This window comes from Harpia harpyja, chromosome 1 (genome assembly GCF_026419915.1).
Source record: "Harpia harpyja isolate bHarHar1 chromosome 1, bHarHar1 primary haplotype, whole genome shotgun sequence".
Classification (NCBI taxonomy): domain Eukaryota; kingdom Metazoa; phylum Chordata; class Aves; order Accipitriformes; family Accipitridae; genus Harpia; species Harpia harpyja.
In genome coordinates, this window is record NC_068940.1 from 30,260,526 (window position 1) to 30,395,125 (window position 134,600).

General features: G+C 59.5%; 11 protein-coding genes across 18 annotated transcripts in view; 3 read left to right on the forward strand and 8 right to left on the reverse strand.

Annotated features, from left to right (window-relative positions):
- Window positions 1-1,131: 1,131 nt before the first annotated feature.
- CSNK2A1 (casein kinase 2 alpha 1) lies at window positions 1,132-25,975 on the reverse strand. 4 transcript variants are annotated; one of them, XM_052783779.1, is made up of 13 exons: window positions 25,842-25,975; window positions 11,931-12,130; window positions 10,758-10,869; window positions 9,733-9,834; window positions 9,254-9,304; window positions 8,399-8,458; window positions 7,640-7,723; window positions 7,128-7,238; window positions 6,206-6,307; window positions 5,203-5,303; window positions 4,377-4,525; window positions 2,951-3,037; window positions 1,132-2,444 (listed from the first exon to the last, which is right to left on the reverse strand). In XM_052783779.1, exons 2-13 carry the CDS (start codon window positions 12,029-12,031, stop codon window positions 2,329-2,331), a joined length of 1,176 nt encoding a protein of 391 aa, XP_052639739.1. In that variant the 5' UTR covers window positions 12,032-12,130; window positions 25,842-25,975; the 3' UTR covers window positions 1,132-2,328. The 4 variants fall into 4 exon arrangements, with proteins under 4 accessions (XP_052639739.1, XP_052639766.1, XP_052639748.1 ...); XM_052783806.1 differs by having other exon boundaries at window positions 25,817-25,945; XM_052783788.1 differs by lacking the exon at window positions 25,842-25,975 and adding an exon at window positions 13,074-16,958.
- Window positions 25,976-32,644: 6,669 nt separating this feature from the next.
- On the reverse strand, window positions 32,645-35,572 carry TCF15 (transcription factor 15). The gene is made up of 2 exons (XM_052783821.1): window positions 34,959-35,572; window positions 32,645-33,092 (listed from the first exon to the last, which is right to left on the reverse strand). The coding sequence occupies exons 1-2, from the start codon at window positions 35,433-35,435 to the stop codon at window positions 33,018-33,020; spliced, it is 552 nt and encodes a 183-aa protein (XP_052639781.1). The 5' UTR covers window positions 35,436-35,572; the 3' UTR covers window positions 32,645-33,017.
- Window positions 35,573-42,352: 6,780 nt separating this feature from the next.
- SRXN1 (sulfiredoxin 1) lies at window positions 42,353-45,727 on the reverse strand. Its single transcript, XM_052810328.1, is given in 4 exon segments — window positions 42,353-42,885; window positions 43,055-43,414; window positions 43,416-43,594; window positions 45,130-45,727. Coding segments are annotated over 4 exon segments (1,341 nt in total). The 3' UTR covers window positions 42,353-42,681.
- Window positions 44,857-50,331, reverse strand: SCRT2 (scratch family transcriptional repressor 2). The gene is made up of 2 exons (XM_052783833.1): window positions 50,014-50,331; window positions 44,857-47,634 (listed from the first exon to the last, which is right to left on the reverse strand). Exons 1-2 carry the CDS (start codon window positions 50,135-50,137, stop codon window positions 46,928-46,930), a joined length of 831 nt encoding a protein of 276 aa, XP_052639793.1. The 5' UTR covers window positions 50,138-50,331; the 3' UTR covers window positions 44,857-46,927.
- A 3,583-nt stretch (window positions 50,332-53,914) lies between these two features.
- SLC52A3 (solute carrier family 52 member 3) lies at window positions 53,915-57,867 on the reverse strand. Of its 3 annotated transcripts, none has more exons than XM_052783846.1 (5): window positions 57,764-57,867; window positions 56,385-56,551; window positions 54,867-55,937; window positions 54,485-54,608; window positions 53,915-54,348 (listed from the first exon to the last, which is right to left on the reverse strand). In XM_052783846.1, the coding sequence occupies exons 3-5, from the start codon at window positions 55,892-55,894 to the stop codon at window positions 54,136-54,138; spliced, it is 1,365 nt and encodes a 454-aa protein (XP_052639806.1). In that variant the 5' UTR covers window positions 55,895-55,937; window positions 56,385-56,551; window positions 57,764-57,867; the 3' UTR covers window positions 53,915-54,135. The 3 variants fall into 3 exon arrangements, with proteins under 3 accessions (XP_052639806.1, XP_052639815.1, XP_052639822.1); XM_052783855.1 differs by lacking the exon at window positions 57,764-57,867 and adding an exon at window positions 56,913-57,055; XM_052783862.1 differs by lacking the exons at window positions 56,385-56,551; window positions 57,764-57,867 and adding an exon at window positions 56,913-57,057.
- A 4,190-nt stretch (window positions 57,868-62,057) lies between these two features.
- FAM110A (family with sequence similarity 110 member A) lies at window positions 62,058-66,641 on the forward strand. Of its 2 annotated transcripts, none has more exons than XM_052783883.1 (2): window positions 62,058-62,158; window positions 64,729-66,641. In XM_052783883.1, the coding sequence occupies exon 2, from the start codon at window positions 64,798-64,800 to the stop codon at window positions 65,812-65,814; it is 1,017 nt and encodes a 338-aa protein (XP_052639843.1). In that variant the 5' UTR covers window positions 62,058-62,158; window positions 64,729-64,797; the 3' UTR covers window positions 65,815-66,641. The 2 variants fall into 2 exon arrangements, with proteins under 2 accessions (XP_052639843.1, XP_052639834.1); XM_052783874.1 differs by lacking the exon at window positions 62,058-62,158 and adding an exon at window positions 63,419-63,657.
- Window positions 66,642-70,176: 3,535 nt separating this feature from the next.
- On the reverse strand, window positions 70,177-79,690 carry ANGPT4 (angiopoietin 4). Its single transcript, XM_052783897.1, has 9 exons — window positions 79,029-79,690; window positions 74,519-74,674; window positions 74,152-74,273; window positions 73,567-73,799; window positions 73,065-73,180; window positions 72,511-72,612; window positions 72,270-72,436; window positions 71,243-71,373; window positions 70,177-71,152 (listed from the first exon to the last, which is right to left on the reverse strand). Exons 1-9 carry the CDS (start codon window positions 79,347-79,349, stop codon window positions 70,992-70,994), a joined length of 1,509 nt encoding a protein of 502 aa, XP_052639857.1. The 5' UTR covers window positions 79,350-79,690; the 3' UTR covers window positions 70,177-70,991.
- Window positions 79,691-81,332: 1,642 nt separating this feature from the next.
- RSPO4 (R-spondin 4) lies at window positions 81,333-91,020 on the reverse strand. Of its 2 annotated transcripts, XM_052783911.1 has the most exons (6): window positions 91,002-91,020; window positions 90,163-90,241; window positions 86,523-86,711; window positions 86,057-86,200; window positions 85,776-85,961; window positions 81,333-82,475 (listed from the first exon to the last, which is right to left on the reverse strand). In XM_052783911.1, the coding sequence occupies exons 2-6, from the start codon at window positions 90,239-90,241 to the stop codon at window positions 82,402-82,404; spliced, it is 672 nt and encodes a 223-aa protein (XP_052639871.1). In that variant the 5' UTR covers window positions 91,002-91,020; the 3' UTR covers window positions 81,333-82,401. The 2 variants fall into 2 exon arrangements, with proteins under 2 accessions (XP_052639871.1, XP_052639878.1); XM_052783918.1 differs by lacking the exons at window positions 81,333-82,475; window positions 91,002-91,020 and adding an exon at window positions 84,335-85,316 and having other exon boundaries at window positions 90,163-90,536.
- A 17,532-nt stretch (window positions 91,021-108,552) lies between these two features.
- Window positions 108,553-116,656, forward strand: PSMF1 (proteasome inhibitor subunit 1). Its single transcript, XM_052783933.1, has 7 exons — window positions 108,553-108,830; window positions 109,820-109,972; window positions 110,543-110,625; window positions 111,300-111,485; window positions 113,052-113,105; window positions 115,131-115,289; window positions 115,401-116,656. The coding sequence occupies exons 1-7, from the start codon at window positions 108,702-108,704 to the stop codon at window positions 115,450-115,452; spliced, it is 816 nt and encodes a 271-aa protein (XP_052639893.1). The 5' UTR covers window positions 108,553-108,701; the 3' UTR covers window positions 115,453-116,656.
- Window positions 116,657-120,329: 3,673 nt separating this feature from the next.
- On the reverse strand, window positions 120,330-122,660 carry TMEM74B (transmembrane protein 74B). Its single transcript, XM_052783943.1, has 2 exons — window positions 122,554-122,660; window positions 120,330-121,997 (listed from the first exon to the last, which is right to left on the reverse strand). The coding sequence occupies exon 2, from the start codon at window positions 121,980-121,982 to the stop codon at window positions 121,491-121,493; it is 492 nt and encodes a 163-aa protein (XP_052639903.1). The 5' UTR covers window positions 121,983-121,997; window positions 122,554-122,660; the 3' UTR covers window positions 120,330-121,490.
- RAD21L1 (RAD21 cohesin complex component like 1) overlaps window positions 121,896-134,600 on the forward strand; it is a 21,273-nt gene continuing 8,568 nt past the window's right edge. The window contains exons 1-10 of the mRNA XM_052783956.1: window positions 121,896-122,011; window positions 123,320-123,645; window positions 124,440-124,581; window positions 126,953-127,140; window positions 127,976-128,197; window positions 129,782-129,911; window positions 131,249-131,348; window positions 132,844-132,950; window positions 133,345-133,530; window positions 134,148-134,249. Of these exons, the coding sequence (XP_052639916.1) occupies window positions 128,054-128,197; window positions 129,782-129,911; window positions 131,249-131,348; window positions 132,844-132,950; window positions 133,345-133,530; window positions 134,148-134,249 (769 nt within the window). The 5' untranslated portion in view covers window positions 121,896-122,011; window positions 123,320-123,645; window positions 124,440-124,581; window positions 126,953-127,140; window positions 127,976-128,053. The remainder of the gene's footprint in view (window positions 122,012-123,319; window positions 123,646-124,439; window positions 124,582-126,952; window positions 127,141-127,975; window positions 128,198-129,781; window positions 129,912-131,248; window positions 131,349-132,843; window positions 132,951-133,344; window positions 133,531-134,147; window positions 134,250-134,600) is intronic.

Here is a 134,600-nt window from a genome sequence, read left to right on the forward strand (position 1 = left end):
CCTCCATAAGCCCCCCCTTAAAGAAACTCCTCTGAATTTCATGGGCGAGAGGAGCAGCGAGACAGCGGCCGGGCCAAGAACCAGCTCTTTGCCGCGTCCCTCCACGGGCAGGCTTTCGTGCTGCTTTGTGCAAGGGTTGAGGGGCACGGGGACCGTTGGCTCATCCACCTCTTTAAGCTCGGGGGGAGCAGCAAGTGCTCGGGTTTGCAAACCTCCCTCCCTTGAAGTAACAAAAGAACTGCGTTAAACGTCCTGCGTAGCTCACCACCTACTGCAAATCAACCGCAAGCTGTATTTTTGTCACACCGGGTGCTTTTACGTTACAGCACATCAAGGTTAACAACAGTTGACACCATCCAACTTTCACATCATTCCAGGATATAAAAGATTAAGTACAAGGTATTTCCACTGGATGAAGTCACGGAGGAGAAAGCTACCCTGGTGCACGTGAAAAACCTCAGCGCCCCTGCCAGTGACCCGCACAGAAAGGGGCTGTTTCATATTCTGCTGCCCCATTTCTCTTCAGTCGGTTTAACCTAGCCCACAGGCTCCACCCTGCCTTGCAAAATTAACTGAAGTTAACATGGAAGTAAGTGACCATCACCCCCGCAAAGAAGAGCAAACGAGCAATGGGTGCTCAGAGGACATGCAGAAGCCAAAGGCCAAGGCTTCAGCACTTGCTGAGGAACGGGAAGAGCACTCAATGCCTAGGACAAGCAACTGCTGCGATGGCTTTATGGTGGAAGTCACCGAGAGGGACAGGTGCCTTCGTGCTTACAGCCGCTCCTGCTAAGCCCCACAAGCGTTACATGACTGACAAGTCGTCATTGAAATCCAACTAATGGCAACACACACAAAAAACTAAGAATTGGTTCAGCATCTCAACTCCCCCTCCATCAGGGCTGAGACAGAAGAGGAGGGTTTTTTGGTTTTATGGCAAAAGATCCTCCTCCCAGGAGATACATTGGCTTGTGACGTTTGTGTAAGGCTTCGCTGCACAGCTCACCATGCAAGGTGCATGTGAAGAGGGACGCAGCCTCCCCAGTACGCTCAGGGCTGTCAGCCACTCCTGCATCTAAGTGTACCACCGCCCCAGGGAGGCCTCTACACAGGGAACTTAAATCTAACCTTGATAAATAAAACCAAATGTTTATTTACACCAAAGAATTCCAACACTGGATCTTTCACATATGAAGGACAAAGTATATATACACAGCAAGGGGTAGCAGGGCTGTAACAAGGGTGCTTTTCCGTTGTCAATGATAATATTTGTCCACAATTACTGATCTACCATATCAGTTTAAGTTAACATCTGCTCGCTCCTTCCTCTCAGTGCATATTTACAAGACTGTGAGGTAACTGGTATTCTCACCACATGGCACGTGAGGGAGGGGATGGTGGGTGAAGATGTGATATCGGACTTGGCGCAGTCTGATTTTTCCAGCTTTAAGTAGCCACCAGCTTGAAACCTATATAAACAATTTAAAAACAATATACCCAATAACAAACTAATTCCAGAGATCCAAGCCAAGCAATGGCAGGAAGAACCATCCATGAGAAAGGGGCTGATTAGAGTACAGCTCACTCTACAGGAGCGCCTTTCCAAGGAGGTGGCAAGGACTCCAATTGGATCAGTAACTCCATCTTTTAAGACTAAAATTACATGCAAGGGGGTGAGTTGGCATTCTGGTTGGCTCCTCAAGAGACATGATTCAATCCAATTAGGGTTTCAGACATTATCTGCACTTACTCCTTTTAAGCTTATACCACACCTCTCCATGCTGGAATTGTCTCCTCAGTGTACCCCAGCTGAGTCATATGCAGGACATGGGGTTAAAGTGAGTGGTACTTTAAGAATCCCCCTCCCCTGCCTCACGAAGACTTGGTTTGGTAGTCTCTGGAGAACAGCACAATCCCCCAAGGTGTAGGCTCATGGAGGAGTAATGGTGGGAACATGAAGAGATTTCCAGCAGGATGCAAGAGCTTGGAAATGCTGTTGATTCATCTTTGTTCTTAAATGAAGAGTACTTTTTGGGAGGGGGCGGGGGGGGAAAAACTGTCCGAGAAATATTCCATCTGTAGGTATTTTCAGGGAATCCCCTGAGTTACGAAAAGTTCAAGTAAAAAAAGAAAAATCAGCCTATAATAATTTTGTATATAATGACTGAACTACTATAAATCCACAAGCAACAGTTCAGACACGGTGCCTCCAAAGCGTTCATCCCCTCCCTTCCCCTGCCAGGCACGAGCTGCGTCCTGAGGAGAGGTGGAGGGGGAAACCTCTTCCCCACCTGACTCAGCTCAGGCAGCAGGAGACAGAGCCCATCACTACTGCTGAGCGCCTGCAGCAGCTGGAACGGGCATCCCCAGAGTGGTGGTGGCAGAAATGACGGGTGAGCCTGCTAGAGGTCCAAGGGGTGAAGGTGTTGGCACTGAAGAAATCCCTGGAAGAGAGACAAGTAAGCAGGAATTAGAGTGAAACCAGTGCATTGCTATCCAGGACAGCTGAGCTTCTTAAATGAATTAGTATCTTTGCAGGTCAGTTTGCTGCCACTTTGTTACATTTTCAGAGCTGCCAAAATAAGCTGAGATTAAAGATCTGTCACTGTTCTTTGCAGCCTCGGAAAAGAGCGCAGATTTGTATACATACAAGCGTCACTGCTGGGCAGATGTGTGGCAGGATCACTGTCCTCCAAACTGCTGCTAAAAAATCCAACTGGAAAGCACTTTTTAAAAACAGACCAGAAAAGCAGGTCAGGCTGCAGCAAGGCCTTATTTATCGTGCTCTCCCACCCACTTCTTCATAGCCCTCCTTGCCCTTGTCATCAGTCCCAGGAGATGACCTAATGCCCCACCTGCAGAACTCACCCTCCTGGATCCTCACATCCACCCAGTGCATATAAATGCTTTAAAATGCCACACAACAAGAAGAGTTGATAGTAGAACTGACCTGACATCATACTCGCACTGCTGACAGGAGTGCTGCCACCCGGCATGTTGGACGAGCCCATCCGAGCTTGGTCTTTCACAATGGGATCTAGGAAGAGCACACTACCCTTAGGTGCCATGTTGCCAGCCAGCCAGCCAAAGCACGCTGACTGCCCGTGACCTCTATGCTCAGCCAGTCCTGGCAAGCTGCATATGTCAAGTCATATCAACCATCATCTACTGAAACACAGACGTTTCCACCAACTCCAGTGGCAAGCACCCAAGAAGGTACCAATATAAAATTATCAGTGAAAAATCACCTAAATGATGCGCTTTGGAGTTCAGCAGGACTGCTTGACAGGAAAAGCTGAAGGAAATTAAGGTGAAGTTGATCTTTCTATGCTAAGCAACTGCATAATCGCATAAAGCCAAACCCAGAAAATGGGTGTAGCAAGCAGAAAGATTATCACTAGTTACAATCGTATGTCACGTCTCTATACGCAACCCACAGCAGCCTGAGAGTTGTAATGAGTGTCATTGGAGCTTGTTGTCTTCTGTAATATGTTCCCAACTTACTCACCAACTCTTTATTTTCAGCTGCAGGTAAATTACACTACCATCTGAACAGAGACAACCCCTTCCTGCCTCCCAAGCCTACTGCATCAGACAAGGGAATTCCAAATTTTGCCCTTCCTCACACTGAGTTCAGTACAACCTGTATCTCTATTTGGACACAAGTTAATTTAGCTGTTTGTCCAACTTTCACACTCCAAGCTTTCAAGCTTTACTAATTCTCGTATTTGCAAAACATTTCACTTGAACATTTGGCACAGGCACAACACAGATCTATACTGTTTGTTAACTACACAAGTCCATTCAGCAGCAAGGGAAAAAAAAAAAGAATGTGAGCAAATACTCATATTTTGCATTGTTACAGCTGTTTCAAGAACCTAGATATCATGATTTGTGAAAAACAGCAAGCATTTAAAAACATTTACTAGTGAAAATTACATTTTTGCTTGCAAAATCAAGACCTGAATATACCATTCGCTAAGGTACACATTTAGCAACAAAAGGAGTTAAAAGGGCCTGTTTCTCAACAAACCAGAGTTATCTGGTTTCATCAAAATGCAAGATTCTGTGTACCCAGACACCTGCTGAAATCAGCATGGGTTTAGCACCAAAGCTTCTTTAACACAGTGCTGCTGATTCACTGGCCTGACACGGGCATGTAACACTTTGCTTCCTCAGCTGGCGTAGGTGGCAGTGGCCTACTTTATCCACCACAGAGACAAGCAGCCTCAGCTCCAGTGCAATTATTTGCAAAGACCAGGCTTACTATGTTGCTGTTCTTAGCTCCTATCTGCACAACCTACAGGAATGGAGACTTCCCAGAGGCAGAGGAAGAAGTCTTTGGACAGCAGACGATGACAGCAGCTGATACTTACAGAAGTAGGGGTGTTCCATGGCTTCTCTTGCTGTGAGTCGTGACTGGTGATCATATCGCAACAGCTTGTCTAAGAAATCCAGAGCTTCTGGACTCACCAGATGTTGGTTCTCACTGTGAACAAAGCGCTCCCATCGCTTACGGGAGTGTCTGTAGAAAAAGACACCCAAATCAGGCTAGGCAGAGGACATCAATGCCAAAATTCACTTTTTTAAAGAGCAAGAACTGCGACAGATGTCCATGTCCGAGAGGGGCCGCTGCTTGGTGCGGCAGCAACAGGGCTGTGCTGCACCAGAGCACAAAGCAGTACACCGTGTCTCCACGCGGTGGCACAGCCACCACAGCCCCGGACAGCATGAGGACTCAAATTCAGAATGGATCTATGGGCCTAAAATCCCAGCTTCTGCTCTTCTCTTATGCCCCCAACATTAGTATGTGTCACACAAAATAACTCTATGAGGCAAAAAATATGTAAATGCCATCTTAAGCAGCACCTGATTTTCTGCACTGTAATTCTGAGAAACACAATTTTGCTTTTTTTTCCCCCAAGAATATTGGTGAGAGCATTTGCCCTTCATGCTTTATGCTCCGGCAGTTCATTTATTGCCTAGATGACATTTAAAAACCTTTCCTCAAGTCCATTTCCAGATAAAGGACCATGGGAAACACTGGCAAAAGGGATCAAAGGCACAAAGTGACAGTTCTCAAGCATGTTGGCTCTGATTTCTCTCCTAAGCGTAAGTTTTTGTTAACTTCAAGGTCTGTTGACAAAGCAGAAGCTGTCCCAGTAATAAAGAGCTTATGAGCTACTCTGGACCTTGGCTCACCTGCCCAAGATGTCATTGAAACGTGGATCCAGTTCAATGTTATATTTGTCAATGTAGTCATACAGATCTTCTGTTCCCAGCACCTTGGCTATCCTCACCAGCTGGGAACAAACAGAAAAATAAGTCACTACTGTGAGGGTATGATAACGCCAGAGCCTGCGTGAAGATACAGCAACACATTCCCTTGGGAGCTTGAACCTGGTCTCAGTGGTCTGAACCAGCAGCCACAGGGTCGTCTCGTGGCTCTGACTTCCCTGGCCACATACAGTCACAGGCATGGTGAACATGCCTCTGCTCACAGTCAGAACGTAGTAACCCAAGGCAGCCAGGAGGGAGCTGCATACCCTAACATCACTAAAACTTGAGACCGTGCAACACTAACTCCCTTTGTAGCAAGAAAATATTCAAAACCTACAGGGGGTGAAGGCAAGAATAACTGGTCAAAAAAGCAGAAACTCTGTAACTTGCACGTGAAGGGTGAAGAGCCACCACTGAGGGTTCTAGAATGAAGGTTTGAGAATAGGTCACTGTTCTTGAATGTTTGCATGTTAGTCAGATGCAGAGCACGTGTTAAAGGTTTAAGTATAACAATTTTGGCCTAAAGGCAACACATCAAAGATTTAAGAATCTATATAAAACTGTACCAAATTCAGAGGTTCTATACAGAGGGGAGGGAAGGTGGAGAGTGGCAGGGGCTTTCCACGCAACATAACCTCAGGAATAGTCAATCTATGTAGCAGAACACACCAGCCTTAATATAACTGTTGTTATAACTTTTTCCAGATACCTACTGAGGAGCTCGTAAGCACAAAGCACTATAAATCTATTTCTATTTAATTGGTTAGATAATCTTGCACACTTGAGAAAAGGAATGAGGCTTCAAATTGAGTGAAGAAGCCATTAGAGAAATGCTTAAATTCTTCTTCGGATCCCTCGATAGAAGTGTAAGCAGGAAACCTTCACTGTGCTAAGAGAACAGAGATTGTACATGACCAGCTCTCACCTGATCATAGTTGTCATGGCCATGGAAAAATGGCTCCTTTCGGAATATCATACTAGCCAACATGCAACCCAAGCTCCACATATCCAGACTGTAATCATACATCTGTACAAAACCAGAAGGACAATTCAATTTCTAATGAATTAAGCAGAACAGAGTCCCAATACTAACAGGGTCCCCCCTCCCTCCAGTGATACAAACGCGGCCACATTACGCTGGGAACAGACTGAAATATCTTCATGCATCTTCATCACTGATGACTGTTCAGCTCAGTGTTCCAGTTACTCAAACTGGGATACAGCAATTAGCAGAACAGCAGGTATCCTATTTCCATCCTTGTTGATAAAGATATTGAAGACCAGTGCCTTTTTCTATTTTCACTGCAGACTTCAATGTTATGAATCACTGAGAAACACATGTTGAGAAGGGAAGCATCACAACAAGCATCAAAAGGAGTGGACTCCACAAGGTACATGGGCAAGTGAGGAAGTGCCTTCATTTAGAACCAGCACAATCTGAAAGTCACCAGTAACACTGCTATTTCCAGCCCACAGCATTTCCATAATGCAAACTGCCATCAGATATGGGGATGTTTTTATAACTTAATTTAGAAGTTCGTGCAGTACTAGCTCTTTCCACAAGGGCTTTGTTTCAATCTTGTACCTTACTGCAAATGCAGCCTTGCTAAAAAAATATTCAACATTTGTATTCCAAGATCCATGATTCTGCGGCTCTTCCTCAGGTCCTGAGACTACTCATTAGTTTCTTTAATTCAGTGGCTTTATAGCCACTGCTTTCTGCAATACATTTTAGAATGGACTGTCTTTAGCTTCAGGTCTCTAGATATCTGAATTTCTGGTTTGCTACCTTGAAATGACACAGACTTTCCATACAGAAGTCAGTGGTAAATCCTGGTGATTCTTACCTGATAATCTACAAGGAGTTCAGGTCCTTTGAAGTATCTGGAAGCCACTCTGACATTGTACTCTTGGCCGGGGTGATAGAATTCAGCCAAACCCCAGTCTATTAGTCTAAGCTAGAAATGAGAGAAAAAGAAAAAAGGCTCAAGGGATGCTCCAGCTCTCCACTTGCTGAATGACACTACTGGTGAGCTTAGTTTGAAGCTTCATTTACAAGTGTTTTATTTTCAATTAATTTGACGGTGATCAGAGTATCTGTTTAGACACTCTCCCCAAACTCATATCACCAACCAGTCTAAATAAAATATGTCTCCTTACTAACCCTATTTATGGTTATGTGTAACCCATAAAAAATTAAGAAAAGCAGCTTATAGAATTTTATTTCACATTTCTCCACATGATGGAAGTGCAGTGCCCCTTATCTGCTAGTACCACTACACAGGAGTACCCAAAAGGGATCCTAGTTTGCCAAGAGAGAAGTAGGACCTCTCCCTGCCCTCCAGTCACCCCACATTACCTTTCTGTGCTCATGGTCAATCATGACGTTGTGAGGTTTGACATCTCTGTGCATGATTCCCATGCTATGGCAGTAATCTAGAGCCTGTAGGTGACATACAAAGAAACAGATGCTAGAGTCACAAGAACCTTTCAAGTTCAATCATATTCAGAAGTATTTCCACATATACCAAGTCAACTAGATGGCAAGACTTTACTGTCTAGTGTTATATCCTGGACTAGACTCGCTGACCACAGAAAACTTCTAGAGCCCCCCTCAAAGGGAGGTCCCAGCAACAGAAGTGTTTTGACTTCACCTCATGCGCTTCCTCATAAAAATGGAATTTCAGAGCCCCTAAGAGCATAGTTACTAGGCACTACTGATAAAACAAGCCTCCCCTTGTCCAGACTCCTGAGGAAAAAACACTTTTTTCAGAAGAATGGGCAAATAAATTTGACTCACATTTACATTAGAGCACAAAACCAGGCAGTAACAGCTTACAATTTTCTGTTTTCAGAAGCTACATGTACATTTGATTTAGGATCTTAAGTTATCTCAGTGTACCCAAAGGCTCCGCTAGTCTCAGAAAAAAGGACTAGAATTCGTTGCAGAAACAAGGCTGAACAACTGATACTGCCTTGATATATATTTTTCTGCCCAGTTCTTCCATAGGCCTTCTCTTCCCTTCCTCCCCATTAGTGACATGATAACCACGTCCATAGGATTAGCTGAGTGCAAATCCTAGAAATAAACCGATAAAACAGCAAAACACCAACTTACCTTCAAAATCTCATACATGTAGAATCGAATATCATAATCTGTTAATGTCTGGTATAATTGCTGTGGGACACAAACACATCGTATCAGTGTTCAACACCCAAGAAAAATATCACATCCCTGCCAATCCAGAACAACTCAGCCCTGTTCTCTGCTGCTGTGGTTCTCCAAACCCATTTGAAGGAGCAGTAAAACTTTCCCAAGTTACTCCAATCAGTCTGTTCCTCTCCCCTTTCAAATCACATACATAGTTTACTTCCAGCTCTGCTCAGACAGTACATTCTGGTTCCTGTCACTAACTCCCTCAGGCTGCACTCACCCACTACCAGCACAATGGATTATGCCTGCAGACTGGGTCTCAAAAAGACCAAGGGTGCTCTGCAACATTAAGCAGCTATTCCAGATGGCATTGCACAGCCATTCTTCTCCTGAGGCAGGTCAGTAAGGAAGCGGACAAAGAAACATTTAAATCCCTTTTCCCAGAAGTATGGAAAGCCACAGAAACAGCTGTCTGCATTTAAAGAGGTTCCAATAAATAGTTCTACGCTGAACATAAAAGCAAAAATGTTTCAAAAAGGCAGGCACCGATGGTCCACAAGATAACAGATTAATTTGCTCCAAAGGCTAGAATACCACTTGGAATCTGGATTCTCATCTTGTAACTTCTGTGGCAAAATGGTACCAAAGGACTAATCACAGACTTCTGTCCCAAGTGTATTTACCTTTAAAGACAGTTACTATGTTGGATGGAAATGATTAAATAACCTGCCTGTCCCCTACGTACTTGCCTTTCCCCAGAAAAACATTACAAGTGGCTTTCAAACGGAAAACATTAGAAGTTCACATCCCACACTGTACCTTAAAGTCTGTGTTGTTTACATGTTCAAAAACCAAAGCGGGTGTCCGAGACTAAAACAGAGAGAAAAGTGTTCAGCCATGTTAAGTTGAGATAATATGTTTTCATTTAGGATAATGAATTAAACCATTTTTACTTCTAAAACTGCTAGAAGCCCCTCTGCCTCAGACATACTTATGATTCCCCTCTGACAGAGAAAGCAGAGCCAAAGCCTGCAGCCCCTGCCAGCACTGTTTGTAGAATGAATTAACTTGTCTCAGTTCACTGGTATCTCATCCTTACAGAGTGAGGGGCTGAAGGGACCTGGGGGGGGGAAGGGCCCTCTAAAAGAAGTTAATCAGATTAAGAGCTGATCTGATTAAGCAATTCAAAAGCAGGATTTAAGAGCAGGGGAAAACAAAAAGCCAGATCAGAGCTGAAGTCAAACACAGCAACTTCACCCATAACCCCAGCATACCCTTCAAGTTCCTTCCATACTCACCACAGGATCTTTTACTATATCTGCAAGAGTGATTATATTGGGACCGCCTCGCAAGTTCTCTAAGATCTTGATTTCACGCTTGATTTTCTTCTTTTTAACAGGCTGAACAATAAAAACCCAAAGTGTAAGACAAAGCACTTCAGTAAAGTGAGGCTAATAGACAGCTCAACATCCAGATGACAAAAGTAGGTGACTGCAAGTCAGCAAAATACATCAGAGCCTTTGCGAGTTAAGTTCAAACAGCTAGATCTTGTTGTTACCTGACTATGCATCATTCCAGTAAGGGCTCAAATATCTGCCATCTCCTTTCTAACCATACAACCCTGACAGCTACAAACATTAGTTTCATGTGAATGACAGTTAGGAAGATGGCATATATTTTTTAAAGCTGTCTGAACATGATCTGATAGTCCAAAACTTCTTAACTGGCATGTGGTAAATGTATAACTACAAGAAGTCCACAAGCTATCTATGGGCCACTAAATGAAGGTATTTCACCAATCAAGGCTGTGGAATAACTAGCATCCAGGAGACCCTTTCTCCATCTGGAAGGATATTACACGTGCAATGGAACATGCAGAGCAGAAATGAAAATTTTAAGGTTAGCAGTCCCTAAATCTAATCAGTGGCTTTAAAAGACAATGATCCCATTAGCTCATAGGCCTCTATGCACATGACAGCATGCCAGGGCACTGGCAGTTAGAGAAGCTGAGAATTTTCTAGTCAGCTGTTGAAGTGTTGCTTAGCTCCAAGTAAAATGTGTTGTACATCATGAGTTCTTTAAGATAGAGGCTAATTCCTTACAGGCAGAGATGTGACTTAATAATTAAGTGTAGGGCTTCTCTTAGGAGGCTCAAAATGATGGCCCATTTCACTGAATGACACTCCAAAGCCAGGCTTTAAAGATTTCAGTTTTAGACCATTGAACATTTTAGACCATCAAATATTTTAGACCAAATGCTGCGCTTCCTGGCCTCCTGATTACCTCAATACAGATTTTATCTTTTGCCCAATCCCCAGCTCACCTTGAGAATTTTAACAACTACTTTTTCATTATTTGTAATGTTGATGGCTTCAAACACTTCACTGTATTTGCCTCGGCCTAATTTTCGAACTAGTTGGTAGTCATCTTGATTTCTGTGGAGATAAAAGTTAAGAGTTACAAAGAGCTCAGTCATTTCCATCACAATTTACAAACTAATCCTTAACACTAAATCACTGCCTCACCTTCCAGACAAGGTGGATTAACTACTGTCTTACATCTCCTGAACATGATGATTAAGAATTAGGAGAGAAACAGGGAGCTTCTACTCACCCAAGTTAGATTCAATCCAGAACTTATTTCTTCTGCCGTAGGTAACATAAGCCCAACTATGCATTTCAGCATCAGCAAACTTGAGCTATCCCTTCCACTGGTCTCTCTATATTTGGAAGCTACATTTTTCCTTGTGTAACGTTGTTAAAAATCAGCAAAGCCAGTAAGACGAAAAATTTAAGTGCTAGCCTGTTCAAAAACAGACTAGGCGCAAAACACCACTTACACTCAGAAGACTGTATACATTTCAGAAACCAGGAATTGCAACAAAGCTGAGGGCAGAACTTAGTCTGGGCCCTGCTATACAAAAGCAGGAACGCAGAGCTATGAAGCTGGCATCACTGCTGTCTGATTCTTGGATGGTTTAGTCATGAGCCCAATTTAGACACCTTCTTCCTTCAAAAAGAAGCAGACATGTCTTTTCCAGTCACTTGCAGAGAGCTGAGCAACAAGTCACAAAATAGCATGTACCTATTTAAGTCTGCTGAGTCTCTTCACCCATGCAAGTCAGACGCAACTCAGATGTCTTTTCACTTCTTTTCAGTTCTCACCCAGGGCTGTTTAGATTGTTTTAGAAAAAGATTTTCTTCCCTCCGAAAGGGGACGTTTCCTGACTACCTGGCAAAAACTCTTCAAACCAAACTCTTAAGGAAGCTGCTAAAAATGTTCCTGCATCACTGGGGATTTAAAATTTTGACAAGAAATACTTTTCTGAAGACAAGTTGTGATCCTAACACTTGCCATGCACACTAGACATCTGCCAAGGAGCATGAAAAAGCCTAATGCAGCACAGGTGCCTGAAATCCCCCCATGCACCACTATGCAGGATCCTACAGGGATTGATCCTGGTCCAGGGACATCCATAAGCAGCCCAGAGACTTACCCCCACTCAACAACATGCGACTCATAGTCCCAGTACTCCCGGGGTCTGTGTGTGTTCACATCCGTGTAAACTCTGGCCCTGCTCGGCACGGGTCCCGACATATCAGACAGGTTGGCAGGTGGAAATGATGAGAGGTCTGAAATCAGAGGCTACCCAAACTGCAAAGCTGGACAGAGGATAAAGGCCTCAGATTCTTCCACCTGCAGAGAGAAAATAAACCAGAGGTTAAAATCTCAAGATACTATAAAAATATTTAAGTTAATCATTAAAAGCTGCTGAGGAGAGGCTGGAGCCCAGCCACAGGCCTGGGATCATCTGTCAGAGCTTGAAAACAATTTGTCTGCTCTCCCTCACAAGGGACAGGACCACTTGGCCCCACTAGCAAAAGTAACACCCCTCCTGCCCCCGCCCCACCCCTTGCAACTTTCAGCATGTAGTTTCCAACTTACAGTTGCAAAGATAACTTTCCAAAAAGGAAGATATGCAACATACTCTATATCTGCAGACTCCTTCCTTTCAGCTCCAGAGTGAAAGCAACAGCCATCAGCTGCAATTTCTCCCCCATCCAGGAAGAAGTTTTGAGCCATCCCATGTAACCAAAACACTTCATTCACTCAAGGTTGCACAACTATCACCTCTTGCAATGCACTAATAAACGATGCTGCAAACAGAGCTGACAGATCAACAAGGTCACCTGTGCAACCGAAATTAAGCACTTCCTGAAGTTTCAACTTCTAGAAACACCAGTGTTCATTTAAATCAGAACTTCAGGATTTATTTGCAGTTCTTAAAGGGATTGAAGCCTTTCATGTGCTCACACACAAAGGTTTGCCTGGCTACGTTGATTCATTCTGTGGAAAGGAAAAAAAACCCTGAACTGAACACTACTCTGCCCTTTCTGTCTGGAAAATGCAGGTACTAGCCGAAGCATTTATGTACAAAGCAAGGCTGGTCAGCTCAGGAGCAGGTTTCTGGAGGAGAGCAGAGAAATCCAGATACTGTGTCAGAACATGGATCTTCTCAGTTTTAAGCACCCTCCCACCCATATATTACTGTACAGGCTTGTATAAAACAGCTTAACAGCATTTGAAAATAATCACTCATGCTGCTTTCCCCACAAAATAAAAATTTAAATATATTCACCTGAAAGCAGCATCAGGACCAAAACATTATCCAAAGATAAGATCGCTGAAGTCTGAACATCACTCTGGGGATTTTCATAGTACAATGTTTTTCTCATTTCTACATATTCTGAAGAAGGCTTTTGCTACTCTGTTCAAGCCCTCCTGCACGGACATCTCATCCCACCATCCCACAACAGATACCTTCTACATATAACCCAGTGCCCACTTGAAAGTGAGCAAGACTTACAGAGCAGGCAACCACTGGGTTTTGTCTCTGGGCTTACTTAAGGAAAAAAAAAAGCAGCACCACACTGTACAATGCAATTAAGTCCTAGCACACACAATAGCATTCTCCAGAACATGTAGGACATTTACAGTGATAAGCTACATCCACACTAATTAGACTATCATGAGGAAAACTACATCCCCAACTAGCAGTGAGACAAGAAAGGACATTGGGAAGACCTCACAGAGGTCAGTCATCAGGAACCATTCAGGGATTAAATGGCTTGAGGATGCTCAGAAGACTTCACAACAAACCAAGGCAGCCAGAAGAGTTCTGCTGGGATGGGGCACCAGTTTTGGTCACAACTTTCTATAGTCAAGACATTAAATCTGACTGCCCAAAAGACAGGGCTTCTGTGTTGGATTATGACACTTTATCCAAACACAAAAGAAAGGCTCTGCTGCAATGGTCTAAACATGTTTCTTTGCATTCTGCTTGTCCAAAGGATTTGGTAAGCACCTCCACCTCTTCCTCCTTATAATGCAATTTTTGCAAAACTTCTGTTAAGTTTTATCAGTATTCAGACTAGTCAAAATAACTCAAGAGAAAGTTACTGTATGTCAGAAACAAATACTCTAATTTCTGAATATTTAAGACAACAGTAACTTACCACAATTTCATACCAAAGTCTTGTCCTGCCTAAAATAAAAATAGTGCCTTGGCACCTCTCAAATCTTTCACCATGAGTGAAAGCTGACACACTTCTAAACATTTAAATACAAGAATCTCTTTGTCAGCTTTCAAAATATCTTAAAAGGAAGGAAGCTGTATTGGAGCATGAAAGAGTATTGTTTGGTATGTAGCATATGGCAGAGACTGTACAGCCCTGTTTATAGAAAGGCGCTCAATCAGTGGGCAATGCTATAATCTGAACGAATATAATGTATTTATTTGCTATGGCAATCTTATCCCTTCACAGAAAATGGGCAACTGCCGGACTGCAGGAGGAAGTAATAGCCCCATTAATCAGAAAGACCTAGAAATCTGCTCAGAGCAGTTAGCTTAGGCTATCAGGATACATCACACCAGAAGAAAATTCTAGAAGCAAACCCCTCCTTTATTAGCAGTATTCTGTTGTTTATTGGAGGTCTGCAGTACTTCAGGCTGCTGCAAGGACCACAGCAAGAACCACTGGCTATGAAGATGGTGGCGGACCTGGGGGACACAGGTCTGATGTCCTTCACCGTGTCACAGCTTGACCAGCAGCTGGTTCTGCATTTGGAGGCAGAAATGTACGCGAGGTCTCTTTCTGGTGTGGACTAAGCCTCCTCAGGTGGTACAGACCTTGGCAGCGTGGGTTATTTTTTGACCTATTGACACACCAACGGTGTTGAAGGCAGCTCCAGGTAGACAGGGTTACAGCAATCCAGCCCCAAGGCTAAAAAGGGACACGGCACTGCTCCAAAGTCCACAACAGAGGTGTGACTGAGGCTTCAGCCCAATAAAGGAAGGACATGACACTTCAGCCAGGTGTTCAGCTAACGGAAGAATATGAAGCATTACTAAAAAAAAAATAAAAATAGTCTATTCCTGGACAAAACATTAGTACTCTAACAAAACACACTTTCAGAAGATTAGGCAGCAATCATCTAAGACCTCAAACCATTTATGTAGCATGACTCACAGACTTAGAAATTAGATGTATATTCCAAAAACATACTCAGGCATTAACAGAGCATGCAAGTTTACTAGAACACTTTTAGTACAGTGAAATTTATTAGACTTCAAAGTTTAATCACTGTGTTTTTGTTTCTCCTCATTCCATGTGCTTCTGGCAGGAGATGCACTGGCTAACTTCCTCTGCCCAATACTCCTTGTGTAGGAATTAACTGAACCTATGTATGTCTAAGATGACTTAGCAATTTTAATTTTTAAGCACAACTTGGTATCAATAAAGAACACGTAACTGCTCCACTTCACCCAGCTTAGCAGCATCAGTTTCAGCATGGAAAAAAATAATAAAAAAGAAAAATCGATCACATTATCTAAAGATATATCAAATTTCACAGCAGATATTTTTTGTCACGTAGCTCCAGCCTAGCACAAGCTGCATGTTGTAACAGACTGCTCAGAGAAAGGCTTTTTCAGGAAATCATTGACTGTAGCTTCTAAGAATGGCACACAATGCCTATTTACAATGGTAGGTATTATTGTCTACTGTTCTTTATACAGGAAGAGGAGAGTCTGCACAGATAATTTGGTTTTAAAGCAAACAAAGTTACATACAAACTCACCCTGGCTGAAAGCTTCTCACTCCCTCTGCTCAAAACTGCTAAGGAATTTGTATATATTTTGCTTTCACTGCCCCTAGAGAGGGATAATTTTGCAGTGGATCCAAGCTCTTTGACAGAAGGGACTGACACAAATATGGACAAATAACGGGAACAGGTGTGGTCATGCAAAAGTCAGTTTAGCTTGCAGTTTCAAGGCAGAAAGTCTAAAGTATGAGTAGCAATGACACCTAGATGAGATGAGTGTCCTGAGCTTGTTATAAAGGATGAGTTCTATTTCTGCACAATCCAAACAGAACATGTAATTTATTAATTCCTGCATTAATGACAGAATAATTTATATTGGGAGAGACTGCTGAAAATAATCTAATCAAAGTAGATCTAATCAGATCAGATTGCCATGTCCAGTGTAGTCTTGAGCATCTCCAAAAAAACACAATGCACCTCTGAAAATTTTAATTTCTCTGGTAGAGAAGGGCTTAGCTAGGAAACATAACCATGAGCTTTTAGGCAATACACCAGAGGTCACAGAGAGAGGAAGACAAAGCTTCCAGTTATTGTCTGATACACACTGTTCAATGCTAAGGCTTGCCTGTGCAGGGACAGAAAAACAGGTCTTCTGTTTTAGCACTTGTGGTGACACCCCTTGGGAAGACATTACCGAACAGCGCTCACATGGTAGCTATAGCAAACAAGCACCACGCAAAAGTTTCAGTGCTTTGTTTTCCCACATAGGCCTGCCCTTAAAAACGCAGTTTAAGTATTAACAAACTGATAATTAGCTAATCTCTTACACAGCATCCTTATCAAGAGCACCCCACAGGACCCTGTTCATCCTGCATACAAAAAAATCCCAAGAACACAGCCAAATACAGCACTGCATGTACTACTGATAATTACTCCACAGGAGTGCCTGAGAGCCCCAGTCAAGAGACAAAAACAATTGTGCTACCACCATATAGGAATTTTTTAATTGGAAGGTCTATTAATTAAAAGAGATCAGTTCTTAAAAGTTTGAATTATTCTAACAGTAGCCTATTGTTTGAACAGCTTAGCTTGCCAAGCCAGACTTTTTATGCCTAAAGTTCCATAAAATGGTAAAAAGCCTCTCAGTGTTTACTTTGAACTTGATTTTTAAAACATTTTAATTTAAACCACTGTTACTACCCCCTTCCTTTTTAAAAAGGGATTTTATCATCCTTACGATGCGCTCTAATCTCAATGGCAACCCCCATCCCCAGGGAGGACTTGATTTCTTGTGAAGTGCCCATACTTACAGCACCTATACCCAATTAGTATAGGAATTTCCTACACACTCTGTCCTTCCAGATGTATCCACTTACAGCAAGTAGCAACAAAACATAGCTAAGAAATCTATGCAAATTAGTTTGAGAAACACACCTACTTAGCCTCTAAAAAAAAAAAAAAAGGTGAATTTTACAAGTCAAGAATCACTGAGATACTGGAATCTTTTTTTTTCCTCCTTTTAAATGGAAATGTTTTTGGCACAGAGCTTCTCTCAAGCACATGGTTACTCGCTCAGAACCTTAAACCTAAGAAGTTGCACCAGTATGACGCAGCACACATACAGACTCCCAGTGAACAGGAAGCCAAGAGCTTCCCAGAAGACTGGTGTCCCGAGGAACCTGCAATTGCTATCCAAGCGATGACCTTTGTGGATAAGGTTTGGAGTATAAATAATGCACCCAAGAACAGGAGCACCGCTTGACACTGGCCTCCCTGTGGATTGCTGCTACCAGCACAACTTGCCCTCAGCACGAGCAGTATATATTGCCCGTAGTTCCAAGTTCATCCAGACAGAATGAACCCAGTGAACTACGTTCAACACCACATAAACATGATAATTACTGATGACCCACCTGAACTCAGATTCAGGTAGCAGAGAGCAGTCCCTCTGCTACCTGGAGGTAGATAGGCCCCAAGGAGTAAGATAGGCCCCAAATTGCACCAAGCCAAACTCAAAGAACCAAGAAAATATTTCTGTTGCTTTATCAATTCCAGATAGACTGCCCCAGACAACTTCATCTTCCTTTCAAGGAGAAAGCGAGATGCACAAATTGGTCAAATGGGTCTAGAGACTTTCCTTTCACTTCTACTTTCCCCATGTAAGCTCATTACCAGTGGCAATTGTGACAGACTAAGACTGCAAACAGGCTAAGACAGACAGCAGCCAGTTCATTTTGAAAAAAGAAAAGCCCTCTGTCAGCTGAGAAGACCAGAATTACAGTAAGTAGTCTGGAATCAAAAGGTCATTCCTTTCTTTTATCCACAACTGCAAGTGAGACATTACCTTTCACAGTAAACGGCTCAAACCCAACCTCTGAAATCATGAGTGTATAACATGCTTTATTAGTGAGAGGAAGTATTGCAATTTTCAGATTAAATTGATTATTATTTCCTTCACACAGCCCATTTATCCCTTGCCTGTAAGCCTCCCAGGGAAGGAGTACTTGCTTCTTCAGAGTTTGAAGAATATCTAGGACTGGATAGACACCACTGAAATTAAAAGATCAAGACATGCTTAAATACTATAGTACAGCCTACTAGCAGCCAACATTAATCAAAACCCAGCTTACCTTTAAAAGAAGAAATAATAGTAACCAACTTTATAAAAAATATGTTCTATCTCACAAAATAAATCTTATTTGTGTATTTTCATGATGCTGGAACTGCAGCAATATGAGTATGGAACAGATGACCTCCAGAAGTCCCTTGCGACCTATATTCTTCTATGATTTTATAGCTGAAATAGAAACAAGCCTGGATTAACAAAACTGACATATTATATCCTTTCCTGAAGACCATTTACCTACTAAAGGGACAACATCAATAGAAAAGCAGATTTTAAAATCTGAGTTAAAAAAAAGCTGAGGTTTGAAATCAAACTTTTCTCTTGGTATTTTTTTTGAACAGCACAGTCTGCTCTAACTACATTTTTCCACCAAAATTATTTTCCAGACTTCTTTTAAATAGCTGACTGTGTCCGGCTGTGGAGAAATAACAAATCATGATATGAAGACCTCAACATTCTCTTAAAAAAGAAACAGGAACAGTTGTGATTAATTCAAAACAAGACATGACCAGTCACTAGGGAAGACAGTTGACAGGTTTAGTTAAACTGGAAGAAACATCTTGGAGTAATTTTGTACTAGCAACATCCTAAAATTGAGACTGGTTCTTCCTTCATCAGCTTCACCAATTCCTCCCCTGAATTCCTTGCAGTTCCTGCCAATGAAGAAGTCATCCCTTGTAATGAGCATCACAGCCTATACGGAAGTCACAGGACTGACCACGAAACGGTTTTACTGTAACTCCCTATTTTATGATAATCTCCACAGCCTTGGGGAAAACTTAACTCTCCCGCTTCACAAATGTAGAAAGCAGGATATATCATGCCTGACAATCTCCAGGTTGCCCTGGCAGTATCACTGGTACCCACATGCTGTCCTAGCAGAAGTTCTGTCACAGTTAAGTCTTCATTTTTGTTCAGACCTGTAACAGCTAAATTTTGGTGGAGCTTACACAGACCCTCTACGGGTCTCCACCATCTCAGCCTAGTTGGGCAACTGTCCTCTGCAAAACTTCAGTGTTGGCAACAGCACATGTACCTGGGGCAGAACAGCTGGGATTTTCTCCAGCAGCAGCAGGAAGCTGCCAGTGACAGAAACGTTCCTCACTCCATCTCCTAAGGGATTTTATACAGAACAGTTGACTTTGAAAGCTCTTCTTTTCCCACTTCTCCCCCAAAGTCAGGGACTCTCCCTCATCTTTTCCGAACTAAGCTAGTCCACAGCACACAGAGCAAAGGGAAAGCTCTTCCTAACACAAAAACACTGAGACTGATCTCAGATGAGACTGTGTGGCTGCAGTGGACAGCAACACCAGCGAGACACCCAAGCCCCAGCAGCCCAGTGTAGGCTCTGCCACTTTCCCACGCCTGTGGCTTCTCCCGCCACGGTTCCCAGCCTCCCACAAATCACAGTGGACTTCCTTACTGCCAGCGCTGAAGACTCCTGACACAATCAAATAAAAATGGCTACAAATGTAACCAGGAATTGCCAAACTAACCTGTCAGTACACACATACCAAACAAACCAATGACAATATTCTTCTGCTGGCATCTTGGCATCTCCTCCCCGCCCTGACAGTTCAGGCCAAGCAGGGAGCGCAGGAAAGGCGGTGGAGTTTTTTGGAGGCACATCTCTTTAGGTCTGACCGAAAGCCAAAGCCAGAGTACTTGCAAGGACTTCAACGGGAAGCGATTCTTTTTCTTCTAAGAGCATTAACAAAACTAAAGCTCCTGTCGCTGGAGCTTTGGACAGTATTTTCCAAGAAATTGATTACCAAACCCACCATTTCTGAGATCCTGGCAACACCAGGTAACTCCTCCTGAAGGCTCACAAGGGGCAATGTTTCAGCACCACTGCAGGCTCATCACAGCTGACATCAGGTCAACTGTCAGCATCCTCTGGAAAGTTCTACCTTCCTAATTACTGCTAAGTGACACAGTTGTTTTCCTCATTAATTAGTACGCACAGAGTACTGATGGGCCAATCGTTCAGCTGATTTGACTCCTACGGTTCACATACAGTGAGTGATTTAGCTAGAACTCAGACAACTGAACTGTACCTACCATCTGTAAAAGTTATATGTTTTTAATTGATCTGATCACGCAATTCCTAGAGGCAGGAACAGTTACCAGAGCCAAAGAATAAACCAGCATACATGGCACGTAACTATTTCTTCAGGAAATCCCCATGATCAGCTGTTCCCATTGAGCAGGCAACGCACCGCAAACCGTCTTCACTGTTCAGCTGGCATCCAGAAGGCTCAGCAAGAGACACCCGGTGCAAACCCCTGCCAGAAAGTAGAAGTTCTAACATAATTCTCTAAAAAATTCATCATTATTAACACAAGACAAACCTAGCTACAACCGTTCTGAAAATCAAATGGAAGAAAACAGCTATTAAACTCAGAAATCCATATCTGTTATGCACTAGGTACCCTAACACAACACACCAAGTGCTGGGTTTATACAGCTACAGCCAGACAGGCAGCTCTCCCAGAGACTGCAGGTGACGTAAATGTACTAAGATTTTAATATTTCACACCAGTGTTTTGGAGATTAACTGAAGCCTGGTGACCACGGCCTTCATCACTCAGTGTAACCCAGCAGGGACACGAAAGCCGAAGCCACCCTCGCCATGCCAAACAAACCCACACCACTGTCGGCCATATACAAGGACAAGTTTGTCCATCTCCATGGCATCTTTCTTCACACCTTGCAATCACCCAGCAAAGCCACTGCGCAGCATTAAGTCATGGCTTAGGACGAGTATATATTTATATGCCTGGTCAGATGCATATGCTGGACATATGCCTGGATGCCATACGTTCTAATATACCAAAACTTGTAACTCTTAATTTGTAAACTCAGTTGAAATGAATCTGGATGCTGCAAAACTTCCTCAGTGGAAAAAGCCCTACTCTCCTTCTGGAGTACAATTAAAATGCTGCCTAATCTGCAGAAGGCAAGGCTGGAATTTAACAGCACACTGGTAACAGAGAAATCTGTGACAAAACTTGTAAGAGAAGGAACATTGCAGGAGCTCTTGCTTTTCTACACTGGAAATTAATTTGTTGTGTGTGTCCACGCTTATCCATTTCAGAACACTAAAAATAAAGATCTACTGACAACTCATGCACATGTGTGCAAAGATGCGCTGAGAAACTGTCTTCTCTGAGGGTTTTTGGCAAGAACACGGGAGAGGCACCATTTCACCTCCCTGGACACGCAGGATGACTTCGGGGGCACTTCTTCACAACGTGGCGAGACCTCTCCCACCCAGCGAAAGCAAGTTCTGGCACATAATTCTGTGTTAACACTGCAGAACACACTGGACTCTCCCTACACTTAGCTTAATTAAAAAACCCCAGCAAACTCCTTTACGCTTTGGTTGTTCCAGAAGGCGCAAGGGCAGAGGCCTACTTCTCTGCAAAAACAGACTGAATAACTTCAATTTTCTAGGACTGCTGTTAATACTCAAAGACACGACTATCCAATTGGCAACCTGCAGCCAAATTCCACCTTGGCCCAAAATTATTTTCCACTTCCATCTAGTACACATTTTATTCACCATTCACTTCAAGTAAATTGCCATAATATAATCCAGCCATTAGATTAAGCAGCTGGACAGCCTGCTTCAGAAAGCGCCTCCCTGCAAATGATAATATTCCTTAAAAATTAGAAATCAGTCATAAGAAGGACGTAGCCTAACTCTCAGAAATAAACTCTCTGGAAAATTAAAATTATTGAAATTGTAACCTTCCAAATATGAGTCTGTGGTGGTATTGTCTTGAGCCTGCAAAGAACTCCAAGGTCTCCCTTCTGCTCTTCAGCTTCCCAAAGCAGCAGCATGAAATGGATAATAAAATCATTTGTTTGAATAAAACTGTCCAGAACAGTCTGAACAAAGGAGCAGGTAAGACTCGCGGCAGGCTCACTTTGCTGTTCCTCTACTGCTGACACCTGAGCAACAGAAGATATCCGTGAACCATTGATCCTATGACCACATCAACAATTCCATTTCTTATCAACCTTTCCTACCGACAGATAGGTTTGGAACCTTGATGGCAAACGGGGTCCAAAAACCAGCTTGTAAAAACACTCTGCTTTCAGCAACAGCACTAACGCCAGTTCAGAAAGCTGCAGTCTCCTCTTCAAAGCAGTTTTTCTAGGTCCAAAGGAGAACTCCTTTTCTCCAGTTAGGTTCTGTAAATTCCAGGAAAGTCAGCTCTTGGAAGCCCCTGGAAGGAGATATCCAATCTCAGAAAAATTATCCAAGAGTTGTCCTGCAATCAAAACCAGATAATGTTTGTAGCCAGACTGAATCATGGCAGTCCTTCCTGATCTTAAAATCCATGGGTTTATTCTCTCAAGACCCTTACGGGACAATAAAACCTAAAATAGCATCAATCTCGCCCAGATAGTTTATAAAACAGATACCTAATGTAAGCAATTCCATAATGGAGGAACAGTGGAGGTGACGGGTCTGGTAACCCAGAAATAAATCCCTGCCTCTTCAGAAGTGTGACATGAAATTAATCACACCACCACAATGTCACCCATTTGCTTCTCCTGCCTTCCTTTCCCTTATTCCTCAGAGGACATGAGGAAAGACAAAAAGAGAAAATTAGTTCTGTAAGGAGAAAATGCAAAAAAAGAATTCAAGTGGAAAGTATAAGGACACCCGCCATTTAATAAAATTGGGAAAAGTTACGACCCCGTCCCTTTTATCACAGTAGAAACACAGTTTCTTTCTCTACAAATCCACAAATCTATAACCACCTTTCAGCATCCTTATATTCCTTAGATTCCTACCTCGAACCCATTTCATGTCTACGTACCTAACCTGCACTGCTTGAAAATGCCCCAAATCTGAAACACTAAAGTCTTTCCATATCTCAACTTCAGCGAACAGTATTTTACCAAGTCTTTCCCAGTAATCCCCACTCACAGGTTTGCATCTTCATTCTCATGTTTCACCAGCTTTTTTCAAGTAAACGAGTACCATTTAACTGCCCCTGCACAAAACTAAACTCTGCTTAATATCATGAAAACATTACTTGATCCAATTTCTTCCACATTTGCTAGAACCTACTGCCAATTTTACTACCCCTCTTCCAAAGAGCCATATTCCCAACAGAACCCATTTCTCCTTAATCCATGAACCCATGTGCCCCGCCAAACCCAAAGAACCTGTTCTGAATCTCCCACTTGGATGTCTCTGCTTCCTCCTCCAGCATCTGGCTCTCTCACCACATTTTTCCACGCACTGTGGCTTATCCCCACCACAGCTCGTTACCCAGCTATTCAGCTACATTAGCTTCCCCTCCTTTGCTACAGTCAAGGCCGAGATGGTGTTATCTTCCTCGCTCCAGAGTTGATGTTACCTTCCTCAACCCTGTTTCAACTCCTCATGGGCAGCACCTGACTTGGCAAGCTCACTGGTCTGAGTGGCAGGACGTGTACACTGAACTCTCTGCTGCTGCCCATGCTGGGAACTAGGAGACAGTGAGGTTTCACTAACAATGCATAAATAATAGAAATTATATTACCAGGTAACAGAGAAAGGTGAAAAAAATGGAAAGCTCTTTCCATTGCCAAGATGAAAGGGAAGGATCACTGCCTACCACTGAAAATCTACATACTTCATACTCAGGCAAAGGTCTGGACCTTTACAATAAACCCTTCTCTGCCAGAAGGCATCCAAAGAGCCGAACTTCCAGCCCCAAGACATGGGCAGATCTTCTCCTCAAGGCAGAAAGCAGACTGCCCTGTACATGGGATCGGACACTCTTCTGCCGGTGGACCCACAACCTATTCCAGTTTTCTTTTTCCAGTTATGGACACAGCATGTGTCTCCACAGAGGACGGACGTACCACTGTTGGTATGTTTTACCCAGGCACGGCATTGTGCTGCAAGAACTGGAACATTAATTGCTCTAGTCCTAGTTTTAGGACTAATTATGGAGCTGATCAAGCTTCACACTTTCCCCAAATCCTGCCTAAAGTCTTCCCAAGCTCAGCCTCCCCTCTCCTAGCACAAGCTTCGCCCTTTTCTACATCACGCCAACATGAACAACGCACAGGACGAGCAATTTCTCTGCACCTACCTATGCTACACCCAGAATCCGCGCTGGCAGAGTCACATCCAACACCCAGGTCAATTGGCAATACGGCATGAACACCAATTCTGTTTGAGCCCTGAATGTTTTGAGCAGCTATTATGTTTTTGAAAAGAGAGAGTGTTCAAAGAGCAAACTAAATCGCTACCTGCCTCCAAGCATAACACTGCTGTCTCCATGTGCTTCTCTCTAAAAAGATGATGTTGCCCCCCGTCACCTCAGAATGGTGCTGACTCTCAGACGCAGAACGAGCTCCTCTTCCTGAGCAGTTTACGAAGCACGCTGAGGACAGAGCTTGTGCGAGCCAGGTGAGCGCACGTGGAGCACACAGCACAGCCACCTCCAAAGAGATGCGTGCAGCACCCAGTTTCGCAGCCTGGCATCAACAGTCAGTGCGAGAGCAGCTCTCCAAGACCCCAACCCGGTGGCAGGTTTGAACAGCACAGACCCCATACCATTGCAGACCTCTCTCACAGGTACTGGGGCTCAGCACGGGTGCGAAGGGCCTTGCCACTGAACAACACAGGCTCAGAATCTATAAATTTAGCTTGCAGAAGTGAGGCACATACCCTCATGAGTCTCTGCACAGATCAACCGCTGCTGTCAGCAGAAAATATACCAATGACTGAGTGTTCATAATCCAAACTTTATTGGTTGTACCCAAAGCCCTTAGAAAGAAAGAATAAAGTAATCTGACAAACAACACGCAAGGGTTTTCATAATCTTATCTGCCCTTTCGTTTACAAAGCATATTTTACTAACAGCCACACAGCCCATTGCCCCAAGGCACAATTAACTAAATTACAGCAGGGTTAAGAGTGACCACCGCTGCTTTCAGAAGAGAACAACGACTGGTGAGGAAATCTGTGAAAACCACCTTCCCCTCTACCCAGAAAGGCCCAGAACAGAGTCCCTGCGCGGCTGGGGGTGGGAGGAAGAAGAAACAGGCCTCTCCTTGCCCCTCCGCACACCTCACAGCCCCCTGCTTTTTTTGGGCAGGGCGGAGAAAAGGTAAGACAAAGCTTTTTAAGTAAATAACACCTACACCGCCTGAACGTGCGAACTCGCAGGGCTGGGGGGAGGGGAAGGCTACCCTGCCGTGGGGCCCTGCCCTTCCTGCGTGGCCGGGGGCAGCGGGCGGCCCCACACCAGCCTGAGGGCAGCCGAGGCGGCCTCCCCCGCAGCGCCCTGCCCTGCTCCCCCCAACCCCGGGGGCACGGAGGCCCCCTCCGCTGGCAAGAGGCGGCGAGCCCTGCCCTTCCCCACCGCACCGGGCCCGCCCGTTCCTCCCCGCCGCCGCCGCCCGTTCCCCCTCAGCATCGCCGGGACGGCCCCCCCCCCCCCCCCGCCGCGGCCCAGCTCTCCTGAGGGACGGCCGCGGCCCCTCAGCCCACACCGTACCCGCAGCGGGGGGGGGGGGGGGGGGGGGGGAGAAAAGGAGGGGGAGGGCGGCGCAGGAGACACGGTAGTGCCTCGTCTCCCCCCCCCCGTCGCCCCCTCCGCCCACCACCCGCCGCGAAGCCCCAGGAAGGGTACCGGAGCCGCCGCGGCCCGCCGGTACCTGCCGCGGCCGCCCGCTCGCCGCCCGCCCGCCGGCCTCACACAGACAATATGGCGGAGGCACAAGGCTCGGCCGCCAGCCGCAGGGACCAGAGCGAGGCGCGCCGGAAGCGGAAACCCCGCAGCCTGCTGGCGCGCGACGTGCCGCGGGGAGGGGGCCGGGGCGCGCATGCACAGAGGGGGGGGAGGAAATGCTCGCCGCAGGGGGTTATGGGTGATGTAGTCCGCGGCGATGGCGGCGGCGGCGGCGGCCGCGGCGGCGCGGGGAGACCCGGAGCGGGGCTGGGGGGGGGCAGGGCCTTGTCCCCGCTCCGCGGCCCCGGGTCGTGTCCCGGCACCGGCAGCTCGGGCCGCCCCGTGAGGCGAGATGAGTCGGCGTGTCCCGTAGCCCAGCGCGGCTCGCCCACCCGCCCGTGTCGGTTTCCCTTCCCCCGGCGGGAGGCTTGGCCGTGCGCGGCGGCGGCGGCCGCCCGGCCCCCCGGCCTCCTTGACGGGGCTCCCGAGGGGCCGCCGGCGGCCGTCCCTCAGCGGGGCTGTGCGCGGGGCCCGCCGCCAGGTGGCAACTGCGGCCTGCGGAGCCGAGCCGGGCCCGCAGCCCCCGCCCCGGCCCTTCCCCCGGGCCCGCCGGCCTCCGGGCCCCGCGGCCGAAGCCCCGGGGACGCTGCAGGGCGGTAGGACGCCGGGGTGTCCCGCAGCGAGGGATCCCCGAGCCGTGCAGGGGCTGTGGCGGGGTGGATGGAAGGGGCTCTTCTTCCCCCCCACCCCCCCGCAGTGTTGGCAGGGTCCTGCGGCAGCGCTGGGACGAGCCCTGACCTATTCCCAGGCCCGGTGACCTTCGCTCGCTGCCTTTCACGTTTTTAGCCCCGATTTAATGTCGTGCAGCCCGGGAGATTGGCTTTACCCCCAAGGGTTGGCCAAAGAAGATCAACCACAGACCCTTCTATCGCAAGCTGAGCTGGGGGAGACCCCAGGGAGGAGGAAAAGCTTCGAGGCACGGCCCGACCCCTCTGTCGCTTCCTCCGGAACCGCATTGATCCCCCCTTGGGCAGGGCAGGAGTGCACCCCGGCTCATGGCACCCTCAGAGTGGGACCGGCTGGGGACACGCAGCCCTGGGCTGGTCGCTCACTGCCCTGCCACCGTGGCTGGGCTCTGGCCAAGCACTGCAGCCCGCTCAGAGTGGTGAGCCAGCCCGGAGGGCAGTGGGGGGTTCATGCTGAGCTGCATCTGCACCCCCCGGAGCCCTCCATTCCCTTCAGCACCTAGATATGTGCCACAAGCAGACGGGAGCCAGCCTGGACCCCCACCCCGAGGCTTCCCCCCACCACGGCCTCATGGAAAGCTGAGCATGGCCATGCTTCACCCCGCTTCCCTCCTGGTGTGGGAGTCTCCCCCACGGGAGGTTGCTGGCCCAAATCTCACAGCCCCTCACCCCGGGTCACTCCCATTAGGTAAAGGAGCAGCTCATCTTGGCGGGGGTATCTCCCTCTTGCACTTTCCTTGTATTGTACGGGCCTGGGTCATCGAGGAAATCTTACAGGTCCTTCTGCTGCCGAGTGGTCACGGGGGAAGCCCGGCCCCCTTCCCCCCATTGTCAGCGGCCGGGCCGTATCCTCGCTCCGAGCCCCGGCCCCTAAAAATAGCTCTTTGTCAGGCGATTGTTCCGACACCTTTTGACGTGGGCCAGAGTGGGAGAGCGGTGGGGTAGGTGGAGGGGAAGGGCTGGAGGTCCCCCCTGGGACTGCTCCGAGTATTCGCCGCTGATAATGGCCCCTGTTGTGGGGAAATGGGCTCCTGGCGCGCGGCTGCGTGCTGAAGGCCTTCCCGTGCCGCTGCCCGCTGCTGCCTGCTGCTGCCCGCTGCTGCCCGCTGGTTACCTCTCCCCCACCTGTCCCAGCCCTTCTGCCAGCTCTGCACCAGACCCCCACCCTGGGTTCCCCAAATGGGGGGAGCCTCTGTCCGGGGGACACGGAGCCCTCCTGAGCCCCCATTCAGACCCTGCAAGGCGGGCTCCAGTCCTGCACCCCTCAACCAGCACCCCGGGGCTCCCTGCGTGCCCCCTGTCCTGCTCACCCCAGTGAGGCCAGGGCAGGCAGGGGTCTGCCCTGGGGGGAACAGGGTTGCTGGAGGGTGGGAAGGACCCCTGCCACCTTTCGGAGGGGTTAAGCCCAGCCCAGTAGAGCTGTCCCTGGGCTGGGCACCCACAGGGGCTACCCGCAGCATGGCCCTTTCCCTGCCCCCAGTGAGACCCCCATCTTCTCCACTGATAGTGCGTGTTTGGTCAAGCAGCATGGGCCCTGCGGTGCTGCCGGGAGCTCCTGGCGTAGGAGCCTGGGGAGCTGGCACCCCCACAGGGCTCGTGCTGGGGAAGGGGCTGGGCTGCAGCAGGATGGGGCTCACCCCCCTCCGAAGACACCCCTTCCCCAGTGCCGATCCCGAATGTCTCCTGGGAGCTGCGTTGCCCACAGCCCCCCATACCCACGCCGAAGGGTCCCTTGCACTGCACAGCCCCGGCATGGCCCCATGCAGGGGAAGCACCCCAGGGAGAACCCCCTTATTTGTCACCCCCTGCCACCCCAACCTCTGTCAGCTGGAGGTGACCATCCCCCCGGGGCCCTCTCCTGCCCGGCCATCCTAGCTGCAGAAACAGGATTTTATTTCCCATGAGCGTGAGCAGGTCTGGATTAAAATAAACTCCTGGCCCAGATCCCTATTCTGGTGTCACAGGAGATGCCGTGTTTGCTGCGAGCGCTGCCCGCAGCCCCGCTGAGTGCCCGAGCCTCAACCTTTTGGGCTGCATGTCCCTGTGGTGGGGACATGCCCGTCCCCTGCCCAGCCCTCGGGGACATCTCCCTCTTGCTCTGCCTGGCCGCACTGACCCTCAGGGATGCTGGTCCCACTCAGCAGCCGTCCCCAGGCTGGGCTGAGCCCCCCGGGGCTCCTGGCCATGGGGCAGGGCACGGGGCCAGCCCCGCTCTGATTACCCCCAGCGCTTTTTCCTTTTTCTTCCTTAATTTACTGAGTGCTAAATCCAAATATTACAACTTCCCCTCCACGCCGCTGGTTACGCAGGCGGTCCCCGGCCGGGCATTGTCTTATTGTTTGCAGAGGGAAGCTCCAGCGGGAGATTAACCTGGCGTTCACCCCGCACTGCGGCTTCACACCCTGTCCCTGCCGGTGAGGCCCGTGTCCCCAGGGACCGTGGCCGGCACGGGGTCCTGGCGGGGTGGGCAGCTCCGAGGGGTCTGGTGCATGGGGGGACATGGCGAGGTGGTGGCAGCGAGGGTGCCGGGGCCTGGCAGCCCTACACCAGTATCCCCAGCGCCCCTGGGACATGGGGGACCTCGGGACACTTGGGCTGTGCGTGCCTTAGGAATGGTGTGAGGTGGCAGGGCTGCCGCTGGCCCCGGTGGGGTGGTGAGGAGCTGACGGGTGTCCTGGGGGTCTTGAGCAGACCCTTTGCTCCATTCCTTCCCCAGGGACCCTGGCAAGGTGCTGGCAGGGTCAGTATGGTTTGTGTCTGCCGGCACGGGGAGACAGGGACTGCCTGGCACTCCAGCCCAGGGGCCATCACACTGACCCCTGGTCTTCCCATCCCATCCCATTCCATCCCATCCCATCCCATCCCATCCCGTCCCATCCCGTCCCATCCCATCCCATCCCATCCCATCCCATCCCTGGCTACTCATCCCTCCCTGGTCCTTCCCTCCACCCTGCCCTGGGCAGCAGAGCCCTGTCCCCGTGTCCCCCTGTCCCCACCCGCTGCCATCTAGACCTTGGGGATGGCTTCACAGTCCTTTGCCCCCAGGTCCAACAGGGCCGGGGGTGACCTCTGATGCTCAGTCGATTGCTGCGGTCACTGCAACAGGGAGGATTCCTCGGGCAGTGAGCAGCTGAGCTTTGCTCCAGTGCCAGTGCAGGACACGTTGGGGTCTTTGTCCTGAGCCGCTGCTCTGGGAGGAGCCTGGGGAGGGCCAGACAGCACCCAAAGGTGTTGTCAAAGGACAAGGCAAGAGGAGGGATGGATTCCGGGGCTGAAATCTGCCTTCGTGTCCCCCATCCCCAGCTGGCTCCGCTTGCTCTGCTGGCACAGACTCAGGCTCAGACAGAGCTTGACTCCGCTGCCCCATCCCATGGACTGTGTGTCAGGAGAGCAGTGCTGCCCACTGACCGCAGGTTCTGCCAGACTCCTCTGCCCTCCATCCTCCCATGCCCCCATCGCCAGATGGACCCCCCCGGGTCCCCACGAGTCCCTTTCCACCGGCCCTGGTGCACAGCAGCGCCAGGGGCTGTGGGGTCCTGGCCTCCCCGTCACCAGGGACTGACCCCTGCCTGAGCCTCCTGCCTGCGGCTCCGGCAGCTCCTGCCCGGCCAGACCCGGCCTCGGCCATCTCACCAGCGTGGCAACTCTCGGCACCACTGGGCTCCAGCCGCGGGTGCAGCCCTGCTGCATTCCAGCCTCGCTGGCCCAGCAAGGTTAAACTGCGGAGAGGCTGAAATATTTGGGAGGGGAATGGAGAAGGGAAAGGGGAAACAAACAAACAAAAAAATATCTATAAAAAGAAAGTTTAAAAACACAAGTTAAAGAAAAAAATACCAGGCACGGAGTGCAGCTGCGGTTCTGGTTCCAGTTCCCAGGTGATGTCAGGCCTGGAGCCTCTCCAGCCCCGGCCCCTCGGAGACGGTCTTTGTGGGTTCAGCACTGAGTGTTTTTCCTTCCTGAGACTCGGGGACACCTTCCTGTCTCAGAGAAAGCGGCCAAGAGCCTTTCCAAGGGTGTCCGCGCGCAGGAAAGGGAGAGGATGGGAGGGGAGCGAGAGAAAGGCGGCGTGGCTGGCCTCGGTGCAGGGCCACGGCTGCTGGGGAGCCGGCAGCATCCACGGGCAATCGGCTGCAGTGGCCGCGGCACTCGCCCCGCATGGGGCAAAGGGGCGCCTGGCTCCCACCAGCCCGGCAGGCTCCGGCGCCTCTGAGTCACCGTTTCCCTCTCGCGGTGCTGGGAGGGGCTGGAATGTACTGGGACCCGTGGACTTGGCACCGGCACATGCTGGGACCCGTGGGCTTGGCACTGGGATGTGCTGGGACCCATGGTCCCAGTGCTGGGACACGGTGGGATCCACAGCCCCAGCACTGGGACGTGCTGGAATCCACAAACCCGCCACTGGGAGTTACTGGGTGCACAGCTCCTGCGCTAGGACATACTGGGACCCACGGCTGTTACGTTGGAGCTTGCTGGGACCCTAGTCCCTGGCGTTGGGACGTGCTGGATGCCACAGCCCCAGCACTGGGACAAACTGGGATCCATGGCCTTTACATTGGGGCTTGCCGGAGCCCTCGTCCCTGGCACTGGGACATACTGGGCGCACAGCTCCTGCACTGGGACCTGTGGCCTTTGCATTGGAGCTTGCTGGGGCTCTAGTCGCTGGCACTGGGATATACTGGGACACTCGTACTCAGCCCTGGGACACATTGGGACCCACGACCTGGCGGTTAGGACACACTGGGACCCGTGCACTCAGTGCTGGGACCTGCTGTGCCCCCAGCACTGGGACCACCAGCCCTCGCTGGCCCCCCCGGGGGCTCTGGAGCCGCCGCTTCAAGGGGACGGTCCCCTTTCATGTGCGGGTCGGGCTGTTTGCAGAGCGCAGCCCCCCCCCGCTGCTGCCCCTGCCCCCTGATAAAACCCAGGGGCAGGGATTCTGTGTCCTGGGCTGTTTGGAGAATCTCACGGCTGTTTATTGGGGTCTGGGACACATTAGCCACGCTGAGAACAAACCTCTCCCACCCACCCCGGTCCCTGCCTGGGACCAGCTCTCACAGCTGCGCCGCGCTGTCAGCTCCATAAATCAAACCCGGGGGGGAGGGAGCCCGGGGCAGGCTCGCCTCCACCGAGCGGGGGGCCGAAAGGTGCCGGTGGGCTCCTGCCTTCACCCCCTCCCCGGGGCAGGCTGGGGGACGCTCCTGCAGGACCCCCAGGTTGTTCCCCCTGCTCCCTGGTGGCGCCAGCACCCTGGGGAGATGGTGCAGGTCCAGCCCCGCAGCCCTCGGGGGGCCGCCCCGGGAGCCCCCGGCTGCCCCATCTGCAGCTGCCTCTGTTCCACGGGACGTGCCGGCCCCTGGGAGCCGCAGGCCCCGGCACGGCACCTTTCCCAGGCTCGGCGCTCCCCGCCGCTCAGCCCAGTGTGGCCCCCTTGAGCAGGGTCCCATGGGGGACCCCGGCCTGGGAACCCCCCCGTGTCCCCACCTGACCCCGCGCAGGTGCTGCTGCCTGCAGTCCTGCCGTGCACAGCCCTGGGCGGCCATCGTGGTGGCAGTGGCAGTCGCGGCGGTGGGGACAGTCACGGTGCTGGCGGCAGGCATGGTATTGGTGGCAGCTGTGGTGATGGTGGCAGTCACGGTGATGGTGGCAGTCGTGGTGGTGGTGGCAGTTGTGATGGACCGGGCGGAGGAGAAGGCACAAAAGCAGCAACGCCAACCGCGACCCACCGCCCGGGCGTTCGTGGCTGCGGCACAGGGCTGGCAGCGCCGTCCCCATCCCGTGGCGTGGCATGGCGTAGACCGCGTTGGGGCTCCTGTAGCCCTTGTGGGGCCAAAGCTGTCAGCGGGACCTGGGGACGTGGGGACAGCACGTCTCGCCCCACATGGATCCCAGTGGAGCCCACGAGTGCACCCATGGGGAGAGGCGGGATGGTCGCGCTGGCTCCAGCGGCACAGAGCAGCGGCAGGCGCGGGGCCGGGGCCATCTTGGGGACCCCGTGTGCCCCCCACCTTGCCCCACGCCGGGGTGGCAGGCAGGCGCCGGCCCATCAGAAAAATAAGGTTTATTTTCCAAGCGGCTGCACGTGCACAACCAGCGCCCGCGGGGCCGCGACACCGTCCCCCCCCCAGAGCGCCTCGACGCTGGCCGCACGCGGGCCCCTTCCAGTCCAGCCCCGGGGCGCAGGGACCCCCCTCCCCGGCCCTGCCCTGCATGGGCAGCCTTGGCCATGGGAGCGTCCTCCCACCCCGCTGCCGGCTCCGGGGCCAGTGTCGGTGCGGTCCCAGCCCGCGGCCCCGGTCTCGGTTGCCGCCGCCTCGGGCGGGCAGCTCCCTCCCTCCCCGCTCCAGTCTCTGGGGCTGGCGTGCGCGGGCTCCGGCCGACTCTGCCGCTGTCTCAGGCGGGTGCTGCCAGACCCTGGCTCATCTCCGTGACACTCGCAGGGGGGTCACTCCCCGCACCTTCAGGCAGTTGCCCCCAAGGTCCCTCCGGCTGCCCTGCAGAGAGAGGGAGGGGAGAGCTGCAGGCGCTGGAGGGGGTGTACAAGCTGGGGAGGGTGCCCCGCTCCTGCCCACTGCCACCCCGTGCCGGCTTCGCACGGAGGATTCGCTCTGAAACGGCCGGTGCCGCAGTCCTGGGGCGTCTCAACGCTGCCTGGGATGGATAGACAGATGGGGCCGTGCTTGGCGAGCGGCTGGGTAGGTGGCTGTGGGATGGCTGCTGGGGGGGGCGTCACCCATGGTCGCATCACCCTACAGGCACACGGCCCCCATGGCTGCTCAGTGCCACCATGCTCAGACCCGTGGGCAGGGCTGGCGCTGCTCCAGGACAGACCCAAAGCCCCGGACAGACCCACAGCCCTGGACAGACCCACGGCCCCGCTGGGGATGAGGAGGCTCAGCCCCACCTCCCAGCCCAGTACCACCCAGTATAACCAACACAGACCAGCATGGCCCAGGTCTAGCCCAGAACAGCCCAGTATAACCCACCACGGCTCAGCAGAGCCCAGGACAGCCCATTTCCAGCCCAGCCCATTTCCAGCCCAGCCCAACCCATTTCCAGCCTAGCACAGCCCAACATGGCCCAGTACAGCCCATTTCCAGTCCAGCCCAGCCCATTTCCAGCCCAGTAGAGCCCCTTTACAGCCCAGCCCCAGAGCCAGGAGGAGCAGAGCCGGGTCCCAGCCCAGCTCCTGCTGTTGCCCCCAGGGTCCCAGGTGCCACAGGAGGTCCTGGTGCCTCCTCGGGGTGCCCCGGGGGATCCAGCACTGTGCCAGCCCCCCGGCTCTGGCAGCAGCCCAGGAAAACTGTTCGGCCCCAGCTGGGGGGTCCCAGCTGGGGGGGGGGTCCCAGCAGGGGGCAGCTCTGCCAAGGACCGGGGCTGGGGGTCCCCCAGGGAGGGCTGGGGAGGCTGCAGAGTCCAGCCAGCAAGGTTTGGGGGGGGGCGAACAGGAGCAGGAGGAGCAATTAAATTACAAACGGAGCAGCAGAAACCAAAAGAGCACCGAGGGCTGGAGTATGCCCCATGGCTGCGCTGCTCGGGGTCGTGCATGGGACAGCTTGGGGGTCTCGTGGTGATAGTGGCAGGTCCGGCAGTCCCTGCCCATGGCCCTGCCTGGGGGTGCCCATGGGGCTGGGAAACTGCCAGCCCTGCAGCCTGCACCCAGCACCCTGCCAGGCCCATCCTGAGGCAGAGGCACCCAGGACCCTGGCATGGGCAGCAGGATGGGCTCACCACGGGAAAGGTGCCCCCCAAGCTGCAGGGTGCTGGGAGGGGGGGCAGGCAGGGCAGGGCAGGGGTGCCCAGCTCAGCCCCCCACCTTGGGTGGGAGCCATGCCGGCACAACCAGCAGATCCTGAGTGGGGCTGTGGGATGGGGATCCCTGCCTGGCCCCCCTCCCCGTGTGGGGTGTCTGCTGTGCCCTGACTGTCTCCATCATATCAGGGTGCTGCCTGGAGCGGCCCTGCTGCAGTGCCCCGGGGGAGGGCTGGCAGGGTTGGGGACAGGGACAGGGCTCAGCTTTCCAGCTCTGAATTCCGCCCCCGGGGCAGCCAAGTGCCCCCAGCACTGGGGTGACTGTTTAACCCCCCGAGACCTTCCAGCCCGGATGGACGTGGGGGAACAGCCCGGCCCTCTGACGCGAGCGGGAGCTGTGGGCGTGTGGCTACGAGCAGGATTTGGCCGGGAGCAGCCAAAACTTCTGGTGGGGGCTGGAGCCAGAGCCTGCGGTTCTCGCCGAGACGTGCCGAGCCTATTGCCCCGCTCAGCCCGGGCAGGGGCTGCTGCCCCCCCATCCCACGGGGATGTGCCGAGCCTACCGCCCCGCTCAGCCTGGGGAACCCCGTCCCACTGCCCCCGCTCACCCCTTTCCGCTGGTTGCTGAGGCAGAAGGTGCAGATGCTGCGGGGTTGCTTGCTGTCCAGGTCGCCCTTGGCCCCGTAGATGGCACTGAAGCAGGGCTGCCCGTCCTCGCAGCCCTCGCCCAGCAGCAGCACGTTGGCCAGGTGGGAGATGTAGCTGGAAGCCAGGCGGAGGGTCTCGATCTTGGACAGCTTCCGATCCACCGGCTCGGTGGGGATGAGGGTCCGCAGGGCGGTGAAGGCCGTGTTGACGCTCTGGGTCCGGTCCCGCTCCCGCGCGTTGGCCGCCTGCCTCTGCTTCACCATCACCATCGGCCCCGGTTTCCGCGGCAGCTTGCGGCGAGCCTCGGTGCCCTCGCAGCAGCCGAACGACTGGTCTGACGTGTCGCTCTCGCTCCGGTTCTCCTCGTCCTCCGAGAGGATGCTGAGGTCGGGGTAGAGCACGCGGGCGGCCACAGGGCGCAGCATGGTGAAGGCCATGGTGGGGTGCCCGCCCGTGCCCCCGGCCCTGCTGGGGGGACCCCCCGGGCTGCGGGGAGCCTTCCCCCCACCGGCACGGCTGCGACGGCCGGCTCCGGATGCCTTCCCGTTGCTGCTCCGCTCCGGCGGCCGAGCGGGGCTGGGATGACCGTCTGCGGGGGGAATTGGGATTTATACGGCCGGGGAGGGGCTGGCGCCGGAGCCCACCCCCAGCCGGCCCCCCGAGCCGCCGGCCAGCATCCAGCGTCCAGCGTCCTCGCCCCAGCCCGCGGGAGCCAGAGCTGGCTCCGGCCACGGGCCTGGCCCTGCTCCGGCACGCCGGCCTGGCCGCAGGCACCTTGCACCCGTGGCCGAGCTCCAGGTCATGTCCATGGCGGTACCAGACCCCGGCAGTGCCGCAGACGGCGCCAAGGCCGCTGCACGGCGAACGCTCCCTATGCCGCAGCCCTCATCCTCTGACACCCGTGGAATGATGCCACCAGGCAGTGCCAGCCCATGGATGGCGTGTCCCCAGCCCCTGCCCAGCTGTCCCCTGCCAGCCCTGGGTCCCACGCAGGACGGCACAGGGTGAACACGGGGTGTGGGAACCGGGATGGGGCAGGTACCTGGGAGCAGGTGACACCGGTGCAGTCCCCGGGGTGTTTATCGGAGGGGATGCCAGTGGGGGACACGCCGCTGCTGACACCCCGCTGTGCCCCACTGGGATGGGGTCTGTGCCCGGGAGGATGCCCGGGGCGGGCAGGGAGTGGTGAGGGCAGGCAGCCCCACGGGGATGCTCTGCACCCCTCTGTCCCCAGGGTCTGGCACCTCGCCAGCCCACCACGGGAGGGGACAGGGGGACGTGGGCAGGGAGACATGGGCAGCGTCGCAGGCAGCACTGCCAGCCAGCCAGGAGCGTTTCCTCCCACCCGGGAGGAAGGTGTGCGCCGGCAGTGGAAACACGGAGTCTTTTCCTGCGAGGGGAGAGCTGCGCTGGCAGCAGCGGGATCTGCCGGTGTCCCGGGGAGGGCTGGGGGGGCACCCCAAGCCCATGGTCGGCTCCTGGTCCTTCCTGGGCATCCAACACCACAGGCGATGGCCATCCCCTGCTCCTCCTCACTGGGGAGGTCTGTGCGGGTCCTTCACCCCCCCTGGCCCCAAGCCCAGCACCCCCGAGAGCAGGCAGGGGGTGGCCAGCTGAGCCAAGCAGGCAGGAGGCTTCCTGCCTGCCTTCCTCCCCGGCCCGTGCCTGAGCAGAGGTCGGCAGCTCGGCGATGCTCTGGGCACGGCAGGTCAAGCAGCAAAAGCAAACGGAGGGCAGGACTCGGGTCCTGGAGGGTGGCCCCAGGGCTGCTGGGGACGTGGCCCCGGGACCTGGCGGTGGCCACGGTGCCGGCCCATGCCAGCTACGGTCCCCATCTGGCCGGCAGCCCCACAGGTGGAGTGGGATGCCGGGGGAAATCTCCAGTTAATGAGGCAAAAAAAGCCAGCTCAGGGGCTTGCCAGGGGCTGGGATGGTGGCCACGGGATGCAGTGGGCACGCTGCAAACCCCAGAGCGAGGTGGTTGATGACGGGGCCTGGCGCCTATGGGACAGGGTGGCATCAGGTCCCATTATGCCCCACGGCCAAAGCCCTGCAGCCACAGGCTGGTGGGTCCCCCCCCCCGGGTCTCTCCCGGTATGTGCCAGGGCTTGTCGCTGCTGGGACTGTGGCAAGGACGGCTGTGCTGCCTAGCACCAGCACTGGCACTGGTTTGCTGCCCACCCGTCCCGCTGGCTGCGAGCAAACGGCCCCTCTCCCCCCCCCCGTGGGGCGCAGGCAGCCCCTCGCCAGCGGGACCCCCCTGCCCTGTTTTCCTTCACCATTTGTCTGCCTGCGCAGAGCCTGTAAATCACACAGTGGGGGGGAGAGAGCCATGCCGGGGGTCGGAGGTCCTGCTGGGGCTGGGGGCACGCAGGACTGCGCTGGGTGTCCGCACTGCCATGGGGATGTGTCCCTCGCCAGCTCCGTTCCTTGCCATCCCTCCCCATGCATAGGTCCCCGTGAGGGACCCCGACCCTCTCCTGGCCCGGGCACTGACCAGGGGCTGTTTCTACCCCTGTAGAGGGGCATGTGCAAGCGGTGCCTGGGGCAGAGCGGGGGCTGGGCAAGCCCTTGGCACAGCAGGCAGGGAGCAGGCAGGTGGCTGCATGGAGAGGGGAACCCCCGTTCTCGCCCCGCTTTCACCCCAGCATCCCGCTGGGCTGTGGCTGGGGGGGGCCGCAGCAGCCCCCGACCCTGACAGGCGGCAAGACGGATGGCAGGGGCTGTGTACTCAGCTGCGGCCGCCCCACACATGGCCACCAGCTGACAGGGTCAGGCTGGGGGGGGGGGAGAACATGGTCCTGGGGCCCAGCCGAGCAGCCCTGGGGCGTTTCTGGGGGGCATGGCCACGCGTGGGGTGCTGGTGGCCTGTGCTGCTGTGGTGGAGGATGGCACACGTCGGGACACGGGCAGGGAAGCAGCTGCGGAGAGGGCTCGGTGTGGGTTGAGGGGCAGCGCATGCGTGTGCACGCGTGTGCACGCATGTGCATGGATATGCAGCTGTACACATTTGTGTGCATGGATGTGTATATCCATGCATGTGTGTGCATGAATAATGTGAGTATGGGTGTGTGTACGCAGTTGCACACGTGTGTCTGTACGTGCACGTGCACGCATGTTCATGCACGTGTGTGCTGGTGCACACAGCAGGTCTGTGTGTGCAGGGTGCCATGTACACCCCGACTGCCACCCCCTCCTGCTGCAGAGAGCTCCCCAGGTCGGCACACGTGTGTGTGACCTCTGCCCCTCCAGGTCCTGCACACGGGAGGACGGACGGACAGAAGGATCTGGCAGTCCTGGCCAGGAGAGCAACGGGAGCCACGGGAAGCAGCGAATACTGCCGGCTCCTTGCCTGTCCAGCCGCCAGCTGCCTGCGGATGCTGCTGCTGCTGGGGTGGGAGGACGCACGGCAGCAGCCGGGTTTTCCTGTGCTGCCCGGCAGGCGTGTGGGACAGGACGTGCGTCCCCGTGCCCGGACGCCCCCGGCCCCCCTGACACTGAGCGCCTTGGGTCTGAGTCAGCCGGGCAGCACAAGGCGCAGCCGGGGGCTGCGGCATTGCAAACCTCCTGCCGGTCTCTGTGCCGTGCGGCCGACTTGAGCGAGTGCCAGGACGTGGTTGTGTTTGGCATCACGGCTCTCCCAGCTGATCCGGCCAAACAAACCGGCCGCCGGGCCGAGGGCTGCCGTGCCGGCAGAGCGGTGCCGTGCCACACAGCCCTGGGCATGGAGTGGGCAGCACCGGGCGGTGGCTCAGGCATGCATGGTGGGCAAGGGGTAGACAGGACCCTGCAAGGGACACGTGGCACAGAGGGGACATGGCCTGAGCTTGGGGTCACAGCCATGACCCCAGCCCAACCCACCAGGTACCCCCCAGCTGCAGGGTGGTCAGTGGGTGGGCATCGCTGGGGTCGGGGTGCTGGGCACCCCAAAGGCTGGATCCTGCCTCCGCTGGTGGGGAAATGCCCCCTGCCCCCCCGCTCCGGGGAGTGTTTATCTGCGAGGTGATACTTAAGTGTAAGAAAATAAACAGGGAGCAGATGGGCCAGGGGGCCAGGGCTGCCCCCAGCCCCGCGGGGCCACTCTGGCCCTGCTGGGAAAACACCGCTGCCGGCGAGGCAAATGGATTCCAGACCTGCGGCAACGCCGGCACATGTGGCCGCCAGGACACTAGGCCTGACCCTGCTGAGCCCTGGCGAAGCAGCGCCGGACTGACCCAACCCATCCCATTCCACCCCAACCCATCATATCACATCCCATCCCATCCCACCGAGACCCCCAAGGGTGCTGCCTGGCCCCGCTCGCCCGCAGCCCCCCACCAGCCCCCTGGCGCAGGAGCACGTCCAGGACTGACCCCTCTGCCCACAACTCCCCAATTTTGGGGCAGTTCAGACCAGCGAGGCTGCAGTCCTGCGGAGGTGCCCCGTCGCAGGCAAGCTCGGGGAGCTGTGCCCTGGCCAGCCGGGTGCATGTGGCATCTGAGTCCAGCTGCTTCCCGCTGGGACAGGGTCTCATCCAAGGGGCGGTTGTCCCTGCTTGCCAACACAGAGAGACTCGGGCTGGCAAACTTGGGAGCCCCTGGAGACCCTCCTGGCTGGAGAGGAACAGCAAAATGGGCTCACAGGGACGGGGTGTTGTGAAACCTTTTAGGCAACAGGAGCGTTTCCCCGTGAGAGCTGCCCCTGTCCTAGGAGAGGTCCCTGCCTGACCACCCCGGGGCCAGGGCTGTGGCAGGGTGTCCCGGTGGGTCCCCAGGCAATGTGGGGAGCCCCAGGCCCCCTCCAACCCGCCGGGCTGTACCTGCCGACCAGGGCCGCTGGTCTGGAAGGCATTACACGCCTGTCGCACGGGGAAGTCTGTCCCAGTTCCGGAGACAGGACCCCCCCCCCCCCCCCGGGCTGGGGGGAGCCCACAAAGCGCCTTTGTTCCTGCCCTGGAACGAATGGATTGGAGGCAGCCGGGATCGGCTGTCAGCCGGCGACACCAGAGACCCCGCGGGTCAGGCAGAGGGGAAGGGGACAGGTGGAGGGATGGAGGGACAGACGGACAGAGCCAATGCAGAGATCGCTGGCTCTGGTGAGACCCTCTCCTGCATCAGCCGGGGGGTTGCAGCACTGGCGGCACTGGCTGGGGGTCAGCTCGCGCTGCCCGCACCATGCCAGCCCTGGGGATGTGCCGGTCAGCCCCGGAGATGCTCACACAGCCCCTTGGACACAGTGGCCGGTCCTGGCTCCTAGCCGGTGCCACCAAGCCCTGGGAGCAGTGTGACAGGGCACCTGTGGTGCTGGCACAGACGTCCTGGCACTGTTTGCAGGGGATGGAAAGCTGGAAGAGTGGATCCTACAGTGGGTCTCCCAGCTTGAAGAAGCCCCCGCAGGGTGCAGGGAGAGGGGGTTGCAGAATCCGGCAGCCTCGGCTCATCCCCACTTGTAGGATCCCAGCTCTGCTGAGCTGTCTCACACCCAGCTCCTTTTGTAAGGGACACAAACCCAGGGAGAGGGAGGCGAGCAGAGCCCACAGGAGATGCCCAACACTGGGGCCACAGCCCAGGGCCTGGGCAAAAACAAATCCCTGTCACAGAGCACCCATTTGAGGGCACCCTGGTGATGTCCCATGCTGCTGCAGGAGCTGCCACCTCCTCCCTTTCCCCCTGCCCCCACTCTCTAACAAGAGGAAACTTTTTAGCACGCCACAATTCTTCAGAGAAATTTATGGCCCATCAGGGAGCCATGGGCCAGGGCTGCTCTCTCCGTGAACGCTTGCAGGGCTTCCTCCTGGCGGAGAGCAGCTTTGATGCGGCACATGCAGCTCTGCTGCACCGGAGTCTCCCTCCCGCCCCATCTTTGCGAGGGAAGGGGCCGGAGGGAGGCTCCGGCAGAGCAGCCCCCAGCCCACGCTGCCCTTCCTCCCCTGCGGCTCCTGCGGAAACGCCGTGCTGGCAGGCAGCGGCAAAGCGTGCCCTGTCTGGTGGGCAGCACTGCCAGCTCCGTCAGTGCATGCTGCCCTGCAGAGCTGCTGCCCAGGGGGGCCATGCCCTCCTCCCAAACCCTCTCCCCAGCCCCTTTCTGCCCTAGGAAGACAAGATCCATCCGGGGAGGAGCGTGGCTGAGGGGGCAGAGCGAGGGCAGAAGTGTCTGGCTGCGGTTCCTGTCCCAGTCCTGCTGCTGACTCACAGCGTGGTGGGGTGAGTCAGTGGCCTTTCCCCTCCCTGGACCGAGGCTGCCGGCTCAGAGGGATGCCAAGATGCCTGGGGGATGCTCAAGGCGGTTTTTCCAGTCTGCACATAGGGTGAAGACGTGGCATTTGCAGAAATGACAGCATCCCAGCGTGGTGGGACTGCATGCACTCCCACAGCCGGGCCAGAGCTGACCCTGACTTCAGCTGCATGCCAGTGTGGTCTGGCAGAGCATCCATCCCCAGCTCAGTATCCATCCCGCAGCACAGCATCCATCCCCTCACAAACCCTCCATCCCCCAGCAAAGCATCTGTGCCCTCACAGAGCATCATCCCCAACACAGCATCCATCCCTGTCCTGTGTGCCCGCAGCCACCCGCTCTCACAGGTGCCAGGCCTCCATGCCGTGCCATGCTGTGCCATGCTGTGCCATGCCTGCTCCTGACCCCAGCATCAGGCCCCAGAGCCGCAGGCATTTGATCGTCTTTATTCCAGGTGCAGCAGCGAGTGTCCCCACCCCGCCATTTCGGAGGTGTCCCCCACAGAGAGGGGGACCACAGGTTGTGTCCAGGGATGGAGGCAGGCGGTTCTGGGGCAGGCACAGCCCAGGGTCCTCCTGGTCCAGACACAGAGTGAGCCCAGAGTTGCTGGGGGAGGCCTGGGAATTGGCCATGCCCGTTTTGGCTGTGCCTCCTCCTGATACAGCTGTGTCCCGGATTGCCTGTATCCCTTCCCAGTTCAGCTGTGCCCTGGATGGGCTGTGACCTGGCCCAGTTCCAGTGTGTCCCGGTTCAGCCCGTCCTGGTTCAGCCATTCCAGGTTCAGCCATTCCCAGTTCAGCCCATCCCAGTTCAGCTACTCCCGGTCCATCCTCTCCCGTCCCAGTCCATCCCGTCCCAGTTCAGCCATTCCTGGTCCATCCTGTCCCGTCCCAGTCCATCCTGTCCTGCCCCGGCTCAGCCCATCCCGGTCCAGCCATTCCTGGTCCATCCTGTCCCGTCCCAGTCCATCCCATCCTGGTTCAGCCCGTCCTGTCCCAGTTCAGCCCATCCCGGTCCAGCCATTCCCGGTCCATCCCATCCCATCCCATCCCGTCCCAGTCATTCCCGGTCCATCCCGGTCCAGCCATTCCCGGTCCATCCCATCCCATCCCGTCCCAGTCATTCCCGGTCCATCCCGGTCCAGCCATTCCCGGTCCATCCCGGTCCATCCCGCCCCGTTCCCCGCTGCCGCTGGGGGCGGCCCAGCGCGGCACAATGGCGCCACCTGCCGGCCGCGCCGCGCCGGGCACCAGCGGGCTCCCGACCCCATCCCGGCCGGGGGGGCGCGGGGAGAGCCCAGCCCCGCAGAGACCCGGGGACCCCCCCACCACCACCTCCAGGGCCGGGACACGCTGACCCCATCCTCAGCGGAGGCTGACCGGGACCCAGGATCAGGCCCAGCTCAGCCCACGGGGACCCACAGGGGCAGAGGGGGCTTGCGGCGGGCCGTGCACCCACCGGAGTGCCGGGCTAGCGCAGGTGGGGCGTGGAGGAGCCCAGGTAGGTGCGGAGGTCGCTGAGGGTGGAGGGGATGATCTTGGCGGGGATGGTCTCCCGGTTGAGGACCCTGTGGGCGGCGAAGCGGTGGCAGCCCCCGAAGGAGTAGAAGTAATCCCCCCCCTCGCTGCCCTTGATCCAGAGCACGTCGATGGGGGGCACCCGCTCGGGATCCTCCTGGGAAGCGAGAGACCCCCGAGATCAATGCACGCCCTGGCACCCCCCGACCCGCCTGTGCCAGGGCCTCGGTGCTGCGAGCTTCCCCGGCATTTCCCCCCCAGGGTGGCACGGGTCGGTGTGGGGGCGGCTGCCCCAAACACCCCGGGGGGATTGGGGCTGCACTCACCTGCAGGGTCTCCACCAGGCTCTGCACCTTGCCTGGCTCCAGCTCCGCGGGGATGGGCCGGATGAGGACACGCATGGGCACGTTGTGCACGGCCGAGATGTGCTGCGTGTGGATGCTGTGGTCCCCAGCCTCGGCCATGGCTGCTGCCAGGAGCCGGCTTTGTCCTTCCTCTTGTCCACCCAGCCGAGCCTGCCACTCCGCCCAGAGCAGCACAGCACCCAGCCGGGCCCTTCTGCTTCCTCCCAGCCCGGCCATCGCCATCGTCACCGCCACCGCCCCGCTGTTTTGCAGAGTCACAGTGAAGGAGCAGGACAGGCTGCCGGGACCGGTGCCAGCGCCAGCTGGCCTGCTGCCCGCTCCTCTCTGCCCTGGTGAGGCTGTGGTCAGGGCTGCCCTTGGCTCCCCATCTGAGCGGGACACCCCTCGGCATGCGGCGGCTGAGCCTCTTGGTGTGCTGGGGGTCCCTATCCTGCCGCCCACCCTGTGGCTGCCCGAGGGTCTCTGCTCCCACCTGGCTGTGCCAAGGCACTAAGGATCTTCCTACGGCATCTCAGCTGGGAGCTGGGATGTGCCCCCTCTTGCCTGGCCATGCCAGGACCATGTCCCCATCCCAGAACCCCCTCCCCACTGCGCTGACACCCACAGGGTCCAGAGGAGGTGGCATGAAATAGCCCCGGAGCTGAGCAGTGAAGCATGGATGCTCTGCGGCTGGGCAGACACCATGGCGCTCCAGCCCTGAATCTTTCTTTCTAGGTCATTTCTCCAGACCAGTGTCCCAAATGGCAGAGAGGATCCCAGCAAGAACTGGGTCTCCCACTCCACCAGCTGCCGCAACCGGGGCAGCCTGGCTCCACAGCGGGGCTGTGATGCCGGCAGGTGGCTGCTCCTGGTCCCCTCACCCTGGGACCTGGGGGGCGTGGAGGGTCCCCAGCCCCAGAGCTGACTTGGAAATGCACTGGCATGACAGGGCATGCTGGGTGACCCACTGCCTGTGTGGGGGCTGGTGACGGTGACGGTTGGGGATGGGTTTGCGAGGCTCCGGGATGAGCTTTTTGCAGGATGAATCCAGTGATGACTTTGCACGTGAATTATTGCGGTCTTGCCTGCGGGGTGGCACTGATGTCATGGGGAGCGCAGGGCTCAGCGACGGCTTTGCTAATGAGCTGGAGGCCAAAAATAATTTGTCCTCCCGCTTTGGCACCCAACTGTGGGGAAGGAAGGCAGCGAGAGGGGTGGGGGACAGGAGTGCCTGGCTGCCCCTGGGAGTGGGGGCTCTGCCAGGTTGTTCCCACCGCCCCCAACCTATGCCTGCACAGAAGGGAGTGGATGAGAACGTGACAGCAGTCAAAATAAAATCTGCTCACCGAATCCTTCCCGTCCGGCATGGCCGAGCCCGGGGGGTGAGGCTGGGGGTGTGTGAGCATTGCTGGGCATCCCCTGGGCTGCCCGCCGGGCTCTCCATCCCACTGCTGGGATTTCACACGGCGCTTTACTTCCAGGTCAGTGCCCTGCCACTGCTCGCAGCCTCCCTGGCGCTTTTGCAAGCAGGGTGGCATTACTGACCTCACCGCAGCAGGGGGTTGTCTGGCTGCTGCCCGCTGGCTGCTGGGGCTGGCAAGGCAAAGTGGGCAGCGTTGGATGCTCTGGATGCGTCAGCCATCCCCTGTCCGGCCGGCTGCCAGGGCATCTCCACCCCTTGTTTGGGGGCAGATGTTTTCTTTGTGATGCTTCTGCTCTGGGGCTGGCTTCCCCTGTCCGGCACTCACATGCCACCGCCTGTACAAATCTCTCGAGACACACGGTTAGTGGCAGAAATCCCTTTTATATCCCTGAATTGCGTTACAAGTAATACTGCGGGTGGCCGGTTCTCAGTAGACTTGTCTTACTGGGGGTTGGCGAGTACAAAACCTGGCAGAAAAAAATCTATCATGCACGGAAAATTATTGCTGTAGTATCTGCTATTTACAGTATAGACAGGGGCAGAGGCACGGTGCTCCATGCCTGCCTGGCCGAGGGACGCGGTGCTGCCGCAGAAAGGCGCCGGCATCGCGGGGAAAGCCTGAACTGCTGCGTACTCGCTGGTGGGGTGCCTGCGTGGCCGGGGCGATGCTCTTCCCCTGCGTGGGGCGCAGGTGCGTGGCCACCGTGCTGCTGCAGCGAGGCCCGTGACAGGGACATCCCCAGGAGGCGTCGAGCCCGCAAGCCACGGCAGCGGCAACACGGGCACCGAGGCGGTGGGAGGAAGACGGTGCAGGGAGGAAGACGGCGCAGGAAGACGGTGTGGGGGTACGCGAGTGCGGCCCCATGGGGTGCCGGGCTGAACCCCGAAGGTGTCAGGGACCAGCACAGGGTGATGGGGCCGCGGCAGCTCGCAGCCCGAGGTAGGAAGCAGAGGCGCAGGTCGGGCCCTGCTCCGGGATGCCGCGCACGCTCCGGGGCCGGTGCAGGGATGCTCCGCCGGGAGGTTGCATAGAATGGCTGGTTTGTCCCCACCGGGCTGACACGGGGCAGGGAGCAGAGCAGGAGCCTGCAGCAGCGAGGAAGACGAAGGAGAAGGGCTTTGCCTTTGGGGGAGGCTTGCGGGGCACGGAGCCTGGGCTGCTGGGCCAGCTCGCGCCCTCCTGTCTCCGTGCCCACTGCACGGTCCGCTCTCGGGGTCCTGTCCCCGTCCATGTCACCGCGGCTGTGTCCTGGGCACAGCGGCTCTGCTGCAGCTCTGCCACCTCCTGCAAGCCAGCGCTGGCACGGCCCTGCCAGTCTTGGCAAATAAATAGTGAAAAGCATCAGTTATAAATAATATAAATAAGAACATTTAAATAGACTCACCCAAACTTTACGGCTACACTGACCCCCTCCATCTGAGCGCAGGTGGGGGGCGATGGTGAGGGGGCTGGGAGCCGGCCGGGAAGGGGTCCAGGCAGAGGCTGGGGGTACATGGGGGGGCGGTTGGGGGTTCAGGTGCTGCCCCAGGGCTGGGGCTCCAGCCCAGCTGCCAGCCTGGCTGTCTGCATGGCGAGGGGGGCTGCACCTGCCCAGGGGGGCTGTTCCCCAGCCCATCACTGTGGTGGGGGCCAGTCGTGCCTGGCCAAGCTGGGAGCTGGGAGCTGGCGGGGGACGTGCCCCACGGATCTCTGCTGGGAGCCCCTCACTCTTTCCCTGACTTTGGGGCTGCAGAGCCGCAGTGCCAGGGTGAGCACTGTGCCACGGGACCATGTCCCGCGGGACCGTGCCAGGCAGGGGGGCATTGGGGTGCCCCAGGGCCCGGGTGGTGGGTTGCAGGGACCTCAGCCTCCAAGGGCGAGTGACAGCCCTGCCCTCCCGTCAGCCGCACTGTCCATCAGTCCCGCCGAGCCATCAGTAGCACCAGCCCATGGTCCCATCAGTGTTAGGGTCAAGGTGAGGTTTTGCTCCTGGGGGGAGCAGAAAAGTGTCTTTTCTCCCCCGGGGTTCCCCGGGAGGAGAAGCAGCAGCTCTAAATAAATAATAGTAATAAATTAAATAAATAGAGGTGAAAGTCATGAACTGGGGGAGGAAAGTCTCTCCTGGGTCTGGAAGAGGTCCCCAGGTGAGTCCCCCGCAGAGAGACCTGCCTGGCTGCGGGGGGGCTCGGGGACCCACGGGCGAGGAGCCAGGTCCCGCTGCGGGCCTGGCTGGATCCGGCCCTTCCCAGGGAGCGCTGGGGCAACCTCCTCCCAGGTGGGGAGTGAGTCTGTGGCAATGTGTCCTCCCGCCACGGCGCAGCCACAAACCAGCTGGCTGCAGCTGCAGGAGTGGTGGCACGGGGACCGGGACCGGGACCGGGATGGTGACGGGGATGGCAATAGGGAAGGGGATGGCGATGGGGACGGGGATGCACCACAGGGGGCTGGGGGGCTAGTTCCCTATTGCACAGCTGTGTTCGGAGCCCTTGAAGCAGGCGGACTCGTAGTGCTTGTTGAGGTACGACTTGAGGGCGAAGGTCTTCTCGCACTGCTTGCACTTGTAGTGCTTGAAGGCGGAGTGGGTCTGCATGTGGGCACGCAGGTTGGAGCGGTCGGCGAAGGCTTTCCCGCAGTGGGAGCAGCCGAAGGGCTTCTCCCCAGTGTGCGAGCGCATGTGGCCCTGCAGCAGCCAGGGCCGGCTGAAGGCTTTGCCGCACACATCGCACTTGTGCTTGAGGTTGTGGGTGAGGACGTGCATGGCCAGGGCGGGCATAGAGACGTAAGCCTTGCCGCAGGTGGGGCATTTCCTCGCCATCTTGCTGTCCAGGCTGCGGTGGGTCTGCTTGTGCCGGCTGAGGTTGGAGGAGGTGGCGTAGGTCTTGCCACACTCGGGGCAGGAGTGGCGGTGGCTGCCACGGCGCTGGCTCTCGCTGCGCCGGCGCGACCGCCCGTCCGTGATGAAGAAGGCATCCATGGAGTAGCTGTCTGTCACCGCCGCCTCCCCGTTGAAGTAGCGGGCGGAAAAGCTGGACTGGGGGCTCTCGGGGTCACTGTATTCCTCGTGGCCGGGCGCGTAGGCTGGGTCCGGTGGTGGCGGTGGCAGACCCTGCTTCTTGTCGGTGTTGTAGCCGGCTGGCGCCAGGCAGTGCTGGAGGTACCCTGCAGGGACGACACAGCGGGAGTCACCATCCCTCCGGGCCAGCCCCACCAGGGATGGGGGAAAGCCACGAGCCAAAAATGCCCATTAAGGGTGCAGAACAGGGGCTGTCCCCCCGCACCGGTCCCTGTCCCTGGTCAGCCCCGTGGGCTGTCCCCGAGCACCAGAGCTGCCTCATCTACACAGGGGCTGAGTCTGTCCTGGCTCCTGTCCGCATCTGCCGGCAGGATGGGTCCTATCCCGTGGGGCTGCTCTGGGTGGGAGCCGGGGATGGGGCTGCGGGACGTCCAGCTGCGCCTGCCCGAGTGCCGCCCTGCTGCCCCGGCTGCAGGCAGCCCCCGGGGGCCATTAGCCGCCAGACAGCTGTCGGTGCCGAGAGCCTCATTGTTCACCGGGGCAGGCGCCCGTAATGAGCTCTGCTCCATCCACCTCCTCGCCTTTCAAAACCCGGGGCAGCCGGGGCGAGGGGTAAGAGGCTGCCCTGGGTTTCCCTTCCCCAGCAAAGGGGCTGAGGAAGGCCCCCCACCTCCCCCCTGTCCCCCGCAGGGGCTATTCCCCAGGGATGGGGCAGCACCTGGATGCCAGCAGCACCAGGGCCCGGGGCTCCTGCTGAGGAGAGGGACCCACAGCCCCCCAGGTGCAGAGCAGGGCTCGGGTGCCACTCTGGTAGTGTCACCCCCATGTGACATTGGTGCAGGTCTGCTCATGGCCTGGCTCCAGGTAAGGGACCCCTTATCTGTCACGGCCGTGACAGGGTGGGCGCCACGTGGGCATCCCCGTCCCTCTGTGCTGGCTCACGAAGGTCACCGTGAGAGGAGCAGCCACAGCCCCACTCCCTGCTGAGCCAGTGACTCTGTGGGACACGCTGCCAGCCCAGGACCCCCAAACTGGTCCCAGTGGTCTCCTGCCTCATGCACACTGGCCCTTGCCAGCTGCTTCAGAGGACACATCCCTGCTGGTGGTGACAGCAGGGGCTGTTGGGGGCCCGGGATCAGTGCACGGCCAGGCTCACCCGTGCATGCCAGCGGGCCAGCGTGGACACCCCACCCCAGCTGTGGCCGAGCATCCCCTAAATGCAGGCCCCCTCCACCCACGGGACCCCCCTGTTCAGGGCGAGCGGCTGCTGCCATTTGTCCCGTGGAGGCTGGGGGTGCCTGTGGTGGGGAGGGGGCTGCGTGACAGGGACAGAGCTCGGCCCCCCCCCGTCCCCCTGTGTCGTGCTGACAGCGCGGTCGCGCGGGCTGTGCAGAAAGCGCTCTGCTCAGCAATTTCTCACGCTGCCTCCGAGCATGCAGCAAGGTTATTTCCAGGAGAGCAGCGTCGGCAGCTTCTGCCCAGCTGCAGCACATCCCTCCCCCACCGGCTCTTTGCTCCCGATGGGGGGGGAGGGAAGCAGAGGACCCCCCGGGCCAGACGGGCCTCGCACCCCTGCCCCCAGCAGAGAAAGCCCACCAAAGGCTGGGGAGCAGCGAGCGGTAGAAAAGGGGGGACAAGCGACGCAACGGTTGGGCAAGGTTGGCTTGCGCGTGGCTGGATGAGGCCCATTCCCGCATCCAGCTCTGCCTCCCGGTCCCCGAGCAGCACACGGCCGGGACGGACACCCCCCCCGGCCCCCGGCCCCCTCTTCCAAGGCAGGTCCCTGGGCCGCCCCATCGGGGGTCTCTGCTGAGCCCGGGGGACTCCCAGAGCCCTCCCCAGTGGCCCCTGGCAGGACGGGGCTCCGGGGACCCCGGCCACCCCCAAACCCAGCTCTTCGTTTTGGGGAGGGGGCTGCCCCCCACCTCTCCCCCGCCTGCTCCCCGTGCCCCGGGGGAGGCGACGGCCCCCCCCGCGCTCCCGGGGGGGGGGCTCGGGGCACGGCTGCGAACAATGAAACCCGCAGGCACGGCGAGGCTCCCGCTCCCCCCACTCCCCCCCCCCGCCGGCCCCCCCGCCGGTCCCCGCAGCCCGGCTGCTTCTTGCCCCCCCCCCCCCCCCCAAAACTTGTCGTGGGAAGAAGCCGGCCTCGCCGCACCCCGGGCGTGGTGCGAGCGGGGCCGGCCGGGGCCAGCGTGGGCTGCCCACGGGGGGCTGCCGCTGTCACGCAGGGGATGTTTCCCCAAGGACCAACTTCGGCGGGGGGCCGGTGGCCCGGGAGCGGGCGACAAGGCGAGGAAGGATGACCCCCAACCCACCCACACCCCCCCCACCCGCCCCGCACGACGCCCGGCTGCGGGACACAACACCGGGGCCCCCCGCCCCGTCCTGCCCCGCGTCCGTGTCCCCCCCCGCTCCAGCCCCGGGCTCCCCCGGTGCCCCGCCGGGCGCACACACAATAGCGGCAGGGGGGGGCCGCTCCCCCCCCCCCGTCCTCCCCCCGGAGCCCCCGGCCCCGCACTCACCATCGCCGGCGGCGGGGCCGGGCAGCGCGTAGGGGGGGTCCAGGGGGGCGTAGGGGGGCGCGGGGGCCCCGCCGGCTGGGAACGCCTCCGCCTTCAGCTTCTTCACCAGGAAGGAGCGGGGCATGGCGGGGGCCGGGCCGGCGCCCTCAGCACTGGACAGCTCCGGTACCGGCACCGCTACCGGTCCCGGCCCCGGCACCGGCCCCCGGCCCCGCCCCGCCCCCGGCCCCTCGCTACGCCCGGCGCTCCGGCCCCGGCTGTGCGGGCGGCGAGGCGCGGGGAACCGAGTGCGAGGGGCGGGGAGGCAGGCAGGCAGGCAGCAGGGCGGCGAGGAGGAGGAGGAGGAGGAGGAGGAGGAGGAGGTGGAGGAGGAGGAGGGGAGGAGGAGGAGGAGGAGGAGGGGGAGGAAGGCAGGCGGCCGGGGGGGGGGGGGAGGGGGCCGCTCCGCCCGGCCGCACCCGGAGCCCCCCCCTCCCCCCCCGGACCCCCCCCCCCCCCGAGCCGCCGGCAGCGCCGGGGGCCCCGGTAGTGTGGGGTCCCCAGTCCTTCCCCCCCTCCCCCGGCCACGGACAATGGGGACACGCGGGGACGGGAGGGGAGGTGGGGGGGGACCGCTGCCTCCCACCGCCTTTGTCTCCCTGCCGTCAGCCCCCAGGGCCTATGAAGGACGGGGCGGCGGGGCGGGGGTCCCCATCCCTGTCCCTGTTCCTGTCCACTGTCCCTTGTCTCTATCCCTGTCCCCTGTCCCTGTTTCTTGCTCCTTTCTCTTGTCCCTGTCCTTGCTCCCCGTTCCTATCCCTCTTCCCTGTCCCCATTCCTGTCCATCTTCCTTTTCCTCATCTCCGTCCCCTTTCCACTGATCCCTTTCCTCTTCCCTTGTCCCTTCCCCTGTCCCTTGTTCTCTGTCCCCATCCCTGTTCCCTCTTCCCTGCCCTCATCCCTGTCCCACCTCTGTCCTGTCCCCATCCCTGCCCACTGTCCCTTTCCCCCTCCCCATTCCTCTTCCCTGTCCCTTTTCCCACATTCTCTCCCTTTCCCATGTCCCCATCCCCATCCCTGTCCCCGGGGAAGCGCCGTGACCTTCGCAGCCCACAACAATAGCCGGGCTCGTGGGCTCGTGGCGGTGCATTGTTCCCTGCCGGAGCTCCCACTCCCCCGCCTCCCCCTGCCAGCGCTCCGCTGCCGCCCTCCCTGGAGCAGGATGAGGCCCCGGTCCTGCAGGCAATCGGTGGCCTTGGGGCTGGCTCTCCCTGGGGCTGTGCCGGCCGGGGGCTGGTTGTTGACACCGGGACCTGGCTGGCAGCGGGCCCTGCTCTCCCGGAGCCCTGTGCTATGCCGAGAGCATCGCAGCACTTAACTAAGAACAGTCCCTCATCTGTCACCGCAGGCAGAGCGCTGGCACGGCCGGCGCAGGGCAGACCTGGCCGTCCCCGGCCTCAGGAGGCACCAGCCCCTTTGGCCGGACACGTGGCATCGGATCTGGGGGTCAAAAGCAGCTCCCCCGCGGTCGGCACCCTGGGCCTGCCTGCTCACAGCCGTGTCTGCTCCTTCAGCCGGGCTCGGAGCCAGGGCTGGGGCCATCCCTGCATCGCATCGGGCCGGCGTGCTGTCCGCTCACTGCTTTGTCTGGCACCCCATAACCCAGGACATCCCACGGTCCACAGCATCCCACGGTCCGCAGCATCCCACATCCCGCAGCATCCCACATCCCGCAGCATCCCAGACCCCAGGGCATCCCACATCCCACAGCATCCCACAGCCGTGGGGACCCCCACAGCCCACCCCGCCAGGCCTGCTCCCGGGCTTGGGGGTCCCAGGGCTGCTCCCTACGTGGGCTGGGGGGGGGGGGAGTGTCTCGCCTCCCCCCTTTCCGCAGCGCTTGGCCGGGGCTCGCGGGCAACGACATGAGTCCCATCTGGCCCCGCAGCACCGCTCTGACGTCAGGGCTCTGCCAAGTTCAAGGTCACCTCTCCCGGAGGGCCGCGGCCCCGGAGCAGGGGGGAACGTCGCCTGCCGGGCTGCTCCCGGCGTGTCCCCCCCCCCGCCACCCCACACACACTGGGCTCCCAGCCTCCGCTCCCTGATTTATTTATCCGCGCGTGTGCTGGTTCTCTCCTTGAAGGCACGTTTGCAGAACGGGCGATTACTTACGCCCTAGTTGGGCCGGGCCTGCCTGCCTGCCCGCCCGCCCGCTGCCCTGGGATTTTGTCTCTCTCCAGGCTGTGGTGTAATAAGGGAGGTAATTAAGTGTAAAAGACAGGGGGAGGGAGGGCTGGGAGAGGGGGAATAGGAACCCAGCTCCTTTCAGAGGCAGGGGACTGAGATAATGTATGTTAATAACCTGCAATCAGTCCTGCCGAGCTGTGCTAATATTGCTGACTGCAGCGGCTGGGCCCCCCCAAACCTGCCCCCGCCGTGGTGGGGAGGGAGGGGAGCACCAGAAGAAAAGCTCAGCCTTTCTCCTCCGCTGCGGCCGGGTTTGTGCCTTCCTGAGCAGCTGTATGGAAATAATTCCCATTGGAGGCGATTGTTTCCCTGGCGAGGGGATGGGGGGGGGGGGGCGCGGGTGTCCGGTGGGTGAGGGTTTTTGGGAGCTCCCAAGGGCAGGAGCGTCCTCTCAGGGTGCAGGGGGAGAGAGGCCGGCTCCCTGCTTCAGCTCCCGGTCTCCCCGCAAGGACCACGGGATGCATCCCGCTCCCGAGATGAGACAAGCCGCCCCACGGTGCCCCCACACCTCCCACCGGTCCTCAGCCTCCCCCCTCCTGCCCCTCGTCCCCCATGGGGCCGGATCCTGGACGCTGTGGGCTCAGCCAGGAGCTGCCGGGGGGATGCCCGGTGGTGCCGAGGGGCAAAGCCCGCTACCCTCGCTCCTGCCTTCTCCAGGACCCCCCCCCCCAGCACCGCCAGCTCGGGGGGCTGCCGGCCATTAGCTATTCCAGCCGCATCCTTCCCGGAGGCGGCCGGGCAGCAGCCGGAGCCCCGAAGTGGCTCCAATCCGTGACTTTGAGGCACGACAGGCATGGGTCTGGCGCTGCCGCCGGCTCTGGGAGCAGATTGCCAGACAAAGGGCCGGGGACAAAGGCCCGGCTGCCTCGTGCCCCGGGAAAGGGGTGCAGGCGGGTGCGGGATGTGGGTGCTGGCCTGGCCTGGGGCTGCTGTTGCCCCTTGAGCCCCCATGCCCACCATGCCCCGGTGTCCACCCAGCCCCCACCCTGGCTGGCACAGCCGGGATGCAGTTGGGTACCAGGTGGCACAGCCCTGGCGCTGGTTCCGTGCCATCCCTCCAACCGGCACTGTGCCCGGCACCGCTCCGGGTGCGGGGCTGTGCTGTGGCCGCTTTCTGGCTCTGCACCCCCAGTGCTGCCCGTCTCAGGGTGCAGCGGGGCTGAGATGGGGTGCTGTGGAGCACAGGGCTACGGGGACGGAGCAGAAAACATGGATGGGGCCACAGCAGAAGATGGCAAATGTTGGGCAGGTCCCACCGTGCCTCAGTTTCCCCAGCTGCTATCGGGGTCCTTGTGAAAGCCCCTCACCCTGTCTCCCCCCCCACAGTCCCTCTCCCCATGGCCAGGGCAGGGCAGGCTCCAGTACAGCCCTGCCCAAGCCGCCTTTGTCCCCGCTCCCCGCAGCTGGCTGCAAACCCACCGTCCCGGGGGGCAGCTGCCGCCTCCGTCACGGCACGGGGCCGGGAATGCCGCCGGTGCTGCCGGGCGCAGCTGGGGCTGTGCCCACCCGTGGGGTCCCGGGGCGGGGGGGGCTTTGGGGCACGATGCCAAATGGCGCCAGACCCTCCAGGGGAAGGGATGGGACGTGGCCCCAGCCGAGCAGTACCCAGGTGGGGGGCACCGGCACAGGCAGCCCCTCCATGCCTGCCGGCGTGGGCAGCAGGGAGGCTGAGGGCTGAGCAAACACCTTCTATTGCTTTGAACGCAACGGAGACATCCCGCGCCTGGACTGGAGACAAAGCCACGGAGCTGCTCCTGCCCGGTGACCTGGCGGAGCCCAGCGGGGACGCATGCCCGCAGCCGCCCCGGTCCCAGCAATGCTTCCTGGCTCCGCGGCCCTCGCTGTTTTTCGGGGCGCATGCTGGCAAGAGGGGCTGTCCAGGGGTGCCTGCCCCACTCATGCCGGGCACTGCAGGCTGCAGTAGTCGGCGGATTTGAAGAAGCCGTAGACATTCACGAGGGGGAACATGAGCAGGGCCCCGAGGAGGGAGCCCAGCTGCTCTACTGCCCCGTACCACACCAGCGCGCTGCGGCTGCGGCTCCGCAGGATCACCCCGGCCATCACCTTCACGTAGGAGAGCGTCCCGGTGAAGAGCACCCAGGAGAGGACCTGGCAGCGCAGGGGGGGAGAGTGGTCAGCAGGGCTGGGGGGATTCCCCACCATGGGGACGGGGGACATGGTGGTGAGGGTGGAGCTGGGGGTGGCCCCAGAAATCTCCCCGGGTGAGAGGGACCCCATGACTTACGATGGTGGCATCGCCCCACTGGGACTGCTGGAGGAGAGGGCAGGGACTCATCACCGCGATGGCCATGTTGTAGGCGCCAAAGCCTGTCCCCGCCATGGTGAGGGTGCCCAGCAGGGCCAGGGACCTGCAAGGGACATGCGAGTGACACGGGGGACCGCTGCCAGCCTGTCCCTGGTGAGGGGCACAGGCCCGGGGCACAGGCTGACCGGCTGCATGCAAGCTCCATCCTCCTTCCGCGGGCTGTCTCCACTGCCAGGGCACGGGGACCCCACAGACCCTCTCCCACCCGGCGCCTTGTCCGTCCCACCCCCCTTCTTGCCGTTCTCGGGGCAGAAGCCCCTGGGGCTCACCCCACCGCGGCCCCCAGCACCCCACTACCCACCTGCCAGGCAGGACCATGGCCACGATGCAGGCGAGGGGGTTGGCCATGGAGCTGAGCGTGGCCGCGAGGTGGTAGGCGGTGTTGCCGTAGGGCAGGCAGGAGTAGGACTGCACGGATGGCAGGACCCCATTCGTCAGAGCGCTCACCCAAGCGATGAGGAGGTAGATGAAGGTGAGTTTGGCCAAGGGGTAGGAGACCTTCTGCGGCAGGATGTTCCTGGGCCCCTTGGCATCCTTCGGGCATGGGCAGCCTCCGCTCAGCCGCGAGCCAGCTCCCTCGTTGGGGATCTGGTCAAATGAGCTCAGCATGATGCTGCTGGGAAACAGCTGCTGCTGGGAGAGCTCCCACACCTTGGGCTGCCTGGCGAGGAAGAAGAAGGCCAGCAAGCAGGCCAGCATCATTACAGTCATGAGAAGGAAGAAGAGGTGGGTGGAGAAGTTGGCTGGGAGGTAGTGGGTTTCCAGCTGGAAGACGGTGCTCTCCACGGTCTCGTTGCCGGTGGTGAAGTTGACCACGTGGGTGACGTTGGTGCAGCTGGAGATGCCAGAGCCCTGGCCCAGGGCGATGAGAGCGGGGATCAGCCCGCTGAGCCCTTCGCCTATGAAGAAGGTGGTCAGGTACTGGGGCTGCAGCTGCATCATGAAGGGCAGGAAGGTGACGGAGGAGGTGCAGTCCACCAGGGCCAGGAAGAAGGTGAGGATCAGGAAGGCGGTGCTGTGGGGCCTTCCGGCGATGGGGGACGTGTAGTTCCAGAGGAAGGCCAGCAGCAAGCAGGCCACGACACCCACGGACACGACCACATAGATAACAGCCACCTCCTTCAGCAAGCCGGGCCGAAAACGGTGCATGAGGGTGACGAAGAGCGGCCCCACGTTGGCCATCTGGATGATGATGGTGATGTAGGAGGGCAGGTCCCACTGCTCCGGCAGCACCGTCACCAGCAGCGGCAGCTCGACCCACAGCCCATTGATGGCCACCCAGGAGCCCGTGCCAAAGGTGCAGGCGAGTAGATGGGTGAGCAGCGTCATGGCTCAGGGCTGGGTGCCTGGGCCCGGGGGTGATATGGCCGCGCTGTGGGGAGAGGCTTCGATCAGCGCTGGGGTGAGACCCGACCCCCCCCCAGACCCCAACCCTGGCCTCCGGTGACCGTTGCCTGCGTTCCCCCTCCTGCAGGCAGGCTGGCAGGCACAGCGGCCCCTCTCCCACCCGCCATGGGGCTGCGGGGCTCGCAGAGCAGCATTGCCTCCCCACGGCCTGGCCTGGCCCCCCTTTTCTCCCTGCAAGCCCTGGGGACCCCCCTGCTCCCCAGGGGTGATGACTCCGCACCCTCCTACCCTGGGTGCGGGACCTGCTCGGCTCAGCGTGGGCCCCGTCTCGGAGAGCTGGGGCTCAGCACCACCAGGCACAGAGCCTGGACGGAACCCGGCAGGGCATCGAACCTGCCCCGGCTCACGGTGCGGCACGGCACAGCCCGGCACGGCGTGGCACAGCCTGGCACGGGGTGACGATGGCTCTCACCTGGGGGCCGAGAGGTCTGGGCAGCCGCTCTGCTGGGAATGGAGGCCTCGTACCTCCCACCGCATCCGCAGGGCAGGGCAAAGCAGTGCCCGTCTCCTCCCAGCCGGGTCCCGTGGGATCCCGGCAGGCTCCGGTGGCTGCGGGGAGAAGCACCCCGGCAGCCGCACCTGCAAACCAGCCTCAGCTCATACCAGCGAGCTGAGTCAGCCAGGATCTGGCCGCATCCCCTGCCTGCCCCGGACACCGGCTCCCATCCTGCTCCCGGGAAAGGGGGACCCCCCCCCCCACGTCCCACATCCCCACACCCCAGCAGCTCGGCAGAGCCAGCTCCAGCCCTCTGCCGCAGCGTCGGGCCCGGCGGAGAAAACTCAACGTCTCCCAGGGGCTGAGCCCGGCGGGTGCAACGACCCACCCATGGCTCCAACCCTACGGGGAGGCACCGGGGTCTCCGGTACAGAGCAAGAGCCAAGATGGAAGGGGGCTCTCGGTCTGACCGGTGCCTCGGCAATCTCCCAAGAGGGAACTCACTGTGTTTTGGGGAACCGGCAGCAGCACGCGGGCGGGAGCGAGTCCTGGCTGCTGGGGCAGTGACGTGAGGCAGGCGCGTCACCACCTCCGGATGCAGACGGGTGACGGCCTGGCCACGCTCTGCTCCTCGTTCTGGTCCCAGTTGGCAGAGTCCCCTGGGTCTGGGACGGGGGTGTGGGGGTGGTTGGTTGGGGAGGGGGGGATCCCCACGCCCTCCTGCCACGTGCTCGGCACCGTTTCAGGGTGCCTGTCCTGGGTGGGAGGGTCCCAGCAGGTCCCGGGGGAACATAGGAGCTGCGGGGTTGGTTGGCTGCCGGCACAGGGTGTGATGGGATAAAAGCAGTAAGAAAGCATAAGGAAAAGCGCTGTAGTCCCTGGAGGAATGAGGGGGGGGTCCCCACTCCCGAGGGGACCCTCGTGGCCGGAGGGATGAGTGCCCGGGGGCCAGAGGGAGCAGCTCCGGTCCCAGCTGTCCCCCCCCAGTGGGGCGGGGGGCAGGGGCTGGCGTCAGCCTGGGCACGGGGGCACAGGACCCCCCCCCCACTCCTGCCTCCCCTCCCAGGGGGTCCCAGCTTTTCACCAGCACAACCCCCGTCCCTGGATGGGCGCAGGGCTCACCACATGGTCCCGCTCCCCTCTCCCCTCCACTGAGCCCCACTCGTCCCACGCAGCCCGACCCCGGGTGCCAGCTGGGACCTTTCAGCTCCAAAGTCTGTCTCGGTGGCCAAAGTCCAGCTGTGCCACCTCCAGCTCCCGGCCACCTCTTGCCCTCTCCCTGCCAGCCCGGGGACAGCCCAGCCCAGCCCCTGCCCTACCCTGGGGGGCCACGGCTGCCCCCCGTCCCCACGTACCGCCGGTGCCAGGGACAACCCCATGCCTGCCGCCTGCCCGGCTGCGGCGCGGGGTGCTTGCCGCAGCGTCGCCGCTGGCCCAGTGCGCCCTGGCTTGGCCGGGTGCCGATGATTATTCTTGGCGGTGTCCTGGACTTTGCACTTGTCCCTGGCTGAACTGCGTCTCACCTTTTTCAGGCTGCCAGGTGCGAATGTCACCCGGTGACGGCGTGTGTTCCCACCGACGATCTCTGCTGGGTCACGGGCTGGGATGGGACCCTCGAGGACCCCCGAGCGTGGCGGCTGTCCCACTGTGGGTGCACTGCAGGGCTGGGCACCTCGGACCCCACGTCCAGCGAGATGGGACCGGGTGATCAGCCAAGCTGCGAGCCGGCGGATGAGCCACTTGCACGGGCCGGGAGGTGACACGGGTGAGGAAACAGAGGCAAGGTCACCCCCAGCAGCACACCCACACCACCCCCCATCCCAGCACCCACCGCCCCCGTATGCCTCACGGTGGCTTTTCCCCCAGCACCCACCGGGTGTCGCTGGGAGAGCAGGCTGCAGCCCTGCAAAACCTGGGGCTGCCTTCTCCAGTGGCCTGCCTGCCCTGCCTGCCCGCCTGTCCTGCCTGTGCCCTATCCCTCCGGGGGGGCTGCAGCCAGCCCCTGCACCCTGCCCTGCTCCTGGCTCTGTCCCTGCCTCAGTCACGGGATTGCAGCGGGGACAAGAGTGTCCCTGCGCCCCTGGGGCTGCAGGGATGGTGCTGGCATGGCTGGGTGCCAGTGAGGCGGGGGGGGGGGGCGGGGGGGGGCGGGGGGGGGCACGATTTGAGGTGCTGCTGTAGTTTAATCCCAGCAGGCAGCTCAGCACCCACCAGCCGCTCGCTCACCCCCACCCCGGTGCGATGGGGGAGAGAATGGGAAGGGTAAAAGTGAGAAAACGGGTGGATTAAGGTAAAGACAGTTTAATAGGGAAAACAAAAGCTGCATGTGTGAGCAAAGCAAAATCAGTTCAAATTCCTTCAGTGCTGCCCATGGCAGGCAGGTGTTCATGTAATGGTGACTCGGGAAGGCAAATGCCATCACTCCAAATGTCCTCCTTTCCTCCTTCTTCCCCGGCTTTTATTGCTGAGCAGGACGTCCTATGGATGGGATATCCCTTGGTCAGTGGGGTTCCATCCGTGTCCGCTCCCAGCTCCTTGTGCACCCCCAGCCTACTCACTGGTGGGGCGGTGTGAGAAGCAGAAATGGCCTTGACTCTGTGCAAGCACCGCTCAGAGATAACTAAAACATCCCTGGGTTATCAACACTGTTTTCAGCACAAATCCAAAACAGCCCCATACCAGCTGCTATGGAGAAAATTAACTCTATCCCAGCCAAAACCAGTACAAGTGCCCAGGAGAACCTGGGAGTGGGGGAGCGGGTCCAAGATACAGGGAGAAACCAGGTGCGGGGGGCTCGGGCTGGCCCCGGGGCAGCTGAGGTCCCCGTGCATCCATGAGGATGGGGATGGGGAGGGGACGGCGATTGTCCTGTGTTTAATTTGGCAGCACAAAGAGGCGGCACAGCCGGCGGTGAGACCCCTCCCAAGGGCGAATGGCTGGGGCGCAGGGGAGCCCGAGTGGGTGCTGGGTGCGGGACCCCCGTGCCTCCGCTTCACGCTCCTTGCCCAAATCCGCCCGACACGTGCCGCCTGCCCTGCCCGTGAGGTGTGAGACGGCTGTGCCTCCTCTGCCCCCTCCTCACGCTGCAGCTGAGCCCCTGGCCCCGGCCCGGCCCCTCGCCCCTCCGCACCCCCGGCAGATGCGAGCGAAGGCCCCGGAGGCAGATGGCAACATTTGGTAGCCGAGCGGTCCCCGGCCGTGGGACTTTGCCGGGCTCCGGTGACTGGCCAGCCGGGAAGCCCCCTCCCCACCCAGCCGGGGCTGGGGACCCGTCCCCAGCCGCAGCCAGCGCAGGGCAGGGGGTGCAGCGGGGCTCCCCGGGGTGGGCACGCTGCCCGTGCCACGGGCGTGCCCGGATGGTGCGAGGGCACAGGGGGATCAGCAGCCTGGGAGAGCAGGGGTCCGTCCTCGAGCTCAGCCCCAGCAAGAGCCATCCCCTAATATCTGCTTTCAGCTGCGAGCAGCGGGGACGGTCTTCCTGGGCAGGGGAAGGCTGCTGCTCCATTGCTGGGGGACAAATGGGACCCCCTTCACCCCAAGGACCACCGGCCACCCCAAGCGAGTGGGTATGATCCCTCAGACTCGGGTGCAGGGACCCGCTGGCAGGTCGCAGCCGCTGGCCCCCATTTGCATCCCATTTCCATGTGAAAGGAGCAGGTCAAGTTGAAAGTTGAAAGGCTGGTGGGGGGCAGCCGGGAAGGGGCCCGCTGCTGGAGGTGAGACCCCAACAAAAGGGCCGGATCCCCTGGGCCCAGCGCTTCGCCTGGCCACAGGCTGCGGCCCCGGCCCTGTCGGCAGCCGCCATCTGCGGGTCCGTATCGCCATGCCGCCGCCGCCACGGCGCAGACAAAGGCCTCGCACCCGGCACGTCCCCATCTGTCACCTCCACGGCTCCCGGCCCCGAGCTGCCGCCTGCGGAGACATGTGGGGAGAGCGGGGTACGGGCAGCATCCTTCCCTCCGCCCACGGGGAGCAAGGCGATGCTGGGCCCGGCAACAGATTCCCCATCGAGTCCCCAAGTCCCTTGGAAAGCTGCCCCTGTCCAGCAGAGGGGCTCTGCAGAGCTCACAGCTGGGGAAACTGAGGCAGGAGCTGGCAATAGCTCGCCCCGGGTCGGGGCATGTGGCGCAGGGGTGATTCCCCCACTGCAAAGCTGGGCGCAGCCACGGCGTGGCAAGGGGCTGTAATTAAATGCCAGGAATTAGCACCTGCCAAGATGAGGGGGTTGTGGGGGGGCTCCTGGCTTCAGGGGTGCCTCTGCCTCCGCCCAGCACTTCCAGCGGGCATTTGGCCTCTGAGCACATTTTTTCTCGTTGGCGGCTGTATTTAGCTCCCAGGAGGTCCTTGAAGTGGCACAAGGCAGGGGGGGCAGCCCCGAGCCTCTGTGGGAGGTGAGAGCGGAGCTAGTGCCAGCACCCTCCTGTCCCTCTTGTTTCCAAACACCATTCCTCCATCCCTGCCCCATCCTCGTGTCCCCGGGGCAGCGGCAGAGGGTGCTCAGCCAGGTGCTGCGGGAGGGCTCCTGCAGCAGGCTGCCCTCCCAAAACCCGTCCCGGGATGCTCCCAGGGAAGGCGAGGCTCCGGGGCGCTGCCTGGCTCCAACGCCCCGCTCCAAAAGCACCCGGTTGCCCAGACGTGCCCAGGCAGCTGCCTGCAGCCTGCTGCCTGCACCCCGCGCAGGCTCGGCGGCCGTGGGGGGACAAAGCCCGGCTGGGCAAGGTGCCTGCAGGCTTTGCCCTTGCCCACTGCGTCGGGCAGTGTTTTTCCAGCCGAGCTTGTTGTGCAGATCCACCTTTGCCATTGCTCAAGCGCAGGGCAGCCCTCCGGCACCCAGACAGCTCTTTTCCATGTGCTTTGCTCGGCTCTTCTCCCTCTGCCAGCTCCTTCTCTTGTTTCCAAGAGCAGTTTGAAAAATGCACGGCTGTAATCGAGCTCTGTGCTGCATGGGCCAAACGCTCGGCTCTGCCACGCAAAGCCGGTCCTTGCCGCCGGAGATGCCTGTACCGTGGGGCAGGCAACCCCCGGAGCCACCCCGGGGCTGGGTTCAGGCCAGCAGGTCCATGTGGCTGTGGGCTTGGTGACGCTGCTCCCGTCTGTCACCTCCCTTTGTGCTATCTGGGTTATTTTGCTGCATTTTGGAGTTTATCGCAGGGGGCTGCTGCCGGGTGCATGGGGAAACTAGGTGAGTTTTCCAAATCAGAGCAGGCCCTGATGGCTGGCCGTGACCGGCGGCATGTGGGGAGCCGGGTGGCAGCTCCCTGCCTACAGGAGGGCTGGAAATTTTCCCATCTCCCTCAAATCCCGGCAGGGCATCAGGACCCTCTGCCCACAGCGGGCAGGGGATGCCCAGAGGCGTTTTGGCTTTGGTGGTGTGAGCACCTCAGGCCATGCGTCCGTGCTGCCCAGCTGGCACTGCGGGCTGAACCGGCACCCATGCCGGGACGTCACCAGCTACCGTCAACACTGCGTGACGCAGCCTGGCATGGAGGAATGCCCCGTGGTTTTAATCCCATGTGAGCGCTGAGCTGCCTCGGAGGGCGTCCTCGCCCGGCGCTGACTCAGCGGGAGCAGCCGTGGTGCAGAGCCGCTCCAGCACCCTGCCGGCCGCCGTCCCGCAGGGAGAAGGGGAGGACGTGACTGGAGAAGAGGAGGTGCAGGGACATTGGGACACCCTCGGGAAGAACACAGGGAGAAGCAGCGTGGTGGCTGAGCCGTGCCAAGGAGTCTCCCACATCGCGGGGCCGATCCAGGTAGGTGACAGAGGTGGTGCTGGTGCCGTGCCGGTCCTGTGCCAGCAGCGTGGGGCTGGGTCACCCGGTGAGGGGGAGGCACAACCGCACACCTCCCGGCACGGGTCTCCGGAGCAGCTGCCTCCAGGCAGGAGGTGATCCGGTGTGCCAAATGAGCCCCGCTGGGCTGCCCACACCAGAAGGGAGAGGAGCTGGGGCCACGGCTGGGCATTGCCTGGCATGAGCGGGGTTGTCAGCCCTGGCACTCGAATCCCCACGCTCCGGCTGGGCTTGGGGAGTGGGATAATGTCGCTGTGTTTTTGGGGCTGTTCGGAGAGCGGCTCAGCTCAGCTCAGCTGGGCTTGGTGCAGCCCTGCTCAGCACGGCCATGCCAGGGCAGGTGGCTCAGCACCGCAGGAATGCGGAGCAGCAGGTTGTGCCTGGCTGGGGCTGTCCTTGCTGGCCAGGCATGTGGCCGTGCTGGGGGACCCTGTGTCCTTGTCACTGCACCCCAACAGCCATCCCCTCCGTGGCTTGGCCCTGGGGCTGAGCTTCTGGCACCGTGCTGAGCTCCAGCGCCCAACGTGGGGACATGTCCCTGCTTTGCCTCGCCCGGGGGGGCACGTTTGCACCCCTGCGCCGAGCCGGAGATCCCTCCCTGAGCCTGGCACAGGGTACGAGGGCAGCGGGGCCGGCTGTCAGCAGGGTGCTGCTGCAGGGCACGGGGTCCGGACAGCGCTGGAACCGAGGGGTGCTGCTGCATGGGGACCCGGCTGGCAGCCGGTGCTCCCCAACGCCCCAGGTCTCTGCCACCAGCTGGGCTGTGGGACCCGGCTCTTCCCGTGCATTTGTGCAGCGCCGAGCACAGCCCAGCCCTGCTTCCCCTGGGGGCTGTAAGCACGGCTCCGGTCGGTGGGGGGGGGCCCCTGCCTGCCCTGCCTGTCCCTGTCCTTGCCCAGCAAGGACATTGGTGCCCTGCACTGCTGGCTCTGTCGCCAAATCGCCCCTACGCTGGGCTCCCCGCAGAGGGGTGAAGAAAGCCACCCCCGGGGAGGAGACAGGAGGGTCCGTGCTGGTGCTGGGACCGTCCCCAGCTGTCCCCACACCTGGCTGGCCCCCTGCAGACACTTTCCAGGTCAGAAGGCAGAGTGTCCCCCCAGGCAGGGGACAAAGACAGCCAGTCTACCCCAGACCGCTCGCCCGTCACAACGCATCAGGCGGATGCGCCATGCGCCGGGGCGGCTGCGGCGTGGGGACCCCGTTGGGGTACAGATTCCGGGGGGGCTGGGGCCGACAACACGGGCTTGCGGATGGTGCAGCCGTGGCTCAGCATGGCCGTGGCGCGGTGCTGGGGCTGGTTCTTGCCGCCCGCGGCTGACGCTTGGGACGGGCCCTGGGTTGCACCCAGGAAGTTGTGCACGCAAGTGAGCAGCTGACAGTGACGGCGGCACGTTGGGGACACCGCGGGAGGGAGTGGGGTCATGGCACGCTGGCCCCTGCCGTGCCCACCACCGTACCCGGTGAGTGCTGGGGCTTGCTGTTACCTCCCTGGGGCTCGCCTGTGCCGTCAACTGGGGACCCCCATGGGGGGTTCTCAGAGCAGCTTGGGAAGGGGAACGGGGAGGGAGGGGGAGGCGGGGGCAGGTTCGACCCCACGTGTCCCCCTGTGCCCTTCGCCTGAGCCCCTCTGTGTGTTGGGACCCCTCCGGCTGTGCCCACCCCTGGGCAGGGGTGTTGGGGGCGGCCGGGCAGGGGGCTGCGGAGGGGTGCAGGGCTGGTTTGGTCCCCCGCCCTGCCGCCGCTGTGGGCGGGCCAGTGTCTCTGCACAACCGTTGGGGCGGGCGGCTGTGCTTGTTGGGGTTGGCGGGGGCCCAAGGACATGGGGTGCACAGGGCCCCAGCGTGGCTCCTGGCACACCTTGGCTGGGGAAGCATGGGTGGAAACCCCCACCGGTGCTTTCCAAGGGGCTCCAGGGTGGGAGCGGGGAACCCGGGAACAGCCCCAGAGCCTGCGAGGGGGGCTGAGAGAAGAGGGAGCATCAGGGAGCGGAGCCTCAAATTCCCCGGCTTGGTGGGGTGGCGGGTGAGTGGGGTGGGTGATGCACCCCTGGGCATGGGGGATGCACCCCCAGGGTGAAAGCGATGCACCCCTTAGCGTGGGCAACGCACTCCTGGGAGCGGGCGACGCACCTCTGGGCATGGGCGATGCACCCCTTGACGCGGGCGATGCACCCCTGGGCATAGGCGATGCGGGCAGAGCATCGGCGAGGGGTGCTGGGCCGAGCCGCCCCGGCTTCGATCCCCGGGGTGCCCCTCACCAGGACCGGGGTGCCCTCCCCGCTGGCCCCATTGGCCCGGGTGCGGTTTGAAGCAGGCTTGCTCCGCGGATTGGCCAGGGGACGTTTCGGGGAGGCCTCGGTGGCGGTCGGAGGCGTGGTCCCTGCCTTCAAATAGGAAACCCGGCACAGCCGGCGCAGACAGTGCGGCACCGCACAGCCCAGCGCAGCCTTTGTCTGCCTGCGGGGCCAGGGCACGGGCAGCGTCCGCCAGCCGGCCACCGCCACCGCCCCTCACTCCGGCCCCTCTTTGCAGCTGGCAGCACGTGAGCCCCTCGCTGCCCGTGGTGGCTGCCCACCCCGCGCCCCGGTGCCGGCGCGGAGGATGCCCGTCGAGGCGCTGCAAGCCGGCGACGCCATGAAGGGGGTGACGGTGACGGCGCCCTTCACCTCAGCCATGCCCATCCGCATCCTCCGCAAGGGCCCCGCGTATTTCCGCCGGCACGCCGAACCCGGTGCCGGGAAGCCCAGCGCGGTGGAGAGGCTGGAGGCCGACAAGGCCAAGTACGTGAAGAGCCAGCGGGTCGTCAGCACCAAGCAGGAGCCGGTGAAGCCGCCGCTACTCAAGCAACCCCTCTTCACCCCGGGGGTGCGCCGGGCTGCGCTCACCCCCAGCCGCAGGGCACCCCCGGGGCCGCGCCGCGCAGAGGCTGGCGGCCCGAAGACCTCCCTCGACCTGGAGATCCTCAACAACCTCATCAACCTCTGCGACAGCCCCTTCCCCAAGGCGGAGAGCCCGCTGGGCCGGGAATGCAAGTGGAGGGCGGAGGCGCCGGCGGCGCCAGGCGGCGGGACGGAGGGTGCCGGCAAGCTGCTGGAGAGCCCCGCTGCCGCCAAGCCCCCCGGCAGCGTGGCCGTGCGGAGGGTGGACGTCCGTCCCTGTGGGGCTCCACGGAGCCAGGTGACGCCGGTGCCTGCATCCCCCGTCCCGGGTGGGCTGCCTGTGGCCCCGGCACGGAGCTCGCCCGCCCGCCCGGAGAGCGCCCGCCGGCAGCCCCTGCTGCACCGCTCCAAGTCGGACCTGAGCGACCGGCTCTCACGGGCCACCGCCGACCTGGAGCGCTTCTTCAACTACTGCGGCCTCGACCCCGAGGAGGTACAGGACATGGGCGCCGAGCGCTTCGCCCGCGCCAGCTCCGACATCGTGTCCCTCAAGTTTCACAGCGTGAGCACGGCCAGCTCGGAAGGCGACTGCTCGCCGCCCAGCGCTGCCACGCCGGAGGGGCGGCCGGCCGAGCGCGTCCCCTACGGCATCTCCGTCATCGAGCGCAATGCCCGCGTCATCAAGTGGCTGTACGGGCTGCGCCAGGCCAGGGAGCCCCAGCAGGTCTCCGACGTGTAGCAGTGCCGCGGTGGTGGTGGGCGCTGGGGACGGATTGCTTGCAAATGGGCAATGCCGGACAGGGAGGGAGCGCAGGAGATGCCCCGGGAGGAGCAGGGACCTCTCAGTGGTGACAGGACCCTCAAACTCAGACCCCGCCTTGCTTCCCTGACCCCTGTGCCACAGCGGCACTGGCAGAGCTCCGGTGGGGTGACCGGGCATCCTTCCCGCCGGCTCTGGCTCTGTCAGACTCCTGCGCCGGCACTGGAGAGCCAGGTCCCTGTGAGCCCGTGGGAGGGCAGAGGACACATGTGCCCCCGCGTCCGTGGCCAGTCCCCAACACCCTCCCCTCATCTGTTCCCGTGGGACCCTGTGTGCAGTCAGCCTTCCTGCGCTGCTGGAAGCTCCTGCCTGTCCTGCTCCTCACCAGCACCCATGGGTGGGGGGTAAGGGGCCGATTCCCCCCCTGCGCAGAGCAGGGACACAGCCCTGGGGAAGGAGCTGCCCCCCTGCAAGCCTCCACCGAGGGGGCCATGCTGCCCGGGGTATCCTGGTGGTCCCCATCTTAATGCTGAAGGTCTGGGAGAAGCTGGGTGCTTCGCGGGGGTGGGGGCAAACCTGACCCCCCGCTTCGAGCAGCCCAGGGCTGCGTGTGTGTGCGAGTGTCTGCGAGCGCTTGTGTCCCCTCCTGGGTGCTAGCGGGTGCACAGCCCTGGGCACGGTGAGCCCTGGTATTTATGAAGACGACGGTTGTTGGTCTTTTCCTCATTTCTACTGTTTTTCCTGATGTTTGATCTGTAAATAGTAATAACAACACAGCCGGTTTTATTAAATCTCTGTGCTTTGGAGGCTGTGTGCATTGCTGTCTCTGGAGGTGGTGGAGGTCGGGATGGGGCAGGGACCCTTAGGGTGCCCGCGGCTCAGCAGGGGCTGGCAGTGCCGAGCGGCTGGGTGCCGGCAGGAGCGATGGGTGCCGTGCCGCGGCGTGCCAGCGCGGGGCCCGGCGGGCACGTCGGGGGCGGCAGTTGGGTCCGGCAGGTCCCGGCAGAGCCCAGGCCGGCGGGATTCCCCTCTGTGCCGCAGCCAGCACCGTGCCGACCATGCAGCCCTCCCCTGCCTCCTCGCCCCACTCCGGCAAAGTGCTGTTGAGCTTGGCCGAGTCCCGGCTCCTCCGGGACTGCGAGATGGGGGCGGCGATAGCGGAGACCTCCCAAGAGGGCTGGGGAGGCGTGAGGATGAAAGTCGGCGCAGGGAGCGCTTTGAAGATAAAAAACACCCGTGCGTTATCCCCAGGCAGCTTCGCACGGCACCGTGGCCCCCCCCAGCACCGCGGGTGCTGCCTGCGCCGGTGAAGTCCCTCTGCTCCTTGTGATGCTGGTGCATCCCACAGGGCCAGATGGCTGCTGGGGAAGGTGGTACCAAAGCCACCAGTGCCTGCACCCAGGGGACCCTGCCCGGACACCAGCCCTGCTGCTGCCTCCCTCCGGCTCCAGCCATGGTGGTGGGGCTGTGGCTACAAACAGCTCCACACGTGCAAGGAGCCAGCCTGCCTGGTGTGGGCACCGCTCAGCAAATGCCATGTGCATGGTGGCGGTGATGGGCCGGTGACAAGGTCAAGCCGCCCACCCCAGGGCTGCAGTTTTTATTTTCAAAGGGTCCAGAGCCGCTGCCACCCCGTCCTACCCCAGCCAGCGCTCCCCTCGCTCAACCTGGACCCTGCAGCCGCTGGCTGGGGCAGCACCGGGGGTCCCCTTGACCGGGGCTTCCATCCAGCACTTGGGGTCCCCCCAAAAAAACCCTCACAGGGATGAAGCACTTCCCACCCCAGCCTGGCTCCTGCACAGTGCACGTCCACCCAGAGCCACCGCCCAGGGTTGCAGGATCCATCCGTCTCCCGCTGGGGTACAGGCAGGTCTGGCTGCCTGCGGCACGGCGGGCAGGACATGGTGATGGCATCTGGCCCGTGAGTCAGGCTGACAAAGCGGGCTGGGGAGGAAGCGCACGCCCAAGGGATCCTTAATGACGGCACGTGGGGTGCTGGGGGCATCCCCGAGGAGGGGGAAACCAGGGGGTGACAGGGACCCCAGGCACCCGCACGGGGACAGGCTTTGCCCTCAGGGAAAGCTCTGCGGGACGTGGATCCCTGCCGGTGGCTGGGACCGGCTGTGCTGGCCGGATTCCTCAGCCCGGTGTGTCCGGGGCTTGGTCTAAATTTGATGCTATTGCCAAGGGGCCCCCACTGGCCCCCGCCAGGCATGGGGCAGAGCAGCCGGCATGGCCCTCCAGGTGTTGCCAGCCCCCGGCTTGTTTCTGGCATCCCATGACCTGCATGGCTGGGACCTGCCATGGCTGTCCCAAGCCCTGTGTGCTTGTGTGTGCGTGCGTGATCACGTGCATGTGTGTCCAAGTGTGCACGCACATTCATGTGCGTGCACGCTTGTGTGTACATGTGTTGATGTGCACGCGTGTCCGTGGGCACGCCCGTGTGCATGCAGATGCATGGACAGGAGGAGCCATGATCCCGAGGCAGGAGTCTTCCTCTGACCCTGCACCCGTGGGACCGCCTGCATGAAAACCTGGCACAGCCTCGGCGAGGCGACGCGTGGCCCCCAGGAATGCCTCCCCTTTGCGTGTCCCTGCTGGGGACAGCAGGATGGCCCCCATGCTCCCTATCACTTTCCCTGGCAGCTGCCTCTCAGCCAGCTCCGGTTTCGGTGGGGAGCCGCAGCTGAGCCCGTCTGTTATTTCCAGGGAGGAGGGACAACCGGGGAGGGTGTCCATTGCCTTCGCCCCTCCATGCTGGGGTCTCCCACGGGTGCCCCATGTGCAGGCAGGAGCTGCAGGCAGGCAGCTGGAAGAGAGAGAGAAAACCGGCAGCACCCCAGTCTGGGGAGCCAGGCCCAGCACCCCAGGGTGGGGGCCACCCCCCCACCTGGCACACGGCCCCCGGCCCAGGTGCAGCTGTGCCGCGCCAGCTGCCGGCGGGGTGCGGGGGGCCAGGGCCCGCGGCCGCGCCGGGTCGGTTGCTGCCTGCAGTGCTGCTCACTGGGAGCGGGGCGAAGCTCCTGGGCAACCCCCCCAGCCTGTATTTTCCATTTTTTAATTATTCCGCACAGCCCCGCTGATGAGCATCTTCTGGAAGTGCCAACTACGTCACGTGCTTTAATCACTGTTAATTAGCGAATGCCTCAGGACAGCGTTGAGGGCAGGGCGTCAGGAGCCTCCTCGCTGCCACGTGTGGTGCCGGTGCCAGTGCCAGCACCATGCCAGTGGGTCCCACTGTCCCAATGGGGAGGACAGTGTGTCCCTGTGTCCCTTGCCCCACTCCGGGGTACTGGCCCTGTCCCCCTGGGAGCTGCAGCGGGGCTGGGGTTCGGTGGCAGCGGAGGGTCCCCCCGCACCTCTGCTCCTCAGCTCTGTGGGGGTCTCTGCTGTCACCCACCCAGCAAAATGTTGCCCCGGGCAAGAGGGACACGTTTTGGGGAGGGAGGCAGCGGGTGTCATGGAGGTAGTGGGTCCCCGGCAGCTGCCATCGCTGCCACCGGTCCCCAGGGTTTGGGTACCAGTGGGTCAGGGGACCTGGGGACCCAGTGGGGCACCCCTGTCCCCCCACCTGAGGGTGCTGCGGGGAGCTGCCACCGGGCTGCGGGGGACCTCTAGTGGCAACGGGGTCGGGGGGGTCAGGGACAGGGACCGCAGGGGGACAGGGCCACCTGCAGAAGGGTGACAGGGACAGGCTTTGACTGGGTGTCACCGAGCCCTGCCACCCCGTGGGCTCACCCGTGCACCGAGCTGCCCAGGGCTCAGGGTCCCCTGGGGATGACCATGGTCCGTCTGTCCTGCCCTGTCCCTCAGCCCTTCTGCCCACCCTTTTGGCCCAGTTGCTGAAGCGGGGAGGACGGGTGCCTGCCCCAGGCTGGTGGGGCACAGGGACCACCCCTGCCTGCTCCCACCCCGCCGATGCTTGGAAAATAAATACCTCTTAGTACAAAAATAAAAGCCCCTCCAGCCCAAACTGCAGCAGCCTGGGGGGGGGGGCGGCCATGGGGCCCCAGTGCTGCTGGCTGGAGACCCAGCTGCTCTGCGCCCCGTTTTTCCCAGGCTGCTCCCAAAATCACCCTCAGGGTGGGGTTGCCGTCTCAATGCAACCACACGTGAGGGATCTCGGCCCTGTGCCCCGCTTCCCCCTCCTGCATCCCTATCTCCTCCCTCCCCTGCCCCCAGCTCAGACCCCCCCTGCCAAAAGCCACCCTCGGGACCCTTCCCACCACCTCCCACCCCCCAGCCCCATCTCAAACCGCAGCCCCCTCCCCACCTGCAACCCCTCAGTCCCGTCCTGCCCATCCCGGGGCTCTACCAGCCCCCTGCCAGCACAGCCCCCCCCCCAAAGCAAGCATCTTCCAGCACGGAGTCGCTGGCTATCCCAGCCTGGGGCTGGTCCCCCCAGCATCCCCAAAGACACCCCCTGCTCCTCCTGTCCACCCCGGGGGGCTGAAGGGACCCATCCCCATCCTGCGAGGAGCAGTGCCTGCGCTGCTGTGCATGGGGACAGTGGTGGGGGCCATGCACATGGGAGGGGATGGCCCGTGTCCCCCTCCCCGCACGGCCGTGCCTGGGTAGGAGGGGAAGGAGGGATGGCACGGGCCTCTCGCACTCACAGGGACCCCCATCCCTGCCAGCTCCCCTAATCCCACGGGGAAAGCGGGACAGTGGGGGCTTTGCAATGCCCTAAAACATACAGAAAAGGCAAAGCCCTCGCCATGACTTGGAGCCCGGCTGAGTGTGCAGGGGGTCCTGGGGGGGTCTCGGACCCCCGCCCCTGGGGCAAAAACCAGAGGCCCAGCAGAAGGATGGGGAGAGAAGCTGAGGTAGGATCGAGTGGTTTCCATCTATCGAAGCCCACTGCGGTGGGGCTGGCTCTGGTGCAAGGCAGAGCCCCCATGCTGACTCTTGCAGCATCAGAGCCCCTCATCGCCGCCCGCGGGTCCCTCTGGCACGGCCACGGTGCCACTGCCCCTCTCCACGATGCGCAGGCTCCCAGAAGATGAGATAAACGAGAGTAAAAAAAATATAACTGGGGGAAAAGCTTCCCTGCAGCGACCGGGAGGGCTCAGTCTTCCGCAACCGTCCCTTCTCCCGGACCCCTCCCTCCGTGCCAGGCTGGCACCGGTTGCGGTGCCACCCCGACCGCCGGTGTGCTAGAAGCTGGCGGGTCGTATCAGCATGCGGGTGCCCTTCAGGGAGTAGCTGGGTCCCTGGAAGTGGTGCCAGCGGATGCCGTTGAGCTTGCGGATATTGTGCCGGGCTGGATAGTAGATGCCGTTCAAGTTGGAGAGACCGCAGGCATCGAACCACCAGCCTGCGAGGAGGGAGCGGGGGTGGCAGGGTGGCATCCCGGGCAGGCACCTGTGGGTGCTGCGTGGGTGTCCCCCCCCCCCCCTCCACTCACCTCCCGACAGCATCTGGGCGCACTTGCAGAGGCAGTTGTCGTTGTCGGCATCGCGGGTGCTGAAGTGGGTGCCCTGCAGCGCCATGCCGCTCTGCTGCCCAGCCGTGCCGCTGTAGTCCTGCAACGACAGCCTGCCGCCCGGCCCAGCACGGCGTGGCCACGGCCACCATCAGTGCCGGCTGGCTGCTGCTGGGGGCGGGTTGGGGGGGGTTCACGAAGCCCCTCAGCCCTGCTCAGGGAGGGGTGAAGGCCATGGGATGCCATGAGCTGAGCAAGGGCCGGCGCGGGGGGGATGCAGGCAGAGATCCTGCAGCTCCAGGTTGGCCTGGGTCTACCGGCTTGGAGGGGCTGTCCTGGGGGTCCCCAAGGGTGGAGGTCATGCTATGCTGGGGCAGAGAGGAGACCCTCCCAAGGCTTCTCCGGTGCCTTTTGCTGGGGTCGGCTCAGTGCATGCACGGGGTGCATGGTGCAGGGCATCTCCGGGGTCTGGTTCCACCTCCAACCCAGCACCAAAGCACCCAGCTGCCTGCCACCCCTCCTGCCCATGGCCAGGCTGAGGTTCCTGGGACCACACACCGTCCTCACAAGCCTGGCGGTAGGAGCACAGCAATCCTCCCCGGACACGGGTGTAGCAGCCTGGGGATGCCCGGCACCCCCAGGAGTGCCTGACAGCCATGGCCATGTCTCCCCCACTTGCCCGAGCAGCGAGCTGCGGTGCGAGTGCCCCGGCTGCTGGCTGGGATGGGAAATCCCCCTGCTTTGATGCAATTTCATGCCTTAAAAATCTACTTCTCAGGAGCCCAGGGAGAGAAGAAGTGGGCAGCACAGCGATGTCCCCCGGCACCTGGGGAGGAGCTCTGCTGAGCCATAACCCCGCCAGGAAATCCCAGTGAAGCCCCCCAGGGCCACACACCTCCCCAGGGCACCACATCCAGCCCTTGCCCATGGCCACCACTGCCCGTGGGGCTTGGGGACAGCCGGAGACGGGGAGAGCTGGGCAGCCACCCCCGCGGCGTCCTTCTCCTACCTGTAAAGCTGCCGCTCGCTCCCCAGCTGGAATTTCCCATAGTGGGCATAGACTTGGCCACCCTCCCAGTCCCGCAGCTCGACACGCAGAGCGTAGGGCTCCTGGCTCGTCAGGAGGTGCATGGCCTCGTTACCCAGCCAGTACTCGCCTGCCGCGTCCCCGAAGCCCTGGAGGAGCAGTGGGGTGGGTGAGGATGCCCAGGGTGCCCCCAGGGTGCCCGCCTCCCCAGGTGGGCGCAGACCTGCTTGTACTCCCTCCAGTTCCTCTGGAAGCTGAGGCTGCCGTTGGTGCGAAGCTGGATGACGGTCCAGCCCCCTCCGTCCGTCTCCATGTCGCAGTAAGCCTGCAGCGGGGGGGAGAGCCGCAATGGGCTACAGAGCGGAGCAACGAGGGCTGGCTCGGGGTGGGCGGCTAGGTTTGCCCCCCCCATGGGCTAGGCAGCTCAGCATGGGTGCTAGAGCTTGTTGAGGGGCTGGCGAGCATGTGCCGGGGTCTCTCCTCCTTCCATGGCCATGGGCAGGGGCTGGGGCACAGCGCTCATGGGTGGGGGTGCCTTTAAAATCAATTTTATCCCCCCATCTGAAAGCCCGTGCAAGCCCTGCCTTCACCCGGCAGCTGCTGCCTTCGCCCCCTCCGCAGCCCCCGAGAGTGGGGGGCATTGCCCCAGTGAGAGGGGTTGGGATGTGCCAGACAACAAGGATACCCGCTCCGCTCTGGGACTAGCGTGCTCTGGGTGGCACTGGTGTCGGCAGCACCCCGGGGTGCTGCAGTGGGAGCCCTCTGGGCCGCACTCACCTTTTTGGGCTCACTGAGGTTGGCGATGTGGAGGGTGTAGACGCCGCTGGCGTGGATGCCCGCCCGGCGCACCTCGGCACAGTCCTGGAAGAGCTGCTCCTGCCCGGGCAGCGAGGCTGCAGCAGAGGGGACCGTGAGACGGCAGAAACCCTGCCGGTCCCGCAGCCCTGCCTGGTTTTGTTGCTCTTCCCCTCTCCCTTTGGATGCTTTTGTGCCCATGGATTATTTTTCTTTCTTCTGCGCCGTCTCCCTAGGGCTGGGTGAGCCAGCCGTGCTGCACCGGGGCTGCCGCCAGCCTAAGCCTGGGGATTTGCCGCGGCTGGGGACGGCGTGGGGCCGTGGACCCTCCCCTGGGGGCTCGGAGCTGCTCCTCGGATGCAACGCAGGGGGCATTTTTGGGGCAATATCACCCACGCCGGGGCTGGCACAGCGCCCTGGTACCCTCTCGGGAGGGCAAGGAGCTCTCCTGCTGCCTGCACCCTGCCTGCACGCCCCGGCTCACCTCTGCCCTGGGAGACGAGGCGCACCAGGCTCTGCACCGACTCGAGGAGCTGGACCTGCTGGCGCTGGAGCAGGCTGGTGTTGGCGCTGGCGGCCAGCAGCGACTTCTCCAGCTCCTCGATGGTGCCGCTCTGCCAGCTCACCAGGCGCTGCAGCTTCTCCTTCTCCGAGCGGGCCCCCGCCAGCTCTGCCTGGTGCTTCGTCTCCATCTCGAGCACCCGCACCTCCAGGATGCTGAAAGGGGGAGGCAGAGGTGATGGGGGGGTTGTGACTGCGCTGAGCAGCCGGGCAGGGAGCGGGGGGCAGAGCGGACCCAGCCCCAGCTGTGGTGCACCGGCACATCTGCGAGGACCCAGAATTGTCCCCGTCCCCTGCTGCACCCACCGAATTGCACCCTGCCTGGCACCTCTGGGAAACCAAAGCCCAAGGGGCTGTGCTGGGGCTGTGCAATCCCCCAGGGACCCCAGCCAGCCCCTGGAGGAGTTCAAGCCCCCCCAAAGTGCAGCCGCACTCCTGGGGTGGGAGAGACCAGCCTCCCGCTGGGGTCCGGCGGCTGCGGGGGTCCCGGAGCTGCCCCAGGCCCTACTTGTTCCTGTTCTGCAGCTTGTGGATCTCGTTCGTCTGCAGCAGCAGCTGCTTCTCCAGCTTGGTGGTGGACAGGGAGTTCTCCTGCAGCTGCATCTCGATGCGCGACGTCTGGTTCAGCACCTGCCCCGGGAGCAGAGGGGAGCATCGGCGTGAGCAGCCGGGGCCACACCGCGTTCCCGGTGTCACCGGGCTCACGGCTCCCTGGCACACAACCCCGGTACCTCTGCACGCTGGTACATTAAACCATGCATCACCTTGGGGAATCGCCCCACTTCTAGCAGCAGAGAAACCGTGCCACCCACCGCGGTGCTGGGGGTGGTGGGGACGTGTGGACACGTGTGCCGTTCACCCCGGCCACCCCCTACCTGGGCTTCCACATCGGTGAGCTTGCGGCTCTGCTCGGCACTCTGGTTGAGGAGGGTGCTGCCGATCTCCAGCATGGTGGCGGTCTGGTTCTGCGCCGCCGTCTGCCGCAGCTGCGCCATCTCCGGCTTCATGCTCGTCTGGATGTAGCTCTCCAGCTGCGGAGAGGAGCAGGAACATGGCAGGTCATTGCGGGAGCTCGCTTGGTCTTCCCTTGGCTCCCCGGCTGAGCCTGGCATGGCTTGGCACAGCCCTCAGGCACATCCCTGGGAGCTTCTCAGCATGATATGACCCATCTCAGGGCCCTTTGAAGCTTATCAGGAGGACAGAGTGAGCTGCCCACCGGCTGTGCTGCTGCGGGGGAAGCCTCCTCACGCACCAGCTGCCAAGATTCCTGGGCTGGGGTGCCAGCTGGGATCTGGCACGGACTTGCGTGTGCCCAGGTCTGCTGGCAAGCTGGGGCTGCTGCCTAGCCAGGGTGGCCTGTGCCGAGCAGCCGGGCAGGGAGTAGCCGGCATCGGCATTGGCATCAGCGTCAGCTGCCAGCCCCCAGCCACCGGTTTCCCAGGGCCGGGAATGTGGAGGGTGGGGGGCCACCATTGGCCGGAGAAGGTGGGTGTCCGGCACCTGGTGCTACCCCGCTACGGGGAAGCGCTTGGGGCTGGGAAGAAGCCTGCTGCGGACACAGCTGGGATGTCGCTTCCGCTTTCCCAGCCCGTGGGGCAGCCGCCTTTCCCAAAGGCTTTTCTATTTCTGGTGGCCCCGCCACGAGGTTCCCATTCGGTCCCTCCCCGGGGCGATGGCCTCAGCAGGGGCACGGTCCCTCGGCGGGGGCTGCGGGGAGCGGAAGGGGCCGCCGCTGCCGCCCACGCTGGGAAAGCGGCTCCGCACCGGGCAGCCCCCAAAAGCGGGAGGGGATGGGGACTGCCCGGCTCCCTCCACCCCACAGATCCCTCTGTCCGCGCATCGCCCGGATCCTGCTCTACAGGCAGACCCCCACATCCCCATGTATCTCGTGGGGTTGTGGACCAGAGGGGACAGGCCAGGGTAGGATGCTGCTCTCCGGGAAGCGTGGTGGGCAGGCAGCGGTGCTGGGATGCTCAGCACCATGGCGGGCAGGCAGCGGTGCCGGGATGCTTGGCGCGGGAACGGGACCGGCATCGGGCCAGGGCACAGGGCTCTGCCCTGCACTTGTTTGCGCATGATGAAATCTTGCTGGCAGCGGTGCGTCCATGTTCCCTCCTCCCCAGAACCGGGCAGCGGTGAAATCATCGCCCCACCGCCAGCACCCACGGAGGGCAGGAGGGTCCCAGGGCTGAGCACCCCAGCTGGCGTTGCCTGCACCCTGCTTCCCTAAGGATTTTTCCTTGCGGGAACGTGCTCGCGGGGAGGAAGCGGGGAAAGGTCGGAGAGCCACGTCTGGAAAACATTTCCCCGAGCTGAGTGATTGCTGGAGAGTTTCCCTTTAACCACGTCGTTAATCTTGTTGCTTCACAGGGCTCGGGGAGGCCTTTTCTCCCTCTCAATCTTGCGCGTTTTTTTTTTTTTTTCTTTTTTTTTTTTTAAAATAAACATATCTCTGAGCCCAAGGGCAGTACATACCCATGGAAAAGGTCAGGCTGGCACGGGGAGGCCTGAGCACAGCCGGAGAAATAGCCCCAGCTCCCGGCCCCAGCAGCTCCCTGGGAGCAGCTGGGGCTGGAGGGGGGCACAGTGTCCCCAGCCTCGGGTGACACAGGGGACCCAAGTGGGACAGGCTCTGTGCAGAGGGCTGGGAAACCAGGATCACCCTCCCTTCGCCCCACGGGTGCCGAGGCTTGCCTGGGCTCGGAGGGGTCCCCCCAGCCCCATTCCTCCCCAAGAAGGGCAGAGCGGCTGGGGGGTGGACTGTGGTGATGTGGGTCACCCCAAAATGCTGCCCTGGAGCAGGAGGGACCCCGGCCACCCCGCTGTCCAAGTGCCAGGGAACCATTGCCCACATCTGGATGGTGCTGTGCCACCTTCTTGCAGCCACATCCCTCCCCTGTCACTGTCCCCATCCTGCCCTGGCATTTCTAAGCATCCCGCAAGCAGTGGCGGGGGGGCCCCAGGGCCAGCAGTGGGGGGCTTTCCCCCCATCTGCTCCCTGCACCCATGCCAGGGTGAGGAGCACCGGCCCCTGTGTGCGGGTGCCCCAGAGCTGTGAACCTGCCACTGCCCCGCTGGGGACCCCATCCCTCCCCGAGCCCCTCGCCGCCCCAGACCCGGCGGCACCATCAAATGTTTGCGTTTGAACTAAAATGAATTCCTCCTGAGATGGGAACAGCCGACGGGATGGCGAGCAGAAGCCACATGTCCTCGTGTGCTGGGTCCTCGCCACGTCCCTGTCCCTCCCGGCCGTGGGGGGCTGCACATGGGGTGGGTGGACCAGCACCCCAGTGCTGGGAACGGGATTCGCTGGGGAGGCTGGGTGCTGGGGGTCCCCAATGGTGCCTGGGGAGCCCTGCCGGTTGCTGAGGGGCTTTTCAATTCCTGCAGGCCCCCCAGTCCCCAGCACCCGGCAGGGGTCCCTGGGCCAGGGCAGAGCAGACAGGGATGCGATGTTGTTTACAATCTGTTCCTGAACCTGATGCCTCCTTCAAGCCCTGGTTTGTTTGTTCAGGCCTGGAGTCCGACCAAAACAAGCCTCTCTGGGCAGCTCCGGTTAAATTAGGAAAGCCAAGGAACAACAGAAAAAAAAAAAAAGCTGCAAGCTGCCTCTAAACGGAGAGGGCCATGCTACGGGATGGGATGGGATTGGGATGGGATGGGGTACCGGCTGCCCAGTGCCCCACTGCCTCGTGCTTCCTGGGGCTGTGGTGTGGGGCATCGCTGCCCACAGCTGCCCAGATGTGCGGCCCCACTTTACCTGTGGGCTGCCTGTTCTGGGGCAGGGCCATATGGGACCCCCTGCCCCCCGCGTTGCCTGGCCATGCCCAAAAGCTGCCCTCACCCCGAGAGAAGCTCAGAGCTGTCCTGGGCACCCAGGGCACAGGGACCCCAAGGCAGGGACCCCAGGGAAGGGACTCCAGGACACAGGGACCCCAAGGGCATAGGGATGCCAGGGCAGAGGGACCCCAAGGTGCAGGGACCCAGGGCTGTGCATGCACTGCAGACCCAGCAGGTCCCGCAGTAATGGAGATTCTCTGCCACCAGCCAGGTGGTGGCTGGCTGTGCCTGTCCCTTTGCAACACCCCAGGCTGGCTTTCAGTGGAACCGTGGCTCAGCGTTTTCCCAGCTTTTGAGGAATTTGTCATCTAGGATGGCTAAGGGGACAGGTCTGCACGTCCCTGCTGCCCTCCCTGTCTCCCATGGCCAGGGGAGGCTCCCCGAGCAGTGTGGCTGGCACAGGCCACCCCTGGGACCCCCACTCGGCACATTTGGCCCCAGCCGCAGCCCTGAGTGCTGCGAGGGCTCGGCACACACCATCTTGCAGTGCCCTGCTCGGCGGGGGACATCATCCAAGAAATCGGGGTGCAGAGGCATGCAGGTCCCATTGCACCCCAGCGGGACACTGCCAGGACGTGGATACGGCTGTGCTGGCGATGCCGCTCGGCTGGAGGGTCAGTGACAGCCAGGGACAAGCCGCTCGCCCTCTTATCAGCACAGGCACCTAGGGCCATGGTGCCACTGCCTTGCCAGGGTGCAGGGTTTACAGCCCCCCAGGGAAGTGTCCCGCGGGACGAGCCAGCCAGGAGCTATTCCTGGGTCTGACGCAGGCGGCTGCACTTGGTACGTGGGGGGGTCCATCGGCACTCGCCAGCCCTCGGGAAGGAAACTCCGCTTCCTGCTGTGGGCGGCGGGAATGGGGTGAGCCGGGGTGGGGGGCACCCCCGTGGGCATGCAGCCCTTCTGGCGTGGCACCCCGCTGCCCCCCACCCTGCACCCTCCCGCTTGCCCATGCACTGCAGGGCTGCCCGGGAGCCCTGGGTCCCACTCGAAGTCTCACTAAGCACCAGGAGCTTTTGCAAAGCCCCTAAGTGGGAAAACAATGAGGCTGGAGAGATTTCAGTGGCCCCTGCCCTTAGGTCCCTTGCTCCGCCACCTGCCAAAACCCTTCCCAAGAGCTTTCCAGAAGGGCCGCATCCTGACCCAGAATGGGGAGCGCTGACCCCCAAGGTATGCCTGGCACAGCCAGCCCAGCCGGGACCACAGGGAGCCACGGCAGGGATGGCAGCGAGATACAGCCGCAGCAGCAAGCACCGGTGGAGCCGCAGCACCCATGAGCTGCAGCACTCACAAGCTACAGCACCCATCCCCTCCGAGGAGGCAGTACCAGGATCAGGCCCAGGTCACAAACCTGCAGGGAAGATGCCAAATTGGCCGCACTGCTGCCGCTTGGGTGGGCATGAAACCCCCGCGCAACCAGCTCTGCCTCCGGCAGCCTGGAGCAGGCAGCCGGTACGGGGATGCTGCACATTTGGGTGTTGGAGGCAAACTCCTGCCCACGCCACCCTCCCGCCCGTCCCCCCCCCCCGTCGCCCCACACCCTACCTTCAGCAGCCACTGGGTGCTGTTCTCCAGGATCCTCTCGAGGTGCTGCAGGCGCTCGGCAGCCCCGTAGCTGGCGTGCGCGGTGCCGGCCGGTGAGTCCCGTTGCAGCAAAGCGTTGGCGGGGCCGGGGGCGGCGGGGGCGGACGGGCAGGGCGGCGGGTCGGCTTCGGGCAGCACGAAGGTATAGCTGCAGTGGCCGTGCTGTACCCGGTGGTAACGCCGGCGGCTGCCCCCCTCCAGCGCCCGGCGCTGGGCTCCGGCCACGCACAGCACCGTCGTGGCACAGGTCAGGGCCACGAGGCTGAAGCTGAGAGCCCGCATGGCACGGGGGTCCCCGTGGCACCAGGGTGGGGGCGGGGGGATGGTAAAAGCGGGGTGCCTCGTCCGGGGATGTGCCGGCACTTCCCAGGCGGCCACGACACCGCTCTTTGCTGGGATGGGTCAGTGGGCGCTCGCCGCCGAGTCAAAACGCTGCAATTTCGGCATTTCCTCCCTCTGAGCCGGCTCTGGCCGCCCCGGCCTTTTATCGCCAGGCGGCCGCAGCCCTCGCAGGGGGAGAGGGGAAAAAAAAAAGAAAAACAAAGGAAAAAATCTGTTTAAAAACAATACTTCTATCTTTTTTCTCTCCTCCTAGCCCACTGCGGGGAGATCAAGTTTCACACGTGATCTATAAATGTCTCGCACACACACACTCGCACACACTCGCACAAGCAGCCCCCGTCCCTCCCCCGGCTGCACGCACCCAGTGGCCCCCCCCTGCCGTTCTCTGCGCAACTCATTGCACCTCCCAGGGCGGGCAGCGCCGCGGCAGCACTGCCGGCCAACAGGGTCAAGCTGCCTGCACCAGCACCAAGCCCTCCCACCATCTGGCCCCAGCACCCAGCGAGTCCCCCCCAATCAGCACCCGCTGGGACCCGCCGCCCCCAGGACACCCCCATCCCAGGGAGCACAGCTCCCTCCCTGCGTCCCGGCTATTTATAACGCTGGAGGGAGCCAGGCATGGATTTGGCTGCTCTGGCTGCAAGACAAGCCTGTGGGGACCGGGACGGGGGTTATGTCCCAGGCAGAGCTTGGCAGGACCCAGCCGGACCCCGTGCAGGGCTCGGGGTGCCCAGCTCCCAGGCTGGGGGTCCGCTGGGAGGGCTGAGTGCCAGCAGCCGGGTGTCACTGCGGCTGCCAGCCTACGTTCTGGGTTAGATCTAGGCTGGGTCCCCCCGGAGGGGGACAACCACGGTGGTGGGGACAGGCTGGCATGGGAGAGCGGGCTTCCCTGGGCATGGGGATGCCCACGCATATCAGGAGAGGGTGAGTTTCTCCCAGTACGGGCGGGCACGTGTTCCCACGTGCTGGGCTGCTCACACAGCTGTGGAGCTGGGGAAGGGACCCCGCTGCCATCCCGGTCACTGTGGGATGGCCGGGGATGCTGTGAACCCCAGTGCTGGAGCAGCCGGTGTGAGCACTGTCTGCAGCACAGAGCCACGCTGCCCGGTGAGTGGGGGGCTTCAGCCTCCCGAGGGAAAAAAACAGAGCTGCTGCGGGACCGGCGTGCTGCGGTTGTGCCTTCATCGTAACCGGACTACGTGGCTGGGTCCGGCCATCACTGCGAGCGGAGCCCTGCCAGACCCGCTGCTCTCATGGCAATTAGCAACCGGCTGGACGAGCCCCTCGGTGCTTCCCGGCGGCAGAGCTGAGCCCGGGATACTTTGCGGGGCAGCAGTCCCAGTGATGCTGCTTGCCGCTTGCTCCCGCTGCTGGCTCGGGCACTGAGCAATGCTGGTGATGCTTTAAATAAAAACTTTAAAATAAAACCTTTCCCCGAACACCCGGGTGCCTGGAGGCCAGGGTGCCCCCTCCGCTGGGAGCCATGCTGCGGAGCACAGGCGGCTGCAGGTTATGGGATGGAGAGGTCCAATGCCAGTGGCTGCCTTCCGCCTCCACTTCAGGGTCTGGGTCCAGCCATGTGCTGGAGGGGCTCGGGGGGGCACAGAAGCTCCCGCACCCCTGGCAGTGCCACGAGCTGGGCTGCCGTGCCCACTGCCCGCTCCCACCGCAGCGGGGCCGGGGAACTCAGGGGTAATGCCATGGCCGCAGCCGGCATCCCCGTCCAGCGCCTCGTGGAAATGAGGAAAACAGGGAGGCAAGAGGGATGCCGGAGGCTTTAATACATTTATTTGACATTAAGCGAACGGAGGAGCTGCCGTGGCGGCTTCGTGCCAGCTCTCGGGGCTGGCTCGATGCTGACACCCAGCGCTCTCGCCCTGAAGGGACCGTGCCCCTGCAGCCCCCACGGCCCCCGCAACCCCAACACCCCACTGCCAGACCTGGCCTCCCCCTGCCCACGCTCGGAGCAGGGATGGGGGCCTCTGACCCCAGGAAGCCCCCAAATACAGCGATGCCTGTGGCTGGGGCAGCAGTTTGAGCAAAACACACATTAAATGTCCCGATACAGCCCTCCATGCCTCATGGATGTACGCTGTTTATTTCTGCAGGCAGTCGGCTCAGAGGGATGCGCCGGCATGGGGCCAGGCTCAGCACCCCCAGGTCGTGTCCCAGGTGACATTTGGGAGGGGGCTGCGGTGGCTGCTCCCAGCGCAGGAGGCAGCAGCATCCCCCACCCGGGCTCGCTCCAGGGTATGCACCCCTTGTCCTGGACCGAACGCAGCTACGGTCACCCCAAATTCCTGCACCCACATTCAGCTGGGGAGGGGAGCTCTTCCAGCCTTCCGCAGGCTGCGAGCCCGAGGATGGCAGGATTTGGCCCATGGTTGTGCTGATGGGGATGCCGAGTGCTGCGCTGGGCTGCCATAAGCGGTTGCATGGTCCCCAGTGGGGTCCCGGTCTGGGGGTCCCACCACCCTCTGTGCCGCTGGCTGAGGACGGGGGACCCTATCTGGCACCCAGAGCAGTTCGGTGGCACGCTGTGCACCCCAGCACCCCTGTGCAATCGGGACACCGTGGGGACAGGGCATCTCCCAGCCCTTGGGGACGGTACCCAGGCAGGCATGGGGTCCAGCCCTGGGATCAACCCCATCCCACCCGGCTGGAGCAAGGGAAGGGACCGAGAAGGTTGGGGGAGAGGGAAAAACAGAAAAATAAAGGAGCCACCCCCTCCCCGAGCCCCAGGGCAATGCTTTGGACACTGTAAATTAGATTTTCTGAAAAGGAAATGTTTTACAGGCCATAAATTGTCTCAGAAGAAAAGGGGAGGAGGGGGAGAAAATTGTGCAATTTTTTTGTGGATGGAAAAATGGGGGTGATGAGGCCGGGGCAGCACGGCGGGAGCTGGTCGGGAGCTCACTGTGTTGCCAGCCGGCGGCACGGTGAGCTCCCGACTGGCTCCCACCGCGCTGCCCCGGCTCCCATGCTAGTGCCGCTAGGTACCCGCATGCGGTTCTGTCTTCGGCTTCTTCTGTCGCTTTTTGCCTTTATTTTTGGGTTCAGTTTTCTCTGGAATAGAAAAAGGAGGAGAAAAGGAGGGTTCGCTCATTGGCCGGGCAGCAGGATCCGGCCCAAGCCCCATCCGTGGGATGCAGACCTCGCGTCCTCCCCCAGGTGTTAGCACAAGACCCTCTTCCCAATTTGGGGGAGTCCAGAGCCCTCTCCAGGTCACCAAAGAGCAGTGTGGGTCTGCGGGGAGTCTGGGTGTGCCAGCAGCATGGGCAGAGGGACACCGATGCGTCATCCTGCCGGCTCCCATGGCCGGACCCTAAATCCTGATACCCCCAAAATCTCCAGGAATGGGCTGGAGCCAGCTCAACCAAACTGGGGGGCTGCCCAGAGATACCCCAGCTTCTGTCTGAGCAAGGACTGGGGATGTTGCAGTGGGACAGTGCCTGCACCAATGCCCCAGATGGATGCCATGGCCATGCCGGGCTCTGCCACGGTGCATGGCCACGCCTGGTTCTGCTGCAATTGCAGGGCTGGAGAAGTCTGGAGAAGACGGTGCTGCTTACCACCGCAGGCTTGCACAGGACCCAGCCGGCCCCCAGGAGGGTTTGGGCACGGTGGGAAGCAGGGTGGCCTCAGGGTGCATCCACCCATACGTGCTAATGAGCTCCTTGGGGATGCTCTCCCCACGTGGATGCTCCCTGCCCAGGCGGCACGACCCACGTGCCACCAGAGCCCGGCTGCATCCTGGTGAGACGGACCCGGTGATAGCCTGCCAGGGACTCGGTGCTGCGCGGGCAGGCGGTTAGGACCCAAATCTCTGCGCACACCAAGGGGCTGAACCAAGCACCCTCTGCTCCTGCTGCACTGACCGAGGGGTCGGTGCCAAGACACCGAACAGGGATGCAGGATAAGCCTCACCATGCCGTGGGCTCCGATGGGAAGGAGAGCCCACGCTGGGGAGCGGGATGGCTGCCCAAAAACCTGGCAGCTTCGCCTCTGCTTCTACTCCCGTGCCCACCACGTGCTCTCCTGATGCCGAGCCGGGTGACACGGAGGGGGTCCGGTGCCGCTCTCCCTACACAGCCCTGGCGTGAGGGGCACAGGGACGGCGACCGGCCGGTGCTGCGTGCGCCAGCGCTGTTGTCGCCGATCCTTTCGGAGCGCTCCAGCTCTTTTCCTGCCCGGCTCTGTTTTTCGCCTCTGATCTCCCAGACAGTTGCCACCCACAAAGGAGAGGGCACAGCACGAACGCCAAGCGTCTGGAGAGCGCAGCAGACACAAAAGGCAGATTTACGGCAGCATGAGGGGTTTTGTGCCTCGGCCAAGCGTGGATGCTTCTCCCTTCCAGCTGCCCGGGGATGGCTCAGAAGTGGTGGCACAAATCTCTCATCACACGATCGGGTCCCACCGCCTTCCCCGGCTCACCCGGGCTGGGGGTGTCTCGGCCGCATCAAGTGAACTCGTCGTCCTCCTCCAGCATCTGGATCCTATAACCCAGCACTTGGCCAGGCGGGCAGGAGCCTGGGAGTGAGGGCAGACGCACGCTTCGCCACGGCAGGGACGCCGAGCAGCCTGCCCGGGAGCTGGCGGCCAGGCCAGCCTGCCAGACACGGAGGGGCTTCCCTCTCCTGCCCGCCCGGCTGGGGCAGCAGGCAGCGGGGGCTGCTCGTGGGGCACTGACGGGATTTCGGTCTGCCTTCGTGGGGCCAGACCTGTCTCCGGAGCTGATCCCAGGTAGCAGACTTGAGCGAGGAGCTCTGCCGTTCCCTGAGCCCATCACCATGGCCTCTGGGCCCCCCGGCTTGCAGGAGCGGGTGCCCGGGCAGAGCCGGGAGGCCAAGAGCTTTTCAGGGGTGCCGTTGCTTTCTCACGAGACGGGGTGCCTCTGAAGCACCGGTGCCACGGTCCCCGCTGCCAGGACCCGCTGCGTGCCAGGCAGGGCTGGGCGCAAGCACGGCACCGCAGGCACCCGCCTGGCACCGTGCCGTGGGACACCGTGCTCCGGAGCAGCCTGTCCTCCCACGCCAAACTCGCCGCATCAAACTGTCACCAGCTCTCCGGGTCCGGAGCCAGCGCAGCCCGGCAGGGAGGGGAACGTCCCCGAAATTGATGCCACCTGGCACCCCGAAGCTGTGAGTCGGGGCCTGGGCGGGGATGGAAATCAGCTCCTCCGTGCTGTCAGCAGGAAAATATTATTTATGATTGATGATGCTGAGACGAAGCTGCTCTCCTGGCTCCCCAGCCCCAGCACGCACGGCTTCTGTTATTGTCCCCCTTTCTCCATCCTTTTTCTCTTCCCCCCCCTTGCAGTCCTTTCCTCTGCCGCCCTCGGCCCCCGCCGCGCTGGCGGTGCCGGCCGGCGCGTCCCACGGCACATAGCGAGCCCGCAGCTCCGAACCGCAGACCTCTGCACCGCTGGGGCCGGCGGCTTAGATCTCCTTCCAGGCCCTACAGATCGGTATCTCATGCAATCCCTCTTTCTGCCAGTTATTAAGCGGAAATTTATTAGAACAGCTTCGGTCCAGACGGTCGCATCCAAAAATGACATCAGCCGCCTCCTGGTTCCCATCGCCAGCCACGCACCCGCGCCCACGCTGCCCGGCCGGACCCCGCGCCAGGTCTTGGTGCTGTGAGAGGTGGCGGGGAGCCCCGTGCCGGGGAGCCCCCAGCCTGGGGGACGCGGTGCTGCCACGGTGGGAGGAGGTGCAGGAGAAGGGGCAAACATCTGGCCAGGCGAGCCACGGAGTCAGACCCTGCCCTGGGGTGTCTCCCAAAGCTTTGGCCATCTGAAATTCCTTGGGTGATGCCCTCCAGCTGCGCAAGCTCTCCAGATATTTTGGGGGCTCAGAGGTTTTGGCAGGAACCTCTCCTGTGGGTCTCAACCCTCCGTATTCACAACTGCGGTGCAGAAAGCCCCGGCCGTGCCTTTCCCTTTGCAAGCGCGGCAGGAACGGGAGCCGGAGCTCGGCAGCCTCGTCCCGCCACGGCAGCTCACGCCAGCGCCTGTCCCAGCCCAGCGGTGGAAGGGGACGCCGGCCGGTCCCAGGCGGTCTCGGGGGCTGCCGGGTAGGAGCAGCCAGCCTGGCACGCTGCCCGCAGGGTCCCTGCCAGCCCCGCAGCCAGCACCAGCGCCAACGCCGAGGCTGCTCAGCACATGTGCCTGAGAGAGCGGCTTTCTCCAGAACTGCACAGTTACAGCCACTGGCTTCAAAATGCTTGGGAGATGACAGCCGGGCTCGCCAGCCACCGCCGGACCGCCGCCACCACCCCCCCTCCCGCGGCATGCCTCGGGGCTCGCTTTGGAGGGGTGCGAAGCCGTCCCGGGGGTCTGGGGGTGTCAGGCGGTTCGGTGCTCACCTCCCGGGCAGTGCTTCCTCATCCGGCACTTCCTCGTCTCCAGCAGCGCAGGACAGGCGGCCCCCTCCTCCCGGGCAGCACCCGGCACCTCCCGGACCCGTGTCTCCACACCCCACTTGCAGCCGCAGGTCCGGCCTTCATGGGTGCAGGCACTCCACTCACTCCACGGTCCCGGCTCGCACGTCTCTGCGGGGGACAGGGGCGCAGAATGGGGATGGTGACCACGCAGCACTGGGGCACGTCCCCAGGGACCGTGGGCATGGGGTGTGGGTGCTGCTTACCTTGGCACTCGCGGGTGCCGGGCTGCACCGTGGTGCTGGGGGGGCACTGCCGAAAACACTGGCCCTTGTGCAAGTAAAACTTGTCTTTGCACTTCATGCAGAAGTCTCTGCTGAAGCAGCTCTCGCAGCTGGGCGACCTGCACTCTGCCGGGAAGAAGGGCTGGTCAGCTGGGCGAGCCCGAGGGCTGGCACGTGCCGAGCCTGGAGTTGGTAGCCCCGGTGCCCGCTGGGGACCCAAAGCCCTTTGCAAACCTGCAGGGTCCAGGCTGCAGCTCTGGGCAAGGGAAAAGGGGAGGAAGCCCCACGGCCCGGCCGCCCGTGGCTCTCGCCACTGCCCCTGGCTCCGTGCCACCGGGGACGCTGCAGGAAATGCAGCCATCACCCTTCCCACGGCGGGGCGGCGAGGGGACGTGGGGGCACTGGGAGGAGCGGGGCAGGGGGGGGCCCTGGCTGTCACGGGACGTACTTGTGCATCTGTTGACCTCCAGCCCTCGCACACCGAAGTAGCCGGGGGGGCAGGTGTGGACGCACATGCCGTACTGGCGGATGCCGTCCCTCCAGATGAGCAGGAAGAGCCGGTGGTGGCAGGTGATGCAGCCGTTGTCCTCCGAGCATAGGACGCAGCCCGTGCAGTTCTCCAGCAGGCCGGCGCTCACTGCAGGGACAAACGGAGGAGAGAGGCTGTGGCACGGCTGCGGCACGGCTGCGGCACACGTGCGCGGCACGGCCGAGGCACCGGGGAGGGTCCCAGCCCCGTGGCAGCCCCTCTCCAACCCATGGGGGTGACAGCACTGTCCCCTTTTCCTGCAAATGCCTCTCCACCTCCCTCCGCTCCCCAAATCCCCTCTCTCTCTCCAGGCTGGCAGCGTGGGGATGCGCGAAGCCGTCGCTCCCCGCTGCGCTCAGCTTGGGCATCACCGCCTCCATCACACCAAGGTCCAGGACTGAAGGTTTGCCCCGTGTCCAGCTCTGCCCAAGGGTGCCAGCCTGAGCCCTGTCCCTACGTCAGCCGTGCCCGTCCCATGGGAAGCATCCTAACCAACAGCTCGATCAGCGGGTAGAAATATGCTCTGACCTGGATTAATTAGTTGATGCCTGCTAAGTGTCAGGGGACAAAGAGCATTTTGGAAACGCTCAAAAGGAGCCGAGATAATGATCTGTCTGGTTGCTCAAGAGCCTCCACCACCTCCCTGGCTGCCTTTGCAGTGCTCCCAACCTGGGTGACAGCAGCCAGCCCTGAGGTGGGCTCTGCTCCCAGGGACAAGGACGGGCTGCCAGCCCCCGCAAGCCCACAGCCCCCGGTAGGGCCCGCAGAGACCCTGCCAACCACTCCTCCTCCCCGAGCCAGCTCCCTGCACCCAGAGAAATGCAGCCCAGAGAGGTGCTTCCAGCACGGGGGCACTTTGGGAGCTGGATAGCTGTGGCCCCAGCAGTGGGGCTACCTGCGCCCAGTGTCTTTTTGCACCCCCGGGCTGGCTGGCCATCTCCGTAAGGGGCCACCAAGCTCCTGTGTGCAGGCGGCCGATGCTTTTGCTGTGCCCGGCTGTGTTGGGAAGTGTTTGCTCGGCTCTGGCACCGTGGGGTCCCCCGGGTGCTCCTGAGCAAAGGCTCGTGTCGTGCAGCGGTGACGGTGCCAGCAGTGCCGACGCTGCGTGCTCGGGCCCAGGGCTCCATCTGCCAGCGGATCTTGGAGCATTAAGATGGGTTTTTTTGCACATAGCGAACGCCTAAGGAGGTGGCTGCCCTCGACAGAGCAGAGCCCAGCGCCTGTGGTTGGGACGGGCAGGGGGCTGATGCGGACCCCCGGGTCCAAGCCCTAGCAGCTCCAGTCCCCGCAGAGCCGAGCGGGCGAGGGTGAGCCAAACAAGCTGCTGTGCTGGGCGCTGCCTGGCACAGACACAGGTTTCAGCGCCGGGAGCGATGCCCGGCGCCGATCCTCTCTGATCCCCCCACCGAGCTGACAGCAGAAGGGCCCCACGGCTGCGGTGGCCGGGGCAGAGGGGATGGTGGAAAGCAGAGGTCGGTGCTGGGGAAACGGGGGGAGATGCTGGCGGACAATGCCTCGCAGCCCTGTGTGCTGGTCCCCGGCACAGCTTTCCCGGCTGCAAGCCGGTCCCTGGTGCAGTGTAGCTGTCCCCAAGCTGGCTCATCCTGGTCCCCTCGCTGGGGCACAGGGGCTTGGACGGCAGCGCGGCATGGCATGGCCAGGAGGCTTCGTTAGGGCTGCTTCTGCTGGGAGCGCGCTAACGAAGCACCTTGGATCTATTAAGTTGTTATGGTCTCCGTTACATATTTACCAAATGCTGACAACATTTGTGTTCCTGGCTGCAGCTGGAGCGGCTTCCCTGGAGACCCAGGGATTTACGAGCCTCTTTCCCTTCCCTAATTCTTTTTGATGATTTTTTTTTTTTTGCCGCTCTCCTTCCAACCCCCGTCTGGGGCAGGGATGGTGGGGAGCCCTGCGCAGGCTCCAGGGCCTCATTCCCGTCACCGGCTTTAAAAATAGCCCCATGGTGCGGAGCCGCGGGAAGGCTTGGCCGGTCAGATCCCTCTCCTCCGTCCCACGAGCCTCGGGGCTGCCGGCATGGCACGTGGCTCTGCCACCCGGAGCAACACCTGGGAGCTGCCGCAGAGCCGGCGGAGGGCTGTGCCATACAACGGGACATGGCTCACACCGAAACCGTGGGACCGGGGAAATTAGGGACGCCTGGTGGGTTTGCCTCCCCTTGCCCGGCAGCGATTGCAGATCCAGTACACAGGGACGAGCTGAGACTGGCACTGGGCAGGGGGCACACGGTGTACTGGGGTGCCGGGCGGGCGCTCCCTGCCTGGGCTGTGCCGGACATCAGTGCAACGTCACCCATCGCTGCTCGCCCCGAGCCCAGCTCTGCCACCGTGGGATCTGCAGGCACTGGGAGACTCCTGGGCTCTGGGCTGCCCGGACTGTCCCCTCCGTGGCAGCAGGGCACGGCCGGAGGCAGCCCCCGGCGTTGGTGGGGCAGCGGCGGGGTGCTGCAGCATCCCTCGTGGCTCCCAGCCCCCAGAGACCGCGCCAGCCCTTCTGTACTGGGAGAGACAACGGGAGCTGTGGCCAGACCCCTGGGTGCTGCCAGGACCTGAGGCCCCCATGCATCCCGTAGCATCGGGACGCTCCGCATCGAACGCCAGCAGCTGGAGCGCTGGCCCCGTGGCACCCTGGGCCCCTCTTGGCGCCAGGCTGTTTCCCATCAGGGGCATTCCGGCAGCCAGCCCGGCCACCCGCATAATCCCACGCGCCCATTGCCTCCGCATGTCTTTAACATGCAACAACCACAAGGAAAGCTGTCCGGGCTCCAACCCCCAGCCCCTGAGAGTCCCGGTCCCACCAGGTCCTGTCCCTGCCCTGGCACAAGCCGGTTCCAAAACCGAGCTGCTCCCGGCACAGAGCTGAGCATCAGCCCTGGTCCCGCTCCCCGCAGCCGACTGGCACTGCCCGGCAAGGGGACACAAGCCGGTGCTCAACAGAGGGGTACGCGTGCCTCGGCACAGCTCTGGCACACACCCTGCCTTTGCCCTGGCACCGAGCAGCAGCTCGGCTGGTGCCTCTGCTGGGGGGAAGGACGGGGCAGGGGGGACAGGCAGTGCCTGTAGTGGCTCTGAGCAACCTTCCAGGAGGTTTTACTCCACATGCACTTAACACGTTAAGCAGAGAAGGGAAATATTGGAAAATCAGCTTGTTCTGCACTATCCCCACCGTGCCCGGCTCTCCTGGGATTTGCAAAGCTGGTCCCCGTGCCAGCCAGCGTCCCTCTGGCCCCTGCCAGCCCCGAGGGCAGGACTGGCGCTGGGCAGGCAATGCCATGGGGCTGGGCATTGCCTTTTCCACGCACCTACCCTGAGCCAGCCCCGTGCCATGCACTGAGAGGGGAATGCAGCGGGTCTCCAATGGGGCCCAAGGGGTCGGGTTGGGAGGATGCTGCTTCCCGTTTCCTTCCAACCTCCCGCCTGCTCCGCACAGGCAGCACTGGCGGCTCCGGTGCTGGCAGGGGAGGCAGGGTCCGGCAGCCCCGCGTCCCTGAGCCGCCTCGCAATACCTGAGCAGGACGAGCTGGCCGTGCACACCTTACCTTGCTTCTTCCATCGGTTCTGCGTGAGCATTTCCATGGAGCTGATGAATAACAGCAACATGAATATTATCCACTGCATCTGGGCAGGAGTAATTTCGGGCAGGGAAGAAATCAAATCATCCAAGCGGCTGGCGGGCTCGCCTCCTGCCAGAGCCAGCCGAGGGGCGGTGGGAGGGAGGAGAGCTGCTCCGGGCTCACACCATCCCACCCTGGTGCTGCCGCAGGCACGCAGCCCCGCTTTATGGTGGCATGAGCCGGCGAGCCCCGGGGAAGCAGGGGCTGTCAGGCCAGGGGAGCGCTCATGGTGGCGGGGAAGTGCCGGCTGCTCCGGGGAGCTCTGCCTTTATAGCCGGTGCCAGCCCCCCCCTTCTTCCCCCCCCCTTCAAAATAATAATAAAAAAAAAAAAAAAATCCCCCAGCAGCAACAAAGCAACTCGCAAACAAATTGGCTGGAGTACCCCCACCGGAGCGCTCCAGCCGCCACCTCGGCTGGGAACCGTCCCACTGTCCCGCCGCGGTCCGACTGTCCCGCTGCCATCCCAGCACCGGGGTCACGGCGAAGCCCCCTGTGATTTGGGGGGGGTGGAGCCAGGCGGGTGACGCTGCCTCCGCCAGCCCCCCCCACCCCCCCAAGGCTCAGCCCCCGTTCCCAACCCTGGCAGCCCCAGCAGGGTTGGGGGGGCCGGCGGCAGCCCCCGGGTACGGCTGAGCCCCAGGGCAGGCCGGCCGGCTGGGAGCCGTGGTGGGTCTCCGGCAGCTCCGGTGGCGGCTGTGGATCTGCCCTTGCTGTCCCCAGGATTGCAGCTGACTCCGATTTTTCCGAGTGCCTCGTAACTCACCTCCCTCCGAGCTGCAGGAGCTGTGCTGAGCCGAGCCGAGCCGAGCTATGCCACGCTAAGCTGAGCCCAGCTCGCTGAGCTGCACTGAGCCAAACTCAGCTGAGCTGAGCTGCACCGAGCTGTTCCCAGCTCCCACGTGGCCGCCCACACCCCTCGCCCTATGCGGTGCTCCCCAAAACGCACGCCGGGCGCTCTTGCTGTGCCCGGAGGGGCATGTAGGACAGGAGAGGGAAGGGGCTCGGCTGCAAAACCTCGCTCGCCAGGTACCCACAGATTGAGCCACGGGTGCCAGCGCTGTGGGTCCCCATCTGGGGAGCTCCGTGTGCTTGCCCCATCGTGCTGGCACATGCCGGCCCCATGCCAGGAGCCGTGCCCTGGAGCAGCCTGGTGACCTCCCCAACCAGCGCTCCAGGGCCAGTGGCTACCAGTGACAGCCCCAACAACAGAGAGCACCCACCTCTGGCATCAGCAAGTGCAAACCAGCACATTATGCCCCTCTCCTTCCCCCGGAGAGGGCACAGAGGGGAATTCTTGGACACACAGGACCCCCCTGAGCACCCCTGGGACAGATGCTGACCCGCCTGCCCATCCCACAACCCAGCTGGCTGTGGGGCACAGGGAAATAAAAGGGCCAAGAATTGGGTCCCATCTTTTGGGGGAAAACCCAGAGTATCTTGAGCTGTGCTGACGTGGCTCTGCCAGCACGCTGCATCCCTGCTTGTTCCACGGAGAGGTTTGGGTTTGGACCTGGGTCCTGAGGGCTTCCAGTCAACCAAGGGAGAGTTTCTGTCTGCTTCATTCTTTCAAGGTACACCGATTTTCCTGGGTTTTGCTCCTGCAGGCAAGGCTGAGGCCAGCTGGAGCGGGCTCATTCCCACCTGGGATGCTCTGGGTCTGCTTTACCCGGGAGGGACAAATGGGTTGGGGAACCGCTGAGCACTAGCAGACCCATGGGGCTGCAGTGGATGTGTCCATCAGTGTCCTGGGACATCCGACCGTGCCCAGGGAAAGCACGTTGGGATTACTCTCCTCTACCCCCAGGAGTTTCTCCCACCGCCTCCCCTTCTCCCCCTCAGCCTCCCCGAACATCTCTCCTCGCCGCTCCCATCCGGCACCATGGAGTTTCATTCCTGAAGAGTTAATGATTCAGACAACAAAGGAGCTGTTTCAGACCCCTTGGGCCTTGCCATCGGAAACCAGAAGTAAAAACGGTTGGGATCGCTTTAGGGTTTTTTTCTAATACCAATATGAAATAAATTGAAAAATTACCCATAAAATGCAGGTTTTCAGCATCTGGCTCAGCCTTACTTTCCATAAACAGCCAAGCCCGCAACACGGCATCCCCATCGCAGATCCGTGTGGGCTGGGGGGGGGGCCCGTGTGGGCACGAGCATGCTGGTACCATCCCGGCACAGGAGCTGAGAAAAATATGGATATGGGAATAGCATTGGAGATACTTGAGTATGTCCGAATCATGGCTGCACTGGTGTTTGTGGGGGCTGCCGGTGATGGATGGCTGTAGCCGGGGAGAACCGCGGGTGCCCGGCTGGGCTGGCACCCTGGCAGGGCTCATGGTAGCTCCTCGCTCCGTGGCGGGGCCAGCCCAGCTCCCCAGGAGCTGACTGAGAATTTTCATTGTCCAGACCTGGAAGGAAAATGCTGTGCAAGGGCCAGGGAAGCGCCTCGTCCCTGGTCACGCTCTCCAGCTGCTGGCACGAGCAAGTGGATGTTGGAGCGAGCCCTGCCAGGGTAAGTGCCCTCGCAGGAGGAGTGCGCTAATTAGGTGGCTCTCATTAACACCGGGTCCTTGGGGACGGCACACAGTAATTTGCTCAGCTCATCGCTGGGCTGTGCAATAGCATGGAGGCCTTGCCAAGGCCAGCAAAGCTACCAGTCCGGCTCCTTGCTGGTGGGTGCTGGGTGCCCCCGAGGGAGCAGAGAAATCCTCTTATTTGCCTTAATTTGGCTACTTATGACTACTCCTCTGAAAATTGCAGTGGGAAGGGATGATGTGTTGTCTGCTATTTAATCAGGCGCCTGTTACCCCTCTGTTGTGCCAGGAGGCATTCTGGGGGGCTGCGGGGGGTGGAGAGCTCGGCTGGCGGTGCCGGGACGGCAACCGCGGTGACTCACGGGTGATGCCGGGGAGAAGCAAGGCTGAGCCCGCGGGTGCCGCTGGCAGCTCCCAGCTCCCTCATGCAGCCCCGCTCCACGCCAACGCAGAGGGAATGAAATGTTCCTCCTCCGTCTTCCAAAGCACCAGGGAGAAAGTGTCCAGGAAGATAATTTGGAAAGTTTGTTTGACACTTGAGCATGCTTTCATCTTTGGAAAAATCTTGGTGACCCTCCAAGGCAGCACTGCCTGCTTCCCAGCACGGCCGGCGTCCCAGGGCACACGCCCGTGGCACCACCCCAGCGGCTACTTTCGGGATGCCCGGGGCTCCGGAGGGGACAGCGTGACCCCGGTGGGGCCACAGGTCAGCCAGGGATGTTGGCACGGGGATGCTGGCACAGGGATGCTGGCACAGGGATGTAGGCACCAGGGATGCTCCTGGCCAAGGCAGCAAAGCGAAAATGAAACGGCTGGAGCTGGCTGGCAGCGGTGGGAAGGAGACAGCAAGGGGCAGTGGGATGGAGGGAGCCCCTGGCCAAAGGCAGGGTTTTCTCCCCAGGTGCAATGAGTTTCCCACAGCTGCGAGGGCTGGAGCGGCCGCTGGGAGAGATATCTTCTCCAGAGCAGGGGCCCTCGTGCATCCCAGGCGATGAATGTGGGTTTGATCAGGGGAGGGTTTGAGCGGATGGTAGTGGATAAGGAAGAAAAATATTTGGCATTCCTCTCCCATCATAACAAGCCCAGATGCTTGGACGGTGGCAGCCCACTTCCCACAGGAATGGAAAGTCACAGCTGCTCCCCACGCCAGCTCGGCAGAGGCCCTTTCCCCCACGCTTATGAAATGCCGGCTCCACCTAACGCCGCACTGCGGCCCTTGCCGGGCATCCTGCGGCACGGCCAGCTCCATCGCCCAGGTCCCTGGTGGCGGCACTGCTCGTGACCCCCGTCCTGGCACAGGCAGAGCTCGGAGCTCAGCAGATGCACAGGGAAACTGGCTGGGAAAGGCCAAACTGCAGATTTACCGCCCGGGCAGGAGCCTGGTGCAACCGGGTGCTCCTGTCCGGATGCCGGCATATTGGGAACACCTGGGCCAGCACAGCCCTGTGAGGGAGGACTGCTCCGGCAAGGCCGGTGCCATCGGGAGCCGTAATGGGAAGCAGCTCCCGCTTGACCGGAGCTGGTGGGAGCAGCTGGTCTCTCCGTGGCAGGAGGCAATTCCAGCCTGCCCGGCAGACCCTCTCACCGCCTACCGCGCCAGCACACAGAGCCGGTGAGACCCCTCAGTGCCGGGATGCCGTCCGCTCTCCCAAGCAGGGAGGATGGCGTGAAGGCGGCTGACTTCAGCGCTGGCGTCAGCCAAGAGCGCCGAGCAGCCTGCAGCACACTTGCAGCACGCTTGCTCTCCTCTTCCTCTTCCTCCTGCCAGGCTCCAGCTGGTCCTGGGTTTGTGCTGCCTGCCAGTCCCGCTGCTCTCAGGGGGATCCGGCACCCCAAGAGGTTTAAGGTTTGCCTTGAGGTTTAAGGTTTGCCTTAAATCAAATCCTTCATCCCGGAGAGAGCACTGGAGCTCCCGCTCCTCTCTTGCCAGCGCGGCTCCTCTGGCTCGGCTCCGGCTCCAGCCGCCGGCGCGGCTGCGTAGCCTCCGAGCGCTTCGGCTGCCAAAACAGAAGCAAAGCCCAAAGTCAGAATTGGTGTCGAGCGGTGCCGAAGGCCGAGGAGCAGCAGGAGGAGGAGAGGGAGCCGGGAGGAGGAAAGGGAAGGCGAGCAAGTGAGGCGGGAGGGAAGGTTTGGTGTCGAAACCAAATTCCTGATCTGTGCCAGTGGAGCAGATTTCCAGTGTTTATTTTATCTCTTTAGTTGAGCCCCTTTGAGGCAGAATATATTAAATGGCTTGACTTTATATAATGGAAATAATTGAAACAATACTCCTGCTTCCCAGCCGCAATTTGTCGTGATTTCAGCCAAGAGTGGCCAGCCTCCTCTAGGTGGTGGGGACAGCCGCTGCCGTCGGCGCTTGTTCGCTGGTTATTGTTGACACATGTCAGCGTCGCCTTCCAATTTCCGTACAGCTGTCAGAGCGGGAAAAACACCACGGCGGCTCGCGCGGGACGAGCTCGGTGCCGGCTAGCACCAACGGGCTCGCCAACGGGCTGAGGGAAGGGCATCGTCCCGGCGCTGGGGCTCGTCTGCCGTAACGGGGCCGGTGGTTACGGCTGAGCCGGGATTTCTCGGGGAGAGGTGGTGTTTGGGCAGTGCTCACAGGTAGCCAGGAGATGAGGATGGTGGAATGGAGCGAGCCCTGGGAGGAGGGAGGATGTGCTTGCTCGGTGCATGAACCATCGCGCTTAGACCTCGGTATTCACTGGAGAAGGCAAAAGAAGGAGATGGACATGAAGGTTGGGGGTTCTTGAAGGTTTTATTCAACTCCTCCCCAGCAGCGAGCAGGCGTCAGGGCAGGGTCTCTGCAGAAATCCCCACCAGCCCCAGCATCCTATGGACAAGGGCTTGCACCAAGTGCTGTCCTCGCAGCCAACATCAATCTCCATCTCGCATGTGCCACTGAGACTCTGCCCTTTCTCCTTGTACGTTGAGTTGCAGCTGAGCTGGACAGACAAAGTAAGAGTAAACATGACAGTGAGAAGTCTCCCACGGTGAGACGGACCATAAACCAACTTCCCGCTCCACAGCACCACGGGTGTCTTGGGGAAAGCTGACAGGACATGAAACTAAAAGCAAAAGGCAGGGGAGGTCTTTGGCGAACTGAGACATGGCATAAAAATTGCTCAGAAATCTCCTCCTGCCATTGCAGTGATTCCTCCCCGGTCTGTGTGCGGTGGGGGCTCGGGGAAGGTTTCTCTGGGAAAAGGCAGGGAGATGGGCTGCACGGTGCAGGGTCGGGAGCCTGAGGCTTGGGGCAGCAGGACTGGGCTTTCAGACAGCCTGGAAACCTGGAACTGCAGCATTTCTGCAGATTATTTTGCCACCAGAGAGCTGGGATTCCCCAGGGGAGATGGGTGCTGCTGCCGAGCCCACCGTGCCCCCTGCCCCGGGCACAGCCGGCACCGCTCTCCTGGCAATGCCAAAGCATCAGTGACCACAGAGCATCCTCCTCTCTGCCGGGCACGGCTATCAGCTGCCTGTGGCCTTCCTAGCAGTGAAAATCATGTGTTTGTTACTGGAAGGGAGCAAGCCAGTGGTATTTTAGTAGCTGGCCCTCTTCTATTCTCCTAAGAATCATTTACGCCAAATTCCAATTGAATTTCTTTTAATATTTGTGCTATTTAAGGAAACTATTGAGAAAGACAGATGGAAGCATCAGTCAGATGGATGTTCCTGGCTCCACGTGAGACAGCACTCAGAAGTCCCGTCCTTTTTCAAATAATTTTAATGTGACTACATGGTTCCCTCTTGCACATAATTCCCCAGGAGGGTAAATCCTCTGACTCTAGTGGATGACTCTCACCAGCTGGAATTCAGCAGAAGACAAAGGCTTTGGGCAGGCTCCTGGTCCTGGATGGGGAAATTCCCCCTGGCAGCCGCAGAGCCCGGGGAGGGTTGCGGAGGCAGCCGTCGTGCTCGTGGCTCCGGCGCCCGCGGCTGTCGCTCACCCTCACCGGGCTGGTCCCGCACGTGCCCCGCTGCAGCTGCGGTTCCCGGTGCACGTGCTACCGGCAAGGGGATGCAGTGCAGAGGTTGGAGGTGCCCCTGGGCAGCCGGGGGCAAGCGGGGTGCCCATCTGGGTGCCCACAGGGAAGGCAAACACCGGGCGCGAGGCTGTACCTGCATCCCAGCACATGCCAGGGCTGAGAACCTAGTCTCAGGGTTAGCATCACCGGGCTGCCCGGCTGGGACTCAGCAGCCGAAGGCTGTGATGGCGTGTCTCTGTGCCGGAGCTTAGTTTTAAGCCAGTTTGCTTAAAATCCAACCTCCCTGTGTCAGCTCTGGTCACTGCCGCGGGTCTGGGTGGCTGCAGCTGAAATCGGATGCTTAACAGCAAACCTGACCGATTTGTCAGGATCCGATTTGTACCATCACCAAAGCCGACGGCTCCTCTGCTCCTGCCTGCCCTGGCCAAAACTGCACACATGTGCTCATGCTTTGGACAGCAAGCCAGAAGGAAACAGCATGTCCTAAGGGCTGTCTACAACTTAGTCCTTTGACTGACCTTGCTGCACTGGCACAGGAATGGGAAACACCCGGGCGAGCATCCCCAGGCACAGAAAGCCGCAGGGCAGCCGGCCGGGCTGTAGGGCTGAGAGCTGCCCCTGCCCTCGGCCACGCTCAGGGTCCAGGTAAGGCTTGATTTCACGGAGCCGAGTGAAGAAGCAGACGCACACCTGCTCCACCATCGCTGTAAATGCAGCCCCAGCCCTCGGCCTCATCATCATCGGCAGAGCTGCCCTGCACGTCCCCGGTCCCCGGCGCATCGTGCCCCATCCACGGGAACCGGGACTTTGGGTCTCCCTTGGGGACACGGGTCCCTCCTCGCCCTCCCAGCGCCAAGCTCCATCCTCACCCCACTGACATCCCAGCTCCTGGCCCTGGTCCCCATGTCCGCCGAGCACTGTCTCCCACCCTTCCCTCCGGCACAGCCCAGGGACGTGGCACAGCCAGGACCACCCCAGACCGTGGTCACCAGCCCTGCAGTGGCTGCCAGCGCCCCAGGGCCAATGGCCGTGTGTCACGGTGACTTATAAAGGCTTTTCCCAGAATTAATAACAGGAGGGACACAAACTTTAATATTTCTGAAGTGAAAATAGAGTGATAATTGTATTTAGCCGACATTCAGGAAAATTATTACCACCTGGCAGCCCCATTCGTGGCTGACGTCAAAGAGCACCATAAACCACCGTGAATTTTGGAGAATACCGTGAAAAAAAAAAAGAAGGAAAGAGCAGAAATGGCGAAAGGCAGACCTTTGTGTTAAGAAAACCCCAAGGGTCAGGAGCCGTCATCCTGGGACGCTGGACGGAGCCAGTCCCCGGGGTCTGTTTGCCATTAGGAGAGGAGTTTTGCTAACGCACAGGAGTGCCAGGGGATGTGGTCCCCACAGGTCGCTTCCTCCATTGCAGGCAAAGCCATGGAGAAAAATGTTCCCCTCTCCTTTTTCTTTTTTTTTTTCAGCCTTTTATATCCTGTTTATGCCACTAACAAATTCAATTTTCAGGAGCTGGAATAAAGACAAAGTCTGAGCTGTTTAAAACACTGTTGGGTTGTGGGCAGCTCCCCTCTTGAAGCACACAGAGGAGGTTCAGCTTTGCCATCATCCCAAAAAGTGCCGAACCGCAGGAGCGGAAGGCAAAGGGGGTCGCGATGGGCGAGTGGAGCTGAAGCACTGCCAGGGAGGGTGCCAGCGGGGCTGAGGCTGCCGCGACCCTCGCACCGGGTCCCGAGCATCCGTGCTGCTGCAGCTGGAGGAGGGATGCAGGGGCACGGTCCCCGGTCGGTCCCCAGTGCCCACGGCCGGGCACAGAGCCGCTGCGGCAGGCTCTGGCTCATGGAAAGAATTCTTCACTTGGGAATTTGAGCGAAAAAGATTAAATGAAGGAAAAATGTATGCTGCACTGTGAAAGCAGAAAAAGTACATTTCCAAATATCCCCAGCCTCCTCCCTGCCCCGCACGCACTCCGGGCGCTCTCAGCGTGCCGTCTCTCCTCCCTATGGCATTTCGGGTATTTACGGCTCCTCACCCGGGGGACAGCTTTGTCCTGGCTCAGAGGGCACTGTGGCACGGAGGGATGCCGTGACCTGGCTCCCTTGTCTCGACTGCTCCATCCATCCCTGCTCTTCCCTGGCTGGCCAGGCAGCTCCCGACAGCACAGACCTGGCCACTCGTCGCAGCGTTGAAGCTCCAGCACCTTCCTGCAGGCAGAGGGTGTCTCCTGCCGTGTCCCCAGCCTTGGCCCGGGGATGCTCTGGGATGCAGAGGGTGAATCCAGGTCCCAAGAGACCTGATGCTGCTCAGAGCGGGCAAAGCCCCTCAGGGACGGGGACTAAGCCCATGTCACCTCTTTGCAAGAGGAAGGATGCTTCTATGCTGGGCCATGCCCAGGACTCTGCTTCGGTTTGGCTTTCTCTGACCTCCCCAAGAACGGGGGTCCCATGAGGGTTACAGTGGTGCTCCCCACGGGTGGGGGTCTCCGGGGTCCCGGCACAGCGGCGCTTGCCCACCGAGGGCCAGCAGCAGGGCCGTGCCACGGGAGCTCGGCTGGTTCTAATCATCGGCGTTGGGGGAAAATACCATAATATTGCGATGAAAGAGTGATGTGTGGCACGGCCTCCCCGGGTGCAAAATGCCTCCTCCCGTGGGGAAAGGGCATAATTAGAGGTTACTGATGTTTTCGGCTCTTTAACAATGCTGGTTTGCTAATTTGAGCCCCCCCTGGAAGACCACACAGCAAACCCTGAGCTCCCAGCAGATGCCCACCGCACCTCCTGCCTCTCCCCAAGCTTCTTCCAGCCAGCCCAGCTGGAGCGGGGCCAGCAACGGCTCCGTGAGCCGAATCCACTCTGGCTCCATCGCTCCCAGTTTCAGTGGAGACACGGGGACGTCCATCTGTCCCCACGTGTGCCCAAGTTTGCAGCAGGTTTGGGGTGTGCACAGTCCGTGGCCATCCCAATGGCATCGCATTGAGTTCCAGACTCAACCACACAACTGGAGACCACTGAGACCACAAACAAATAGGATTTGATTTGATTTTTTTTTTTAACATATTTTTTTCCTGAAAAAAACAAAGAGGAGAACTCATGTTTCCCGTTCATGTGAAAGGAATTTGCCAGTGCGCGGCGGGGAGAGCGATGCTGGGGGTCCCTCGGCCCGGAGAAGCCACCACCCTGCGTCTCCAGTGACAAAAAGGGGCAGGGAGGTGCCTGGCAGGGGCGGCTCCATGCCTGAATACCTGCAGAGGTGCATGGGCCAGGGAAACCAAGCCATGGCAAGGGCTCCAGCTTCCTAAACCAGGATGCTGGGAAGGGGCAGGACGGCATGGCCGGGCCGGGTCTCGAGCCCCAGAGCTGCCAGGGTCTAAATGCCTCGGCAAAGAGGCAGCGACTTTCAGCCAAGGATTCAGGAATGAATTTCAGAAAGTTCTTGGTGTGGCCTCTCTTTTCCTAGAACAGATGAAGAGCTGGGCTCTGCTCTGCTCGGCAATCCTCTCCCTTAATTTTGCCAAGTTCCCCAGCGGGGCCAGAGGAGCTGAACTGAGCTGCGCTGAGCCGAGCTGCGCTGAGCTGAGCTGAGGAGGCCTCAGCACGCTGGGGCTGGGGAGAGGGTCTGCATGGGCAGAGGGATGTGGTGGGCGGAGGGACCATCAGGTTGGGACTTGCATCCCTGCATCCCCTCATCCCTGCATCTCTGCATCCCCACATGCTTGCATCCCTCCATCCCTGCATCCCTGCCTCCCCGCAGCCCTGGAAGGCTGTGCTGTTCCCAAGCTTATTCAAACACCCTGTCATTCTTCCCAGTTGGACTGTGCTGCTGGTTCTCTGGTAGCATCCTACCGCACTGGACAACTTTGTCACGTGCAGCCCTGGCATCTTCTTGCTCTCGATCGAAGTTACACATTCACTGAATTCTTCCCTTTCCTTGTTATTAATGGAGAAAACCTATCGCATAATTATTTTCCACATCAGCCACCCGTTCGCTCCCACAGAGCTGGGAGGAGCCCAGCCGCTCCCTCCCCTCTGCCGTGCTGTGCCGGAGAGGCACAAACCGACCCGGCACGGGGGACAGAACGGCAAGACGGAGGCCCCTCGCCCGGGGACGGGTGCCCTGGCACCGCTGGGGACCGGTGCATAACAAAGGGGAGTCCTTGTCCCTGCTCCCTCGAGCCCGGGGATGCTGCTGCCCTGTTTTTGAGTTTCCCGCAGCCTTCAGCCCCCATCCCCGGTGCCGTTGAGCCCCTGGAGCCCCTCGGAAACACTGGGGGGTCCTGCAATTACATCGAGACCTCCATTCCCCCTGCCCCTGGCAGGCAGCAGGGGCTCAACCCAGACCTCTGCCGGACACGGCACAACCCCGGCACCCTTCCCACCAGCACTGCACCCTCCTCCTGTCCCCGGCCGAGCCGTGCACCCCATGGGCAGGCTGCGGAGGGGAAGCCACGTCGGAGAGAGCCGGGAGGCAGCGTGCCGGGGGTCCCGCACCGGGCAGTGCCATGGACCTGGGTGCAAAAGGGGAACAGCGGCAGGAGGTTGGTGCCATCCCGATCCCGATCCCCATCCCCGGAGCAGGGCCCTCCTGCCCGTCCTGGGGACAAGGGCGGCTGCCGGGTGGAGCGGAGCAGCAGCGTCAGTGCACGGCCAGTTCCCAATTTGCACCAGCCTGAAACAATGACGATGACAGTGGTAGAAATAAAGAGATGAAAAATGTGTCTGCGATTTTAATGAGCTGGAAACACCCAGCGCAGGGGACGGAGGGGTGGGAGGGTGGCTCCCGGCTGGCCATCGCCGCGACGCCGTGCGCCCCGGCAGCGAAAGGGGTCCCTAATGTTTCCAAGATGTGGAGCCCTTCACAGGGGCAGCTTGGCTTTCTGCAGCAGTCACAGCTCAGGGGAATAATTGAGAAGATTATCGCGTTGGAAATTGCTCACAGGGGAGGGTGGCTTCAGATAGCCCGGCCGCGGGCTTTCATGTCTGCACCAAACAATTGCTCTGGGTTGGAAACACAGGCGGGGGGTCGGCGGAGCCCCCACGGCCTCCTGCGAGGGATCCCTGCACCGATCTGGCACCAGGAGCAAAGGAAAGGGAAAGGCTGAGCCGCGCGTCTGGTGGGAACAGCCGCGGCCGCCCAGTCCTTGGAAGATGGCAGGTCCCGCTCCGGCACCAGCTTCGGGGCAGCTGGCCACATCTCTCCCAGACCCGGTTCCCCGGTGCGTGGCAGGGCCAGGACGGAGGGGGAGCAGGAGGGGGGCATCTGTGCCAGACCGTCCCCGGCGCCTGCGATAACAGAGGCGGCAGCGGCTGGTCCCAGTGCCAGCCCGCAGCTGGTCCCCTTCTCGGGCTCTTCTCCTTTCCTCCCTGGGATTTTGTCCTACTTTTTTTATTTAAAATTTTTCATAGTCTTTTAAACACTGTAAAAATTTAATACAAAGGAAATTAAAAAACCCAGAGGAACTATTCTCAAAATAATTTCACAATCCGCACATATCCCTCAGCAAATTTAATTTGTAGGAAATAAAGAACAAAATATGACAATAAAGGGCTTCTAAACAAATCCTAATGCTTTACATATGTAAGTGCAAATGCCGCGCCTGTGTGCAGGCACCCGGCGGAGGTGGGTGGCGCGAGGGCCGGGGGCCACAGCTCTGCCACCCCCAGCCTCGCCGACCCGCACTGCCGGGGGTCCCTGCTCCCCCGGGGACAGCTTGCAGGAGCCAGGGGAGTTTTGCTGCCCCAAGTATCACGTCAAACCATGGCCCCTGGCTGAGCGTGTCTTCCTTGTGTCCCAGCAGCTCCAGCTCCGGCAGCGATGCTGAGAGCGTGTCCTGCTTTATCAGCCTGGATCCTGCCCAGTTCAGGGCAGTTTCCTACCAGTTAATGGGGAAACCTTCGAAGGATGCGGACCAGCCCTGCCAGGGTGTCAGCCCCACTGGAGGATGCTCTGGGCATGCAGGGTGAGCTAGGGACCTCCTGCTTCACAGCAATGCCCAGAGCGTGGCTTCCCAGGGGCCACCCAGCACTCTGGGGTCCTGGTGGCATGGGGACATGGGGGCTTACTGCAGCCCCCATCCTCGCCGCTCCCCCACACGCACCCGACACCGTCCAACCCCACAAAGGCATCTCCTTCCCCATGTGTTCTTTGTCCAGCTTGTAGCCCTGCCTCTCCCCCTTGGTTTTTTCCCCTTCTTTTAATAAACCTGGCACCTGGAGGAGAATTTTCCCTTTAAACACCCAGCCTCGCATGTTAGTGACTTTTATTCTGTGTCTTAATTAGCGAACTGGAAAAAATGTCAATTGTTACCTACTACTGGCACGTGTGAACCACAGGCTGCAATGGCAGGAGGTGCTCCCCCAGCGCTACACACACAGTCCTCGTGCCCTCAGGGAAGGTGAATGCCCGGAGGCACAGGCTGCAACACCATCCCGCCCTCAACCCAGATGATAAACTCACCTTGCAATGGGATTTTGCTGCCTCCGTCCCCTCCCTGACAGCGCTCGGGGTCTCTGGGCTGCCAGTACCGCTGGCAGGTCACTGCTCTCCAGATGCCCCGATGGCTCTTTCCCAGCTGCATCTGTGATGCTGCGGCATCGGTGGCCTCGTAGTGAGCACTGGAGTGGGGCTGGAGCAGGGCACAGATCTATTTTGGGGTGTAGGAGGGGGCTGTGCGGTGCAGGGCCGGTCAACATGGGCGCTGGGGCTCAGGCTGGCTGCCTGCATGCAGAGACGTGGTCCTCCCCGCTCTGTCCCATGCTGTGGGTCACAGGGCAGAGCCACCCCGACCCTTTGCTAGTGGGGAAATAGGGGATATTTGGGGGTTTGTACCCAAACTGCTGTTGCACTGCTGCACCCGCACATGGGCACTGCTCCAGGGGGATCTGGGTGCTCTCTCTTACCCAGATCCCCTATCCCAAACGGCCAACCTCGCTGGCTCACCATGGCCCGGCCCAGCCCAACCCCCCATGGCCGGACCCCCTGCTCCCCCTTCACCTTCCCCAGCTCCACCGGGCAGCACATCGGGCTGGTTTCGTTGGGGGATATTCGCCACCAGCTCCTCAGAAGAAAGGCGAGCGCTTACCCAACAGCGCTGCGCTGGGAAGCTGATACTCCCTGAGAACATTGCCTCATACCATCCGTGCGTGCCTGGGATGGGGAGAAACGCCGGGGAGCTGCAAACGACATCCAAAAATGAATGTACTGTCTGCAGCAGCGCCGGGGCAGCAGCCCGGGGGAAGCGACCGCCATGTGTCATGGAAGGAACTGCAAAGGAAAGGGTCTTGTGAGGATAGCAGGAGCAGGCTGTGCCATCCCTGCGGCTCCGCGGGCTTCGCACAGCCTCTGAAGTGCTCCGGGACAAGCTCGGGATGGGACTGGCTCTTCCTCCTTGTGTCATGCCTCCTCCTCGCCCCCACAGAGGGAAGGTGCTGCCAGCCCCAGGATGCTTCGGTGGGGTCCCGGCCCCAAGGGCGGCATCCGCTTGCCCCCACCTTTGATGATCTCCGCAGCCGACGCGGCCTCGGGCATCTCCCACCGTACCCTGAGCGGGGAACAGGATTGCATCCCGGCTTTGGCCCCGGGGCGGCGAGCGGAGGCGCAGCCCGAGCGGGCAGCGCAGACAGGCAGCTCGTGGGCAGGGCGCTGCCCGTCTGGGCACTGGGGCGGCCCGGCAGCCAGCTGGTCCCCGCTTTGATGTGGAGTCCCTCCGGCTCCGCACAATGCAACCCGGCTCAGCCTGGCAGACTGGGGTGGGAGTGAAGCAAGGGTGATTGATTGTCTTGTTTTGTTCCTCCAAGGCTGTCCTAGGCCATTCGGATTCACGGCCGAGGTCCCCTGAGAGCAGCGGGGGGCACGGCAGCATTCACCCGGGCTGCAGGGATGGGGCTGGTGGGGTGCAGGCTCTGGCCGGGGGCAGCGGGTCAGGGCGCCAAGGTTGCTGCTGCCCTGCCGGCCACTGGCTCAGGTGGTTCGAACGCTCTGTGCCTCAGTTTCCCCATCGGCACCGACCCTTAGGAAGGTGGTGGTATCTCTGGAGGACACAGGTCCCATGAAACCAGCCCCTGTTACTCTCAGGTGTGTTGGGTATCCCCTGAATTAAAGCAGGCAAAGGGAGTGCAGGAGCCCCACTGAGGGTAAGGCTCGTTAGGACTCGAGCATGTTGACCTCCGAAAAATTGAGTTTAGCTCCATCCAGTTGATGAGTCACGACTGTGTTTGTGCGACGCGCTCCCTGCAAGCAAGGTTTCCACCGCAGAGCTAACAGGCTTTTCTGGGAAGCACTGGGGTTCTGGGCTTCCTCATTATTTTCAAACCCTATTGGCAGCCTCCCTCCGACAGGGATTATGCCTGCTCGAAGCACAGCACTCAAGCATGTTCAGAGTCCTGAAAGCGCTAATTGACTTTACGTTTGGCCTCGCTCCTGAGAGCCTGCTCTCTTGCAGCCCCAGTCCCTCCTCCTGCTACTGCGGCAAGCCTGCCTGCATGTGGTTTGAATTTCTTCCCCGGAGAAAAACCCCCTTTCTCCTGCCTCGGTGTCATCTTTCCCTGGAATTGAATTTGGGGGAAATGAAGAGGAGGCCAAATTTTCACAGAGTGACTACCTCCCCTCTCAAGGCAATGACGGGAGCCCCATGAAAGCGAGGGGTGAAGCCTGTTCCAGGAGCCACCGATGCCCTGTCCCACCCAATGTCCCTCTGCACGGCGATTTCGGTCATCTTCAGATGGCTCCTTACGTGCCAGTAAGCCCCGGGCGGTTGAGCGGAGCGTGGAGGAGGCTGCCCCAGCGCTGATAGCTCTCCCTGCTCTGCAGCAGGGATCCCGTCCTTCCCTCCAGCTGTGTGCTGGGAAAGCACTGCCTGCACAGAGCAGCACTGCCAGCGCAGAGCAGCGCGGGCAGCCCAGTAGGAAACACGGTGGTGCCATCCTCCGGCACCCGACCCTGCTTGCCCCGGGCCAAGTGATTCGTGTGGGCTTTTCCCATTGATGGGAAAGGAGCAACAGCGAGCTGACCCCAAGGAAGGGACGATGGTCTCAAACAGCAGCAGCCTGCAACACCTGAACATCAGCCAGGGATTATCCACGGCCCCTCTCTGCCTTCTCCTGCAGGGCCCTGGGTCATACCTGGTGCACGTGGCGTGGCATGGCACGGGAGTGAGCCAGTTGCCCCGACTGTGCCGGCTGCCATTCCCAGCATGGAAGGCTCGCGGGCTGCCAGCGGGGCGGGCGATTGGGAAATCTGTTTCCTCTTCTGCTTGTTATGACACCGCAGTGGGCGCATCCACCGGGAGCAGTGAGGCAGCGGGAAAGTATGAAGGTCAGGGGAGGCTGTGGTTTGTGTGACGGAGGTGACCCCGGCTGAATGCATCCCTCTACCTGCTCCGAGCATCACTGCCTTGCTGGGACGGCTCCAGCCACCGCCTCCCCCGGGACATCACCCCTGGCCCCGTTCCTGCGCAGAGCAGCTCTCCACGAGATGCGTGGCCCCACGGATCCTGTTCCTGGGTAAAAGAGGGAGAAAAACGGCCAGGTGCAGCTTCCCCTGCATTTCCACGGGCAGGAGGGTTGGTGCAAACGCTGGGCAGGAATTCTCATGAACACGTGCAAGGCATCCGGGGCGCTGGCTGCTCCGGGGGCTTCGCGCGACTCTTGCAGCATCGCTCCCACTCCCAGCTTTGCTCTGGCAGCCCACAAAGAGGACGTGGCTGCTCCGACGATGGCACCGGCGTGCCCAGCAGCCAACGTGACGCACTTGCCTTGCAGCACTAATGAGCCGGCTCTGCAATCCTTGTCACCTCGTTAATGACTTGGCCGCTGCATCCCAGTCAGGGCTGTGCTGTCCGCTACCTCCCACATAGCTTGCAGGCCCCTAACTCGCATTAGGGGAGCTGCTTTCATGTGGCCAGTGGTTTTCATCATCAACGAGCCACAGAGCAAGTGAGACGCTGGAGCAGAGGAAGGAGCCGACGGGGAGCCAGGCGACGTGGGCCGGCGCAGCGTGGCACCGCCGACGCTGGAAAGGCAGCTTTGATGTAGCGACAGCCAGCCCCGGGGGCCGCGGGCTCAGGTACGGTGGGGGCCCAGCTCCCAGGAGGGTCCCGTGGTGAGGGGCGGCGTGGAGGCATCCCACTTTACCCCATGCCGTGTTCGTGGAGGGGCTGCTTGGGCCAGGGGGAATTCGGCACCAAAAGTCGCTCCTTGTGTGTGGTCTGGGGCAGCCGGCACGACATGGGGAAGGGAAAAGAACTTAAGGATGGACACGGTGGTGAGGCGGCAGGAGGACAGGCCGATGGCTGGATCGGAGTGTGTGGTGATGGGTGAGAGGGTGGACAGCAGACGGTGGGTGAACAGAGATGGCAGCAAGTTGGGTGGAAAAATGAAAGCTCGGTAAGCACTCAGCATAGCTTCTGTGTGATTCCTGCTGCCTCTGGCCCCACCGAGGCACCGGCGGCTCCCATGGATGCCGATCCCAAACACCCACGTGCTCCAGCACCTGCACCGGGTCCGCAGGCAGGCGGGGGAAGCCCGTTAGCGGTGCTGGGATACAGGATTTAGGATGAGGTTTCTGGAGGGAGACCCACGATTTCAAATTCTGCCTCAGGAGGGGGCATTCGAATGAAGCTACCGGTATCCGCCTCGCCCACCCAGGGACGGGCTGTGCCGGGAAAGTGAAATGTGGATGCCGTCAAAGCCTGCAACTGCGGCTGCTGCCCGCCGGGAGCGAGCCATGGGGCGGAAACGCTGCGTGCTGCTGTGAATCACAAGCTCAGCGCTGGAAAAGCTCCGGCTGAGGCATTTCCTGCTGTTCTCATTGTATCCCCATCCGACGCCTCCCTCGTGAAGCTCCCGCGCTGAAATCCCGGCCCCGTGGAAAAAACAGCGGTAGCTTTCCTGCCGAGTCCGGCACAGCTCTCTCGGCTTTCAAGCTCCGGCCATATTCCACGGAGCCGGGACTGGTGGGGGCAATAGCGGGAGTTGCGGCAGCTCCCCGGCCAGCACGGCGATGATTCGTGTGAACGCGCAACGCCGAGCCGCGGGGGCTGCTGGGCAGGCAGGCCTGCTGGTCTGCGGTTGATTGTTCAGCCTCAGTGACTTCTTGAAGGGGAAATGGAAAGAGCGAACAGTGTGAGTTAATTAATTGACGCATAACGAAGTCAAGATGAGCGTCCCTGAGGAGCTGGAGCTCGGATTGGGAAAGCAGCAGACGATGGCGTTCCCCAGCATGGGGCTGCTTCATCCCCAGTCCCAGCCTCCTGCCAGCCGCACCGAGGACACCAGCTCCGGCGCAGGGGCAGGGAAAAAAAAGCCCCCGAGTACCTTTGAGTGGCAACTTTAATAGAATTTAGGTGTTACAAACACTGTGGCCCCGGAGAAAGGGGCTGGGGAAGGAATGAAATAAACCCATCCGATGGCCGTTTGGTGCTTCGCTCCCGGCGGAAAGGCCCACTCCGGCAGCGCACGCAGACCCTGCCACAGGCTCCGACGCTTTTCTAAGGGCCGAGGAAGAGCCAGGGAGAGGGACAGGGAGAGGGACAGGGAGAGGGACAGGGACAAAGGGTCGGGCAGACCCTAACCCACAGGCTGCCAGCCCCACGCAGAGGGGTGGCAGCGGGCAGAGACACCCCCACACACCTCGGCGAGACCCTTCTCTCCCGCTGTGGGAAGAAACATTAAATTTCTCCCGAGGGTGCGAGGAAAATCCCAGCCCCCCGCGGCGACCGGAGCCCCCGGCCCGGCCCTCGGTGGCGGCAGGCCCGGGCCTTGCGCAGCGGACGGGGGCCCTCTAGTGAAGGGCAGCCCGGCTCCGCCCCGGCCTTAGCCCGGTACGGCTCTCCGCTCCCCGGGCGCGGCGTTTGGGGCCTTGTCCGGGCGGCTTCCCCCCCGCTGCCTCCCGCCGCGGACCCGGCCCGGCCGAGCCTGCTCGTTACGGTGCGGCCATGGCGGGGCTAGAGCCGCTGTACGCCTGGGCGCTGGCCGCCATCTCCCGCCCGCAGGACGCGCTGATCTGCGGCGTTCACTGGGAGCTGGTCCGGCACGGCTACCGCTGCCTCGGCGCCGGCGACCAGGTACGAGCCGAGCCGAGCCGGGCCGGGCTTCTCCGCCGCGGTAGGCCGCGGCCGAGCCCCGGCCTTTCCTAGCGCCGCTCGCCCGAGCTCGGCGCCCGCTGCCGGCGGAGGCGCGGGGTGGAGGGGGGTGGGCGGGAAGCCGTGCGGCGCCGGGGATGTCGGGGGAAACCGGGCCGGTGCGGGGTCTGAGGGGCCTCAGTGCTGCTTGGGGGGGTCCCAGTACTGCGGGAGTCAGTGCGGCGTTGGGGGAGTGCGGGGGGTCCCGGTGCTGGTGGGGTCGGTGTGGTGCTGGGGGGAGCTTGGTGCTGAGGGGGAACGCCATACCGAAAGGGGGGTGTCCAGTACAGCGTTGGGGGGAAATGCAATGCTGGGGGGGGGGCCCTGGCACAATAGCAGGGAGGAGGCCAGTTTGGTGCTGGAGCCAGTGCTATGGCAGGGGTCTAGTGGGTTGGGAGCCTGGTGCGGTGCTGGGGGGTATTGGGAGGTGCCTGGTGTGGTGCTGGGGGGGCAGGGGTGGGGGTGCAGGGCGCTGTTTTAGCGGAGGAACCCCGCAGTACTAGGGGAGGGGACAGTGTGGGGCAGGGACCCCCGGCAGTACCACTGTGGGGCTGGACAAACAGGACGACAGCCTTCCCCCCCAACCCCAGACAGCTCTGTCCTGTGCTGGGGAGCTGAGAGGTGCCAGGCAGGGAAGAGCATCATCCCCCAGTCTGGGTCTTTTTGTTGTCTCCTCCTGTTCAGCAAAGGGTGGTTGTATCCCTCCTGTTCCAGCGCAGGGACCCTGCGGGAGGTGGCAAGCAGGCAGGGCCAGCCCGTAGGGAAGTAAACCCCTGCTCCTGCAGTCAAAACCTGGAAGGCACTGAGAGATGCCCTCCCAGAGACCTAGATCCCCTCCTGGATCTCTCTGTGCAGCCAAGACAGGTCCCACCAGCCCTGCAGTGTGCTGGGCTCGTGGGCAGGGTCTCAGCAGCACGTCTGTTCTGTTGCAGCCGGGTTCTGATGAAAGGAAGTCTGAGCTGCTGCCCGCTGGCTGGGAAGCCAACAAGGAGGTGTATACGCTGCGCTACAAGTCCACAGACGATGCCCGTGAACTGCTGCTGAAGGCCATCATGGTGGAAGACAGTATGATCCTCAATGTCATGGTGAGCACCCACGCTGGTCCCTGCGGGTTTGGGGTCCTTTGGGAGCAGCGGCTGCAAAGAACAGCAGAGCCCATTTCTTAAATATTTTCTGTTACTTGTTCTACCTCGTGGCGGCATTTGTCCCTCAGGATGGGGCAGACCCAGGGGGTGTTAGGAGCTGCCTGTGTGGCAGAAGACGTGGCCCAGCGTGAAGCTGGTCAAACGCTGGCTGCATTGGGGCAGTGATGCAGTTTGCCTTGTGCACTCTGGCCCAGGATTTGCCCCATTTCTGTCCCTTTCCAAGCTCAGGACTTTTCTGCAGATCTTCTCCTGTGCCCAGCAAGCACCTGCCTGGGTTGTTTTTGCTCAGTCTTTCACCCTTTGCAGCCCAGATTGGGGGAGGGAGCAGGGAGAGCCTTGCTGTACACCAGAGTTTGCTCCTGGGGATTCGGGCACAGCACAGGGATGTGGCAGGAAGCAGATGAGCCCATTCCTTGTGTCCCAAGCCTCTGGCTGTGATTATACCTGCTCCTTCCCTCATTCCCAGCTCTGCCGGGCTGCTGACTCTATGCTTTACCTGTCTTTTGCCAGGATCGCAGCTCTCAGAAGGTGGCAGATGTGACCTTGGCAGTGGCCAACTACATCAACCCAAAGCACCTGGACGATTTCCACAAGTAATCTCAGTTCCCTGGTATTTTCTGCAGGAGAAAATGTCCCAGCAGCATAGGCAGGGGGCAGAGACCAGGTTAGGAGGAGCCTGGAGGACTTTCCTCTCCGGTGCAAACCCCAAGGGCAGGCCAGCCAGCCCTGAAATGCAGCCAGAGCTCCCTGCCCTGCCTCCCTCTGCGCTGCTGGCAGGCAAGAGAGATTTAGGGAACAGTGGGACCGTGGGTCAGAGCCCAAGGGAGAGCCGTCCCACCTGGGAATGGGCCAGCCCAGCCCAGCACTTTTATTTCCAGAGCACTGCCTGCCTGTCTGTGCTGGGTGGACACTGCCCAGGGGTGCTACGGTTTCAGCCATGTCCCAGGCACCCTGTGGCCTCGCTAAAGACCAGTGCTATGTGCTGTGGTTTCTTCCAGGGCAAACTGGTTGGGTTGTGGCCACAGCACAAGGGAGTCCCTTGGGCTGGGTGGCACCTCTGCCATCTTAAATGGGGTGAGGACTTTGGTGCCACTGTGTGCCGTTACCCTTTCCCATCCCCTCTGTGCTGCCAGCTGGGGACACGTTTTGTGCCAGGGACGCTTTGGGCTTGTCTGTCTCCTCACCACCCCTCTCGCAGCCTGTCCAGCACCTCACGCCCAGGTGCAGTGGCCTCCCCAGCCCACCGCCTTGCCTCTCCTCCCTGCAGGGTGTACAAGAACACCGAGGAGCTGAGGACAAGGATTGCTTCAGGCATCATCGCTCCCCTTGGGCCCCCCGCAGAAAAGGCCAAAAAGGAGCCCGAGGCTGAGAAGAAGGATCCTGACTTGCACCGGGACTATGACCCCCTGAGGGTCCCTCCCCGGCAGCCAGCAGGCACAAGAGCACCGTCTTGGTGAGTAAAGAGCGGGTGGCTGCTGATGGTCCTCCGCTAGACGGGACGTGGTCCTGGCACAGCTTTCCAAACTACACCTCTGGTCCTCATCTTGCACGCATGGGATGGGGAGCGAAGAGGATCCAAACCCTCCCCAGCTAGTTTCAGCCTCGATGGCTGAATGCTCGGGTTTGATTTAGGTTGCCCGCTGAGGGACGGCTTGTTCTGGAGCTATGTGTTGGTTTGACCCTCCTTTGGCATTGCCTGGAGGTGTAGCTGGAGACCTACAAACCCAGGAGGGAGAGGGCACCATACAGGGCTGGGGGGAAGGTGTGAGGCTGGAAGGAGGGAGGCCCTGCTCTGTGCTGGCTGAGGGACTGTCAGGACTCCGGAGCTGGCAGAGCAGGGACAGCAGTGGGAAGGACGGTGCCGTCATGGCGCCAAGCAGCCTCTGGGAGGGACATCAGAGCGCTGGGTGTCAGTTCATAATGTGGGCTCTAGCAGAGCTGTGGGGTCTCTGCTCACAACAGAGAGGAGAAGGCATGTGGTGGGTGCAGAGCCCTGCCTTTGCTTGGCACAGAACAGGAGCTACCTCTAATCCTCCTACCTGCTGTGGCAGGTAGAGCTGCCCTCCCAGGACGGTGCACCCAGCCGCAGCTTGGGGCAAGGCCCCAGGAGGTTGGGGGGAACAGAGACCTCTCCTCCTTGCTCTCCTGACCCTGCTTTCCTTTTGAAACCCTTTGCTGGCAAAGCTGGGGAGAGGGGACACATGGCACTCACTTCACCATCCCTCCCTGGCCCCTTCGTGCCCAGCCATCCCTCCTACATGGCAAGCAGGCAGGCTCCCCCCTCTCTTCCCCCCGACAAGCTGTAATCCCCTTTGGAAGTCAGAGACACTGTGGTGGCTCTGCCATCTCTTGGGGACCGGCTGTGGCTTCTGCCTTGCATGTCACCTCTTGGTTCTTTAACCCCACTGCTGTCTGCTGGTGCTCAGGGCTGCTCAGGGTGCACGATGCTCCTCAGGGAGGCCTGGGCAGACAGGCTGGAGCTGGGCACGGCTCTGAAACCATGTTATTAGCACATAGTATTGGCAAGGAGATGTGACAGCTGGCTGCAGGCTCACTGCCCCACTGTCCTCGTGCTCCTGGAAGCAGGACTGTCATTGTGTCTCCAGCCGGGACATGCTGGAGAGCCTGGCCTAGCCCAGCACTGCTCAGGGAGCCCCTGGCACGGAAACTCCCAGTGTCCACAGACAGCTCCAGCCCGGAGCAGTGGGAACAGCAGGGCCCCCTTCACCTCAGCAAGCTTCCCGCAGGCCTGCCACGCACACCGGTGTCCACACCCAGCTGCACCCTGGAGCAGGGAATGCTGCATCCTGGGCATGGGGTGGCTCCCAACGCCAGCCCACTCACACAGGGTCTTGCAGGTCCCAGGGCCCTTTGGGTGCTGCAGTGCTTGCTATGGGAGAGCACCCATGAGCACAGCACCGGCAACCACACTGGCTGCACTGCCCTGCCTGCTTGCTCACTCCTCCTTCCTCCACGCGGCCAGTCTCCACTGAATGTCTCGCTGTGTTCTGTGTTTCAGGCCTTCCCCCTTGAGCCCCTTCGCTGTTGGTGGGGAAGACCTGGACCCTTTTGGGTGAGTATGGCTGGGAGAGATAATGCTTTGTGTGCCCAAGGAGCGTCCCCTGCTCTGCCCTTGGGGGGTGTGGGGGTGCTGGAGACCTTTTCTGGAACAGCTGGAGTCCGCCTGGCTCAGGTGTCCGGTGAAGTGTCTCTAAGTGCAGACGGTGATGGGACAGTCACTCAGTGCAAATTGCAAGGGACCAATTGACAGTTGCTAAACCTCAATATGGTTCTAATATCGTAATAAGATGCCGTCTCTTGCATAGATGATAGGTTGCAATCTGTGTCTGTTTAATAATCAGCTTGTATTCATTTAACATGCAGTAATTCCTTCAGTAAATCAAAGCTGAATACGTCGTTAAGTGAATGTAAGCCTCTAATTTAAAATGTTACCAGCTGCTGTGTCTACAGCCCAGCAGTCTGGAGAAGGGGAGGCTTAAAGCCGAGTCCACAAATTCTCAAGTCCTGGTTGTGAGCCTCCCGGCTGTCTGAAGCACTCGAGAGAAAGGCTGGGTAAAAGCAGGGCTGTCTGGGGCACTGATCTTCACAGATACATCTCTTGGTCTTTGGTTTGGTCAGGCAAGGAGAACCTGTCATCTTCCATTCCAATTAAAAGCACATAGTCAGACAAAAAACAGCTCTTGGAGTCATTGCAGAGCGTCCTGTGGCCCAGGGGAGTCCTCTTTGGAACCACTCTCCTGTGGGGATTGCATTTTTTCCCCTCTTGCAAGACTTGGTTCTCCGTGGGTTTGGCTAGAAAAGGGCCAGCTAAAAATGTCCTGCCCGGCTGGAAGGAGAGGCCTGGAGCCTGGGTGGCTGGAAGGAAACCTGATAGCACAAGGAGAAGGGGTTCAGTTGGGGGGGGGGACCCTGTTTCTCTCACTGCCTCCAGCCCTTCATCAGAAGTTTCTCTGTAAATGACAAAAAAGATTGTAAATGGAAGCAGATTTGTGTGCTGACACCTGCCAGCGCTGGGGCTGGAGACCCAGACTCCCAGGCATATGCTCGTGGGGCCTGGCTGTCCCGGGGCACTTTGGGCAGCCGGCCTGGCGTAATGGAACTCATTAGCGCGGTTGTTAATGACTTGTATGATGGCAGCGGTGTCCAGAGGCTCCAGCCGAGTTTGCACAAAGCCAACCATGAGGAATGGCACTCACAGCGTGGGGCAGCTCTGAGGAGCCACCGTGGTCAGCAAATGACTTCCAGGCAGCTTTTTGGAAAGGCTGGTGGGAGCCCCGGCTGGGTCCGCGAGCTCTTGCGACACTGCACAGGGCAGGACATGCTGCTCGCCCGGGAGAGCAGAGAGCAGGGACGGGAGGATGAGCCGGCAGCGAGGGCCAGCGGGTCTGATGCTTCCTCAGCGGGACTTACCAGCCATTACTGATGCCCTAAATGGCTCCTTGCGGGAACTGGTGGAAGAGGGAAGCTGCCTTTCCACTGCTCTGAGTGTCTGGTTTGGCTATGGCTCCGAGGAAGGCAGGCAGGCAAGGGCTGTTGCTTCCCTGTGCCTGTCTCAAGCTAGGCTTTGGGGTATGCTGGCACCATAGGGCCCCGGACCTGGGTGTTTGCTGGTGCCCTGGCTTGGGCACAGTCTTTGCAGCCGTAAGACTCCCACCTTAGGATGATGATGAGCCATGATTTGCATCTTGCCCCTGACCTTGTGTTGTGGCATAATGCAGGCGGGTCTGCAGGGCGGGGATAACCCTGGGCAGGAGCAGAGTGTGATGCATTTGGGTTCCCTCCTGTCACAGACAGCAGCCACCATGGGACAAGGATCAGGTGTGCCCAAGCACTCTTACACATGCACGTGTACACACATGAAGGGCTCTCTATCTTTCTGCCATGGGCTTGCCTCACTGGCTTGTCCTGGCCTGTGTTGTGGTGGGTTAGGAGTGCTTTCCTTCCCACGTGCCATGTGTAAGCTTAACCCCGCATTCCCATGCTCGGTGTTCCTGCAGCAGAGGTTTGGCACAGGGACACGCTTTGCTCCTCTCACCAGTGCCCATCTCATCTCTTTCTCTGCCTTTCCTCTCCACAGAGGTCGGAGTGGGGGAATGATCGTGGATCCTCTCCGGTCTGGCTTCCCACAGCCTGGCACTGACCCATCATCGGGCATCCCAGGCCGGCTTCCCCCGGGAGCAGTTCCACCAGGCGCCAGATTCGACCCCTTTGGCCCGTTAGGGGCTGGTAGATCCAGGTAGGTATTTGGCTGTGCCTTGTATCCCCAGCTTGCTCTCCTGGCTCGTCCCTGTTGCTGCGAGACTGAGCTCTCGCTTCTGGTTTGACTCTGCTCTGAATTTCTTTCCAGGCCAGATCCTGACCACCTTCCCCCTCCAGGCTATGATGACATGTTCATGTGAGGAGTCACCCCATGGCTGCGGCCAGAGCGGTCTCCTGGGAGGCAGGGGCACTTTCCCCACTTAATTCCCCGTTTGGTGGACTTCAGTCTTTTCAGCAGCGTTTTTCTTCTCCCCACTCGGGGCCACCTTCCAGTGTCAGACCAGCTATAAAGGTTTCCCTGTGTGCAGAACACAAGAGGAGGCAGTAGCTCTGTTTCTTTCCGTGCTCCTCTGAGGGTGCTTGGCCATTTGCACCCAGCTGAAGTGGTCCTGCCCTGTGCGAGGAGGCAGCGTGGGGTGTAGCACGGTGCTCTGAGAACGGCCCGGATGCCATGGGGTTTCCTCCTCTGCTTCTCCTGGGTGGCACCGCTTTTGCTGCTGGGGTTACAGAAGCAGTCGGTGCTGAGGAGGGAGCTGGCTGGAGGGAGCTCCTGTGCTGCAGTAGCCTGGCTGAAGGCAGCAGCTGGAGCAGGCTTCACATGCAGAGATGGTTTCTTTCTTGCTCTTTATCCAAGTAAAGGTTGGATTAGTGTGAGGGGCTAGAATGGTCTCCGTGGGCAGACCTCCGGCAGTGGCTGAGATCAGCTTCCGCGTGGCTATGCCCACTGGCTTTAAAGAGCACCAACAGCAAAGCCTTTAACGTGCACGAGAAGAGACATATATTGAATTCCTGGCCCCACTGTGCCCCCTTTCTCCCCAGCAGACGTGTTGTTTTTCTTTCCCGGAGTGTATGTGAAGCCCTGCAGGCGGCGTGGCGAGGGCCGCCTGCCAGGCACCACGCGGGGCTGGTGTAGGAGGGAAGGTGCTCGGTACCCGCATGACTTGCCGGTTTCGGCATTGGCTCTCCAGGCACGGCGGAGTGGAGCCTGGCACTGAGCTGGGGCCCTTCTGGGAACGTGCAGAGGGGGCTCCCGTGTGGGATTTGCTTTGCAGAAGAGGTTTATAGGAACATGTTACGCTACTGTCAGTCCTGTTGCATGAGGCTGGTGCAACTCTGCCTGGCTGAACTCTGCCAAACAGCTCGGGGAGGATGGGTGGGATCTGTGTGGCTCAGGCTCCTGACCTCTTTCTGGAAACCTCCTCCCTTCCCCGCAGCTCCCCACAGGTCAGTTCATTTTGGGGCCGCAGCTCGTCTGTCCTGTCAGGGGTTCATACTATTTTTTTCTTCTCGTGGTTTGATTTCTTGGAAGGATGTTCATGAGATTGAAATAAAAACCTGACAACATTGTTGTGTTGGTGCTTGCTGGGGGTGGCCCCCCCAGCCGCAGCCCCCTTCTCCCTGCCATGAAAAGGGAAGCCCCGAAGCTCTGCCCAGGCTGTGCCTGCCCTCCCCAAGGTGGAGGATTCACGCTGGGAACCCACTTTGTACCTTCCCCTGAGCAGCAGCGCTTTTCCGAGACGATGTGACTGTATTAAGAAAATTAAGTGGAGAGCAGCCCAGCCTTGGCTCTGGCTACGCTCCTTGCGGTAATTGGCTCTCTGGGGTATTGAATGCCGTCGGTACGCTGCATGCAGCCGTGCTGGCATAAATAAAAAGGGGGGAAGCGATCCCCCCGTCTATCTCTTTTCCCCAAAGGCTTTTTCCTTTTAAAACCCCTTTGCCTACAAATGCAGCTAATAAAGCCGAGTTACGGTGTGTAACCCTGGGCTGCATGCAGGTGGGAGCAGGGAGGATGGTCTGTAGAAATGGAGCACTGGGGGCAGCTGGAGTATCCCCTGCATCTCCCCAGGGCTCGCATGTGGACCCCTATGTTCCCAGGAGCTGGTGTCGAGCCCAGACCTGGTGGGGATGTGTCACCCCCACTGAACATCCCTGGGGTTTTTGGTGGACAGTCCCACCTGCAGACCCAGGGATGGGCAGTGGGTGATGCCCATGACCGGAGCAGACAGTGGCTGCGCTTGCAGCATGGGTGGGATGGGGAGAGAGACCCAGGGCTTGGTGAGGCCACTCCTGCTTGTCCCCTCCGGCTCCTGGGGCAACCTGAGCCCATCCATAGTTTCGCCACAGGAGAAAGGAGCCCCCCAACCTCGTTGCATAGGGTTGAGAGACAGAGGGTGGCTGGGGAGACGAAACGGCTTTGGCCTTATCAGAGGGGCCCCCCTCTGCAGGAGGCGGCTGCTTTCTGCGCCTGAACTAATCATGTTCTGCAACCTTTCAGGAGGGAGAGACGCAGCCGGCTTTGATGGGGCTAATTAAAGCGAGCCAGCGCTGGGAGAGGCTGCATCGGGTCCTGATAAACAATCTTTTGTCTGCAGCGCTCAACTCCAGCGGGTGCGCGGTGCTGTGCAGCTGGGGGAGCAGGTGGGGGAGGAGAGGGGTTTCAAAGAGGGCCAGTGCCCGGCATGGAGCCGTGCCTGCTGCAGGCCCGTGCCTGACCCTCGAGGCTCTTGGGGCTGTGCTGTCTGCTCTTGGGAGAGAAGGGGTAAAAGGAGGCGAGGACCCTCCTCTGGCAGCCGGGCACAGACCCCATTCCCCGAGCACGGTTGGGGGGCAGCCGCCCCTGCTGCGGGCTCGTACCACGCCGAGCATGGCGGCTGCAAGGGCCGGGTCTCCCACCAGCAAGAGGGACAGTCCAGGCCCTCCGCCGCGTGTCCCTGGCACGGCTGCTGCTAACCTAAGCGATGGAAAGCATTAACGTGCAAGGGAGCACAGCGAGCAACACACCTCGAGTTAATTTTATGGGGAGACCGTGAAGAGCGGCTGGGGCTGGCATGTGCGGTCTTGGCACAGGCACAGCTCTCCCTCCTCCCGCAGCACCGGCGAGGCGCTTCCATGTCATGTTTGAAGAAAGACGCTGGATTATTGGTAATGGCTTGAGATCCCCAGAGAGTCCTTCAGGCCATCTGCCAGCCTGCCCAGCCCAGCAGCACCTGCCCCGCACGCTCCCAAAGGCAGAGCCCCCGATGCTGCTAATTACTCTGCAGATGATGCTCCGTCCCCGGGATCCCGTGTACCGGGAACGCAAGTGTATTGCACCAACAGGAAAACAAAGCAGCCCCTGTTATACGGGACTGGGAAAGGCATGCTGGGCCATTCCCTCTTTGCTCACCCCTGGCACAAGCGGAGACCTCTGTGCTGAGCGGGGGGATGAGGACGCGCTGCCTGCCCTTGCACCATATAGTCCATGGCCCAGTGCAGTGGCATTGCCGGAGGGGAGCCAACCTTGTGCCCTGCCCAGCACCTCTCGCTGTAGCTGTGCTGCCCATCCCCGTGGCGTCGGGGGCAACCTGCCCAGCGTGCAGCTGTGCAAAGCATGAGGCAGCTGCCGTTGTCCCCAGCTTTGCAGGAAGGCAGCGAGGCCTGGGTGGGCATCTGCTGCCTGCCATGCTGCCCTCGGTGCCCCCCCTTCAGCAGGACCCTTCCCCTCACCGCCGGGCACGGTGCCACCCGCTCCTCCCCAGTGCCCATCCCGCACCTCCGGCAAAACTGGCTTCTCCCATGGAAACCGAAGGGGATCCAGAAATGGCATGTAGGGGTGAAAAGCTCTCCCATCAGGCTGGTTTCACTGCACCTCCAGGGGATGGGGCGGGGGAACTTTTTCTGGGGTATCTCAAAGCTGCCTCCAACCCACCCAGCAGCACCTAATTCCCATGAGTGGGTGAAGCCCCCGGACCCTCCTGCGCTGAGTGTCCGGTGACCCTCATCCCACCTGGGCTGTGTGGTGTCAGCCCCCCTTTTCCAGCCAGATTTTTCTCACCACCCTGGAATATTTTTGATTGCTTCCTAAATACACCCCTGCATATTAATCATCACAGGTCAGCGCCTCAAGCTGGCTGTGCTGCTCTTCCCCAACACCTGCCGGGAGCGATGAAGGGATAGCCAGGCCAATGCAGGGAGGAACTGTGGGGCAGCCGGCTGCGGCATGGAGCAGAGTGGCTCCAGGGCTGCCGGCAGCTCCACGTGCCCCCGCTGCAGCCACCTTCCACCTCAGCCCGGGGGTCTCTGTACGAAAACATTTCCCAGCCCTGGAGCTCTTGATGGGGGAGCTTCTTTAATGGCACTCCTTCCTTGCTGCACTTCGTTCACTTTAAATGTATTTATCTCAATTGAGAGGCTTTCCCCCAGTCCTGCAGGTCTTCGAGGGACAGCCCAGAAACACGCTGACAAAACAACGATGGCCCCTTCGCACAGAATCTCTTGAGCAGCCTTATGCTCTAACCCACGGGAGTATTTCTCATATCCACATAAAGCAGGTGCTTAGCAGATGTAACCTCCAACCAGGTTCAGCCTTTCATCCTAGAAAGACCTCTTCCACGTTATTTAAAACGACAAAAATTGATGAGGATGATTTCTCCCTCTAATGGGTTTATTTTCTAATCCAGGCTCGCAGGACCAGCGCTGAGAGTTGCGGGAGGGACTTCTGCCTTTCCCAGGGGAGTCTCCTTGCGAACACCCAGGGCTCCCCCAGCAGACCCTGCACAAGAGCCTTCCTCCCTTTCCTCCCCTTCCTCCTGTGGTGTGGGCCCCCTGCCCCAGGATCAGCCTCTCCGTGACAGCCATGATAGCATTTGCTCTCCCTGCCCTGCTTGGGCCCTTCATTTGACCCTGCAGGCTCTGCTCACAGCCATTCATCCCAGGGATGTGGGCAGAGGCGATGCCTGTTTGGGGGACAGTGGAGCACAGCCGCCCATTTTGCCCCAAGCATGGTTTAATACCAGCGAAAGGTGCCAGGGTGCCAGGGCTGCGGGCATGAGGCCATTTGCTGGGACCCTAAAATAAATATGGAGTGTGGATGGGTGACGTGGTGATGGAGAGAGGGATGTGCGGCCCTTCACAGCAACAGGATGAATCGGCTGCAAAGTGCTAGAAATGAAAACACAGGGCAGAGGATGCTGTCCCCAGCATCCGAAGGGGACACTGGAAGCTCTGAAACAAAACCTGACCCAGGCAATCACACTGCATGTAAAAATGACTTTCCTCTTGTGTGGGGCTGTCTGGCGAGATTTGTCTCTGCCTGGAAACATTTGAAGCGAGGAATTTATGGGATGGATTAAAACCTGGTGGCAGTTCATGACAAACATCACCTTTTGTGGGTCTGCATTTTCCTATGGGATAATTATTTCCCTTTCTCAGCATCCTGCTCATACCGATTTTTCTTTCCACAGAACATTGTGCTTTAATGATGCTTCATGTTTAATTCCCGAGATGCAATTTTACCTTCACGCCGCAGACAATGGCCCTTGCGATCAGCACAAAGGCTCGTGCGCGGGCACCCCGGCGGGCAGAGCTGCCTGTCTAACATGGGAACAGAAGAACCACATCATTTCGAGGCATTGGGAATTGTCCTCTCTCCTCCGGACAGAGCACCATGATTTTTGAGGAGGCCATTCCAGGGTTGCTGGTGGGAGTGGGATGCTCAGCACTGTGCGGGCGTGTGTCCGGCCTTCATCCCGCTCTCCGGAGTGGGGCTGGTGGGGTGCAAGGGCTGGGGGGCAGCGGGGGGCTGGACCCCGCTGCACGGCCGGTGGTCACGCTTGCTGTCTCCTTCTCTTCTGCCCAGAGCGGTGCAAGTGCCAACTCTAAGCCACAGAGTTTTACAAGAAACTATTGCTAAAAAAAGTCACCAATGGCAGAAAATGAGAAGCTCCATCCCAAAGAGGAGCAGCTGGCCCCAGGCCCTGGCTGCCGGGAAGGAGCCGGCTGCGGCGGGGAGCTCGGCCTTGCGTCCAGCCGAGGCTGCGGCCGGCCGCGACACGGAAATGCCACGGGTGTCTTGAAGGTGCCGTTGCCCCGATGCTGGCGGGCAGGACCCCATCCAGGAAGGTGCCGGGGAGGCAAGCAGGGCATCCGAAGGCTGTGCTGCCGTGATGCCGGTGGTGGGGAACAGCCTGGGCAGAAGCCGTGCAGTCCGGCGGGGCATCCCAAAGCCGCATCGCTCCAGTGCTGCCGGACGGACCCCCATCCGTGAAGCGTCCGGGAAGGCGAGGAAGGTGGCCGAAGGCTGGCGGGCAAAGCCTCCGCGGACGGCATCGGTGTCGGGGCGCGGCGAGGGGACCCCCGCTTCTGCCGACGGCGTGGGGTCCCCAGGGCAGCCCGGGGTCCCCGGGGGCGTGCGGGGCTAGGAGCCCGGCCCCTCGGGGGGCTGGGACGGGGGGCTGAGCTGGTTCTCCAGCAGCGCCCGCGTCCCCTCGGCCGACACCCTCCGCATCCTCAGGCGTACCGAGCCGTAGGTACCACCGGTGCGGCGGGCGGCCCGGGCGCGACGACGGGCGGCGGCGGCGGCCAGCAGCAGGGCGGCGAGCAGTAGCCCGCCCAGGGCCAGCAACGCCAGCCCGGCTACGGTGCACCGATCGAGGCGGGCGCGGAGCCGAGCCGCCCGCGCCTCCAACCGCTCCATCTGCCTCGCCGGTACCGCCGGGTCGGGGCGCGCCGCCCGCGGCACGGCCCCCGCCAGCACCACCAGTGCCGCCCCGCTCAGCGCGCAACCCAGCGCCAGCGCCAGCCCCGGGCCCGCACCGGGACCCGCCGGGCCGCCCCCGCCCGCCGCCGCCGCCGCTGCCGCCGCCGCCTCGCCCGGGCTCCGCAGCTCCGCCGCCCGCGGGGACGCCATGGAGCCGCCGCCGGCCTGCGGGGCCAGAGGTGAGCGGCGGACCCGCACCGGGACGCTCTTCCCCTCCCCCGGAGCCGCTTCCCCGGACCGGGCTGCCAACGCCCCCCCCCGCCCCGGCCCCAAGGTCCGCGAACCGGGCTGCTTCTTCGCCCGGAATCCCGCTTACCCGAACCCCGGAGCTGGGTCCCCGCACCGGGCTGGCCCCCCTCCCCGGACCCGGGTCGCCGCACCGGGCTGCTCCCTTATCCCTGGACCAGGCACCTGCCTCCCCGAACCGGGCTGACCCCCCCCCCGGTCCCCTCGGAGACCCGTGTCCCTGTGACCCCGCCGGGCTGCCCCGCCCGGACCCGTTTTCCCCGCCAGGCTCTCCCCTCCGGTACCCCCGGAGCGCACCCAGCCTCCCCGGTCCCCGCACCCAGCCCCTCCCCGCTCCCCGCACCGGGTTGGGGCCTCGGTCCCCACGCCGGGCTCCGCTCCCTCTTCTCCGGTCCCGCCTCCGTCTGCCTGCCCCGCCGGTGCCCGCACCGAGCTGCTTCCCCCCCCCCCAAAAACCCCGCGCCGGGCTGCCTACCCCCGCCGCGTCCCCGGTTCCCCGGGCCGGGGCCGGTGCCGGTGCAGCCGCGGCGGCGGGCGGGGCGGGCGGTGGGTGCCCCGAGCTGCCGGCCCCGCCGGTGCACACACACACACACACACACACACACACACACGCACGCACGCACACACGCCCGGTTGCACACCGGCACCGTCTGTGCACGCCCCGCCTGCAACAGGGGACCCTCCGTGCACCCCCCGACAGCACCAGGACCTTCTGTGGGTACGCCGGGGTTGGGGGGGTGAAGGGGGTGCGGCTGCATGGGAAGGGGCACGGGTGGACAGGACAGAGCAGCACGGTGGGTTTTGCACAGGGGAGAGCGTGGGTCATGCCCGGGGGACGTGCCCGTGGGGTGCTGGCTGGGCACCCCACAACCAGCTGTCCCCCGTTGGGGACCCGGGGCAGAGCTGGGCTGGGGACGCTGGGACTGCATCCCGAGTCCCTGCAGCTCCCAGCCCGGAACGCAGCAGGGAGAGCTCCAGCCTGGCCGGCTGCCTGCCAAGAGCCCCCACAAGGCCCAAGCCTGTCCCCAAATCCCCAGGGAAACGATCAGGGCTTGACCTGGGTTTGGGCCAGGCATGAGATGCTCCAGCCTGGGACAGAAGAGTCCATGATGGTGCTTGCTGCCCAGAGCCATTCCCCCAGCCAGGCTGGCCCCCATGGCCACGGTCCCACCGCAGTCCCGCGGCACAGAGCCCCCCTTCACCCCCGCCTTTCACCACGCTATTTATTCCATTTTTCACAGAGCACTTGTGTTAGCACCCGCACTCCGCTTCTCCCTGACCTGAAACTGGATCCGGGCCTGAGCCCGGCAGTGACCTGCTGGCAGCAGCATGCTTTTAGCTCGTTTGTTAATAAGACGTGTGCTATTTCCGTGTCTGGAGCGGTGCCTGGAGATAGGGTTGTGGACGTAAATCCTGAGCGATAGCGGGTGGGCTGCTGAAAGCTGCCGGGAAGATTTGTCCATCACATTGCCATTCCCTTCAGCACATTCACATGCCTCCAGCGTCTTCACAAGCTCACCCGCGATCGCACCAGAAGATGCGCCGATGCTGCTGCCGCCGGTACTGGGTGAGCTCGCAGCGCAGGGACTGCAGGGACGCGTGGCCGGTGCCCTGACCCCCCACCCTGTGCCCTGCACCCTGGTCACCCCGCACAGCGAGTCCTTCTGCAGCCACGCTGGGCTCCACGTGACCCACGGTGCCGGGATGTTTTCCAGAATGGGGACAGCAGATGGGAATCTCCTACCACCCGTTTTATGACACAGCCAGGGACTTTGTCTGAAGCCTTTGTCAAATACAGCTAAAACTGATCAAAAAGGTTCAGAGAGTTTAGGGGGGATGCACACACCAAAAAAAGAGGCGCATTTGTAATTTCTGAGGGAGCCAGGCTGAGCACTGGACAGGCTCAGCACCCTTCCAGGCACTGGTGCTGGCATAGTACCGGCAAGGCCAGCTTGGCTTGTGCCACTGTTGCTCAATGACGGGTGACAACATTATCCTTCCTTGAACATCTCCCCCATTAACCTCTAAAGTTTCTGTTAAAAATTAACCTCTGGATAATTTTTAGCCATTTTCTCACTTTTTTTTCAAATTTTCCTCCAGCGTGCCCTGGGAAGGTTTTCTGTCTATTTTAATTATTTGTTTAGCTCGGCAAAATGGGTTTGCAGGTTCCCTGCGTTCCCCACTGCAACGCGCTCACATTGCGGCCGATGCTGACCGGCACTGCCCGAAAATGGATCCAACCCGTGGTGTCTCCAGTCACCAAGCTGCAGCAGGGCCGGGGACTGTGGGGTGGGCTGGGGTGTCCCATCACCTTTTGCTGTGCCAGGGGCAGGGGTACACATGATTTTATTATTTTTTAAGTTTGCAGTGGAGGTTGTGCGTGCTGCGACCCACCCGCTTGCTGCTCCCGTGCACTGTGTCAAAACGCAGAGGCTTCCCAGCACAGCATCCCTGGGGACGCATCCAGAAGTGGGCCAAGAAAGAAGCAGAATTAAAAATAAATGTAAGTGCATCCTGACACGTTAACCACATTTAGAGAGGCTTTAGTACCAACCCACTCCGCAGGAAGGCAGAAGATGCTTGGAGACAAGTAGGTCACGGGACACAGATTGTCCCGAATCAGCAGGAAAAGATGGATCTGGAGCAGGCGGGCACATCCCTGCGAACAGACGGGCAGGCAGGAGCAGGGCCGGGAGGAGAATGCGCCAGCGCCACGGACTGCTGCCTCTAGCATCGCCAAATTCCCTGGGAAAACCAGAAACGCTGCCGGTCTGCTCCTGAGCAGAGCCATGGTCATTTTGGAGCACCCAAGCCCTGCGGCTGATGATGCACCCGGGGTGCCCAGGGTGCCGAGGCTGGGACCCCTGCAAGGCTGGGGATTTGGGGGGCAGAGGCAGAGCCACTTGTGCTGCGGCTCCCGCCTGCCTTCATACACGAAGAGGGATGAGCCTGCGAGAACAGAGGCAGCCGGTATGGCGGTCAGGTCCATGCTGCGCTCTGCCATGGAGTCAGGATTCCATGCCACCCGGGGGGCTGCTCCTGCACCCCCCAGTCCGCAGAGATGCTCGAGAAGACACCTGCAATGGATGAGGTGGAGGGACGCATCTTGCACATGTCGCTGCTTTTGCTCTGCTGCCCCTGGGTCCCGCAGCCTTTGCTGGATGGGAGCTGGGAGATGGCCTCGGGCCTTTGGAGGGCTGGAGGGCATGGGGTGGGTTGCCCAAAAGCCTTCCCCAGCCCAATCCCGAGCTGGCTGAGCGTGGGGCTGGGGGCTGGCAAGGGCCACTCCATCCCCGGGCACTGGCACCAAGGGAAGGGGAGGAGAGATGGAGACAGCCAAGATTTATGCTGCCAGCGCAGGAGCAAAGAGAGGAGGGAGACAGCCAAGGTCAGAGACAGCGCTGCCAAAATTCACAATGAATCTGCAGGAGCGCTGGAGGGGAGAGACTGAGGGCTTGGAAAGAAATGGAAAGAGGAGGGAGGGAGGGAGCCTGGGAGACGGAGCAGGGTGAGGGAGCAGGATGGGGCTGCCGGAGATGGGAACATGCCACCGCTTGGCCAAAATGGTTAAACGGGGATGAGAGGGACAGCAAAGGGGAGCCCCAAGCCACCAGAGACAGCAGGAGCAGGAATGCGAGGGAGCCAGAAGGTCTGTGGACGTGGCTCTGTCCCTCCAGGTCCCTCCAACACAGCCCTGTACAGCCCAGCCCAGTTCTGGGGTGTGCACGGCTGCTGCGGCTGCCCAGTGCCCACTGGCAGTGCTGACCCCAATCCAGCCCCGCCACAGAGGTGAATTTTCAATCCTGTCTCCTTAGTATTCACAGCATCCCACGGCAGAGCGAACACCTGCAGCCAGCATGGCTCAAGGTGACTCGGAGGTCAGGGAAAAAGCAGCCGGGCAATTCAGGAGCCAGCTGCCAGCTCCACACCGGCGGGGAGATCCAGCAGTTTGTGAGAACCAGAGGTGCCTGGCACATCGCGGCCTCCCCTCCTGGCACTGCCGGTCCCTGCGTGCCATGGACGCAGCACCCCGGTGCTCCCCATGCACGTGGTGATCCACACGCAGTGCCGGCTGCCCGTGGGGTTTCTGATCCTGCAAACTGCCCCGGGGAGCTGTTGCCACCAGCGAGGCAGGCAGGGCTGGCTCTGCACCCCCGGGTTGGAAGTCAGCCTCGGCACCAGGAAGGGCTGGAGCTGGCACAGCCGGGCACGGGTGCGAGTCGATTCCCTCTCGCAGGGTGCAGCGTGCCCGTGCAGGCTCTGTGCCCTTGCAGGGACAGTGGACGCCTGCTTCGGGGCTCGTGGGGGGCTCCTCCAGGTCTGCATTGGGGATGCATTGCTCCAAGGGCCTTTTATAGCAGAAACACCTCTCCTTCCACAAACAGCCACGTCTGAGCCCCAGCCCAGGGTACCAGTTCTGCCCAAAGGCAACCGAAGGGATGGAGCCCTGCCTTCCCGTAAGACCAGCTGTAGAGCCGTGCTGGGAAGAGGCTCAAAACTTTCCTGGTGATAATTGAGATCTAATTATTTTCAGCTAATACCAGGCCACCCGGGAGATGGGGAAAACCACAGGTGCCTTGTGATATGGCAACAGCTGATGCACTGGGCTGTGGCTTGGCAGCACCAGGAAACTCGCTGTGCTCTGCCTGAATATAAAGCAAAGCATGGAAAGCATGGAGTGGAGGGCTGGTGGATTTTTTTTTTTCTGGCTAGTGATATGTAAGTGTGCAAACATGTTGCCTTTTCCTCTTGGTGGTGGCTGTGGCTGACCTCCTTTACCCTTATCCCTCTGCACAGAGATCAGATCTGAAGCTCTTTTGGGTTTTTGTTTTGTTTTGTTTTTTTTTTTCCTTCTGCAAATTGCCTTTACCCAGACAGTTTTATCAAACATGCTCGGAGCCACGCAGGACCTGCTCACCTGCAGAGAAAGCGATGGGGTGGTGCTTCCCAAGCAGGCTTTTAAAATGTCAAGGGCGAAAGCGTTTGGGAGGAGGAGAAAAGAAGAAGAAGAAGAAGAAGAGAGCTGGGGAGGTGCTCTCCATTCACAGGAACCTAAAATGAGGTGAGCAGCGTCATGCTCCTGGAGGTGCGTGCTCCCCGCCAGCCCCAGGAAGGAATGGGAGAAATGGGGATTGATTTATACCAGCAGATCCCTGCCTGGGAGGCCGCTGGGAATCGCCTGCCCTGGAGCCCTGCAGCCGCAAGCGCACCGCGCTCTGCAGACACCCCCCCCCCCAAAAGCCCGCCAAGTCCCTTCACGGGCCGTGGCCAAAAGCCGCCGCCCTGCCCCCGCATTCCCTCCCCGCCCGCCCCGGACAGCGAAGGGCTTCTCCAGCGGACCCCGAGGGGCTGCCGAGGACAGGGAGCCGGCCCCCGAGAGGGGCAGCGCGGCCCGGGACCCCCCGCTCTCCCTGCGGCAGCACCTCCAGCCGCCCCGGGGCGGGGCGGCGGGCAGCGGGCCGGTGCTCAGCGCGAGCTCCCGCCGCAATACCTGAGGGCGGGGGGGGGGGTCCCCCGGCACGGCTCTCCCGCCCCGTTACCGGCCCTCGGGCCCCGCCAAGTCGCTCTGTCCCCTCAGGGCCAGCTAAATCCCCCTCCGGTCCCCTCAGTGCCTGGCTGGGTGCCCTCATCTCCTCAGGGCCCTGCTAAATCTCCCTCCGTTTCCTCAGCGCCTGGCTGCATCCCTCTGTTCCTTCAGGATCCCGCTAAATCCGCTCCCCCCCAATTCCCTCAGGACCCACCTGGGTCCCCCATCCCCTCATGCCCCACTAAATCCCCCCCATCCCCTCAGCGCCTGGCTGGATCCCCCCCATCCCCTCAGCACCTGGCTGGATCCCCCCGTCCCCTCAGTGTCCAACTGGGTCCCGCTAAATCCCTCTTCCCGCTTTGTGCCCCAGGACCCTTCTCCCATTGGAAAGGGGAACAGCCCAGGGAGGTGGCAGCAGGGTTGGCCTGTGAGCCTCAGCCCAGGCGCCATGTTCTACATGCATTTGCTGATCAACAAGCGTGGGCCGTTGGCCAAAATATGGCTTGCTGCCCACTGGCAGAAGAAGCTCACCAAAGCTCATATATTTGAGTGCAATTTAGAGACTACCGTTGAAAAGATCATCTCGCCAAAGGTATGTTATTAAATGAGAAGGTGTCTTCTGATAAGTTCTGGGCTAGAGGCCTTCATCTTCAGTAGGGAACAGGACTGTTGCTATCATGGAGACTCACTTAGCTGGACAAATTTGTGGCTATTTCAAAACCAGTATGAGGTAAATTCCTAATCTGATTTTAATTCAGTTCTCACTTGGTTAAAATCTCCATCCTGTTAAATGACAGTTGTGCAAGTATTTTACTTGCTGTTTTACACCTGGAGATCTGTGGCATACATTTATGTATAGTGTAAGCCAACGTTACCACAATTTATACAAATCTGTTTTTCCACACACGGATAGAGCTCCAGGGAGTGCTGAGTGGGCACCGCTGGCCGAGGGGTCATGGTGCCTGGGTTTGAGTGGCTCGTGAGGCAACATGACCCCATCAGTGTGGTGTGGTAGCCCTGGTCTTTCTTCAGAGACTTGGAGTTGATATTGTTCAATGTAATTTGGGAAATGCTGGTATTTGAGGAAATTGTCTCAAAAAGATTGAAAAGTCAGCTGCTTAACCAAAGTCAAGGGCCTAAGAAAACTGCCGTGAAGTTGTACCCAGACCACTTGAAGAGAATGCTTTTGCTGATCTTAAAATAAATAACTTTTGACATATTGTAACCATCCTTCCGCTTTCAGTGGACTTCTTCCAGGTCCCCCATTATAAGCCGTTAAATATATAATTAAGCATACGTAGTGCTTATGAGGGACTCTGGATGAACAAGTCCCGGAGGCTGAAGTCCTCTGCGTGTCACAGATAAGGTATGACTCAAACAAGCACAGATGCAGGCAGTCAAGTACCCATGACTCAGTCCTTGGTCTCTCTGTTGCAACTGCATCCCAGGGAACAGTGAGGAACGCTTTGCACTGTCGCTTATCAATGGTTCAGGAGATCCAAGGCTTCCAGCTGGTGCAAGCAGATTTTTTTTTTATTATTTATTTTTTTCTTCCTCTGTGAAAATACCTGCTTGATGTTTGGTAGCCTGAATTTCATTGTCTGTCTTGCATGAGTGTTTTTAAAATGATCTTGATATTATTTGGAAGTCTTTCCCAAGAGGTACTAGTTAAGTACCCTCTACTCTCCCTTGCATGCTGTCCTGTCTAGCATCAGCATGCCCACCTTGAGTGTGCTTGGTGCAGGAAGACTTTGCATAAATAAAGGCATAGTTATGGCCTTTGTTTGCATGAATAAGGGCATAGCTGGTATGGTGTCTGCTCAGTTAAATAACCAAAGTGTCAAAGACTAGGGTATGTGCAGCTACTTTCTGTTTCAGGATGTGTTACACTGTTCATTGGTAATAAGCTGAGATGTTTTAGATAAAGTAAGAGCATCACTTCAGGACTCACGCTTTGGCATGACAATGTTTAGGAACAGAAGCAACTAGAAGTTCCTAGCTCTGAAAATTCATTTCTGTTTATGGTCCTCTATATCAGTACAAAGCCCTGTTGAATTTTGTAGAGCTCTGTACTGATGTATGTTACTGGAACTCTGTTGCTACTGTGTAATATTTTCATTTTAATGTTTTTTGTCAAAAATACTAACTCCTGAACAACTTTTTTAAATCATCAAAGTTTACAATAGCTCTGCGAACCTCTGGACACTTACTCCTAGGAGTGGTGCGGATTTACCACAGAAAAGCAAAGTACCTCTTGGCAGACTGTAGTGAAGCTTTGACAAAAATGAAGACAGCTTTTCGCCCAGGTATGTGGAGAATTCTGCATTTTTCCATCTGTGTCCTTTACAGCTTTAATTTTAAAAGTTAATTATGGGTATTTCTGTTAAATACATGTTATTGATGCCAAAGGAAATTGAACATACTACTGCCTACTGCTGATGTTTAGTCTGGCTTAATTTAATGCCATTTCAGGTCCTTGACTCCTTTAAAAGAAGCAGTATCTTAAGTGGTCGTACAAGAAGAAGCTTGAATTCAGCCTCTGTTGCTAGACAATTAATTTTAATTTCTGATGACACCAACAACATGTCTAACAGTGTGTTAGTGCCAGATCTGACTGTGTTTTGAGGTCTAGCCATGTAGCCAGCAAAAAGGGAGCAGAGATGACTGGACCCTTTTCCAATGAACGGGCTGTATGTTTGTCATGCTTATGCAACAAATGGGGAGGCACTGTTGTCTAAAAAAAGACTAAGAACAGGGCAGCAGCATCTATTGCCAGCCCTAACGTGCTTTGTGACCTGGTCTGTTTGCAGAATAGCAGATACCTACCCTACATTATTCTCAAGGATATGATCATGATTAGTTAGTTAATATTTGTAAACATTTGGAAGTCTCTAGGAGAAACACAATAAGTACACAGCACTATCTACTTTGAATAGCTACTATTGTAGCTTATAGAGGACTGCACAGCGCAAGAACAATGGTCACAACTACAGCAATGGAGACACCAGCTAGGTATAAGGGGGGAAAAACTCTCAGTGGAAGCGGAAAAATGCTGAAACAGACTGTCCGGGGATGCTATGGAATCTCCATCAGCAGAAATAGTCAAAAGTGATCTGACTTGGAAATTAACTGTTTTGAGCAAAAGGTTGGGTTAGATGACCTTCAGAAATCCCTTCTCACCTGAATTGTTCCAGGATTCTCTGATTACCAAGTATTTGCAGTCTCACTTCATAATTATTTGATGCTGGAGAATAGTGTTATACAGACACTGGAGAGAAAAAGAAAACACAGTAATTCATTTGAAGTGGTGTGAAAGACTCTAGGCTAAATGTCAGCTGTGAGAATCTTTCAGGGACTTAAAGCAGTTGTTCATAAACCAAATGTATTTACAGTATTTCAGGTCCTGTAGCAGCAGACTCTTCTGTATCTGTCTGTAAAAAATATGGCTTCTAAAGTATACATAAACTAAGGATTTTAATTCCACTTTGGAGTCCTGGTGACAAAGTGCCTAAGCTTTACCCTTCTGTTATTTAGAATGGCAGCAGACCTTCCTGACAGGTTTATAGTCTTACTATACGTACTTGGGAGAACATTACTTTTATTTTATTGATACTTATTTTGTTATGTTGTCCATTTCTTTTAGGACTTGTTGACCTTCCAGAAGAGAACTTTGAGGCTGCTTATCAGTCCATTACATTACCTGAAGAATTTCATGATTTTGAAATACCACTACCTGATTTAAAGTAAATGCTTCCCTAGTTTTTATTCATAATTTTAGTATTTTCGGAAGTAAAAGATATCCTTGCTGTTATCCGATCAAGACTTGGATGGAATTGTTTTCGTTTGATAACTGAATTCTTCTAAATTCTGAGTCAGCTTTACAAGGCTGTCGCAGGAATTGTGCTTTTGTAGAGTTCCTCAAAGTCTGTTAAAACAACAGACTTTTACAATGAAATAGTGTATTGAACTTAAACTTCAGGATTTTAAATTGTCTGAGTGAAGCCTGCAAACAACTTTCTGACCTCAAGAGAAGATATAAAAGTTAGTATAAATCCTGTTGTAAGACCAAGGAAGCTCTGGCTAGTAACCTCACAGTGTTGTGCTGTTCCATTGTGTAACCGCATTTAATTTGTGCTTCATTGCTCTTTGGGGCTGGGGTATTTTATCAGCAGTAGTCAGCTTGGCTCCCGATGAAAAGCCAGCATATTTCTTTGGCTTTTCTGACACGCATCAGCATTAATGTACAAAAACTGCTACAAAGCAGGAGGCCAAGACATGTTTCTGATGGCTCTAATGCTCCCAAAGGTCCAGGATAACAGGTTTCCACTGAGGCTTCCTCTGTATCTCATCATAAATACAGTTTGATGGGACCTGTAAGTGTTTAGTATTTTGTAAGTACAGCTGTGATGTAATACTATTTATTCAAGTACCTCAGTGTGCTAACTCTAAAGCATGCCTCTTCTGCATACCCAAAGAGTCTGTGTCGTTTGATTTACAGATGATGGTGTTACACTAATTAGATGCCTTCTATGCGATGAGCATCTGTTAGATAGCAGGGCTCGGATGTGAACGAACTCACAGAAGCCCAAGTTTAGTGGCAAAACCAGAGTGGAGAAATACAAAATATGGAGAGGAGGATGGGTGCTTCCCTTCTCCTTATAAACATGTCTGCTGTCTCTTCACGGGGTTGCTTTCTGAGTATACATCTGGATCATTTGTTCATGGAGTTCCAGGTGTGTGGAGTATTTTGAACTTGAGTTAGCTAAGTGCCTTCCCCTCCCTCGTGGACCTCTCCCCAGCTATGGGGCCATTAACGGCTATTGCAGATTCAGTCTTTGCTGTACAACATACATTGGAGATTGCATAGAAACTTTGCCTAGCAAAGGCGGCGGCTGCCTACTTGCTTAGAGGTATCAATTTTAATAAACATATAGCACCTGTTTTCCATATGCTTATTTTTAGCTTTTAGAGGAAAATCAAAGCAGTGAATTTTATCAATAAAACCTTAAATGGCTTGAATGCAACTAGCTTTGGGAAACAGTTGTTCTCTCTCCACAGAAGGATCAGCCGGGATACTTGCAATGCCGTAGAAAACAGAAGCTATCTTTGGGGGATTTATGATAAAACATCAGGATTGAAGGCTGTTTAGAGACAAGTTTTCACTAAATGGTGAATTCCAGCTAAATGGTCAATGGGTTTCAGTTGACCCTATATTTTGTATAATGTTTTTTTCATCAGTGCCATTGATGTTGCTGAACATTTTACGTTGAATCAGAGCAGAGCTGAAGACATCACACTTACAGAGGATTACGAAAGCAATATACTTCTCTGTGATAGAAACTTTGGTGAGAGAAGTTGAGAAATTAGAAATATTCCATAAGGAAAAGTGTGTTTTATGCAAAATTTTGTACAGTCTGAGTCCTTTCCACATGTGAAAAAGCTGTTATTAAAAGTGCATTTGTTTCACACTTGTGCTGATTGGCCTGTCATACTGTCTTATGCTTAAATTTTTGTGTAAGTACTCTGCCTAAGTAATATAATATGATATTGGAGACTGAGAATCAAACCCAACATTTTCTGCTTTTTACTGAATTAGCTAAAATTGTTTATTGTTTATTCCATTTGAGGTATGGGATATCGTACAATCTTTTAAAAATTATTTGAGAAGTTAGGAAATGGATAAATATGTATTTAAAAAATTACTGCAGATGAAACATCAGAAATTCTGTGTTTATTCAGATGAAGAACCAGATGCACTAAGAAAACAGAGCTTCTTTGATGGCAGCATCTTAACGAGCAGTAACAGTCTTATGGCTGATCACAACTCTGCGAGTGTGAATGGAGACAAGTCTGCACTGCATGAAGATACCTACTGTTTTGAGCATGACTGTTTTGGAGATGAGGAGGATGCTGCAGATATGATTGGTAGGGTTTGCCACTGATAAACAGAATTAGTTTCTTTCCAAATATTTTTATTCTTGCAGGAAAACAAACAAGACAGCATGAAAGTGATTGTTTTCAACCATAAATTCTGTATTTTTTGTTGTTTTCATACTTCATTATTTTCTACTTGTCACTAAATCTATGATCACTTAAACATTGCCAAGGAAAATTGTTTTAAAGGATACATTTCAGTTTTTTAGAATTAAAGGCATTCAATTTATATTTAATGTTTAACAGTTTAATTTATATTTTCAAAGGTAAAATACTGCAGCATTTTTATCCTTATTGTTGTAATAACAAAGGCAGCAAAGTAGCTTCTACATCTTTATGGTTTATTTACATAAACCTTTATAGATTTATACCTTTTAAGCAATGCTAATATCATACTTTTCAAAGAAAGGGTGGAAATCTCAAAGTTAAGACTAGTGTTCTCCTTTATGTACTGTTGAAGACAGCTGTACCGTTGACAGCCATCTGTGGAAGCTGAGCTTTTTTTGTTTGCAGAAAATTAACCTTCCATAAGTAACATTAGGCTGTATCAGGCTAATATTTCATGACTAAGTGTTAGAATGATTAAAACCATGCATTTTGTATTGAAGAAATCCTGTTGAGGGATGAGCAAAATGACCTAGAAAAACACATTCTCGATATGGAGGAAGAACGTCCTTTGTCACAAGATCTGCCAGAGAACAGCACAGCCAGTGAGTTTGCAATGTCTGCTCTTACTCACATGAACCCTCTGTTCTTGTATTAATGCCTGAAGTTACTCACATTCAGCTTTGTATAATATCCCTTGCCTTTTTCCTTTGTTTATTTTGCTTTTTTCTGATATGCTTCATCCACCACTTTAGGTATAATTTAATTTGACCTAGAGATTCCAGATTTGTAACTTGATATTGCTTAGAAACACTTTTACATGACATCCTGTTGGATATGCTGTTGATCCACCCTGCTGCTCAGACAGTGTGATACTGCTTTTGTAGGGGAAAGGAAACTGAGTAAGGGTATGCTGTAACTTTGAACTTCACCTGTGAGTATTTCTGGCTTCATAT

Coding starts and splice junctions, on each gene's coding strand:
- CSNK2A1 (XM_052783779.1), bottom strand. CDS start 12,031: ATGTCGGGACCCGTGCCGAGCAGGGCCAGAGTTTACACGGATGTGAAC. Junction 5,304..6,205: donor GCCATGACAACTATGATCAG/GTGAGAGCTGGT, acceptor GTTTGTTCCCAG/CTGGTGAGGATAGCCAAGGT. Junction 3,038..4,376: donor CATGGAACACCCCTACTTCT/GTAAGTATCAGC, acceptor TGCTCTTCCTAG/ATCCCATTGTGAAAGACCAA.
- TCF15 (XM_052783821.1), bottom strand. CDS start 35,435: ATGGCCTTCACCATGCTGCGCCCTGTGGCCGCCCGCGTGCTCTACCCC. Junction 33,093..34,958: donor TCAGCAACCAGCGGAAAGGG/GTGAGCGGGGGC, acceptor CTCTCTCTGCAG/GGCAGCCGGAGGGACCTTGG.
- SCRT2 (XM_052783833.1), bottom strand. CDS start 50,137: ATGCCCCGCTCCTTCCTGGTGAAGAAGCTGAAGGCGGAGGCGTTCCCA. Junction 47,635..50,013: donor CGGCCCCGCCGCCGGCGATG/GTGAGTGCGGGG, acceptor TCGTCCCTGCAG/GGTACCTCCAGCACTGCCTG.
- SLC52A3 (XM_052783846.1), bottom strand. CDS start 55,894: ATGACGCTGCTCACCCATCTACTCGCCTGCACCTTTGGCACGGGCTCC. Junction 54,609..54,866: donor GCCATGGTCCTGCCTGGCAG/GTGGGTAGTGGG, acceptor TGTCCCTTGCAG/GTCCCTGGCCCTGCTGGGCA. Junction 54,349..54,484: donor AGTGGGGCGATGCCACCATC/GTAAGTCATGGG, acceptor CTGCGCTGCCAG/GTCCTCTCCTGGGTGCTCTT.
- FAM110A (XM_052783874.1), top strand. CDS start 63,619: ATGGCACGCTGGCCCCTGCCGTGCCCACCACCGTACCCG. Junction 63,658..64,728: donor CGTGCCCACCACCGTACCCG/GTGAGTGCTGGG, acceptor CCCTCTTTGCAG/CTGGCAGCACGTGAGCCCCT.
- ANGPT4 (XM_052783897.1), bottom strand. CDS start 79,349: ATGCGGGCTCTCAGCTTCAGCCTCGTGGCCCTGACCTGTGCCACGACG. Junction 72,613..73,064: donor ACCTCAGTGAGCCCAAAAAG/GTGAGTGCGGCC, acceptor CCCCCGCTGCAG/GCTTACTGCGACATGGAGAC. Junction 71,374..72,269: donor AGCGAGCGGCAGCTTTACAG/GTAGGAGAAGGA, acceptor GCCGGGCGGCAG/GCTGTCGTTGCAGGACTACA.
- RSPO4 (XM_052783911.1), bottom strand. CDS start 90,241: ATGCAGTGGATAATATTCATGTTGCTGTTATTCATCAGCTCCATGGAA. Junction 86,712..90,162: donor GAACCGATGGAAGAAGCAAG/GTAAGGTGTGCA, acceptor TTGTCCCTGCAG/TGAGCGCCGGCCTGCTGGAG. Junction 82,476..85,775: donor GAGGAAGCACTGCCCGGGAG/GTGAGCACCGAA, acceptor TTTCTATTCCAG/AGAAAACTGAACCCAAAAAT.
- PSMF1 (XM_052783933.1), top strand. CDS start 108,702: ATGGCGGGGCTAGAGCCGCTGTACGCCTGGGCGCTGGCCGCCATCTCC. Junction 110,626..111,299: donor CACCTGGACGATTTCCACAA/GTAATCTCAGTT, acceptor TCCTCCCTGCAG/GGTGTACAAGAACACCGAGG. Junction 115,290..115,400: donor TTAGGGGCTGGTAGATCCAG/GTAGGTATTTGG, acceptor ATTTCTTTCCAG/GCCAGATCCTGACCACCTTC.
- TMEM74B (XM_052783943.1), bottom strand. CDS start 121,982: ATGGCGTCCCCGCGGGCGGCGGAGCTGCGGAGCCCGGGCGAGGCGGCG.